At 39.0% G+C, this 144,179-nt stretch overlaps 8 protein-coding genes, 1 long non-coding RNA gene and 1 other non-coding gene across 10 annotated transcripts; 7 read left to right on the forward strand and 3 right to left on the reverse strand.

Moving 5' to 3' along the window:
• Positions 1–20,091: 20,091 nt before the first annotated feature.
• Positions 20,092–31,530, forward strand: LOC141601164 (two-component response regulator-like APRR1). The gene is made up of 6 exons (XM_074421436.1): positions 20,092–20,868; positions 23,071–23,232; positions 23,528–23,661; positions 23,896–24,066; positions 24,832–24,925; positions 30,088–31,530. The coding sequence occupies exons 1-6, from the start codon at positions 20,724–20,726 to the stop codon at positions 31,023–31,025; spliced, it is 1,644 nt and encodes a 547-aa protein (XP_074277537.1). The 5' UTR covers positions 20,092–20,723; the 3' UTR covers positions 31,026–31,530.
• Positions 31,531–32,123: 593 nt separating this feature from the next.
• LOC141601170 (pentatricopeptide repeat-containing protein At5g61370, mitochondrial) lies at positions 32,124–34,139 on the forward strand. Its single transcript, XM_074421443.1, has one exon. The coding sequence runs from the start codon at positions 32,539–32,541 to the stop codon at positions 34,000–34,002; it is 1,464 nt and encodes a 487-aa protein (XP_074277544.1). The 5' UTR covers positions 32,124–32,538; the 3' UTR covers positions 34,003–34,139.
• Positions 34,140–34,149: 10 nt separating this feature from the next.
• LOC141601178 (vesicle transport v-SNARE 11-like) lies at positions 34,150–36,729 on the reverse strand. Its single transcript, XM_074421447.1, has 6 exons — positions 36,595–36,729; positions 36,320–36,444; positions 35,379–35,437; positions 35,090–35,275; positions 34,694–34,864; positions 34,150–34,598 (listed from the first exon to the last, which is right to left on the reverse strand). Exons 2-6 carry the CDS (start codon positions 36,411–36,413, stop codon positions 34,446–34,448), a joined length of 663 nt encoding a protein of 220 aa, XP_074277548.1. The 5' UTR covers positions 36,414–36,444; positions 36,595–36,729; the 3' UTR covers positions 34,150–34,445.
• A 25,983-nt stretch (positions 36,730–62,712) lies between these two features.
• Positions 62,713–64,225, reverse strand: LOC141641761 (uncharacterized). Its single transcript, XM_074450412.1, has 5 exons — positions 64,073–64,225; positions 63,909–63,981; positions 63,598–63,682; positions 62,995–63,127; positions 62,713–62,883 (listed from the first exon to the last, which is right to left on the reverse strand). Exons 1-5 carry the CDS (start codon positions 64,223–64,225, stop codon positions 62,713–62,715), a joined length of 615 nt encoding a protein of 204 aa, XP_074306513.1.
• Positions 64,226–68,014: 3,789 nt separating this feature from the next.
• Positions 68,015–69,055, forward strand: LOC141641766 (uncharacterized). The gene has a single exon (XM_074450416.1). The coding sequence runs from the start codon at positions 68,015–68,017 to the stop codon at positions 69,053–69,055; it is 1,041 nt and encodes a 346-aa protein (XP_074306517.1).
• A 2,001-nt stretch (positions 69,056–71,056) lies between these two features.
• Positions 71,057–71,614, forward strand: LOC141641777 (uncharacterized). Its single transcript, XM_074450427.1, has one exon. The coding sequence runs from the start codon at positions 71,057–71,059 to the stop codon at positions 71,612–71,614; it is 558 nt and encodes a 185-aa protein (XP_074306528.1).
• A 4,491-nt stretch (positions 71,615–76,105) lies between these two features.
• Positions 76,106–76,621, forward strand: LOC141641783 (18.0 kDa class I heat shock protein-like). Its single transcript, XM_074450434.1, has one exon. It carries the CDS (start codon positions 76,106–76,108, stop codon positions 76,619–76,621), a length of 516 nt encoding a protein of 171 aa, XP_074306535.1.
• Positions 76,622–77,073: 452 nt separating this feature from the next.
• Positions 77,074–80,239, reverse strand: LOC141601185 (uncharacterized). Its single transcript, XR_012524344.1, has 3 exons — positions 79,679–80,239; positions 77,920–78,029; positions 77,074–77,441 (listed from the first exon to the last, which is right to left on the reverse strand). It is a non-coding gene; the product is annotated as an uncharacterized LOC141601185 (long non-coding RNA).
• Positions 80,240–83,957: 3,718 nt separating this feature from the next.
• On the forward strand, positions 83,958–87,541 carry LOC141655333 (putative receptor-like protein kinase At5g61350). Its single transcript, XM_074462436.1, has 2 exons — positions 83,958–85,377; positions 85,707–87,541. The coding sequence occupies exons 1-2, from the start codon at positions 84,149–84,151 to the stop codon at positions 87,178–87,180; spliced, it is 2,703 nt and encodes a 900-aa protein (XP_074318537.1). The 5' UTR covers positions 83,958–84,148; the 3' UTR covers positions 87,181–87,541.
• Positions 87,542–143,373: 55,832 nt separating this feature from the next.
• On the forward strand, positions 143,374–143,479 carry LOC141620477 (small nucleolar RNA R71). Its single transcript, XR_012531975.1, has one exon. It is a non-coding gene; the product is annotated as a small nucleolar RNA R71 (small nucleolar RNA).
• Positions 143,480–144,179: the final 700 nt, after the last annotated feature.

Below are 144,179 nucleotides of genomic sequence, written 5' to 3' on the forward strand. Positions count from 1 at the left end.
CTGGGGGCTCGATGCCCGCCGCCTCGACCTCCTGTAAAGTCAAATGATTCCCATTAACCGATGATCTTTCATCGTATTCTCAAATAATCAAAAATGAAAGAGGATAAAGCACTTACCACAACCGGCCAGTACGCCAACCTCCCGTAGAGGAACGCCGAGTAGTCTTCACCAGGAAGAAGGAGGGCATCGCCACCAACGCCAGCCAGGTCAGCCTCCCTCTCAGCCTTATAAGGCTCCCTAAACATCGTCCGAGGAGGATCGATGGGAACCGTCATGACGTCCCGAGAGCACTAACGAGCCAAGCGCTCACCCAAGTACCACACAGGACCCATCGACGTCCTCAACAGCAATCGACTCGAGCTCCTAGGTCGAAGGATCTCATCACGAAAGGAGGAGCGCCAGCGTACTCCTCCCAGGGCCTGAACACCCACTAGAAAAGCAAACGAAGGGTCATTCTTATGATCAATTCTCAAGTAAAGATGGAAGACAAACAAATGCAAAGTGCAGTACTCACGCCGTCCAGCTGAAGAGCGTTCACCTCCCGCCGACAGACATCGTGGAAGGAACGCCGACTCCTCGTGCGACACATCACCCAATCCCTCACAACGGGATATGCCTTCTCCACCGGCTCCGTCCTCTTGGGCTCGAGGGCCGGAAAGTAGGAGTACACTCACGCCTGTAAAACAAGATAATCAACGACGATCTTTCGTGATTCGATAAGAAAAGAAACGATCTTTCATGAAATGAAGTGAAGGTTCATACCTCCAACAGCAGCCCAGGGCCGACAGCAGCAGGAGAAGTCCCCTTCTCCATCAACTCCGGATGAAACATGGCCCTCATGAAGCGGATGAGGACCGTAAAACCAGCAGTGACCCAGTCCCAACAGCCTAGGGAGCTGTGACACCCCCATACTCTAAGTGCCTTACCAGGATCACTCAGGTATAAAGATGTCACCATCTCGGTTTCCCGAGGCAATGATAATCATAAGACAATAACAAAACAACATTTAAATATTATAAGTTTAGTGAATAAATACAATCCAAAACCAAATGCCCAAAATACGGGTTACAAGTTCCTAAAAGAACTGTCTAACCAACTAAATGAAATGTCTGACAACTACTCAAGCTACAGCAGAAGACTCTATCATCTGAAGGTTACACATCCCAGCTATCCCAAGTATCTCGACTCATACCTGCTCAACAACTGCTCATCATCCCTGAATGGATCACCACAGTTTTTAAAACAATAAACGGGGTCAGTACTAATCACACAATTTATATAACTCAACAATACAACAAACAACACAGCTCAATCGTCACAGATATACTCCGAACTCAAAAGGCATCACCACCACAAACTTGTCCAAAAACTGACTGAAGATTTTGTTCATCAAATCCATAAACACAGCCGGTGCATTAGATAACCCAAAAGGCATCACCACATACTCATAATGGTCATACCTCGACGTGAAAGCTGTCTTTGGTATGTCCACCTCTCTAATCTTCATTTGATGGTACCCCGACCTCAAATCAATCTTGGAAAAGACTGATGCACCACTCAACTGATCAAACAGGTCGTCTATCCTTGGCAAAGGATACTTGTTCTTCACTGTCACTCGGTTCAGCTCCCTGTAATCTATACACAACCTCAAGCTCCCATCTTTCTTCTTCACAAAAAGAACTGGTGCTCCCCACGGTGATACACTAGGTCTAATGTATCCCTTCTTTATCAGATCATCTAACTGCTTCCTGAGCTCCTCCAACTCTTTACGACCCATCCGGTATGGTGCCTTAGAGATTGGCCCCGTCCCCGGTTTCAACTCAACCGTGAAATCTATCTCCCTCTTCGGTGGAAACCCCGGACTCTCCTCTGGAAAAACATCTGCAAACTCATCCACCACTGGTATCTGACCAACTGTCGGACTCTCTATCCGGTCATCTCTCACATGGCACAAGATCAAAGGACATCCCTTCCTCATATAGGACTTCAAGGTCACAGTTGCAATCAACTTAACTTTGGGTTTGACCACAAACCCACGATAAGACACACTAACGCCCTTAGGACCTCTCAAAGACACTTTCTTTTGATGACAGTCTATCTTAGCTTTGTACTTTCCCAACCAATCCATCCCGACTATCATCTCAAAACCGTCTAAAGGAAACTCTAGCAAGTCCACAGGTAGATCAACTTGCCCAACTATCATAGATACATCCCTATACAACCTCCCATATGATACAGACTCACCCGAAGGTATAAAAACTTTCTCGCTTACAGACTCATATACCCTCAGACCCACCCGTTTAACATGACTCGAAGATACAAACGACTGAGACGCCCCCGAATCGAACAAAACAAAGGTATGAATACCGTTAACAACAAAGGTACCAGTGATAACATGTGCGTCGTCCTCAGCTGCTTTCTTGTCCATCATATACAGCTTTCCACTGGTCTTCTGTCCACCTCCCTGGACAGTACTGGCTGAAGTGGTCGGCTTAGCACCCGACCCCTGATTGTTGTTGTTCGTAGCTGGTTTCTGATAAGAATTACCGCCATTACGGTTACCTCCACCCTGGCTGCTCTGACCTCCCCGGTTGGACCATGACCCAGCTGGTCTGTTGCTCACATAACTCTGTGTCGGCCCCTGAGAATAGCTCCCTTGAGACGATCTCTGAAAAGCTTCTGGTACACTCGTGCACTCATGTCTCTTGTGGCCTACACCGCCACAGCCAAAGCAGGTCATCCCCCAACTACCACTACCGCTCCCACGGCCAAGGAAGCCCCAGCACTGAACCCCGAGCCAGAAGAAAACGCTCTAGCCTGATTGTGGTTGCCTTTCTTGTAATTAAATTGGCCACCACCTTCACTCTCAGCCTTTATTTTCTCACCTCCTCTCTCCCGGGCCATCTCCACCAACCTCTCAGCTCTCCCAGCCCTCTCATAAGCTTCCTTAACATCAGTCAGGACTCCCACGGGTAACTTGTCCATAATCCTAGGGATCAAACCCCTCTCAAATCTCAGCGCTAGGTTCTCCTCACTCAAACCCATGTCCTCAGCATATCTAGACTTCTCATTAAACTGTTTGTAGTACTCAGCTACCGACATATCAGATGTCATCCTAAACCCATCAAACTCCTCTCTCAACTTACTCCTCACATGCTCAGGTACAAACTCTCTCCTCATAGCCCTCCGGAACTCTTCCCAAGGTATAGCAGGCAGGCCCTGCTTCGCATACATATCTCTAGCACTCGCTTTCACCTTGTCCCACCACTCACTAGCCGCTTCCCTCAAGTAGAACGCAGCTTGTTCTACTTTCATCTCATCAGGACAATGTACCAGATCCAGAATGTTCTCCATCTCACGATGCCAATTGTCAAGAAGAATTGGCTCCCCGGTCCCCTTATACTCTTTTGAGTTAAACCTCGCTATATAAAGACTGATCTTAGAGTGATCAACCTCCTTATCCTTCCCCACTCTCTTTAGGGCCTCCGTAAGAGCATCTTGATGCTCCAACATCTTAACTATATCGTTAATGTTCATGCTCTCGGCTCTCGCATACAAAGCGGTTTTCTTTGGCGGCATCTTGAAACTATATAACAAAAGGTAGATATAAACATGCGTACTATAACTCAAAACACGAAAACAGCCTGCCCAAGACCCACTCGATCGAGTGCCCAAACCTACTCGATCGAGTGGAGGCTACTCGATCGAGTGCCCCATGTACTCGATCGAGTGCCCCGACTCCAGACTCCAAACAAACCTTCTGATCTCTAACATACTCGACCGAGTAGACTAGCCACTCGATCGAGTGACCCCCTACTCGATCGAGTGCCCCTATGTACTCGATCGAGTACCCAAAAACACGGTTCTGATCATGAAAACGTCAAAATACCCACTCGATCGAGTACCTCACCAACTCGATCGAGTACCCCCCACTCGATCGGGTCATGCAGACTCGCGAATACTACCCGCATGTTATCTCACATACCCCAACATACTATGCAACTTCATAATCTCAACATTATAATATAACTACGCGTGTAATTCTACACAGTTCCTCATACAATCAACAAAATAGTCTACTTCATGTTATTAAATGCCACATAATAAACAACCATCACGCTTCTTTATGCTAACCAACATATAACACACCCCACCAACTTTTCAATCACAATTTCAATCCTCCACTCCTAACATCCAAACTAACAATTCACATACTCCAACAATTCACAATATATATCGTTACGTTCACATACAAACTAACAGACACCACATACGACCTTGACATATACCCCCCCCCCCCTCATGTGACCGGTTCAAAATTGTAGGGCGAGTTCGCGACTTTAGGGCGTCTCCCAAGCCTTTGCATTAGCTCCTACAACTTTTACCCCGGGTTCATTTTAATTGACTCCCTATGTTCATTATATTCATTAGTTACAGGTTTTAGGATCGTCGCTCTGATACCACTTTGTGACACCCCCCATACTCCAAGTGCCTTACCAGGACCACTCGGGTATAAAGATGTCACCATCTCGGTTTCCCGAGGCAATGATAATCATAAGACAATAACGAAACAACATTTAAATAGTATAAGTTTAGTGAATAAATACAATCCAAAACCAAATGCCCAAAATAAGGGTTACAAGTTCCCAAAACAACTGTCTAACCAACTAAATGAAATGTCTGACAACTACTCAAGCTACAGCAGAAGACTCTATCAAATGTAGGTGACACATCCCAGTTATCCCATGTATCTCGACTCATACCTGCTCACCATCCCCGAATAGATCACCACAGTTTTTAAAACAATAAACGGGGTCAGTACTAATCACACAATTTATATAACTCAACAATACAACAAACAACACAGCTCAATCGTCATAGATATACTCCGAACTCCATCATCAACTCCACAATACTGACTACACACTAAAGTGTGTAGCCCTGCCAGAGTACCCATCGCAACAGGTTACTCCTCGCCGCCAGTGGGGGACCGCAGCCATTCCCACCTAAGCCCTGCTCATCTCCGTCGAGCGATAAACCCAAATCCATTAATGTGCACATCCCTTCTATGGCGGGTTCCACAGAAGGCGAATAATGGGCGTGAAGCCACTCCTGCAAGTGACTCCACTCAGCCAGGGACGCACCCTGAAGAACACAGACAGATACAATCAACCACAACTACTATCAACAATCAAAACCAGCAACTGTCACAATACTCGTATGATAATATTCAACAATCACAAAGCACAACCAACACATCATGTGACTAATACTGAGTAGAGAAACCCTACCTGGAATGCAATACAATCAGACGGTCTCAACAGTTGTTATCAAAAGGCCTCCTCTACGAATCCTCCTCCTAACATATAATCATACAATTACTAACAATCATAAAAGACAATGAAACCCCCAAACCCCCAAATTAGGGTTTAGACAACCTTAACAAAATACCATAAAAACAGTACGTAGAGCTTACCCCCGACGCAAGGATCACAAGAATGTAAGGAACGATGAATTCCGACCTCCCAAGCTCCGGGATTTGTCAATAATGCGAAGGATGCGAAGTACGTAGGTTGCAATCTCTTTTCAAAGTAATTAAGTTTGTAAAAAGTGTATTATGAAAGTGACGGAAAGGTTTAAATACTAATTCACATTATTAACAAAACCCGACAAAACATTACCCGTAAACAGGGCTACTCGATCGAGTAACTGACGTACTCGATCGAGTGCCGCCTACTCGATCGAGTACCCTACAGGTCAGAAACTATTTTAAAATGCAAAACACCCTTACTCGACAGAGTAAGGCCCACTCGATAGAGTACTCAGAGGCTCATAAAACCGTAGTATTACAATCTTCCCTCCTTAAAAAGAACTTCGTCCCCGAAGTTCAAACCACAACAAAACAAAACACACTACCACACTCCCGACACAACAACCAACATAAAATTCAACATAAAAACATGCTACCAACCAAACTCAACCCGACTCAACCACTAAAAGACATACTGACACAACACAAAAAGGGTGTAGAAACTCTTAAAAACTCTTTGCGATCATCTCCTACCCCCCTAAAAGAAACAAGGTTATGTCCCCGTAACCATACATACCTGATCAAAAAGAAAAAGGTAACGCTCTCTCATGGCCTTCTCTGCCTCCCACGTAGCTTCCTCGACCTCATGATTAGACCAAAGGATCTTAAGCAAAATTATCTCACCACTCCTAGTCTTCCTAACCTTCCGGTCAAGAATCTGCTTAGGCACCTCAAGATATGACAAGGACTCATCTAGCTCTATGCTCTCTGCCTCTAACACATGTGGCAGATCGCTCACATACTTGCGCAACTGAGATACATGGAACACATTATGCACTCTCTCCAACGCAGCTGGTAAAGCCAAACGATAAGCAACCTCTTCAACTCGATCTAAGATCTCATAAGGTCCGATGAACTTCTGACTCAACTTGCCTTTCTTCCCAAATATCATAACCCCACGCATAGGAGACACTTTCAGAAGAACCTTGTCCCCAACCTGAAACTCTATATCCCGACGATGTAGATCTGCATAACTCTTTTGCCTATCCTGAGCCGCTCTCATCCTTTCCCTGATCATCTTAATCTGCTCAACCATCTCATGTACCATCTCTGATCCTAGAACCATTTGCCTCAAGATCTTTGTCGTCCCAACAAATCGGACTCCTGCATCTCCTCCCATATAAGGCCTCAAACGGTGCCATGCCAATACTGGTGTGATAGCTGTTGTTGTAAGAAAACTCAATCAAATCTAATCTCTGTTCCCAGCTACCATCAAAGTCCATCACACAAGCTCGTAACATATCCTCAAGAGTCTTAATTGTTCTCTCAGTCTGACCGTCTGTTGTAGGATGAAATGTTGTACTCATCTTCAATGTCGTTCCCAAAGATTCTTGTAACTCTTTCCAAAACTTTGAGATTAACCTCGCATCTCTGTCAGATACTATGTCCTTAGGGACCCCATGTAACTTCAGCACATTCTTCCGATAAGCCATAGCTAATTGTGCCTTAGCCCATATATCTTTCATTGGCACAAAATGAGCTGACTTGGTCAGTCGATCCACTATTACCCATATCATGTTGTTACCCTGTTGACTCTTCGGCAAACCCACGATAAAATCCATAGAAATGGATTCCCACTTCCACTCAGGTACCTCTAAAGACTGAATCTTACCTTGTGGTCGTCGCTGTTCCCCTTTAACTCTCTGGCATGTCAAACAACGGGCCACAAACTCAGCTGTCTTTTTCTTCATCCCAGGCCACCAGAACGTGTTCTTTAAATCCTTGCATAGTTTGTCACCACCTGGATGTACTGAATATGGTGTACAATGTGCCTCTATCATGATTGTCTTTTTCAGATCCTCATCATTAGGGACACACCACCTCTCATCAAACCTCAAACTACCATCTGAATGAATAGAGAATCTGGACACTGTCCCTTTCTCTACTCCAGCTCTCCACTCTACCATCTTAGGATCCAACACCTGTTTACCTCGAATATCATCATAAAGATCAGGCATGTCTTCACAAATCTCCCATGGCATCCCCTCTCCGCATCATATGTATCCCAAACTTCCCCACCTCATCTCTCAACCTCATCAAAGATAAAGTCTGTACACAAAGAATGTACACTCTTCCCCGCTCAAAGCATCTCGCAACAACATTGGCTTTCCCTTCATGGTAGATAATATCCATGTCATAATCGCCAATCAGCTCCATCCACCTCCTCTGTCTCATGTTCAACTCCTTTTGAGTGAAGATGTACTTGAGACTTTTGTGATCAGAAAATACCTTAAAGGTCGCCCCATAAAGGTAATGTCTCCAAATCTTGAGAGCAAACACCACTGCACCCAACTCTATATCGTGGGTAGGGTAATTCTCCTCATAAGGCTTCAATTGCCTAGAAGCATAGGCAATCACTTTACCGTTCTGCATCAACACACATCCCAACCCATTCTTTGAGGCATCTGTATAAACCTCAAAGTTCTCACTCCCTTTAGGAAATGCTAAGATAGGAGCTGTGGTCAAACGCTCTTTTAATGTTTGGAACGCCATCTCACAACTCTCATCCCAATGAAACCTGTTCTCTTTCCTCATCAAAGCTGTCATAGGTCTAGCAATCTTGGAGAAATCTTTCACGAACCGTCTGTAATATCCAGCTAAACCCAAGAAACTCCTGATCTCAGTAACATTTTTTGGTGCTTCCCACTTGGTCACTGCCTCAATCTTTGCCGGATCCATAGCTACCCCATCCTTAGAGATCACATGCCCCAATAAAGTAACTCTCTCTAACCAGAACTCACACTTGGACAGCTTAGCATATAACTCATGCTCCCTCAAGGTCTACAACACAATCCTCAGATGCTCCTCGTGTTCCTCCTTAGTCTTGGAATAGACTAAGATGTCATCGATAAACACCACCACAAACTTGTCCAAAAACTGACTGAAGATTCTGTTCATCAAATCCATAAACACAGCCGGTGCATTAGATAACCCAAAAGGCATCACCACATACTCATAATGGTCATACCTCGACGTGAAAGCTGTCTTTGGTATGTCCACCTCTCTAATCTTCATTTGATGGTACCCCGACCTCAAATCAATCTTGGAAAAGACTGATGCACCACTCAACTGATCAAACAGGTCGTCTATCCTTGGCAAAGGATACTTGTTCTTCACTGTCACTCGGTTCAGCTCCCTGTAATCTATACACAACCTCAAGCTCCCATCTTTCTTCTTCACAAAAAGAACTGGTGCTCCCCACGGTGATACACTAGGTCTAATGTATCCCTTCTTTATCAGATCATCTAACTGCTTCCTGAGCTCCTCCAACTCTTTACGACCCATCCGGTATGGTGCCTTAGAGATTGGCCCCGTCCCCGGTTTCAACTCAACCGTGAAATCTATCTCCCTCTTCGGTGGAAACCCCGGACTCTCCTCTGGAAAAACATCTGCAAACTCATCCACCACTGGTATCTGACCAACTGTCGGACTCTCTATCCGGTCATCTCTCACATGGCACAAGATCAAAGGACATCCCTTCCTCATATAGGACTTCAAGGTCACAGTTGCAATCAACTTAACTTTGGGTTTGACCACAAACCCACGATAAGACACACTAACGCCCTTAGGACCTCTCAAAGACACTTTCTTTTGATGACAGTCTATCTTAGCTTTGTACTTTCCCAACCAATCCATCCCGACTATCATCTCAAAACCGTCTAAAAGGAAACTCTAGCAAGTCCACAGGTAGATCAACTTGCCCAACTATCATAGATACATCCCTATACAACCTCCCATATGATACAGACTCACCCGAAGGTATAAAAACTTTCTCGCTTACAGACTCATATACCCTCAGACCCACCCGTTTAACATGACTCGAAGATACAAACGACTGAGACGCCCCCGAATCGAACAAAACAAAGGTATGAATACCGTTAACAACAAAGGTACCAGTGATAACATGTGCGTCGTCCTCAGCTGCTTTCTTGTCCATCATATACAGCTTTCCACTGGTCTTCTGTCCACCTCCCTGGACAGTACTAGCTGAAGTGGTCGGCTTAGCACCCGACCCCTGATTGTTGTTGTTCGTAGCTGGTTTCTGATAAGAATTACCGCCATTACGGTTACCTCCACCCTGGCTGCTCTGACCTCCCCGGTTGGACCATGACCCAGCTGGTCTGTTGCTCACATAACTCTGTGTCGGCCCCTGAGAATAGCTCCCTTGAGACGATCTCTGAAAAGCTCCTGGTACACTCGTGCACTCATGTCTCTTGTGGCCTACACCGCCACAGCCAAAGCAGGTCATCCCCCAACTACCACTACCGCTCCCACGGCCAAGGAAGCCCCAGCACTGAACCCCGAGCCAGAAGAAAACGCTCTAGCCTGATTGTGGTTGCCTTTCTTGTAATTAAATTGGCCACCACCTTCACTCTCAGCCTTTCTTTTCTCACCTCCTCTCTCCCGGGCCATCTCCACCAACCTCTCAGCTCTCCCAGCCCTCTCATAAGCTTCCTTAACATCAGTCAGGACTCCCACGGGTAACTTGTCCATAATCCTAGGGATCAACCCCCTCTCAAATCTCAGCGCTAGGTTCTCCTCACTCAAACCCATGTCCTCAGCATATCTAGACTTCTCATTAAACTGTTTGTAGTACTCAGCTACCGACATATCAGATGTCATCCTAAACCCATCAAACTCCTCTCTCAACTTACTCCTCACATGCTCAGGTACAAACTCTCTCCTCATAGCCCTCCGGAACTCTTCCCAAGGTATAGCAGGCAGGCCCTGCTTCGCATACATATCTCTAGCACTTGCTTTTACCTTGTCCCACCACTCACTAGCCGCTTCCCTCAAGTAGAACGCAGCTTGTTCTACTTTCATCTCATCAGGACAATGTACCAGATCCAGAATGTTCTCCATCTCACGATGCCAATTGTCAAGAAGAATTGGCTCCCCGGTCCCCTTATACTCTTTTGAGTTAAACCTCGCTATATAAAGACTGATCTTAGAGTGATCAACCTCCTTATCCTTCCCCGCTCTCTTTAGGGCCTCCGTAAGAGCATCTTGATGCTCCAACATCTTAACTATATCGTTAATGTTCATGCTCTCGGCTCTCGCATACAAAGCGGTTTTCTTTGGCGGCATCTTGAAACTATATAACAAAAGGTAGATATAAACATGCGTACTATAACTCAAAACACGGAAACAGCCTGCCCAAGACCCACTCGATCGAGTGCCCAAACCTACTCGATCGAGTGGAGGCTACTCGATCGAGTGCCCCATGTACTCGATCGAGTGCCCCGACTCCAGACTCCAAACAGACCTTCTGATCTCTAACATACTCGACCGAGTAGACTAGCCACTCGATCGAGTGACCCCCTACTCGATCGAGTGCCCCTATGTACTCGATCGAGTACCCAAAAACACGGTTCTGATCATGAAAACGTCAAAATACCCACTCGATCGAGTACCTCACCAACTCGATCGAGTACCCCCCACTCGATCGGGTCATGCAGACTCGCGAATACTACCCGCATGTTATCTCACATACCCCAACATACTATGCAACTTCATAATCTCAACATTATAATATAACCACGCGTGTAATTCTACACAGTTCCTCATACAATCAACAAAATAGTCTACTTCATGTTATTAAATGCCACATAATAAACAACCATCATGCTTCTTTATGCTAACCAACATATAACACACCCCACCAACTTTTCAATCACAATTTCAATCCTCCACTCCCAACATCCAAACTAACAATTCACATACTCCAACAATTCACAATATATATCGTTACGTTCTCATACAAACTAACAGACACCACATACGACCTTGACATATACCCCCCCCCCCCTCATGTGACCGGTTCAAAATTGTAGGGCGAGTTCGCGACTTTAGGGCGTCTCCCAAGCCTTTGCATTAGCTCCTACAACTTTTACCCCGGGTTCATTTTAATTGACTCCCTATGTTCATTATATTCATTAGTTACAGGTTTTAGGATCGTCGCTCTGATACCACTTTGTGACACCCCCCCATACTCCAAGTGCCTTACCAGGACCACTCAGGTATAAAGATGTCACCATCTCGATTTCCCGAGGCAATGATAATCATAAGACAATAACGAAACAACATTTAAATAGTATAAGTTTAGTGAATAAATACAATCCAAAACCAAATGCCCAAAATACGGGTTACAAGTTCCCAAAACAACTGTCTAACCAACTAAATGAAATGTCTGACAACTACTCAAGCTACAGCAGAAGACTCTATCAAATGTAGGTGACACATCCCAGTTATCCCATGTATCTCGACTCATACCTGCTCACCATCCCCGAATGGATCACCACAGTTTTTAAAACAATAAACGGGGTCAGTACTAATCACACAATTTATATAACTCAACAATACAACAAACAACACAGCTCAATCGTCATAGATATACTCCGAACTCCATCATCAACTCCACAATACTGACTACACACTAAAGTGTGTAGCCCTGCCAGAGTACCCATCGCAACAGGTTACTCCTCGCCGCCAGTGGGGGACCGCAGCCGTTCCCACCTAAGCCCCGTCATCTCCGTCGAGCGATAAACCAAAATTCCTTAATGTGCACATCCCTTCTGTGGCGGGTTCCACAGAAGGCGAATAATTGGCGTGAAGCCACTCCCGCAAGTGACTCCACTCAGTCAGGGACGCACCCCGAAGAACACAGACAATCAACCACAACTACTATCAACAATCAAAACCAGCAACTGTCACAATACTCGTATGATAATATTCAACAATCACAAAGCACAACCAACACATCATGTGACTAATACTGAGTAGAGAAACCCTACCTGGAATGCAATACAATCAGACGGTCTCAACAGTTGTTATCAAAAGGCCTCCACTACGAATCCTCCTCCTAACATATAATCATACAATTACTAACAATCATAAAAGACAACGAAACCCCCAAACCCCCAAATTAGGGTTTAGACAACCTTAACAAAATACCATAAAAACAGTACGTAGAGCTTACCCTCGACGCAAGGATCACAAGAATGTAAGGAACGATGAATTCCGACCTCCCAAGCTCCGGGATTTGTCAATAATGCGAAGGATGCGAAGTACGTAGGTTGCAATCTCTTTTCAAAGTAATTAAGTTTGTAAAAAGTGTATTATGAAAGTGACGGAAAGGTTTAAATACTAATTCACATTATTAACAAAACCCGACAAAACATTACCCGTAAACAGGGCTACTCGATCGAGTAACTGACGTACTCGATCGAGTGCCGCCTACTCGATCGAGTACCCTACAGGTCAGAAACTATTTTAAAATGCAAAACACCCTTACTCGACAGAGTAAGGCCCACTTGACAGAGTACCCAGAGGCTCATAAAACCGTAGTATTACAGGAGCTCAGGTAAGAAAGAAAGGGAAGAAGCTTCGTCGAAAGCCTCTCTCCCTTGTCTCCGAGGTAGATCGAAGACAGGAACCACCAGAGCCACAAACGGACCCTCTGCTCTACAGTGCAGGGAGGAGGAGCGGTCTCCCTCCCATCGATCACCACCGACGCCGGGGTCTTCCCCGCGAAGTAGTCTCGAACGTAAGAACTAGGCACCAAGCCAGGTACCGCAGCCGCCTTCGGCGCCAAGTTCCAGCCAATCAACCTCCTAGCCTCCGCCGAATCAACCCTCATGGCTGTCTCCGGCCACTCCACCACCTCAGTCCCACACGGCAGACCAGAAATCATGTCGTAGTCCTCTAACGTGACCCCCACCTCACCAAAAGGCATGTGAAACGTGGAGGTCGTGTCCTAAAACCGGTCCAAGAAAGCTCGGACGAGACTCAGGTTAGCCCGAAGCTTCCTCCTTGCAATGTCCCTCCAAGCCTGCACAAAAGCACCGAACGCTCCCCGCTCGATCATGGCTCGCTCCTCAGCCGACAGCCTCTCGTAGCACCCCATCGTCATCGTGTAGCCCGAGAACGATCTGATGTTCCCGGCCTCCTATGTTGATTTGAAACAAAAGCTATTTTTAGCTCAGATAAAGAAGAAAAGAAAGGGCAAACAGAAATGAAAGAAGATGAATGAAGAGCAATGAATTCGATTTACCAAGCTCTTCACCGTCCTGTAGGACAGGTGACCCTCCGCAGCCCAAAGCAGGTGCCTACTGTCCCAGGTCTCAGCCCATACAGGTGCTCCCCTCAGCTGGCGACCACCCCATCCAACGTTGGCCCGTCTCGGGACCTCCTCCTCTTCAACGACCTCCTCCTCTAGGACCTCGTCCTCAGCAGCCATCACCGCAGCGGTGAAAGCCTCCTCCAACGCCTCCTCAAGCACCTGAGAAGGGTCAACGGCAGTGTACACATCCATGGGATCTCTCCCAGATGTAGAAGCCTCGTCACCTGCAGCATTAAAGTAAATTTAGGCCGCGTCAAGTGACGACAAGCCTTGATTAGGGGATTTTCGAGTTTTCGGAGCTCCGAAATCGCTCTCTTCTCGCCATCTTTGGCAATTTTTCCCACAAACCCGTCCGCTCATGTGGTAATTTGGGTCAAGTCAAGCCTAAGTTTAAGTCTAGTCATGGGTTCGAGTCGGAATTTCGACAGCATTTCATTATAACGGCGATTATGCCCTAGCAAATGTCCTGAAAAAGTCGTCACCAATCAAAATTCCGAGATGGTAGGAAGTTTACCCATCATACAAGGATTCCAAATATCAAGTTTCGTCACAAATGAGCAATCCTAAGGCTATTTTCGAAGCAATTTACGGTTTAGCTGTGAAACCGTCTCAATTTCACTCAAATGCTCAAAGCTCAACGAAAATTCGAAACGAACACATGGTTATGATCCTTATATTACCAATTAGCCATTTACAAAACCAATTTTGCAAAGCAAAGTCGTTTGGGGGAAAAGCCCCAAATTTTCGACTAATTAGGGTCGAAAACCCTAATTTTGTCGATCCCATTCGATCAAATACGGAAGATAAATGCAAGATTAGTACACATACCTCGATTAGTCATGGCAAATGCAAGCTTTTGGATCAAATTTTGACGGAAATGGTTGGAATTTGAGAGAGAAATTGAGAAATTGTGTTTCGAGTAAATGAAACAAACCCTCTGTTTCATCGAGTTTTTACGCAGGAAAAGCACGCCCAGGAATAGACGCAGCAGGTGCTGCGCCTCTTCCAAAGGACGCAGCTCTTGCTGCGCCTCTTCCTCAGCCTCCCTTCATACGAATTTTCAAAAATTCGTTACGAGTTCGTTATTTCGTGGGTCCATCTTTGGTGCACCTCTTCCTTGATGCCATATCACATATTTGATCCGTTTGACGTATGTTCTTCGCCCGGACCCGCATGTTCAAGCCAAGTGCAAACTGCCATATATTATTTTTTCCAAGACCTAGCTTGTCACAACGAGCGTCCCTTCTTTGACAGGTGTTTCGACATACCTCTATTCTGTTCCCCCAGCGAGAGTACACGGATAGACATTCTCTCTCGAGACATGGAGATCAGTTCCCAATTATGTTTCCCCAGCGAGAGTACACAGATAAACATTCCCTCTCGAGACATGGAGATCAGTTCCCGATTATGTTCCCCCGGCGAGAGTTCACGACCGACAGTCATTCTCTCTCGAGACATGTAGATCAACATCGACCCAAAGCTCTTCCGAAGTTTGTTTGAAGCCGACCACAAGCAGATTTCTCCCAGCAGTTTCAAACTATGTTCTGCTGTCTTCTCCCAATATAGTGTTTTGTTTCCCCTGGAGTTTCAAGGAATTTCAGGTATGGTATCTTCTTATGGTTGGCGAGCCTCCTTAAGTAGTCTAATGGACTTTAAACGACCCTCCCTGGAAGTCGACAGACTCTAAAATGTTCCCGACGACAGGTCCTTGGCTCAGACCCCTTGAGCCGCCTCGCGTCGCCATAGTCGTCAGGTTGTAATCCTTCGATCGACTGATGGCTATACTTTGACTTTCGCCTTGTCCAAGCCTCAGTCAAAGTGGGGGCTCTGTAGATACCTCATTTCCGCACCTCCCGCAAACCACCCGGTGATGATTGGGCCGCATGTTTGGTACTCGGAACGATTTGTGACAGTTCGTAAGTTTATCGTCAAGTGATCGCTCAAACACTTATGTCTACCTCTTAATTGTCATCTACGTGCCGATATAGTCGTTTTGGCAGTAATTAGAGTACATTTGGAGTCTGGGTCAAAAAACCGTCTTCATTTTCTAAAACCGAGTCAGAATGTTCTGGAATGTTCCGGATATTTCTATTCCATATTTTACAATCTTTTAATTTTTGGCAAATAATTTCCCGTAATATTCACACAAAATATTAAGGAAAACAAGATTAATCCGTTATTCCATAACCAAAACACGGAAATATTTCTTCCGCAAGAGGAAACCACTTGGGAAAGGACGCAGCAGGTGTTGCGCCTCTTCCAAGAGATGCAGTGCCTGCTGCGCCTCTTCCCAAGTCCTTTTCTGCGTATTTTTCGTATATTTTCATATCTTTTCGAGATTCACTTCCAAAGTTTCTCCGAAAACCCTAATTCCCTCCACGTGATTAGTATAAATAGAGACCTTCGGTCTCACATATTTCTCACGCGAGTGTCCGCCCTTCTCTTCTCTCTTTACATTCTAGACCACGTTCTTACTTTTTGGCGTCTACGTGCTTGAACTTTCGACCACGTAAGCTCGGATCCTTCTAAGTACCAGCCTCATTTTGCATGACCGACCAATTTGACCAACTCCACCATAATCAACTTTAATCAATCTGTTTAATTTCCTCTTACGAGGGGACTTTCGTCTACATTCGAGTCGGGCATCACGAAACGTATACTTAGTTCATCTCATTTCATCAAACATGTAAGTCTGATGGTGTATAATCCCTATTTTATTTATTGTTCTTTACTATTGTAATCATAATGTAAGGTTTATGTCGAAAGTATTTCTAAAACCGATTTATAAAACCATGCTTTAAATTCTTTTTTACGAATTACCAGAAGATGACCGCCGAGAAAGGACGCAGCACCTGTTGCGCCTCTTCAAAGGGACGCAGCACCTGCTGCGCCTCTTCGTGAGGATGCCGCAGTTCCTGCTTCCTTTCTTCTTCCTTCGTCTTTTGTCAATTCGTTTCTTTTAATTCGTTTGTTCTTCGGTTCTTTGATATAATAGCATAATAATTCTAACATGTAATATATTATTCATAATCCATTGTTAATTAATTCGACTTAAATCCCTTATAACCAATATTTGTGGGTTTACGTCATAAAAGTCAATCCGGGTTTTAGAGATTCGATTCATTAATATTGAGTCTCTGGAATTTGATCTTTGGCATAGTTGCATCTGTTATTCATCGTCACCATTGTTAATTCATCACTAATAATTTGTTTAACCTAAATAATTTAGTTTGTTTAATTTGTTAATAATCCATTAATCTTGTATATAATTCATTCTAATCGGTTTCATCCATGTTTGTTGTTTTTACGACCATTAATCGCATGTAAATAACCTGCTAATCACTTTCATTCGAGTCAAATAATATTAATCGATCATTAAGTCACCAACGAACATTAACGATTTGCAATTCCGACTTCACAGCCAGAACTGAGCCAAGGAACGGACGCAGCAAGTGCTGCGCCTCTTCCAAGAGACGCAGCTCTGTTGCGCCTGTTCCTGGTTGATTTCTGTCTCTGAACTTCCGTTTTTGCTCCCAGCATGAATACTGGTAAACTGAGCTATTGTAGAATTGGATCCAAACAAAGTCGATAGTCCGGTTGTTCGTTCAAGATTGAGCTCTTTGTCTTGAAATGGGCCATTGTGATGCGGCTGTCAAGTACACTTTGATCCTTTGTACACAAAATATAACAGTAGAGGCCATTTGGCAACGAGCCCAAGATTAAATTTGTGAGGCTTGGTCCAAAGCAAATAATATCGCATTATTATGGATCATGGACATCGGCGCAACAGGGGCCTAATCAAAATGTATTCACGCTTCCACACAACCGTACCAAAATAAAGTATTTACAAATATCATATTTATGCTTTTGTTGTTATCACTTATCAGTTGTGAATTGTGAAATTCTACTCCTAACCAACATGCAATGATGCAAGTAAAAATATTTTTTTGACGGAATTTTAAAAGGTACTCCCTCCGTCCCCTTCAATAGTTTACACTTACTTTATTTTCCTCTCACAAAATAAAGTAAGTGTAAACTATTCACTAAGATAGAAGAGTAGTTATTAATTGGTAAGATTAAAACAGGTTAAATATCACTTTAGTTGGATAGATATGATAAGTTTTTTGCTGGTTGGTAGACATTTTGCTTTTGTCTTACAGTCTTACTTACTCTATTTGACTCATTTGAAAATAGACAAAACTTTTATATTTTTTCATTATATTCTACTTTTGTCTCATTAATTCTACATGAACATATTTAATCCGTCTTGAATAAAAAATTTAGCATTATTAAAAGCGATTCAGTTTAGAGTTTGGCCTCTTAATCATGAGTCACAAATTCTTATTTTAGACCGTCATAAACGTCTGAAATGATCAGACGGATACCATTTTCTCTCACAAAAAACTCATTTAAGTGTGAGTGGGAAAGCACATGAGGGTGTCCCACCATCCATGTGCTTTTTACTTGTGAGAGGTTTTATTGCGGTCTGAAATAAGGCGGTCTGAAGCAAGACGAACTGATCATGAGTAGGTATGAGTATGACTCATGCCAACGCTAAGAGACATACTTCCTCCATTCAACTCCACTCTACCACTTTCTTTTTTCACGTTTGTCAACGCGTGTTTTACGCGCTAAATATCATTAGCTACGTATTTGCAAAAATTATGAAAGTTAGATATTTTTAATATACTCGTAAAGACGAATTAAACAAGATCCCACATGAATATATTTCCACTTATGTATCGAAAGAAAATCGAAATTGAATACACAATTGTAAATAATGTACAAAAGTGAAATAGGTAGAGTGGAGTTGAATGGAGGAAGTATAAATGTTACTTGAACAAATGAGGAAAGCCAAAGCAACCATTTACGAATTAAAAATTCACATTATCTAAAACCAACAAACTAAATGTTGACACGTGTAAGTTGACCAATCCAGGTTTTGATTTTACTCTAACAAATAACCTAAAAATATCTAAAAATATCTGAACCACAGCCGGGCAATCAATCAGATCATGAGGGATGACGTGGCCAATTAAGTATCTTAAACAAAATATCTTTTTCCCTTTTTTCCTTGCACTTTTCAGTATACTGTCCTTTTCTTTGTCCACGTCTCCTCTTTTTCTAAAATGCGCCTAATAATAATATACACTTTCATTCCTTTTGTAATAATCTTATATTTACTCCTTTTGGCTACTCAACCTAAAAAATGATGTTGATGTACTTTGCAACTTTGTTGTTTTACAGCTCAAAATTTGGAAAAACAAATGTTTAGATGTTTGGTTTGTTTTCATTAATTAGTTAACACTACTTAATAATGATGATTTGTTTCGAAAATAAAAAAGTAAAATTAATTCATAAGGAATTACTTAATAGTGACTTTACTTATTTGTGTCAAATCGACTCAATTATTAATATGTAAGATCTATCACATTTATATATGTAAACGGAATATTAGATTAATATTTGTGATTAAGTAAACAAACAAACTTTATGATAAACTGTGCATAAAATTATTATTTGACAACTAATCTTAATGGATCCAAGAACTCCCCCAAATAAATAAGTTTAGTGATAAAGGCCAATACACAAAAAAGCCGATCCACACAATCAGTTACCACTTCCACAAATTGTTGCAAATAATGAAGAAAGTAATTGAAAAGGGGAGTAGGATTGGTTTTCTTGTTCAAATTTTCAAATAAGTATGTGTTGCTAACACAAATAACCAGCGAAAAGAAAAATGAGATGACCTATATAGAATAGTATCAAATCTTCCTCTCACATAAAATAGATAAAGTCTAGTGAAATTCTAAATTTGGCAAATAGATTAGACTCTGTCAAGTTCGTGTCCATATAAACGTACATTAAAATGGGTCATTATCCTCTCAACTCGAACCCAATTTAATTACTCCCTCCATTCAAGTTTTATCAACTCACTTCAATATAATACTCCTCACATATATTGAAGAAATTGGGTGATAAAAGTTAAATGGAGGAAGAACATAAATAGGTTAATTGTCTCAAACTTAATCCAACCAATTTAATTTCTCTATAATCCGACTTGACTTTTTCTTAACCTAATCATCATAATTAACCTAGCAAAGTGATGAATTATGTAACTTATTGTCTTATTTTAATCAAGTCTATTGGTTACAGACTTACGCACAAACCAACCCAATTATGTCATTTATATAATAATAAACGAGTTATTCGTGGTTTGTGTCACAAGACTTTGACATAAACCTGACTCAATTCAATTTCATCTCGTGTCTATATCAACCCTATTACTGAAATATAAACGAGTTGGTAACAATGTCTTCACTCTAACCTTCTAAATTTGTATCAAGTATATAACGTGTTTTCAAGTCAGTCAATCATTATCCTTTCGTCCATAAGGGGTGTAATTTAATGATTAAACTTGAGTGAAATTTTCAAGGGACTTATGTTGAAACCTCCCAAAGAGCAATTTTGTGAAATATTTATGCCATGAGGCTGTGCCTTGTAAATTTTGAGTCTGTCATTCTCGATATCTTGGATTGCTTACCGATAATTTGATATACGTGATTTGCAGCCTCGCAGGCGCTATCACTATGTTTGAGATTTACCGAGTGCGAACCAAAAATAGCCATAAAAAAAACAAACAAAAAGAAGACATAAGTGGGTTGCTTTGCTCAAGTGCTAACATGCACCTGGAAAATTTCATCCGTCCATATCCCACTGATCTTCACAGTCCACCGTTCGATCCCTTCCTCACAGATAATACACAGAATCTAGTTTCAACTCGGCTTCAATTATTAGTTGATGAAGCTTCAACAATGGCGTCTTACTCTTGTTTTTCCCTTCAAACCCTTATTAAAAATTCCACCTTTTCACTAACTACTAAATCACAACTTCTAATTCCATTTCTCTAATACTTTATTTTCTCAAAAATGACAACATAATTAGTTAATTACTCATATTATATTACTTTTTATTTTTTTTTGGTATTTTTTTTTGTGGGTGGTGGAGAAGATGGACGTTGAAGTGGGACCCAGTAATGGAGAGAAGAGCAATGATCAGTTCATAGATCGAAGTAAAGTTAGGATTTTGTTGTGTGATAATGATTCCAATAGTTGTCTTGATGTTGTCTCCCTTCTTTCCAATTGTTCTTACCAGGGTAATTCTTTTCTTTTGAATTAGCAATCGATCAGTGGCGGTTTTAAAGGATGATTCATGTCGGCCGACCCCATATTTTTTTTTTATATTAAGGCTCTGCTATTGTCATTGTTGTTCTAGGGAGTATACCTAAGATTTAGTATGTTTGATATTTTGCTAGTATCTAGGATGTCTATTTTTAGATTTAATATTAGTACATCTTATCTGTATGAAATTCTGATGTTTGAATTCGTTTTTTTAGGTTTTTGGATGTAGTTTTAGTGATTTAGGAGTTGAGTAATTGGGTTTATGGGAGGATCCTGAATTATCTAAGATTCATCTAGGTAGGCAAGAAGCTCATAAGAATGGATTTTGTATTCTAAGTACGATTGCGTTTGCATAAAGAGAGTGTTTGGCAACAAGAATTTAATTTGAAATGTCTCATTTTAAATTTAGCAAAGTGAAATAAAGATTTGAAATGAAGGGGGTTAGAGAGTGGATTTCAAATGAGTTTATTTTAGCCTTACTTGAATTTGGTAGGGATTTGAAAATCTAAATCTAATGGGTTTGCCAAACATGTAAATTGGTCCAAATCTGAATTTGAGAATACAATCTTTGTTCCCAAACACACAAAAAGAGGATTGGATTGTTATGGTGATTGAAAAGTTAGCTTTGGATTAACTTTGATTGGAAAAGGATTTGGCTTTGTGATTGTAAAAGAGTATAATGTATTGTATGAATGTATGCACTTGGTGTGAGATGTCAATGATTAGAATGAATGTTGGCGCCTTGGTGGGCGTATAGTGGTTGCCTTGTGGTGGAAATGTGTAAGTTGCTGATGAACTAGTGAGTGCCGAGGGAATGATGCCCATGGAGCTTAGGTTAGAAGTTCTGCAATCTGTGTTATACGGAGTACGCTATTTTTGATATTAGTAGGAAGAATTTCTTTTTAGCTTGGCATAGAGGCGCAAAAGGAAGATTTATTTTTGGAAGTGTTAGGCACTTAAGTTCCACGGGTTATAATTGACAGGATTGTTGATTATACGGAGTGTAATGTTTAAGACAAAGTTTGGGGTGTTGGAACGGTTGTTTACCTTGGAATTTTGGGTTGAGTCGTATTTTGTCTTTTGAGGCTACTTATATATACATACCTGTTAACTTCTCTTTGATGAGATAGCTCATCTCTTAGATAGATAGTGGCGATGTTTAAAGGCGGTATTCAGTTATGGACAAAACGGGTGATGGATTTTAGAGTTTGTAGTTTCTCCTTTTTTACCAGATTCCAAAAGAATTATTTCTGTAGAAACTCAGAAACTTCCTTCTTTTGAATTTCCTAGCTAGGAAATATTTTTGGGTAATTTAGAGTATCACTGTTAAAAGTGTGAGGTGAAGTTTCGTCAAAAAGGTTGTAATGAGCTGCTTACCAGTTTCTGACTTTCTGGCGCATGCATTTATATAACACAAATTCTCATTGAAGACATGACATATCCGTCACAAGCTTGTGACGGATACCATTTTAGCTCACAATGTACCCACTTTTTCTCTCTCTGCAACACTATTCATGTGGTCCCCTTTCTCCACTAACCCATTTTGTTACCATTTTATCTCACAAAATATCCGACACAAATGGTAACCCGTTACAAGGGAGACCAATTGTTTATATAATCCCATCAACATATTGGAAGTTGTGGTAACGAGTTAGTATTTGGTTAATGTTTTGCTTAGAAGGTTTATCACATCGAAAAGACCATTTGGAGTGACCTCACTAGTGATGAATTGATGTAGTGTCGACTATGGTGTTTCGGGAGAGAAGATCCCTGTGACAATGATTTTTCGACAGTTTTTACTCCTTTTGTCCATTACTATAAAGGGATGAATTGAAGCCTTTTGTTTAAAGTAGCGAGTAAAGTTGTCTAGTGATTGTACTCATGATGTGTATAAGCTGTGTTTGATATCCGCCCTTATGGCTCTCCTTGCAACAACAGTCTATTCCGTTTTTCCAGAGATCCAACACCCATGTACGTAAGCCTGAAACCTAGTTTGGACGCTCTCACATTTTTGCAGGCTCTTGATTGCATCTGTTTTATTTCTAAAAAAGTGTATCAACACTTTTAACTAGTTTTTTTGGAGCATAATGCGACTATATTTTTTCTTTTGCATATGTATTTTTCTTGATCTCGTGGTGGCTCACAATTTTTTGTTCAATTTCTGTACACAACTCCAGTAACCTCGGTGAAGTCACCTAGGCAGGTTATTGATGCACTTAATGCAGAAGGCCCTGACATTGATATCATACTTTCTGAGGTTGATCTTCCTATGAAGAAAGGGCTCAAGTTATTAAAGTACATTATGCGGGACAAAGAGTTGCAACGAATACCTGTGATCAGTACGTTATGCTGCTATTCTTCTGTGTCTACATCTATATTTGACCTAACATTACCCCAGTGCATCAATGGTTCCCGCATGAAGCGGGTAAGGGGTGTCGGTTTATGAAGCCTTTCTCCTGTGTTGAAAATACAGAGAGGATTTCCAAGTGATTCATAATATGATTACATCTTAATGCACTGGTCACCCAACGATTTTACAATACAAGAGGCATAGAGAAATTAGTGAGCTATTTTTTGTGTCTGCATTCATATTATTGATTATTATTCACGTCTATTTCTCTTTCCTTTGCCTAGTGATGTCAACACAAGATGAAGTTTCTCTTGTTGTAAAGTGTTTGAGGCTGGGAGCGGCTGACTTCCTTGTGAAGCCGCTGCGGAGTAATGAACTGTTGAACTTGTGGACTCACATGTGGAGGAGGAGGCGAATGGTTAGTGCCAATATTACCCTCACCAAGTTGTTTAACTTGTTGAAGTTTCTACATTCAACAATAGCTTTTTCAGGATGAGAGTATTCTTTGTTTTTTTTTTTAATGTCAGAAACAAGAAATATTATATGAAATAGATTTGTTTGTGGTGTCTACGGCCTCGTGATTTTCCTTTGGGGAAGTATTGTTTCAGCGGTATAAAAAATAGTTATGCTGGTGCCCTTATTGTGTTGGCAGCTTGGACTTGCTGAGAAGAATATTATATCTTATGACCTTGATCCAGTGGCATCAGATCCTAGTGATGCTAATACAAATAGCACTACAACACTATTCTCTGATGATACAGATGATAAATCCCGGAAAACTGTTAATCCTGAGATGAGCATGTCTGTACAACAAGAAGATGTGGTTAGTTTTTCACTGTTTGTGTTCTGTGATTGTTCTGATTATTTCGGTGTGATGATGTTTCTTCATTTACATGCTTAAGTTTGCCTTAAAGGGTGATTTCCTTTTACCCTAAAACTGACTGACCCGATCCATTACCCATGTGAATATAATAACCCCTAAACCTGATTGAAGCGACCCGACCTTTAAAGTCCCCAAAACCGATTAACTCGTTGAAATGACTCGGTAATAACAAACACGAAATCTGATCCGTATGCTAGCATACTAAAAATGAACCAACCCGAATGACTTTGTCAGCTCTGCAGGACACCAGTACTTGCACATTAATATGTTGTGACTTGTGAGATGTCTACTGTTGCGTATAATTCAAAGCAATACTTCGTAGAGTCCGTACGTCTTTTCTTAGAAACTAGAGAAGCCTAAAATGATTGATATTCTTCAATATACCTACTACAGAGTTGTATTCAGATAAGTGTTATTGCAAGTGTGAATTGGAAATGCAGTCAGATGTATGCCATGGGTTCAATCATTCATGATTGTGTATTCAAGTTGAGCCTAATGCTGTTTTATTAAACTTAAAGACGCATAATTTTTATCGACATTGTGATTCATAACTAAGACCCAATTTAGTCCTGTTGCCCTCTGTCAAAGTATGAAAACCCAAAGTCTTTTTTGTAGTTGGTTGGGACTTGGAGGCTGTTCCTTTTATATTTTTGATAAAAGTAAATGGATCATATTTTTACTTGCTTCCTTTTTTTGTATACCCAGCACCCACTACTGCAGACTAACAAAGCCACTATGCAACCCATGTCTTTCTTTGACTGTCGGCCCAATGTGCCAGGAATAAGCGACCGCCGAACAGGTAAGCAGCTGAGCATCTCTCTCTCTCTCTCTCTCTCTCTCTCTCTCTCTCTCTCTCTCTCTCTCTCTCTCTCTCTCTCTTGACTACTGGAGTACAGCCTTTAAAACAGTGGAATTCTAGCGTGTGCGCTATCAGAGGCTACATCCTTTTATTGGTTACTGTATGAATGCATGCACTATTGTACTCCATGTGTTAATTGTAAAGAGCAGAAGGAATTTTTTTTTGTGTGCAAATAGTATCTTTCCTTGTTCCATATTTTTTCCATTTGAGATAAGCATCAACAACAATATCCCAGTGCTTAAAGACTCCCCGTCGATGGTGGGATAGGTGTCCGAAACTATGATGTACACAGCTTGTACACTCTTACTCTTGCATTAATCATCTTTCTTACAACAATTCTTAAGACCATGAACAATAGGAAAAAATGGAGAGCTCTTCTTTACTCTTCTTGAAGAGTTAAATACACAATTTTAGGCCTACTATAGGAAAGCTCTCTTTACATGTTCTCCATCTCATTGTTTGATCCCACATTTTGTTTATATTTTCAAGAAAAAAAAAAGCACAAAATTGCTTTAACTTCTTCAGTTGCTATGACCCACTCTTAATGGATAGCTTTTTCTCCAAGTTCTCGGAGGAGAGATCATAGAGAGCTGCCGTTCTTTTTCTATACGGAGAGGGTAGGAGAACAAGCCGTTCAGTTGAAAAGAGGTTTGAAAAGAGGTTAGGAGAGCACTTGAGCTCTTGGAGACTCCAATTGTATATGTAGTGGTGATAATGAGACGAGACAGATCGCGAACAACTCGAGCTTGACTAGAGAACTTGACGAGTTTGGCCGAGCTAACATGGGCTCGGCTCAAAAAACACACAAGCAACTCGAACTTGTGTGATTAGATAGTATCTTGCTCTTATTTTGCAAAAATAGTTTATCATGATTATATCTTTGTATCACCATGTCCAATGTTCTCATTGATTTGCCCAATATTTTTATATATAACCTACAAATCTTGCTATAAATATCAAAAGAGAAAAACGAGAATTTAACAATCATATATATAGACTTGAGTTGATCTCAAGTTCGGCTCGAGCTCCTGTTCAAGCTAACAGGCTTGATAATAGCTCACTTTTTCCTCGAGCTCGAGTTTTGATTCATAATCACAAGCCGAGTGTGATGATCCACACACTTCGAACCCTTAGATTTATTCTTACTTATGTAATTTCATTTCCCTTGTATATTTGTAGTAAATACTTTTCTAGTTTAGCATAGTTAGCATAGGTTTTCTTTCCATAAATAGGTATATCGCTATTCTACACTAGTTTTGTAAATTCAATGTTTCCTGCTACCAGGATGTAATAATCAAATTTTCCTCTTTAGGGAGTACTAGTGAATGAAAATCTGCTTCCTACCTTGTGCCTTCGTGTTGCTTGTTGTTGCTTTGTTGTGAACGACTCTTTGCCTTCACTTTTCTAACAAGCCGTGTTTGTGGGATCGACACTAGGATCCCGACTCACACCCCCGAGACCGATTACGAATGCCTAGTGCTTGACGAGCACTAGTGTTTGACGCTCTCGTTGCAATCCTGTCGAGTGTTGCCGAGACCCGAGTATCGTGCTAGTGAGCGATCCTTCACTAGTACGAAGAGCCTTGTCGCTTGCATCTTGCCTTGAGCCGGGCAAGGGTGCGCGCCACGATCCGGTAAAAGTGCCGGACCGTGACATTTGGTATCAGAGCACGGTCTTCGGACGGGTTTCTGCACGCCGCATTTGTTTATCGAGATCGAGAAAATAGGCGAAATAATTGAGGATCGAGTGGATGCCTTGGAGGAATCAATCGACGTCAAGCTTCCCAAACTCGAGGGCGTCGTTATGCGGATGACCGCGAGCCTCGAGGAGTTGCAGAAGACGGTTTGTGAACTTGAGACGAAGGTGGACGGGATAAACACCCGCATCCAAGCGATCAGTGATGCGATCCCCGATGATCGGGAGGAAGAGATCAATCATCTCCACCGAAAGGTCGAGATGTTAGAGAACACTTGCGCCACGCTCGTGAAAGCGGTGGCCAATGACGGGAAATCTTTGGGGGGCCATAAGGTGAAGGCACCACCACCTCGTACCTACGATGGGGCGAGGGATTCGAAAGCGGTCGATAACTTTATCTTCGATATGGAGCAATACTTCCGAGTAAGTGGGCTCGACGAAGACGCGAAAGTTGTCACGGCAAGCATGTATCTAGTCGACGATGCCAAGATGTGGTGGAGGGCTAGGTACAAGGAAATTGATGCGGGCACGATTACGGTGACATCGTGGGCGACTTCAAGAGGATCCTGAAGGATCACTTCTACCTCGAGAACACGGAGTTTGTTGCTCGGAAGAAGTTGAAGGAAATCAAGCACACCAAATCAATCCGGGATTATGTGAGGGAATTCTCAGCGTGCATGCTCGAGATTACGGAAATGACCGAGACGGACAGGACCTTCGAGTTCGTCAACGGATTGAAGTGGTGGGCGGAACAGGAGGTAATGAGACAGAACCCCAAGACTCTGTCTTCAACCATATCCTTCAGCCATATCAGCTGCGGAGCGTCTTCTCGATTTCCACGGGGAGCGAGAGGTAACTCGAGAGGTGGCACCAACGGAGAATACGGGTGCGCCTCAAATTGGGTTCAACAGAAGGAAGACACAAGCAAGTTCGATTTCGGTTGAGATCAATCGGTTTCGCTCACAAGGAAGTCAAGCCCAATCGGCGAGCACTACGAACTCGCCTTCAAGCTCATCTTCAAAGGTGGGGAACTCGACTGTGTCCACAACGAAGAAACCGTTCGCGTGTTTTGTGTGCAAGGGTCCGCACAAGATGGCCGATTGTCCGAACAAAGTAGAGTTCAACCAATGTTCAAGAAGATGGCAAAAGGGGCTCAAGAACATCTTGATGGGGCGTTGGCCAACTATCACCAAGAGTATAACGAAGACTCGAGTGATGGTGAAGACCAACCACGGATGGGCTCACTTCAAAGGATTAGCGCGATGTGAAAGTACGAAGATTCCTGCTCCAAGAAATCCAACGGACTCATGTACGTGGACTTGATGGTGAATGGGAAGCAAGCACGAGCCTTGATCGACTCGGGCGCCTCCCACAACTTTGTTACTAAAGAGGAAGCTGGTCGGTTGGGGCTAGTTCTGCGGGATGCTAACAGCTGCCTGAAGCCGGTCAATGAGAAGTTGAGACGCGTCCAAGGAGTAGCTAAGAAGGTCGCGGTCTAAGTGGGTAAGTGGGCAGGGGAGCTCGACTTCACCACCGTTCCGCTGGATGACTTCAAGTTAGTACTCGGGATGCAGTTCTTTTAAAAAGCATTAGTAGTATTGAAACAGAGTGACGGATCGATGCTACTAATGGGGTCTATCGTATCGAAGACGGTAGACAGCGACGAAGACAAGGGGCATCATCGAATTTCGGCTATGAGGGTGATACCGACGCCGAAACAAGGGATGCGACCTTGGAGAATGCCTAAAGGTTCGGTGGAGCCGAGGGCGAACAAGACCCAGGCTAACTACGCTGACGCTGCTAAGTGGCCTGGGGGACGAAAGGAGAGTCTACCACCTCACCGAGGAGTAGACAATGAGGGCCGAGATGCCCAAAGAAGTAGGCCTCGTACCATCAAGGGGCTGCGGCCGCGTCGATATGCTGAATCGACGTCCTGGTTTGTGGGTCAGTCGACCCAAGAGATAAGGCCTCGTACCATCAGGGGGCCGCGCCGAAATGCTGATTCGGCGTCCTGGAGATCAAACATGTACTTGAATGCAGGTACCGCAGTGAAGATAGACAATGGGAAGGTCCATGGGAGCAAGTGTTTGGAGAGACCCGGAGAGATGTTTACTCGGACAACGGTAAAGTGGAATTTCCTGGAAGACAAGGAGCGATGAGTGGACTTGGAGAACATAATGTTCGGCAACTTCTATGTCAAGGAGCTTCAGCCTATCCTTGAAGGGACGATGACGCCAATCATTGTGTGGTCAGAAGCTCGCCCACAAGCCGGAGTGCAGAGAAAGCCAACACAACATGGACAACCAGGGCTCAAGCACGATGTCTCACTAAAGCACCATTCAAGACTATGGCGTTGCCGAGGGCGGCAACAAGATTAGGTGGGGGAGAGTGTGATGATCCGCACATTTCGAACCCTTAGATTTATTCTTACTTATGTAATTTCATTTCCCTTGTATATTTGTAGTAAATACTTTCCTAGTTTAGCATAGTTAGCATAAGTTTTCTTTTCCATAAATAGGTATATCGTTATTCTACACTAGTTTTGTAAATTCAATGTTTCCTGCTACCAGGATGTAATAATCAAATTTCCCTCTTTAGGGAGTACTAGTGAATGAAAATCTGCTTCCGACCTTGTGCCTTCGTGTTGCTTGTTGTTGCTTTGTTGTGAACGACTCTTTGCCTTCACTTTTCTAACAAGCCGTGTTTGTGGGATCAACACTAGGATCCCGACTCACACCCCCGAGACCGATTACGAATGCCTAGTGCTTGACGAGCACTAGTGTTTGACGCTCTCGTTGCAATCTTTGTCGAGTGTTGCCGAGACCCGAGTATCGTGCTAATGAGCGATCCTTCACTAGTACGAAGAGCCTTGTCGCTTGCATCTTGCCTCGAGCCGGGTAAGGGTGCGCGCCACAATCCGGCAAAAATACCGGACCGTGACACCGAGCAAGGCCAAGCTTGTGGTCGGCTTGGCTTGTTATCACCCTATGCACATGCTCTAATATCAAAAATGAATATACTTTCTTCTCATACCATCACTACCCCAAATATAATTTCGTCTGCTACGAGTTAGCTATTATTTATCGTTGCTGGGAGCCCAAAGGATTATTGGATCAATAATTAGTACTTGTCATATGACAAGAGTGTATTGTGTCCAGTTCTGGTTCCTAGCACAATCGGTGCAACGACTTCGTGTGAAACAATTTCTTCTCTTGTAATTTCTTTTGCTATTTAGAAATTATGACATTTATTTGCTAATTTATCCATTTATGGAAATGCTCTATCTGTTTTGTTTCTTACACATTCTTGATTATTTTTTTAGCTGCCAATTAACAGATGATTAAGTGCAAAAATGTGATTTACCGTCCCTAGCTTAATCTTTTGAAGGATTGTTTTCTCTTTGTCAGGCCAAGTCGCGTGTTTTGCAAAGAGAAGTGAGCTGAAGATAGGTGAAAGTTCTGCATTCTTCACTTATGTCAAATCAAACACTGCTAAGAACATTGGTCAATCAACTGCTGATGTTGATGCAAAATCGACAAGCAAGAAGAATCGTCCAGCAATTGTAGTTGTTGATATCGAAGGCGATACTGCTCAGCCTCCCAGTGTTGAAAATAAATCAAAAACACGTTATGAGCATTCACAAAATGGAAATTTGAGGTATGCAAATGGAGATACATTGGACAGCAACTCACATGGAGAAGAGTTTCCGAGTTATGCAAGCGTACCTAATTCTACATCTATGGAATTTACGCCTGACAGATCTAATGATGATAGCTCGTCTCAGGTACCGATAAATGGTGCACCTATAGATGTCTCAAGGTTGGGAGGGCATGGTCCTTTTCCTTACTATATGTCAGGCATGATGAACCATATGATGATGCCACCAGCACATCTGTATCCGAATGAACATCATGGCCATGGTGCTCCGTCTATGATGCCTCATTACAACCATTTTCCTCATTGCACGCCTCAGGTACCCGGGATGATGCCATTTACGTATTATCCAATGGGTATGGGTATGGGTATGCAACAAGGCCATTTGCCCCCATATGGGAATTCACCTTCTGGTGAAGCTCGTTCAAGTAAAGTTGACAGGAGGGAAGCAGCATTAATGAAGTTTAGGCAAAAAAGGAAGGAGAGGTGCTTCGATAAAAAGATTAGATATATTAACCGCAAGAAGCTTGCTGAGAGAAGGCCTCGTGTCCGTGGGCAGTTTGTTAGGAAGGTGAATGGTGTAACTTTCGATCTTAATGGGGATCCGTCTTCTGTTGACCTTGATGATGAAGATGAAGATGAGGACGGCCCTACATCTAGGGACTTGTCTCCTGAAGATGATGTGCCCTAATCTACATTACATCGATTCTTCACATTACCTCATGCACCTTTGTCTAACATGGGTAATGAGTAATGACACTCGGGCACTTCATTTTGAGTCAAAAATATGAGAATATTTTATAATAGCCGAGTCTGACACTTGGACACATACCCCACATCGGATAATTCTAGCCGTGTTGAGGACACCTGACTTGAGTCGGGGAAACATCCGTCATTCCATCAACTTTGTAAGCATTCAGTGTTTGGGATAGCTGACGAGGACCGAGCTGCATTGTTAGCATCAGGTTTCCTCGGAGGCAACATCTCGACAATGAGACCTTCGTAAAGCATTTGTGGGTATGATGTCACTAGAAACTTCAGTTAGATCTTCAGTGTTCTTTACTACTGAGTAAATGATAACTTAAATGGTGTATCTTGTATTATAGCCGTGAAGGCACCGCACCCTGTAATGAGCAACTGTACTGTACGAATTGGCTCCTAACCCTTGATCGAATCACTTGACCTCTATGCGTTCACTTCCTGGTTCTAATTTTCCCAGTGATTTCGTACATTCACCCCGGGTAATCACAGGCAGGAAAAAGAGGATTTTGGAGCCGTGTATCCGACTGCTTATTCCATCGTAATCTAGACCAAAACCAAATATTCAATGTTCTTTGAATTTAGATTCCGACAGAGTAAAGTAAAATGGTCTAATCCTTTGTCACAAGCCATTTTCTAGAGCATTTGACCATATTTGACCCGTCTTTCACTTTAGACCCGTCTTTCACTTTACCTATATTTGACCCGTCTATAGCGAGACTAATTGTTGAGGCAATTGTATCCGATTATACTCTGTTGCCAATTAGTCATTACATATTTACATGGATGATTAAGCCATTTTCACTCTAAAACAGATTTGTTTTGAAGCCATCTAAATCTTCTGTTCTGCTTGTTTTATGTCACTTTTTGCGGCATACACGACTTTTTTTTTTTTTTGTTTTAATCAGGATTATGCCCTACCGACAACAGCGGAAATCTTGACAAACTAATTTAATGTCGAGTAGTTTGTCAATTTGAGCCCTACCTAATACAGAATAAACTCAAAAGGTGGCCATATTTTGGCATCGGATAAATCCCACATTTTCTTATATCTAATTTCAACGAACTAACAACTACTAACAAACACCGAAACTCATTCAATCAAAATAAAACGACCTGATGAGTCCCGTAGTCACGGCTCGAACCATGACTCGTAAACTCTGAACCACAATTGACGAGCCATTCACATCAACCAACTTTAATTAGTTTTGAGTCCGGTTTACATGAAACATATCTGCCATAACTTCTGATGTTTCTATTGCATCCTTGAACTAACCCAACTCGGGATCAGATATGGCCTTCAGCTTTTCGATCAAGGCGATTCAATTTCATCGAATTTTAAGCCTCATGATTTGGTTATGCTGATGTTACAGAAAGGTGGTTTAGAGATCGAGTCGTGATTTTATTGCACACGAAGTGTTTGAAGAAATGCCGAAAAGACTTTGATGATGATGAAAATATTTAACGCCCACAGGTTGAAGACCCTTTCTTTTCGTCGTTACAACACATTAACAACTGCTCAGGGTCCTCCTCAGCTATCACTACCTAGTCTTGAGAAGTTGTGCAGCCTTGTTTCGACGCCTATAGGTGGTTTAGATGAACTGGAATCGAAACTCGGTCAATCTGGAGTTCACTTAACACCCTCCACTGTTGTGCAAGTGGTAAACCATTGTAAGGATGAAGCATCAACAAGGCGGCTGCTTCGGTTCTTTACATGGTCATGCAAAAACTTGGGTTCAACTTTGGGTGATAAGGAATTTAATGACACTATTCGGGTGTTTGCGGAGAAGAAGGATCATAGAGCAGTTGATATATTGCTCTCTGATCTTCGAAAGGATGGTCGAGCTTTGGATGTTCGAACATTCATCAGTGTTGCCGAAACCCTAGTTAAATTAGGAAGAGAAGATGATGCATTAGGTATCTTTAAGAACTTAGCTTTATTCAAATGCCCACAGGACGGAACTACTGTCTCGGCCATTGTTAGCGCGCTTTGTTCTAAAGGGCACGCGAGAAGGGCAGAAGGGGTATTGTATCATCACAGGGATAAGCTATCTGGTATCGAGTCTTGTGTCTATAGGAGTATATTATATGGCTGGTCTTTGCAGACGAATGTGAAGGAAGCTCGGAAAGTAATCCAACAAATGAAGCAGAAGGATATTACACTTGATCTTTTCTGTTTCAACACATATCTCAGGTGTCTCTGTGAGAAAAACCTCAAAAAGAACCCGTCTGGGCTTGTTCCGGAGAGTTTGAATGTGTTAATGGAAATGAGAACATACAAAATCCTACCAAATTCAGTAAGTTACAATATCCTGCTTTCTTGTTTGGGTAGAACAAGAAGAGTGAAAGAATCGTTGAGGATCTTTGATTCGATGAAAAGAGCGGGTTGTCGTCCTGATTGGGTTAGCTACTATCTTCTTATTCGGGTTTTATACTTGAGCGGTAGGTTTGGGAAAGGTAACCAAATGCTGGATATGATGATAGAAGAAGGGTTGGTCCCACCGGAAAAGTTTTACTATGATTTAGTCGGTGTTCTTTGCGGGGTTGAGAGGGTGAATTTTGCACTTCAGCTCCTAGATCACATGAAGAAAACCTTGGCTTGTGGGTATGGGCCGGTGTATGATGTTCTAATACCGAAGCTTTGTTCAAATGGGGATTTCAAGAAGGGCAGAAGGCTCTGGGAAGAAGCGGAGGAAATGGGCATTGCTCTTCAGTGCTCAAGTGATGTTTTGGATCCGTCAATAACCAAGGTTTTTGAGCTTAGAGAGAGGGAGAAGGACGTCAAAGTCGAGGATTCTACAAAAAAAGATACTCGTAAGAGCAATCAAGTAGGAATCACAAGGAAGCCGAGGAATTTCAATAAGAAAAAGCAAAAACGCAAGGCCAAGAAGAAAGTGTCATCTACTTGATTTGCTTTATGATTTCTGTCTAAAGTTTCCTTATTGTAGACCGCATCTGAACATTTTGACACTTTCTGTTATGTATTATCTTCGACACAGAATTCTGCAAATATACAGTGTCTACAATGCTAGATTGAAGTTGATTACATGCATGGCTATCCTTGGAATTTGCATACTTGCATTCATTAATTCACAATGTTATCCAATCCAATCAAACAGACACAAGCAACCAGGCTTTCCAAGCTGAGGCGTTTAAAAACATAAGATTATGTAATATATTTGACAAAAGACGTGATTCAAGTAGCAAACGGTGCGTTCAAACCGACAAAAAAATGGCTTGCCAAGAAAAATAAAACTTGGCCAAAGAATGATGAGTGGATAGTACAAAGAAACATCAGGAGCATCAAATTGGCAGCACGTATGATCGACATGTAAAAATGGCAGCTCACGAGCTAATCATGCAGCTTGAAGTAGAGGATTGCAATCACAATAAGGACCAACACTGCAATAACAGTACCAATAATCCATTTGTTCCTGTTCATTCTCCTGGACATTGCTGTCAATATCTTCTTGCTTTTCCCGACATTTTCATCAACCCCGTGAAGCTGGAGAATAAAAAAATGTGAACGACTAGCATGAATCTGTTCATATATCTCAACACAACTTTTGAAGCTCAGTGAAGTCCACTGAGACAACTTACTGTATTATTAGCGTGTAAAAGAGCCTGGCGTTGTTGATGTAAGTCTTCGAGGATGGAGACACCAATGTCTTCAGTCTCTTGCATTGTTCTCCTGCTCTGTTTAATCCTGTCTGTTGATTGGTTTACCCTCTCAGTTGACATCAATAATCGCCCTCTTTGATCAGCAGATGCCTGTCCACAATATAGACAATAATAACAAATCAGAGCTCCGTTTAACATCGATAATCTATAGACACTAGCGTTCACCACTATTCTACAGATAGGGCCCACAAGAAATGCAAGCACGAGATAACAAAGACAGACACCAATTGGTATTTTCATTCATTAGTTAATAATACTAATAATTATGAGTTGTTGCTCAAGCAAATTAGAAAAATGAAAAAATAATGCACTCACCATCAGCGCATCAGCCATCCCAGATTCTAGCAATTCATCTCGAGCAGCTTGGCTGTCAGTTGAGGAAAGTCTTTTAACCTCACTTTTCAAGTTGTTTAGGTCATTTTTGTATTCCCTCAACTTGGCAAGAACCATAACTTTCACATTAGGTTGTAGTGTTCTTGCTTCCAAGTCCATTTTCCGTATCTGATTTGCCAAACATTAAGCAGAATTATACTGGATGAAAGACAACTGACTGCATTTATCAGAAGGAATTGCAATTGAAATGAAAGAACTTTATATTTGGTACCAGAGCTTCTGCATTTTCCAGTCCAGACTTAATTTCGGAAACTTTCTGCTTCTTCTGTTCTGGAAAAGAAAAGCGGATTTGATCATCTAGTCGGCCATAAAACAGTACGTAATTCAACTGGTATGACAGACACACAAAGTGTCAACATTTCCCATCACTAATTGGTAACACAAATCCCAATTAGATACCAGCACAAAGTCTCATACTATTCAGCAAGCAATTAACCACCTCCAGCTAAATTCTAGATTCAAAGCCTGCGACTTACTATCAATAATTGGGTAAGTACATTGGTAACACTACACTGTTTTATCTATTCTTGATTCTTCTTGCATGTCAAATACTGGCACAATGTATCGCCCTATTTAATCAAAATTAAGTTATCCGCCTACTCAATTGAAACTAACCACCTAGTTCATTCATTCCGCATTTCCGTCAGGATCCAAAAAAATATATCAGTGAAACAATGACAGTCCTAACACACCAGAATAACAGTAACACCATACAACTAGCATAACTTATGCTTACATAAGCCTCCCGTCTGTGGTAAGGTAAGACTGGATTTCCGCAATCTTTACCACTTCCACATAACGATTCTTGTTCAGATCATCAGATGATCCATTAGGACAATTGCATCGAAAATTTATATTGATTTTTAAAATACAAATACTAATTGGCTGATTGTTCCATTACTCCTATCGCCTCAGAAATACCTTCCATTCACTATTTTTACTTAATTTTCACCATTACTACATAAAAGGCTCCTTAAAACAAGCACAGTTACGTCTCAAATTGTACAATTATCGTATTTTAGATAATGTCCTAAAATCTATCATCAAAAACACCTTTCTTCACCGCAGTCGCATCACAACACATCATAATTTCATCAAAAACAAGAAAATGAAATCAAGAAACAACAATATAAAAAAGAAATTAAAATAAACCTCCATTAAGAAGAGCAGCAGAAGAACATTTGCGCGTTAAATTAGCAGAAACCTCGCAATATTGACGTTCATATCCATCAAATACTTGACTCATTTCTCCGATTTCGGTCAATTTTCCTCAGAATCTTCGATTGACGAACAAATATAATCACAATCAAGAACCGATAGAGATCAGTAATTAATTACTAATGATTGTAATGATTAACAAATATGTGATCAAATATTCAAATTAATTATGATTTTAGTGTAAAGGATCGATTAAGGAGAAAAATTACCAGAAGTCAATTGCAGAAAAGGTGATAACGATCAATTTTTTCCGAGAAAGAAACCAAGAGGTTTTCTGGAAATTTCCGACCAATGAACCACTCGAGTATTTTCTTTTTCTTTTTTTCTTTTTTTTTGACAGAGTAGTATTATTTGGGAAAGGACAATAATGTAATTTGACTTAATTTCAATAATTTGTCAACCGTCTTTCAAGGAACTTCCCCATTAATCATCCAAATAAAATTTACCCCCTAATTATTCCATGGATTCCAAGCAAGCTCGGGACAGTAATTTCAGCGTGTCTGGAATCCATGAAATAATTCGGGGTAAATTTTAATTGGGTGATAATTACCGGGGAAGTTAATTACTTGGTAGGTAGTTTAGGACCCGTGCAAGTTGCACGGGTATGCACGGGTATGTGTTAGAGGAGAATTTGATAGAGAAATTTGCACTGTAGGTTGACAACGTTTACTTGTACGGGTATATAGAAAAGAGAAAGTTGCAGAGTACTCTGACAATGTTAATGTAGTATAGCATTTTTATCGGACTATGAAAATTTGTATTACATCGTTATTTGATTAATTTATTCAATGATAATTAGAATTTTAAGGCGTAAAGTTAAGTGGACGTCATCTTACATTGAACATATTTGCAAACCAAAATATTATCTACTCCGACTAACAAATGCAATCTATAGTTTATTGTCAAAAGGTAGTTCCTGAAAAATATTATCTACTCCGACTAACCCCAGAGGAAGTAAGAGATGAAGTGGCTCAGATAGTGCGGTTGCGGCACAGTTGGAAGCCATACTGGCTCAAATAGCTGAATTGAAGACTACTCAGTCTTTGGGTAAGCAAGAGATGGTTCATATGGTTCAACAAGAAGTGTCCTGCGAGAGATGTGGGATAGATGGCCACACTGCGGCCAAATGTATGAGTACTATTGAGCAAGTTCATGCTTTCCAATCTTTCAAGCAAGGTACACCATATTCTAACTTCTTTCAAGTTCCTCAACAAGGTACCTATGTTATCCCTCCAAACCGTGGTAATTAACCACAAGGAGGTTATCAAAGGCCAAATCAAGGAGGTTTTCAACAATTTCAACCTCCTCCTCAAGCTCCAAGTAATGAAGTGTCGGAGTTAAAAGCTCTATTGCAACAAACTTTGATGATGCAACAAAAGCAAACGGCTCAAATCTCCGAACTTATGGCTCATAATAAGATGTTGGATATTCAAGTTGCTCAAATGGCGGCTCAAAATCCTTCAAAACAGTTTGTCCTTCCTCCTCAAGGTAAACAAGCTCATGAGCATGTAAATGCTATTTCTTTGAGGAGCGGTACTACTTATAAGAGTCCGGATATACCCACTAATGAAGATGAGGTTCCTTATATGCATACTAAGGGATTGGGCAATTTAGAGATTAGTGATGACGAAAAAGAAGCTGACGAAGTTGAAACACGAGCTGAAGATAAAAAAGAAAAAGACGAAATAGACGAACCTGCTAAGGTTCCTCGATCGAGTCCCCCCAGGCTCGATCGAGGAACTTCCGTGCTCGATCAAGTCCTACCAAGGCTCGATCGAGGATCCTTCCTGGCAGCTGACGGTGTTTCGAAAGTTGATAATAAAGCCAAGCAAGCCGAGCCCATTACCATAGCACTACCTTTTCCGCATCGTCGGCAAAAGTCTAAGGCGACAGCGATTTGGAAGGTTTATGGAGGTAGTGAAAAATCTTCAAGTGACTGTGCCATTTACTGAATTGGTAACTCAAGTGCTGGCTTATGCTAAGTTCTTAAAGGAAATTTTGTCAAAGAAGCGGTCTTTTGATGAAGTGGAGACTGTCGCGTTCACTCATGAATGCTACGCTGCGTTGCAAGCCAATTCTCCACCTAAGCTTAAGGATCCAGGGAGTTTTTCTATTCCTTGTACTATAGGCCCTTTATCTATTGACAATGCTTTATGTGATTTAGGAGCGAGCGTTAGTGTCATGCCGCATAAAATTTGCAATCAATTAAACATGACTAAGCTTAAATGTACTAACATGACTATTCAACTGGCTGACAGGTCTATTAAGCATCCTATGGGTATTTTAGAGGATGTGCCAGTTAAGATAGGAAAATTTTTCATTCCAGTCGACTTTGTAGTGATAGATATAGCTGAAGATTCTCGTGTTCCTATTATTCTAGGACGACCATTCTTGCATACTGCAGGGGCGGTTATAGATGATAGACATGGGAGTCTTACGTTCAACATTGGAGAGGATACTATCACTTTTGGTCTTGACAAAACATCACGTCCTCCTAATTTAAAAGCTTCTTGTCATATGATTAATGTCCTTGATCCTACTTTTGATGATTGCCTTGCTTTCTGTTTTGATAGGAATCTACCTGACGCCCCTGCTGATGCATCATATTTATGGAGCAATGAAGTGGATGAAATAGAGAGATTGATATATGGAGATGAACCTCCTCCTGAGGTGGTTTACAGTTGTGATGAGAATGTTGACATTGAAGCTGAGTTGGATGCTTTAGAGGGAGAAATATTCAAAGAGAAGCCAATCAAAGTCTTTGATGAAGCTTCTATGACGGAAGAAGTGCCTTATCTCTCACCAAGTGAAGATGACATGAAGAATGATGAACATTGTTCATATTTTATATTAGACTTTGAGTTTGATGAGCCAGGACATTTTTCATTGTTATTATTCTTTGCTTGGACTTTTTATTGGTGCTACTTATGCTTGTGTGTAGCACATGCACTACTTTTTGATTTACTGTTACGAGCTTTAACTTGTATTGATTATGATTCGTGTGCAGATTTATTTTAAATGCAGGAAGTTGCTCGTGCAAATGGTTCCTTGATCGAGTAAGACGAGGCTCGATCGAGTAACCACGCTTTTGGGTTTATTTCATAGCCAGACGATGATAGGAATTGCGCGGTTGATTATTTTCCCTTATTTTTGCAGCTGGTTTGGGGGAAATTCTAAGCTCTTACCCGGTATTCTCTTCCCTTGTACCTTCTTTAATTGTATTATCTATATCTTTTCCACTCCTTTTGTTAGTTGTGTCCTTTAGGTTGCTGGATTTGTGTGTGATTGCTATGCTGTAGGCGTCACAATGGGGACACTGTGACATTTAGGTTTGGGGGAGGAGTTTATTTATGTTGTGTGATTTATTTCCGTTGTGTGCTTTTATATCAAAAATACATAAAAATTAAAAAAATTTAAAATACAAAAACATGTTTTATTTATTTATTTTAGGTCGAGTCTTGGTGAATTTAATAACTATGATGTTAAATTGCATTGTTTTTGCATTTGAATCCCAAATAGTTGTCCATGTACATTGTTTTGACTCGTTAGCCATGAAAACAAAGCTCATAATTCAAGTCTTAACCATATTGACATGCCTTATATTGATTAGATTTGACACAATTACGTTGGTAAACTACTTAAATTCTGAGGTCTATAGAGCTTCCTAGGCCAGGAACATCAATAAACTGGTCTCATTGTCAATTAGGTTTGAGTGTGGTTTCTCCTTGTGGAATATGTAATATCAAATTGCATAAGTGTGATATTGATTTCTTGATACTTTTATTGCTTTCATTTGACTAAGTACATGTGAATAGGCGATTCTTATCGTTCAAATAAGCCTTACATTACCTTTTGTTAGCCCGTTTGAACCCTTGTAGCCAATCTTAAATTACATCTTATGAGCTACAATCCAGAATTTGTCTACCTTTTTCGGGACAGTCGCAGTTGCTTATTTATCATGTCTATTTTTCTATATGGTTGGGTTGAGACTTATTGTTGTCATGTGGGTATAGCAAAATACTTTTAGCGATTGTGTTGTATCCTTGTGTTGGAAAAACAAAAATATGAAGCAAAAGAAAAAAAGAACAAAAAAAAAGAGAGAGAAAAATCGAAAAAGAGAAAAAGAGAAAAGAAAAGAAAAGAGATTGCTTCATTTGGTTTTGTCAAGGACCAAAAGGATGGTTGTTAGAGTCTAATGCATAGTTGAAGAGTAATTTATTAGCTCTCATATGTTGTAAAGTTGAGATCATTTCTCTAAGTTGGGTTCATTTGTTATTTTAAGATTTAGATGTGGTTTGGGTTAGCGCTGCGACTACCGTCTTAGCTTCACATATCCATAACGTGCTTTGGCACAAACCACTTCTATTCCTTTAACCCATTTGCCACCCTTATTGTCCTTGATACATGTACTTTTGTCTACATATGATGATTGCATATTAGTTGGGGAAATCCCTATCACATTAGATTGCATGCATGTTTCATAAGTCGAGTGAGTGTTTCTACTTCTTTCTATCTTCACATATAACTCACCCTTACAATACTTATGAGTGCATGAGTGAATCCGCGAGAATCCGACTAATTTGTCTTGCAAGATCGAAAGGTATTTGGCATTTGTATCTAGTATGGTGACTTGAGACTTGAGCTACGTTTTCTATTTCCCGTACCTTTGAATTTGTTTTATTGGTACACTTTAGTCATTACTTTGTTACAAGATATGGATAGCTTGGGATTTGTATGTGCATCAACATTAGCTCTGAGTTGTTTATTTGCCATTTGTATGATTGCCTTTTGTATTGAGTGTTGCTTTGCTTGAGGACAAGCAAAAATATGGTTTGGGGGAGTTTGATGAGTCATAATTATATACATATTTATGCCTCCCCTTAATTGCTTTTGATACGATTTTCGTGCTAGTTTATAGCATTTACATGCCTTTTAAGTTAGAATGTCGATACTTCCGCCTTTTGATGTTTGATGCAGGAATGATGCATTTGAGGAGCAAAGGAATTAAATGAGCATCGCGGAGTGGGCATGAAGGGATACACGAAGCATGGCACGAGAATCCATAAGAATGAAGGAAGAGAAGTTAAGAAGAAAACACGAAGAAAAGAGTTTCTTATTACAAGTGCCTACTTTGAAGAGCCATATCTCGAGTTCTACAACATATTTTCAAGTAATTCCAATTGGAGGTGAAAGCTTATCTTCTTAGCTTTCCAACGCCGCAAACATCGCTTGTTTTTGACAAGTAACGAAGAAATGGCGGTCGTTTGAAGTTCAGTGCGCGAAGCAGGAAATTGGTGCCTCGATCGAGTCAACCTTGGCTCGATCGAGGAACTTCATGCTCGATCGAGTCACTCTCGACTCGATCGAGGAACCAACCTAATCAACTAAACTTTGCAATGTCGAGAGTTGGGTGTTCTTGAACTTTGGTGCCTCGATCGAGCCAGGCCTGGCTCGATCGAGGAAGTGGTTCCTCGATCGAGTCCACCTTGGCTCGATCGAGGAACCTTCCAGTTTTATAATTCCCGCAACTTTCCTTAAGTCGGTTATGTATTGATATAAATACCAAAACTCGTACCCTAGGTTATTTATGCTTTATTTTACATAGGTTTAATATAGATACCTTAGAAAACTCTCTCAAATACTTAGTTTAGTTTATTTATTGTTCTTACTTCCGGATCTAGCTATTTACGGTATTGTTCTTAATCTTTCCTTTATTATTAATCATTTATTTCATTGTTCATCTTTTATGCTTGCAATCATGTTTCTTATTATTGTTATTGTTGTTCTTCTTTCTATTATGCGTAGTTAAATCTCTTATCTAGGGTGAAAGGGGATCTAGGTTGTTAGAAAAGGGGTTACTTATGAATTTATTGTTAAATTGCTTTCTATTGTTGTTCAATTATCGTATTACTTCTAATTAGTTGATTACTGATCAGAATTGATTAATTAGTCTTGCATAAACTAGGATTATCACCGACCGGGTTAAGACTAGTATAGGCCACGATAATTGAATTAGACCAACTTAATGATAGCGATCGCATGTTAAGTTAGATCTAAAAAGACATATTAGAATCGACCGATCATATGACTTTCGACAATATAAATTGCTCAATCAATGAATTAAATCCTACCCTTTGATGACTACCTAGTGAACCCAAATCCCTAGACTCTTTAATATTATTGTTTATCATCTTTATTTAAATTGCTATTAGTTGTTAGAAAACAATCTCAATCAAACCCCATAAAATTGTTACCTTTAAGACGGAATTAAATATAAACAAACTAGATAATCACCGCCTCCCTGTGGATTCGACCCTAACTTACCACTAGCTATTTTGTTAGTAGTAGTATAGGATTTATTTTGATTAAGGTGATACGACTTTAGCCACATCAAAATTTGGCGCCGTTGCCGGGGAGGCAACAATTGTTCTGTTTGTTTCTGTTTATTTTTGTCTTTTGTTTCAGGGAACTTCAGTTCCTTGAGACAGTTTTATCTTTTCTTGTTGTTTTCGTGTATGCCCAGTCTAACGACTTAGAGATCCTACCGTTTGATCCCGAGCCAGAAAAGACTTTTCGCTACAGACGAAAATTTCAAAGAGAAGTAAGTCAAGTGGAAGACTTGAGTACACTTGACTACGAGCGGTATACTTTCGCAGAAGACTCGTCCTTAGAAGAGGACACACTTATTTCTGTATCTGTGACTTCTACAACACCAAAGATGCCTACATTAGCAAGTCACTCCGAACCCACGGTTGATTCTATTCCTAAAGGCTTCAAGCTCCCTACCGCTGATAAGGGAACTTTTGAGATCAAGCCTTCTTACATAAACTTGATAGAGAGGAATTTATTTGGAGGAAAATCAGGAGAGGACCCCGCAAAGCATATGGAGAAATTCGTTACTTATTGTTGTTCTATTCCTTTGACAGCTGGGGTGTCTCAAGATCAGGTCAAGCAAACTCTCTTCCCTTTCTCTTTGAGAGATGATGCAAATTGAGTGGTTAAGGGACTTAGACATGGAGACCGACACAATTACCAACTGGACTTCTCTAGCTCTTGCATTCTACAAGAGGTATTTTCCACCACAGAAAACTAATGCATTGAGAAGTCGGATTACAAGTTTTAAGCAAGGTCCTGCGAGGATTTTAATGAAGCATGGATACGGTTCAAAAGACTAGTGCGATCCGTCCCTCACCATGGTTTTGAGATTTGGTTCCTTTGCAACCAGTTTTACAACGGGTTGTATGATGATCATAGAGCTTTACTTGATTCTCGCGCGCAATGGGAGATTCCAAGATAACACCAATGATGGTAATGCTTGGAAGTTGATTGATCAGATAGCTACTCACACAGTTGAGTATGGTAACCCCAGAGGAAGTAAGAGAGGAAGTGGCTCAGATAGTGTGGTTGCGGCACAGTTGGAAGCCATACTGGCTCAAATAGCTGAATTGAAGACTACTCAGTCTTTGGGTAAGCAAGAGATGGTTCATATGGTTCAACAAGAAGTGTCCTGTGAGAGATGTGGGATAGATGGCCACACTGCGGCCAAATGTATGAGTACTATTGAGCAAGTTCATGCTTTCCAATCTTTCAAGCAAGGTACACCATATTCTAACTTCTTTCAAGTTCCTCAACAAGGTACCTATGTTATCCCTCCAAACCGTGGTAATCAACCACAAGGAGGTTATCAAAGGCCAAATCAAGGAGGTTTTCAACAATTTCAACCTCCTCCTCAAGCTCCAAGTAATGAAGTGTCGGAGTTAAAAGCTCTATTGCAACAAACTTTGATGATGCAACAAAAGCAAACGGCTCAAATCTCCGAACTTATGGCTCATAACAAGATGTTGGATACTCAAGTTGCTCAAATGGCGGCTCAAAATCCTTCAAAACAGTTTGTCCTTCCTCCTCAAGGTAAACAAGCTCATGAGCATGTAAATGCTATTTCTTTGAGGAGCGGTACTACTTATAAGAGTCCGGATATACCAACTAATGAAGATGAGGTTCCTTATATGCATACTAAGGGATTGGGCAATTTAGAGATTAGTGATGACGAAAAAGAAGCCGACGAAGTTGAAACACGAGCTGAAGATAAAAAAGAAAAAGACGAAATAGACGAACCTGCTAAGGTTCCTCGATCGAGTCCCCCCAGGCTCGATCGAGGAACTTCCGTGCTCGATCAAGTCCTACCAAGGCTCGATCGAGGATCCTTCCTGGCAGCTGACAGTGTTTCGAAAGTTGATAATAAAGCCAAGCAAGCCGAGCCCATTACCAAAGAACTACCTTTTCCGCATCGTCAGCAAAAGTCTAAGCTGGACAAGCAGTTTGGAAGGTTTATGGAGGTAGTGAAAAATCTTCAAGTGACTGTGCCATTTACTGAATTGGTAACTCAAGTGCTGGCTTATGCTAAGTTCTTAAAGGAAATTTTGTCAAAGAAGCGGTCTTTTGATGAAGTGGAGATTGTCGCGTTCACTCATGAATGCTACGCTGCGTTGCAAGCCGATTCTCCACCTAAGCTTAAGGATCCAGGGAGTTTTTCTATTCCTTGTACTATAGGCTCTTTATCTATTGACAATGCTTTATGTGATTTAGGAGCGAGCGTTAGTGTCATGCCGCATAAAATTTGCAATCAATTAAACATGACTAAGCTTAAATGTACTAACATGACTATTCAACTGGCTGACAGGTCTATTAAGCACCCTATGGGTATTTTAGAGGATGTGCCAGTTAAGATAGGAAAATTTTTCATTCCAGTCGACTTTGTAGTGATAGATATAGCTGAAGATTTTCGTGTTCCTATTATTCTAGGACGACCATTCTTGCATACTGCAGGGGCGGTTATAGATGTTAGACGTGGGAGTCTTACGTTCAACATTGGAGAGGATACTATCACTTTTGGTCTTGACAAAGCATCACGTCCTCCTAATTTAAAAGCTTCTTGTCATATGATTAATGTCCTTGATCCTACTTTTGATGATTGCCTTGCTTTCTGTTTTGATAGGAATCTATCTGACGCCCCTGCTGATGCGTCATATTTATGGAGCAAGGAAGTGGATGAAATAGAGAGATTGATATATGGAGATGAACCTCCTCCTGAGGTGGTTTACAGCTGTGATGAGAATGTTGACATTGAAGCTGAGTTGGATGCTTTAGAGGGAGAAATATTCAAAGAGAAGCCAATCAAAGTCTTTGATGAAGCTTCTATGACGGAAGAAGTGCCTTATCTCTCACCAAGTGAAGATGACATGAAGAATGATGAACATTGTGTTAGGTTCATATACCTATTATTAGACTCCTCTAATAATGAACTAATTAACTTTTTAATTATTTGTTCTTTAGATCTAGTGCATGCATAACAAAATGAAAGATTTATAAGAAAAACAATGTTCCTTACATTGTTAGTTGGTTCGAAAATTTGGGCACAAGTAAGGTCACCTTCCTTCACTTGTTCTTGAGCTTATAATGATGGATGATCCTCCTAAGACTCCAAGTTTAGAAGCCACTCCAATAAATTGCACCCAAGATTAATCCCAAAAATTCCTACTAATATTAACTAGATATGTAGTAGAAATATTACCTTAATAATACTAATAATCTTGTATTACTATCTTAAGTAATGTATGATCTCTATTAGTATTTATGGGGAGCTTTTATTTGCATTTGCATGTGAGGATTTTAGAGAGAAAACAAGTATGGAAGCAACAACAAAATTGAGCAACTAATGCTCTCCTTTTGTTAGCCAAAACCGTGGCTTTTAGGAGCTCCAAGGGAATCTTTTTCCTCTTGTTTTTATTCACTTGTTTAGTTTAGGTAGAGTGTAGGATGTAGGTTGTAAGATGTGTCATAGAAATGTCACTATCACACTATATTCTAACAAATGAACAAGACAAAACATGAGCATCTTTTGCTCTCTAATATGGCCGAAATAATAGTCCTTATATGGACCATTTTTGCCTTTTGTCATTTGTCCCACAAATGCTTATAAGTCTTATGTTCAACTATCTTACATATTTAATTATTAATGTAATCATTTAACACTTAAATATTACAATTAATAATATAATATACACTCCACTTTTTGAGTAGTATACTACCATTATATCATCATATAGTGGGTCCCATAATTACTAGTTAGTTAAAATTACAACTTCTTGTAACTTTAAATAACTAATTACCTCTACCTCAAAACTTATATTAATACCTCAACTAATTTAGTAATTTAACGCTTAATTACTAAATTTAATCTTTATTTAATCACATTAAAATAAGACGCAAAATTGCACTCCCATAATTAAGGAATTAATTAATCTGTATCGCATACAATTAATTAAATATCTATTTGGGCCTCATCCTATAGGTGTGACCTAAAGGGATCAACCGACCACCACCGTCACACGACAAGTAATGTCAAACTCTAGTTAGCCAATCATTACCGATTGACGGTCGAGTCCACCGTATAAAAGAATCATCCCTCACGTATTCTTAATTTGAGATTTAATTATGATATTTAAATCATGTGATCGCACTATTGTTGAGGACACATTTCCCAACAATCTCCCACTTGTCCTCGACAAGTGTGCGTCACCAATTCTCTTGTCCTATTACAATCTCCCACTCAATGCAAGGTGTCTTGCAGGTCGTACTTACATTTGATCATATCTTGAGTGGTTTTCTCGATCCGGAGATTAACGTAAATGGACCGAATTATCTATCAAAGATACCTTCCGAGCGTGGCCACGCATTTCCAATTAACTACTCCTCGAGTGGCCTTGAGATTTCAAACAACCACGACAAGGGGTGGACAATTCTATCGCCCTATTCCCTTCGTTCAGCCACAGTCCATCATAACCCAAAATATACCCAGTTTGACCTCGTTTAAGAAATCGTAGAGTATAAATCAAAGCTAATCGGAAAGTCATGCCAACTTGGGCGAATAGTCTCTAGTCAAAAGAATTGACTCATAAGAATACTATAGTAGCTCTTGCCTCGACCAGGCTTTATGAATTACCGAACTCTATAAGCGGTCACGGCCCGAAGATTGTCCCATACATTCTGTCTATGTGATCGACTAGTCATCCCATATGACTCTATGACACTTGAACTTGCCATCAATCGCATCACACTCTAGTCACTTCGAGACGTCACCTCATATAAGTAACTAGGGGCGAATACCATGTCAATCCAGTTCACTTTAATGGGGTTCAATTTGTCTCTACAACCCATTTGGATACGACAAGGTAGCGGGTGAGTTTGATTAAACTCAAACGATAAATGTGATTATCACATATGAACAGTCAATACACTATTACTACTTCATATTCTATAATCTTTAGTGTATTATAACACTAGGTAAAATGCAATACAAGCTTGGAAAGTGGATATACCTGATATCCATATATTCCAACCTTTTTAATTGCTATTTCCTTCCTTTCAATGTCATCTCTTAATGACATGAATTTCTCTAAGTATATGTCTAGACTTCATACTAGACCTGAGCTCTTTAACTTGAAAGAAGCTCCCACTGTTATCGCATAACTTGTGATAAAGTCATTTGTAGAGGGATTCACCCTTAATCCCTACGTTGACCATTTTATCACAACTTACTTAGATTCCTTTTGTAGAATTTGCAATGTGCGAAACTAAAACACATTTCTTAGTTTCTTACTCCTTTGTCAATAACATTTGATTAGGATTTCATCAAATCCTTTTAAGCTTGGAAACTAAAGTTTGTGCAACCCTTCAACACCTAACTTAGTTTATCATCCAAACATGTGTACAAATCATCAATTGTACTTTAAGGCTTTCACAAGCCCATCTTATGAATTAACTTATTATTGACTCATAATGTACCTAGCATATGGTACATCACAGCATGTGCGTCTGTTGGCATACATAATCGTTCTAATGGCGGAAACATTAGTAATCGATTTCATGTAATCAACAATTTAATGGGTTCAGTGAACGACTATGATTCCATCATAGTAATTCCACTTTCATCATCATGAATAAGCCATTCAACCTTGTTGATGTTACAACAGATACGAAAGATCTTATCCTCATAAGACTCTCAACTCTATGCCAATATACTCTCACATAGATTCGGTAATCTAAAGTATATTGCACCCTTTCCTAGTCTCCCAATCACTCTTGCCAGAAGAGAGCATTGGTACATTATTCTCAATAATTAATATGTTATCAACATATAAGACATGGATAAACAATTCTAGCTCCCACTTAACTTCATGTATATCATGATTCTTCAATCATGTGAATGAAATAATTCACTATAATCACATGAACGAAAAAGTATAATCCTTTAATGCTTGCTTAAGATCATTCTAATGATCATTGAAGAAAGCTACACATAATATGTTAGGATTCTTAGATCTTCATCTAAGGTTTTGTGTTTTAAAACACTTCCTTCTCTAAATTCCCATTTTAGAAAAGCGAATTCTATTTGCCATTCTTCATTAAAATGAAATGCGGCAATTCCTAACACAATTCATCTTGATTAACATCTTCATGTAAATCTTATGCATTTGTGTACTCTAAAGCTCTATTTACTTTTAAAGAGACCCTCACTTTAAAGTAAATCTACTCATGAGCAACAATTTTTGGATTGTAATGCTTCGACTCGTATGTAACAAGGTCATGATACTATCACTTTCACAAAGTAATATTTTTTTTAAACAATAAGACATGTGCGATAAACTCCCACTGAACTATACTTCCAATCTATCTTCATAGACTATAGTTCATCTACACTCCAACTCTATAATTTTATTACTTTCACAAAGTAACATTTCAACTATAAGAGATGTTTGTGACGATACAATCTTCTCCCACTCTATCTCTCAGAAATACATCTATCTTCTTGAGAGATAGTTTTGTGAGTCACAAACATATATATTTAACGGAGTATTAGGATTTTATCCAGACTATGTATTAGCATTCAAAAGGCCATCCTAACATGGCGCTTGATACATATAATATGACAAATCGATCCATGTTATTTGGTTTAATAGACTCTCTATTCTAGGTATCTCATGGTTGACCATCCAATTTGAATTACTTGTCCGTTTTGGATTGCAAATTCCCAAAATTGAGTTCATCAACTCAAACCGACTCATGTTAGTTTGATCTTATGGGTAGTGACGCTAGGTCATAATCCATCTTTAATAAATCAAATTTATTACTTAGATCTTTGCCACTACGATTGGGTCGTAATGCTTAGAACTTTATTCAATTGGTTCTCTACGTCATTTTAGAAATTTCTCAAATCTCTCAAATGCTTCACCTTTTATTAAATTAAGTAAATATACCCTTATCTACTTGAATCATTGGTAAAAGTGACGAAGTAGTCATAAATTCCCCTTGCGGTGATGCTCATTAGAACACATATATCGGCATGTATTAGTCTCAACAAATCACTTGCTTGTGTCCCTTTACCACTAAAGGAAGTACAAATTATATTGCAAAGGAGATAAGATTCGCATATTCCATATGATTGAAAATCAAATGGTCCAATAATACTAGTCGACACTAGTGTTTAATGCGTTTCTCATTTATGTAACCTAATTGAAAAATCAAATGTACAAATCATTTGGATTACCAGTTATGAGTCTTTTGGTGCGTATTATATAGATATCTTTACATGAGTTGGAACTGTCTAAAACTTGTGTATCATAAAAATAAGTGACATGGCTCACATCCATGTCTATTTTCAATAAAATACAACATTTGTCTTTGAGGACAAAATATAGATCCTTTCATGTCTCACATGGAAATAATGATTTAGACTAAGTGGATACATATTAACAATTATGTAAATTATAACTCAAAGCTATTAGCAAAAAACAAGTATATAAATTTCTCTTGAAGTGGTGGCTACCCGAGCTCCCTTTCATTATCGCAAATTCATATCACTCTTGTTTAGCTTTTCCACATATCCAAGTCCCACTTGGAGTAATAAGTCCAACTTGATATCTTATAAATACTCGGGGCAAATATGCTTCCATTGGCCCATGCCATTAAACATAATTCATGGTAGGATTGGATACCCATCTTGGTTTTGTGGTAGTCACACTATCAACTTCCAATTCACAATCAGATTTGGGTTTCTTTCTTTGCTTTTCCTTTATTAATACCAATACTCCTTTCATTTGCAAGGACACTCTTGCTAGAACTCCCACTTAATTTGATATTTCTCCTTGTTTCATCAAACAAAAATATCTTGGAATCTGTGAGATTCCCCTCATTTGATCCTCTTACCTGAGAGGTAGGCATGAGTATGTGAGTGGGAGGTGAAGAGGTAGTAAAAAGACAAAGATTTCCATCCTCACTAAAGCCAACGCGTAATTCTCTAATCGTATCATTGTCATAATCGGAGCATTTTTCATCGTATGATAGGAGCTATGAATTAAGGTGGTGGCGGTAGGAGTATAAGATAAATTCATTGCGAATAATTAACTACAAAATAGGAAATGAAGGAATTAATTATCATCTATCATTTTAATAATACTCGTAAATTTAACTACAAGTATTGCATTTATATAGTGACCTCCACCCAACTACATAAATGATTCCGAGATCCAAATTCATATCAACTTGGGCACGGTGAGCCGATTCATCCCTTATTAATATAACTCGGTGGATTAACTCTTTAATCGATTCTACTTTTAGAACTCTCGGTTGATAAAAATACTCTAATTCTCATCTTTAGCCCGGAACACATGCGACTACGGTCAACAATACTTCCGTTGAGCTCAATCCAAATTTCGATGTAATAACTTTTTACTACCCCACTTCGCCAACGTAACAAGGTTTGTATTACGGTGAAGCCGGATTAACTCCCTTGTGAAATTGGTACTTCATGAGTTTCTACTATTTGGTAAGGCTTTTTCTCAATTTTTATAATATGTGAGAGGTCTTGTCAATTTATTATCTATCACATTTTAAGTGAACTAAAACAGTGAACTACGATAATTATAATTGACACGGTCGATGATTCGATATGATATGCATGTGTTATTATGGCGATTTGGCAATGCATGTAACATATTAAAAAAAAAAAAAAAATGCAAAGCAATAAATAAAATTCCTAGTATGGCCTTCCTAAAAAATAGAAAATCGAATAATCTATTACATATTCGGAAACCAACTCCTTTGGTCCCTTGTTTCTTCAAATGGCACGCCACCCAAGACACCGTCTTTGTCGGATCACCCTTCCGAATGGCACCGTCTTGAAGATGCTCCATAATTACAAATAATAATAAAAATACAAAGCTATTCCTATTATACATTTGTAAAATGGAAAAACTACTGAAAATAAAATAAAAGTGATTCGAGATCACATTAAATTACAACCGAATCAATATTCCCTTTCATTACGGGGTAATATCGATTAAAACTAAGGCCATACTAAGATAAAATTACATAATTCAAAATTATATAATTAAAAGACATTCAACAATTGAAATATGCAGCATTATAATATGTACCTATCATGCAAAATCGTGTGCCAAATCGCCCTATTTAACTTATGTCGTACATATAACCCGGTTTCATGGAAATGCGTGATAATAACCTTTTAAAATCACTAATTAACACTTAAATCACATCTAAACTCAAGTTAATTATCCTAACACATTTTAGGACTCAAAAATCAGTCAACACTAAATTTTTGACAATAATTCAACTTGATTTAATTTTATGCTCATTTTTGACCTTAAAATCATTATTTATATGAAATAAATCCAAATTAAATCATAAAAGTTTCAAAATTTGAATTTTAAATTTTTGAACATTCTGGAATAAATCCATGACACTCATAATGTCAAAAATCATGGTTAAAATTTTCGAATTAATTTTGAGAAAATATGGTTGCATTTTATCGGTTTTATCTCATAAAATACATAAAGTATACGAAAATTAAACCAATAATTTTTCCAACTTTAGATCTGATTAGAAGGATATTAATGCAACTTAAAATAATTTTCTCAAGCCATGCAATACGTTTTAGCTAATTTTTGCTAAAATAGTCACTATTTATGCCATTTTTACTCAAAAATCCATAAATCATGCTAAAAAAGATATTTAAATCTAGAAATTTACATAATCTCTTTAAATATTTCATGTGACATCATATTAAAAGATCATGGCTTAATTCAAAATTTAACTAATTTTAACCATTTTACCTCTTTTAATCCATTTTTATCTCATAAAAATCATAAATCATGCAAAATTAATCAAATTAACTCGTCCTTTTACACACAACTTGTAAAATATGCATGTGAGGTCATATAAATTTTCCAAGGTCAGAAACGAAATTTAACTATTTTTAGCATTTTAATTCCCATTTTAGTCATAAAAATGTAATAAAATGACCAAAAATCCTTAAAATGAGCAATAAATTTCCATGAATCATAAAATGACCTAAAAACGTTTTAGAACCAGAATATATAACATGCATGGTGATTTCATGACTTATACTAATAAATCACAAATTTTTAAGTTTTATATGCTAACCTTTTAACTCGGAAAAACAATAACCGATTATGCATGCAACATCCTTATGCTCTGATACCACTTGTTAGGTTCATATACCTATTATTAGACTCCTCTAATAATGAACTAATTAACTTGTTAATTATTTGTTCTTTAGATCTAGTGCATGCATAACAAAATGAAAGATTTATAAGAAAAACAATGTTCCTTACATTGTTAGTTGGTTCGAAAATTTGGGCACAAGTAAGGTCACCTTCCTTCACTTGTTCTTGAGCTTATAATGATGGATGATCCTCCTAAGACTCCAAGTTTAGAAGCCACTCCAATAAATTGCACCCAAGATTAATCCCAAAAATTCCTACTAATATTAACTAGATATGTAGTAGAAATATTACCTTAATAATACTAATAATCTTGTATTACTTTCTTAAGTAATGTATGATCTCTATTAGTATTTATGGGGAGCTTTTATTTGCATTTGCATGTGAGGATTTTAGAGAGAAAACAAGTATGGAAGCAACAACAAAATTGAGCAACTAATGCTCTCCTTTTGTTAGCCAAAACCGTGGCTTTTAGGAGCTCCAAGGGAATCTTTTTCCTCTTGTTTTTATTCACTTGTTTAGTTTAGGTAGAGTGTAGGATGTAGGTTGTAAGATGTGTCATAGAAATGTCACTATCACACTATATTCTAACAAATGAACAAGACAAAACATGAGCATCTTTTGCTCTCTAATATGGCCGAAATAATAGTCCTTATATGGACCATTTTTGCCTTTTGTCATTTGTCCCACAAATGCTTATAAGTCTTATGTTCAACTATCTTACATATTTAATTATTAATGTAATCATTTAACACTTAAATATTACAATTAATAATATAATATACACTCCACTTTTTGAGTAGTATACTACCATTATATCATCATATAGTGGGTCCATAATTACTAGTTAGTTAAAATTACAACTTCTTGTAACTTTAAATAACTAATTACCTCTACCTCAAAACTTATATTAATACCTCAACTAATTTAGTAATTTAACGCTTAATTACTAAATTTAATCTTTATTTAATCACATTAAAATAAGACGCAAAATTGCACTCCCATAATTAACGAATTAATTAATCTGTATCGCATACAATTAATTAAATATCTATTTGGGCCTCATCCTATAGATGTGACCTAAAGGGATCAACTGACCACCACCGTCACACGACAGTAATGTCAAACTCTAGTTAGCCAATCATTACCGATTAATGACGGTCAGTCGAGCGTATAAAGAATCATCCCTCACGTATTCTTAATTTGAGATTTAATTATGATATTTAAATCATGTGATCGCACTATTGTTGAGGACACATTTCCCAACACATTGTTCATATTTTATATTAGACTTTGAGTTTGATGAGCCAGGACATTTTTCATTGTAATTATTCTTTGCTTGGACTTTTTATTGGTGCTACTTATGCTTGTGTGTAGCACATGCACTACTTTTTGATTTACTGTTACGAGCTTTAACTTGTATTGATTATGATTCGTGTGCAGATTTATTTTAAATGCAGGAAGTTGCTCGTGCAAATGGTTCCTTGATCGAGTAAGATGAGGCTCGATCGAGTAACCACGCTTTTGGGTTTATTTCATAGCCAGACGATGATAGGAATTGCGCGGTTGATTATTTTCCCTTATTTTTGCAGCTGGTTTGGGGGAAATTCTAAGCTCTTACCCGGTATTCTCTTCCCTTGTACCTTCTTTAATTGTATTATCTATATCTTTTCCACTCCTTTTGTTAGTTGTGTCCTTTAGGTTGCTGGATTTGTGTGTGATTGCTATGCTGTAGGCGTCACAATGGGGACACTGTGACATTTAGGTTTGGGGGAGGAGTTTATTTATGTTGTGTGATTTATTTCCGTTGTGTGCTTTTATATCAAAAATACATAAAAATTAAAAAAATTTAAAATACAAAAACATGTTTTATTTATTTATTTTAGGTCGAGTCTTGGTGAATTTAATAACTATGATGTTAAATTGCATTGTTTTTGCATTTGAATCCCAAATAGTTGTCCATGTACATTGTTTTGACTCGTTAGCCATGAAAACAAAGCTCATAATTCAAGTCTTAACCATATTGACATGCCTTATATTGATTAGATTTGACACAATTACGTTGGTAAACTACTTAAATTCTGAGGTCTATAGAGCTTCCTAGGCCAGGAACATCAATAAACTGGTCTCATTGTCAATTAGGCTTGAGTGTGGTTTCTCCTTGTGGAATATGTAATATCAAATTGCATAAGTGTGATATTGATTTCTTGATACTTTTATTGCTTTCATTTGACTAAGTACATGTGAATAGGCGATTCTTATCGTTCAAATAAGCCTTACATTACCTTTTGTTAGCCCGTTTGAACCCTTGTAGCCAATCTTAAATTACATCTTATGAGCTACAATCCAGAATTTATCTACCTTTTTCGGGACAGTCGCAATTGCTTATTTATCATGTCTATTTTTCTATATGGTTGGGTTGAGACTTATTGTTGTCATGTGGGTATAGCAAAATACTTTTAGCGATTGTGTTGTATCCTTGTGTTGGAAAAACAAAAATATGAAGCAAAAGAAAAAAAGAAAAAAAAAAGAGAGAGAAAAATCGAAAAAGAGAAAAAGAGAAAAGAAAAGAAAAGAGATTGCTTCATTTGGTTTTGTCAAGGACCAAAAGGATAGTTGTTAGAGTCTAATGCATAGTTGGAGAGTAATTTATTAGCTCTCATATATATATATATATAAAACTGGGTTGAAGCGTTGTGGATGCGCCACGTGTCAACCCAGTCTTAAATACAAGTATTAATTACAGCAGAATATTAAATATAAGCACAATAAATGATACATAAATCTCAGCAGAGTATTAATTAGAGTTTAATAAACGTATTATAAAGTTACATATATCAATTACGGTGATTTCATTTTAAATTTATATAAAAAAAATTCGATACAAATTCTAAAACGTAAATCATTATCTTTGTTGCGAAAAATGCTTTAAATTAAGTATACTTTCCATTATATTTATTGAAAAAATATTTTGATATGTATAGGTGATTAAAGTGACGGTCTCACAATGCGTTACATTTACTTAAAGAAAAATATTTTGAGAATATCTTATAATTTATATATAAATTTATATATAAAATTGGGCTGAGAAGTTGTGGATATAACTTTTTATTTTTTAATTAACATTCATATTTTACATTAGTAAGTGAAAAGTATTAATGTATATTCCCAAGATAATGGTGCTTGAATACGCATCTTTCTTTCGTGTACATACTATGCATTATGCATTGGCATACTATGCATAATGAAAAGTTGACTGTGTTTGTTTTTCCGAGATGCATGGATTCAAACTAAATTTACACCCGCTATATTCTTGAATACGTTTACTGCTAAATGATATGAATATATTTTGTGTTCACACTTTAAAGCACACTTCTCTTTAGGATACACTCCTATAAATATGTATAGGATTCTCCCTTCGCACAACAGACTGACTGGATGGACGAAATGTCAAAAATAAAAAAGGAATTTGCTCAGTCTGACATGTTTTAAAGTCAACAAATGACAATCCCAAACAGGCGTAATATCATCAATAGCTTGCAAAATACTTCCTCCATTCAACTCCACTCTACCACTTTGCTTTTTCACGTTCGTCAACGCGTGTTTTACACGGTAAATATCGTTAGCTACGTATTTGCAAAAATTATAAAAGTTAGATATTTTTAATGTACTCGTAAAGACGAATCAAACAAGATCCCACATGAATATATTTTCACTTATGTATTGAGAGAAAATCGAGATTGAATGTGCATTTGTGAATAGTGTAAAAAATAAAAATAGGTAGAGTGGAGTTGAATGGAGGAAGTAAGCAGTAGAGCAAGAAATCATTATATCCATCGATTTTTTTAACTCCATCAGGGCTCATCTCCACTCTTCTTAAGTCAAGAGCGATAGATATAAGGAGGCTATTAGTATTTTGACTGTAGTGAAACAGGAGACCAACACATGCATAAGAGCATCCGCAATAATGGGGTTCCCCATATTTTCTCTCTCTTTTTCTTATTCGTCCACCTTATTTTCCACTAATTTTTCCATCTACCCTCCCCAAACTATAACTACATTTATGCAACAATGAGGTTCCCCATTTACATATAAAAATTTGGGAACCTCCCCAAAAGGAACACAATTTACCCTTACATTTTTTTGGGAACCTCCTCTAATAATGGTGGAACCTCAAATTATGGGGAGGTTGGTGCATTAGTGAGTTTCATCATATGAAGAGAAAAAGTGCATATGGAGAGGTAATTCTACACCTTTGCGGATGCTCTAAGGCCCGCAATTAAAATAATAGAAGTTGGAATGTAATACTCTTACAAATTCCTCAATCACAAATTCTCATTGAAGACATGACATATCCGTCACAAGCTGAAAACGGATACCATTTTACCTCACAATGTACCCATTTTTTCTCTCTCTGCAACACTATTCATGTGGTCCCCTTTCTCCACTAACCCATTTTGTTACCATTTTATCTCACAAAATATCCGTCACAAATGGTAACCCGTCACAAGGGAGACCAATTGTTCCTCAATTGGACGTGCAACATGGCTACGACAATTGATCAAGGATCACAAAAACGAGATTACTGCATGGTCAATCGTGATCACTTGGAAGTAGTAATATTTAAGGAGCCTTGAAGTCTTTAAAAAGGTCAAACATGAACGAATAATGTTTTTACTATTTCAGGTTTTATTTTCAATTAGACAAAATAGGATTTGTGTACTATTGATTTGAAATTTACTTACAAGGGTTTTTCTTTGTTTTTACCATTTCAGCTACAACTTCCAATAATATTATGACATCAAAAAATGCCAATCAAAGGTGGCTCTTCACATGCGGAAAGCTTTGACAACCCTTACTTTCCTGGGTAACACCAGTTTTAAAATAATTTGTTAATCAACATCAGATAGATGAATATTTGTAAATTATAGAGAGGTCGTGTAATATGCATGTAAAGAATTTTGTATAACATATCAAAGAAATTATTTTAACCTACCTCCCAGATTAGCAATAACAAGTTCACAATAGAATTTATTATTGCTTGAGAATAATAGTCTTTCCTAATTGTCGAGCATTGATCAACGTCATGATAGTACAATTCAGAGTACAAAGTAGTCATTTAGTTGGATCTTGAAGGAAAGATAATCGAAGTGGTAGACGGTAAAGCAATGCATAATTGCATATGGTGGAAGATTTACTAGAGCAACATTGAGTAAGAGAAGGAGATCTATGACGTCGTCATAAAGGTTAATGTTATGGATGAGACAACCAAATAAAAATAGGTAAACAAATGACCAGGATGGAGAGAATATTATTTTGACACGAAGCCTTCTCATTAGATATTCAAATTGTGCTTTTATAAAAATTAAGTTATGAATGAACAATTAGAGAATGATAGACTAAATGATTAAAAATATGATATGTAATTATAAGTACCAAATAATATTACATCTTAGTGTTTAAAAAAAAAAATTCAAACAGGCCGCGCGAAGCGCGGGATGCTACCTAGTATGTTGTAAAGTTGAGATCATTTCTCTAAGTTGGGTTCATTTGTTATTTTAAGATTTAGATGTGGTTTGGGTTAGCGCTGCGACTACCGTCTTAGCTTCACATATCCATAACGTGCTTTGGCACAAACCACTTCTATTCCTTTAACCCATTTGCCACCCTTATTGTCCTTGATACATGTACTTTTGTCTACATATGATGATTGCATATTAGTTGGGGAAATCCCTATCACATTAGATTGCATGCATGTTTCATAAGTCGAGTGAGTGTTTCTACTTCTTTCTATCTTCACATATAACTCACCCTTACAATACTTATGAGTGCATGAGTGAATCCGCGAGAATCCGACTAATTTGTCTTGCAAGATCGAAAGGTATTTGGCATTTGTATCTAGTATGGTGACTTGAGACTTGAGCTACGTTTTCTATTTCCCGTACCTTTGAATTTGTTTTATTGGTACACTTTAGTCATTACTTTGTTACAAGATATGGATAGCTTGGGATTTGTATGTGCATCAACATTAACTCTGAGTTGTTTATTTGCCATTTGTATGATTGCCTTTTGTATTGTGTGTTGCTTTGCTTGAGGACAAGCAAAAATATGGTTTGGGGGAGTTTGATGAGTCATAATTATATACATATTTATGCCTCCCCTTAATTGCTTTTGATACGATTTTCGTGCTAGTTTATAGCATTTACATGCCTTTTAAGTTAGAATGTCGATACTTCCGCCTTTTGATGTTTGATGCAGGAATGATGCATTTGAGGAGCAAAGGAATTAAATGAGCATCGCGGAGTGGGCATGAAGGGATACACGAAGCATGGCACGAGAATCCATAAGAATGAAGGAAGAGAAGTTAAGAAGAAAACACGAAAAAAAGAGTTTCTTATTACAAGTGCCTACTTTGAAGAGCCATATCTCGAGTTCTACAACAGATTTTCAAGTAATTCCAATTGGAGGTAAAAGCTTATCTTCTTAGCTTTCCAACGCCGCAAAAATCGCTTGTTTTTGACAAGTAACGAAGAAATGGCGGTCGTTTGAAGTTCAGTGCGCGAAGCAGGAAATTGGTGCCTCGATCGAGTCAACCTTGAATCGATCGAGGAACTTCATGCTCGATCGAGTCACTCTCGACTCGATCGAGGAACCAACCTAATCAACTAAACTTTGCAATGTCGAGAGGTTGGTGTTCTTGAACTTTGGTGCCTCGATCGAGCCAGGCCTGGCTCGATCGAGGAAGTGGTTCCTCGATCGAGTCCACCTTGGCTCGATCGAGGAACCTTCCAGTTTTATAATTCCCGCAACTTTCCTTAAGTCGGTTATGTATTGATATAAATACCAAAACTCGTACCCTAGGTTATTTATGCTTTATTTTACATAGGTTTAATATAGATACCTTAGAAAACTCTCTCAAATACTTAGTTTAGTTTATTTATTGTTCTTACTTCCGGATCTAGCTATTTACGGTATTGTTCTTAATCTTTCCTTTATTATTAATCATTTATTTCATTGTTCATCTTTTATGCTTGCAATCATGTTTCTTATTATTGTTATTGTTGTTCTTCTTTCTATTATGCGTAGCTAAATCTCTTATCTAGGGTGAAAGGGGATCTAGGTTGTTAGAAAAGGGGTTACTTATGAATTGATTGTTAAATTGCTTTCTATTGTTGTTCAATTATCGTATTACTTCTAATTAGTTGATTACTGATCAGAATTGATTAATTAGTCTTGCATAAACTAGGATTATCACCGACCGGGTTAAGACTAGTATAGGCCACGATAATTGAATTAGACCAACTTAATGATTGCGATCGCATGTTAAGTTAGATCTAAAAAGACATATTAGAATCGACCGATCATATGACTTTCGACAATATAAATTGCTCAATCAATGAATTAAATCCTACCCTTTGATGACTACCTAGTGAACCCAAATCCCTAGACTCTTTAATATTATTGTTTATCATCTTTATTTAAATTGCTATTAGTTGTTAGAAAACAATCTCAATCAAACCCCATAAAATTGTTACCTTTAAGACGGAATTAAATATAAACAAACTAGATAATCACCGCCTCCCTGTGGATTCGATCCTAACTTACCACTAGCTATTTTGTTAGTAGTAGTATAGGATTTATTTTGATTAAGGTGATACGACTTTAGCCACATCAATGGTTATGATTTATGAAGATAGGGAAAAGAGAGGAGACATAAAGGGCTGGAAGAAATGGAATAAAATTCCAGATCTGGTTTTCTAAGAATTTTGAGAGTTTTTCTCTCTCAAGATTCTCTCTCTCCTCAATTTTTATATTTAAACAAATGCTGAAACACACACCGTCTGTCTAACTCTATCACTTACTCTAACAATGTCAAGTTCTTTATCTCCCTCGTTTACATTCCCAGATCCCCTTTTCTTTAATCATCAATTCATCATCAACAAATCTCAATCTCCTACAAATTTTGCTATCAATCTTTCAAATTGATCTCAAATCAACATTCTCAGGTCTAAAACACCCCAAAATCTCACATACAATCCCATATTTTATTTTAATTAAGAGTCTAAATTCCATTATAATTAGTAACAAACGATCCTATCCCCGGGTAATAAGTAGCTGTTGTTCAAGTTTTGCAGAAGGGAAAAACATAGAAGATACTCAGGTATTCTTGTCTGACTATCAATGGTATAATCAAAGTTTGATTACTTTTGGTATATATATGATTGTGATGAACTGAGTAATTGATTAAAATTGCTTATTAAATCGAGATCGTTGATTTGGTTGCTTTAAATCTGTCCAGATTTCAATAATATTAATCCGTGTATCTGTCTTATGTTGAATTATTGGTAACTTTTAAGTTGATGGACATGCATGTGTGTTTTTCTGATCGTATCCGTTGTTTCTTGTCTGTTTTATCTCGTTAGTATATTCATAAGTGAAAATCGTTAAACTAAATAAAAAGCACACTAAGTTTATTAAGTAAGAAAAGAATGTAAATTACATTAGCCTCTATAGATTCTCAAATACTTCTTTGTAAACTACTGTGGGTGATGTAAAGTATGGAGTTTTATGTGGTATATAAATGTGTGGACATCTACTGTAGGGCTATAGAATTTTTTTTGTAGAATTATATTATTCAAGAGATTTTAGGATCATTATATTGCCAATATATAGTAAGATTTCATATTGAAATAATATCCTCATAATATTCATGAGATTTCATATGGTAGTATTAGCCGTACTATCTTCAGTTCTCATTGACCTATTTTTAGAATGAAATAATATGGTATTGACTTGTTTTTAGAATGAAATAACATGGTCACAATGTGAATCTTCGGTTCGGATGAATATCTTAGAATAAATTAATATGGTTTAGAATGAAATAACATGGTCATTGTACTTTACTTTAGTCAAGTATGTTGTGGTTTATAATATATGTAGTTCTTCTTTTCTTTGTATTAGTTCTTTTTGTAGGAATTCAAATCTTTTATTTTAACCAATATGATTAATTTGCATTACTGCAGACCGCGAATAACCAAAAGATTGTGCACTGGCGTTGATTGACAGTTGGTAGGGGATGTTCAGGTATGCTTTTTTAAAGATCGTAATATCGTAATATTGCCATTATCAAAAATCTGATAATATTTCATATGGTAAGATTAGTTGTACGGAGTACTATCTTTAGTTAGCATTGACTTATTTTTAGAATGAAATAATATGGTGAGAATATGGATATTCGGTTGGGATGAAGAAAAAATAATATGGTTTAGAAGTGTACAGAATTAAATATTTTTACCTATTATATTGGAGATATCATAAGAATACCCTCATCATAAAGAATAAAAATAGTTATAGGATCTTTCAGCTTATGAAACTATTGTGGAGGGTAACATTATACTTGAGGACATAATCATGTAATATAAGTTAGTTAGGTGGTCTAATCTAGCACTTTAATATTGCGATTATTAGGTTCATTTGTCGAGTACATTTTTTTTTTAAATGTACCGGTATTACAAAAATCGTATAGTCTACCATTTTTTGAAGTAGCATGTGATATGTGCTGACATTTTTTGTCAAAGGAGTACGTAAATCTTATACTCCTTAGTTAACTATAAAAGAATAACCACTCATGTAAATAATATTAGAAATTATGTAGGGTATAAAGTTGATATACGTAAATAAGATATATTTTGATTGATTAATAATATTTTTTTTAAAAAAAAAAGTTTAGAAGCACCTCGGAACCACAAATTTAGCATATCCCTCGCACTTGCCGGAAAGCCACCTTCCTGTGTCATCTAACTCCACTGAAGATCTACAGGTTTTACAGCTATCTAGATACCACTTAAAGTCGGTATCAATTGCGGTAATGGTTGCCAATGTAACAAAGTGCTCTTCCTATGGTAGACATAAAATTAGCAATAAGTTTTTTTTGGGAAACTTTAGCTATTAAACATTTTACAAATACTTGTCAGAAAAGGGCATATGTCTATAAATATATTAGCATACCTCTTGGATTTCTCTAATCTCTGCAAGTGTGCGTCGAGCAGATAAATCAAGAAGCTCATTTTCAACTTTCTTGGAGTGGGTTGAAAGATGAGTTAACATGGATGACGTCGGCTTAAGCTCTAATTGTGTGCTTCTGAAACAAAAGGTACCAAAAATATTTTGATGTAAGGTTATCAATATATATATATATATATATAGATAGATTAGTTATTAGATAATTATTTTATTTGTGGCGTAGTTGGTTAAAGAAAAACCTTCTTATAAGTTCACGAACTTCTGGTATTTGAGGATCTATTAATGTCCTTGAACAAAGTGAGTTAGATAGGCTGGAATCTGCAACAATATTGTTCAGTTAGTGAAGTATATATAATATTATGATTAATCTATATATAAGACACTACCTTTGGAAGTTTTAATCTTGCCGTATCGGATGATAATTATCGGTTGATATTTGTCTAGATCGCCAGTACTATCATTCAACTGTTCAGCCATATGTTGCCAAAGAGTGCATGTCAAAGTTGGCCCTATACAAGTAGTAAAATTGTTAGTATCCGTTCAGTATATTAAATTACATATATTGATGTAAAAGTTGAGAGTACATACTCGCAATCAAGCAACCTAATCTGCATAGATTTTAAATCCTTATTGACGTCAATTTTACTTTTTGTTAGCAGTTTACCAATGACATCTGTGTGAAAAAAAATTATCATTAAATTAAGAATGGCTAGAAATTAGATATATTTATGTGCACTGTCTATAATTTTCATACCAACTAAATAATTTTTATCAAGTTTGTTTTGTATGATATCATTGAAAGAAGCAAATTCGATGGAATTTGCAGGAATGATGACATCATTGGTTGTTGAGATTATGGTCTTTGGAGTGAACAAAATTTTGTAAGGATGCTTGGTAACCCGATACTCTCCTGTTGTCCGGTTTAAATTTGAACATCCATTTTTTGGGTATAGTAGCATGTATGTAGGTACCCTGCACAAAGTAAGACACATATTTCACATAACTAATTTAATTTAATTAAATGGGAACAAAATTATTTATTAAGTTATTATAAATTATTTACCTCAGAATCAGTGATTACAAAATCAAGGATAGTGACTTCAGTAGTTTTTGGAACGATTTGTTCCCAGGAGTAGATAATCCTACCTTTGATTTTCCATGACCCTTTCTCAGGATTGATTTCCCCAATCATATCATGATCTACCAAGGAAGACATCAATGCTAAAGGTGGTCTGATGTTTTGCGTGGTATGTAAATGTAGGTTATCAACATTGATTTATTGAGTATTATATATAGGGAGAGATATATTGTATGCGCTTAATAGTTTGCAAGCTATTTTAGGGAAGATTTTGAGTCTAAAATTTTATTAGTTGTGATAATGCAGGTCTAAGATTTCTGGAGTAATATACGGTGAACATATATTATGATTGAAGATATATGGGTTATTCGGAAAGAATTTTCGAAAAGAAATTTGGCTGTCAGCTAAATATAATAACGTATAGAATTTTGAAAATAATTGTATATTTGGCAAAGGATAATAAAAATTGTATATTGGCTAATTCATTGATAATTGTATAATTGTTTGATTTGATTGAAGATATTTTCCTATTTTAAAGATCTAGTTGATGCAAAATCACGTGTAAAATTTTTATTTTCTTGTTGAAGTATCTAGAAAAGTAATTGGGCTTAAATAATGCTTTCTAGATACAGCCCAATTAAGATGACATAGAGTTGGGCGGGAAAACTAATTCTAAGGTTTCACCACAAAAGGACACGTGTCCCAGTGGTTATTGTTTTATAGTTTTAATATAGAAATATAGATGAGTTCATTAATACGATAAGTTTGGCATAAGGGTAATAATTACTAAGTAGATGTTTTACTCCCTTGATCATTACCCATGAGAGAGGGTGGGTAATGTATTGCCCTTTCATGGGTAATACATTGAGGTGAATAATTACTCTCATGCAATACATGGAAAATGCACTTAACTATTACTCCCATATTCATTCTCTTCCTTTTATCCTCAATCCAAGCAAGCCCTAAATTTCAAGTTTATAAATCAAATTTTGGTTGAAAATACTTCCTCCTTTCGGTCAATTGTTGTCCTTTGGTTTTGGCACAAGACCAAGGAAAGAGGAGATGTGGCCAATTATTAAATGACAAGTGGAACAAATTGAGTGTGAATGATCAAATTGTTCATTAAGTTCATTCTTAAAATAGAAAGAACAATAATTGACTAAGACACCCAAAAATGGAAAAGAATAACAAATGATCGGGACAGAGGAAGTATAAATTTCCAAAACATTGTTTTATTATTTAATATTTATGCAAATATTGCAATATCATAATTCCGATATTACTGCAACCTTTTGCAGGTTATTTGTAATAAAATTAAAATAAAAACTATGGGTCTCCTCTAGGGTTTCCTATGAGGGCGTTGGTCTAGGTTACGTCTTTGCTTTCTCCTTGTTTTTGAAGGCTCTAAATCCATTGATTTCGATCGTGGATTTTGTTTTACTCTTCTGATTCACTTCACACACAAAATCCTTACTCAAATTTCTCAAATTTCTCTTTTTTTTTTTCTTGTTTGGGTTGACTCTATATGGATTCTCATGAGAGGGGCCCTGGTAATATGGATTGCTTGCGGAAAAATACTTCTACCCAACGGGGAAAAGGGGTACTGGAGGAGCAGGGCTAGGAGACGTTTGTTTGGGATACAGGAGCGAGTTCGAAGGAGGAGGAGAAGGCGGAATTATTGCTGCTAGGGAAAATCTGGTCTGCTAAAGCCATTAACGTGAAAGCTGCGATCGAATCTATGATCAAATTGTGGCATCCCAAAGGGTATATGACCTTCCAATAAAAGGAAGGTCGAATAAGGAAAATGTTCGAAGGCTGGGGCAGCAATTAGGGAGTTTTGTAACGGTGGATGAAGCACCCTTTCCTGAGATGGAAAGAGCAATACGGATTAGGGTTATTCGTGATGTGAGACAGCCTCTGGAGCGAATGGTAAGTGTAGGGATGCCCCCGGGGGGATTGGTGGAGTTCAAGGTAAAATACGAGCGACTACCAACGTATTGTTACGGGTGTGGTATTCTAGGGCATGGGGAGAAGGATTGCGATGAGGGACCCTATGAGGAGGATGAACTGAGGTATGATGATAGCTTGAGGGCGTCTCCATGGAAGGTCATTAAAACTGTCGCTGAACCAAAGGCTAGGAGTGCTAGTTCTTTGAGTGGGGAGTTCGAAGAGGAGAGGAGGAAGAAAGAAGAGGACATGGTGATGGACATGATCACGAAGTTGCAGGAAATAGCTCTTAAACACCGAGGTAGTAGAGGGGGCAGTTCTAAGCATTTGAAATCGGGGAGGAAAGAGACCATGGGGGAGGAAGAAACTGAGCACGGAGGGGGAAGGGGGGAGGTGGAAACGGGTCTAAGTAAGGAGCCTGGTTGTTATGATGAGGTTGAGAAGGAGGGGGATGTTGTGAGGGTAATGACGGGAGAGGGGAGCTTTGAAGACGTGGGCAGTGCAAGGGAGAATGAGGGAGAGGAAGGAGAAGGGATGAGAGGAGCGGCTAAGTGGAGAAGGTTGGGGCGAGTTCAGCAGGAGGGACAACATCAGGGGGATACGAATGGTGGACTAGAGCGGAGTCTTACCCCTTTGAAGAGAGGAGGTGAGGTGGGTCAGACTGTCGAGGAACCAGCTACAAAGAAGTTACATAGCATGCCGGGGGGTTTATACCTGAGGCGGAGGTTGAGACGACTCAACCCCGCCAGGCCCAATGAAACTCTTGAGCCTTAACTGCAGGGGGCTGGGCAACCCCGATGCAGTAAGCGGGCTAAAAAATCTTGTCCGAAGAGAAGCACCTGTTGGAGCTTGTGTCCTCCACAAATTAGTGTGATAACATTTGTAAATCTCTTACAGGTTCACAAGGGTATACTTCGTATATTTAATCAGTTGATTAACGTTTTACCTAATAACGGTTGGCTTGCTAGAAAGTTTGACGTTATTATCATACAGATGGCGGTGATCAACTGGTCCCTAAAGGTCACACCTATAGGATGTGTTTGAGAGATGTGATTATAGAAATATGATCACATTGATGCCTAATATGACTAAACAGTTAGTCAATGTGTTGATGAGACAATTATTTAATGAAGATTAAATAATATTAGTTGAGACAATTAATCATCAATTCGTAAATTAAATATAATAAGTTATATTTAATTAAATGTATGTAATGTTAGCTTGGATGAATTAATCTGTTAATTCGTAATTAAATGTAATCGGTTATATTTAATATCAACAAGATGAATGTGTCATAGTGGTAATAGTGAGGGTACACAAACCAAGAGGTCATGGGTTCGATCCTCACTAGATGGCAATTTTAACACATTTTATATATTTTTGGAATAACCACAAATAAGGAGAATATACTCCTTATTTCGGTTATAGTGGGCCGAATTAGGGAAGATTATATCTCCCTAATTCACTCCCATATTTCGGTTACAATAAGTAGAATAGGGTGATCATTATTTAACCCTAATTCTCTTTTAACCTAGCCTCCTCCCTCATCAGAAAAACACAAAAAATAACGAAATTTTTTACAGAAAATTTGGATCGATTCTAGCATTATCAAAGGGCATATCTCATATCGTCTTGGGTGCAACTGATAGGCGAATATCTACTTTGATATTGTTCTTAGGCCATATTTGCTAGGACCGAAGGTTATTTCTGAATCCTTTATTTTGTTTATGTATTTTATTTATGACTAGTGATCGTCTTAATTAAATTCGTTATAATCCTTCAATTTTAAGGGAAGTATACAGATAATTTCCCACAGCACCGTGTATCATTTTCTTGTGCGAGACAAAATTAAGTGGAGAGGAGTTGCGGAAAGTTAGGAGTAGAATAGATGGGTATAATGGCATAGAAGTTGACAGTGTTGGAAGGTCCGGGGGCTTGGCTTTATTATGGAAGGGAACAGTGAACTGTACACTAAGGTCGATGACGAACCATTATATAGACGTGACCATAGACAGTGAGGGCTTGAGTTGGCGGATGCCGGGTTTCTATGGATGGCCCACTATACAAGACAGATGGCTATCATGGCAGCAGCTACGGCTTTTGGCCGAGGAGGGTCCTGACCCATGGATTTGTATTGGCGATTTTAACGAAGTGTTGTATGCGAGTGAGATGCTAGGGGGTGAAAGGCAGCAATGGCAGATGAACAATTTCAGGGATGCGGTTGATGAATGCGGCTTAAGGGACATTCCATATGAGGGGTACGCTTATACTTTCGACAATGGACAGGTTGGAGCTGACAATAGACAATGCCGACTTGATAGAGTGATGGTAACAGGAACGTGGTTGGATTTATTCCCGTATTCAAAATTGTTTCACCTCGATAGAGAATGGTCCGACCACTCTCCTATTTGTGTTCACATAACCAGAGTGCGAAGCGAAGAGGATAAGCGGATGAAGACATTTAGGTTTGAGCAGGTATGGGTGGGGGAGGACGGATGTGAAGAAGCTATCCAAAGAGCGTGGCTTGGAGGAGATGATGATATTATGACAACATTAAAGCGCTGTGCAGCGGAGCTAAAGGAATGGACGGGGGTTAGCATAGGTAAAGTGGTTCGAGACCTCAAGCGAAAACGGGAAAGACTTAAGAGACTCAATGAAGGGGAGAGAAGGGAGAGAGATGTTCAGGAGAGGAAAAAAGTGGTCAAGGACATTGCAAATTTAATTAAACAGGAAGAAACTTTTTGGCGGCAAAGGTCGAGGGCGCTTTGGCTTCGGGATGGTGATAAAAATACAACATTCTTTCACCGTAAGGCAACGCAAAGAAAAGAGAAGAATCACATATCCAGAATTGTTGATGACAATGACCGAGTGTATGAGCGGACACTGGAGATAGCAAATTGTGCAGCTAGCTACTTTGAGACTCTGTTTACCTCGTCGAGACCAAATAACTTCAGCGGAATGATGGAGGGTGTAGAAGGTCGAGTAACAAGCGAGATGAACGAGTTGCTTACGGAAAATTAGAGAGGGGAAGAAGTGTTGGAAGCCCTACAACAAATGCACCCTTTGAAAGCCCCCAGATTGGATGGTATGAACGCGTTATTTTACCAAACGTATTGGCACATAGTGGGACGTTCGGTGGTGCGTATGGCGCTTAATATCCTTAATGGGGGCTGATTTTCCAGAGGGTCTAAATCACACAAAAATTGTTCTCATACCTAAAAAGAAAGCTCCGGACAAACTAGCGGATTTTCGACCTATTAGCCTATGTAACGTTCTTTATAAGATCATTTCGAAGGTACTAGCTAATATGCTTAAATTGTTCCTGGACAAGGTGGTGTCATAAAATCAAAGTGCGTTCACGCCGGGGAGGCTTATCACCGATAATGTCTTGGTAGCTTTTGAAGTGTTCCATCATATGAAGAATAACAGGAGCGGCGGGGGACATATGGCTCTTAAGCTCGATATGTCTTAGGCTTATGATAGGATCGAATGGGGTTTTCTAGAGGAGGTGCTTACGCGAATGGGATTCGATCAACGGTGGGTGTGAAGAGTGATGATGTGTGTGAAGACTGTGACTTATACGATTGGGGTTAATGGCGAGAATTCGCGTGTGGTGCGTCCTGAACGGGGTTTAAGGCAAGGTGACCCATTGTCACCGTATTTATTCATCTTATGTGCCGAAGTCCTATCTAGCCTTATTCGAAAAGCGGTTGAACAAGGAGTGATACAAGGAGTTCGTGTTGCACCAGCTGCCCCGACCATTTCACACCTCTTCTTTGCGGATGATAGCCTAATATTTGCGCGGGCGAATGAACGCGAAGCTGCCCAGGTACGTAACATTCTAAACTTATATGAGAAAGCATCGGGTCAGCTAATTAACCTCGACAAAACAACTATTTCCTTCAGCAAGGGGACACGGCCATCAGAAAACAGAGGGTAAATGAGATTTTTCGAGTGAGAATGGTGGAAGAGCAGGACCGTTACTTGGGGTTAGCCACAACGGTTGGGAGGTCGAAGAGAAATCTAACTAGTGTAGTACGGGACAGAATTAGTAAGAAGCTTCAAGGATGGCGGGGTTTGACACTTAGCAAGGCGGGGAATGAGACATTGATAAAGGCTATAGGCCAAACAATTCTTTCTTACACTATGAGTGTTTTCAAATTGCCATCGTCGTTTTGCAATGAGCTACGGTCACTAGTGTCGGGTTTCTGGTGGGGATCGGAGAGGGGTAAAAGAAAGATACCTTGGGTTGCGTGGAAAAAGATGTGCCGACCTAAGGGAGAAGGAGGGCTTGGGTTTCGGAATTTCGAGAAATTTAATGAGGCTCTTCTAGGAAAGCAAGCATGGCGGATAATAGCTAACCCGGACTGTCTTATGGCCAGAGTTTTGAAAGGGAAGTATTTTCCGAACAAGGAGTTCATGGAGTCAGACTTGGGCACCACACCAAGCTATACTTGGAGAGGGATTTAGAGTGCGAGAAGGGCAGTGCTGTTGGGGGCGAGAAAACGAGTTGGAGATGGTAAATCGATATGGCTTTGGGCGGACCCGTGGATACCAAATACCCAATCAAGACGGATTATATCGGCGCGAGGTGAACAGGTGGACGATTTAAGGGTATGTGAGCTGTTTAATGAGGATGGGGTGACTTGGAACGAGGAGAAACTAGCTACTCTATTCTTACCTTTTGAGCGCGAAAGGATAAAACAAATAAGAATAAGCGAGTCGAAACCTCCGGATGAATGGTGCTGGGAGCTCGAGAAAGACGGTCAATACTCGGTCAGGTCTGCTTACCGTGCTCTGCTAGGGGAAAATAATAACACGGCTGAACAGTCCGAGCACAACCAAGCCCGATGGGTGTGGAAGAAGATATGGAGCATACCTGTTCTGCCGCGTATAAAAGTCTACTTTTGGCAGCTATGTATGGATGCCATTCCCACGAGAGGTAATATTGTGGCCCGAATGGAATTGACGGATGAGACTTGTCCACGATGTCGTTATTGTGTGGAGACGTGTCTTCACGCGATGCGAGATTGTGGTAGGGTGGGGGATATCTGGGATGAATTGAGAGTGGAGAGAATTGAGGGAGTCGGGTTTGGGAAAGCAAAAGATTGGATTGAAGAGATGATGAAGAGTATGGGAGTGAGAGAATGTGCGGAATTCATGACGAGCTGTTGGGCAATTTGGGAAGATCAAAAGAAACTCGTTTTTGAGGGAGAAAATGGGGGTGCTGCCAGGGTAGTGCGACGGGTCAGAGAGCTTATGTGGGAGATGAAGGTGGGGGTGAGTTCAGAGAGGGGTTCAGAGGGGGGAATGCAGGGGCGTGGTGAAGAAGTAACGGGATGGACTAAACCGAGCCAGGGAAGGGTCAAGGTGAACGTTGATGCGGCGGTTATGGAAGGTATAGGGGTCGGTTGGGGAAGCGTAGGGCGGGATGAACATGGAAAGGTTGTGTGGTGTACTGTGACGCAACAAGGAGGCGAAATGAGTGTCGCAATGGCGGAAGCGGTGGGAATCTTAAAGGGTCTCCAAGAAGCAAGGATGAACGGGCAAACTGATGTGGATGTCGAGAGCGATTGTTAAGCGGTGGTAGAAGACTTACGTAGAAGTGCCAAGGGACGAAGCGATTTGCATCTAGTTTACGATGATATTTATTCAGTTTGTAATTTTTTCAATAGCGTGTTTTTTAAGTTTACGCGTAGGAAAAACAATAAGGTAGCTCATAAGATGGCTCACTTTGTGCCATGGCAAGAAGGACGTAGGGTTTGGACCGATACGATTCCTTTGGATATCGTTTGTATCGCGGAGCGTGATTCTATGTTAATGCATTGATCCCCTTTCGGGGTTCACTTCAAAAAAAAAAAAAAAAGAAGTCGAGTTAACTCCATTTTATGCGTAATATTTCATAGTTGAATTATCATTGAGTGATGGATTAGGCTGACTTCAATTAGGGTTACAACGAATAAAGTTACAACATAAGTAGTTATATGAATAGGAGAATAATGTCTTCAGTTAGTCTTGCTGAAGACGGGTCGGAGCAAGTGACGCGTAATGCCACTCACAAAACGGATAGGGGGGACAAGGTGGGGGCACCCCCATGTGCTTCCCTCTCTCCTCTATTTGGGTCATTTGTGAGAGAAAATGGTATCCGTCACTTCAAAGTAACGGATACGTGCCGTCTTCAATGAGATTTTGTGTAATGTCTTATTTTATTTTGTGCTGATCAATATTAAGCTAATTTTTTATGAAATTGTTAATTAGATTAAATTATTCTTGGGAACGAGTCATCTCCGTTGGTCTTAGTCTGGGTTAGCTTGACACAAATAAACTTCTCGATTTTCGATCTAATCCATTGGACCCTTCAAGGGTTGATAATGTGCAAGTCCTTCCATAGTGTGACGATCCGCACACTTGATCCCTTATTTATTTTCTGCTTATGTAATTTCATTTCCCTTGTACATTTGTAGTAAGTATTTTCTTAGTAGTTTTAGAATAGGTTTCCATAAATAGGTATATCGCTATTCTTAACTAAACTTGTAAAATCAATGTTTCCTGCTACCAGGATGTAAATATCAAATTTCCCTCTTTAGGGAGTACTAGTGAATGCAAATCTGCTTCCTACCTTGTGCCTTCGTATTGCTTGTTGTTGCTTTGTTGTGAACGACTCTTTGCCTTCACTTTACTAACAAGCCGTGTTTGCGGGATCGACACTAGGATCCCGACTCACACCCCGAGACCCGAGTATCGTGCTAGTGGGCGATCCCTCACTAGTACGAAGATCCTTGTCGCTTGCATCTTGCCTTGAGACGGGCAAGGGTGCGCGCCACGGTCCGGCAAAAGTAGCGGACCGTGACATTTGGTATCAGAGCCCGGTCTTCGGACGGGTTTCTGCACGCCGCATTTGTTCATCGAGATCGAGAAAATGGGCGAAACAATCGAAGACCGAGTAGATGCCTTAGAGGACGCAATCGACGTCAAGCTTCCCAAACTCGAGGACATCGTTATGCGGATGGCTGCGAGCCTCGAGGAGTTGCAAAAGACGGTTTGTGACCTTGAGACGAAGGTGGACGGGATGGACACCCGCATCCAAGCGATCAGTGGTGCGATCCCCGACGATCGGGAGGAAGAGATCAATCATCTGCATCGAAAGGTCGAGATGTTAGAGAACACTTGCGCCACGCTCGTGAAAGCGGTGGCCAATGACGGGAAATCTGTGGGGAGCCATAAGGTAAAGGCACCTCCACCTCGTGCCTACGATGGGGCGAGGGATTCGAAAGCGGTCGATAACTTTATCTTCGATATGGAGCAATACTTCCGAGTAAGTGGACTCGACGAAGACGCGGAAGTTGTCACGGCAAGCATGTATCTAGTCGACGATGCCAAGATGTGGTGGAGGGCTAGGTACAAGGAAATTGATGCGGGCACGATTACGGTGACATCGTGGGCCGACTTCAAGAGGATCTTGAAGGATCACTTCTACCCCGAGAACACGGAGTTTGTTGCTCGGAAGAAGTTGAAGGAAATCAAGCACACCAAATCAATCCGGGAATATGTGAGGGAATTCTCAGCGTGCATGCTCGAGATTACCGAAATATCCGAGACGGACATGACATTCGAATTCATTGATGGGTTGAAGAGGTGGGCACAACAGAGGTCATGAGGCGTAATCCCAAAACTCGTCTCTTGGCCATATCGATCGCGGAACGCCCGCTCGACTTTCACGGGGAGCGAGAGGCACCAAGAGTTGTGGCACCAACGGGAATACGGTGTGTCACAAAGTGGGTACAATGGACAAAGGCCACAAAACAGCGCCATTTCGATTGGGAACATCGGTTCCGCTCGCAAGGAAGTCAAGCCCAATCGGCGAGCACTACAAACTCGCCCTCAAGCTCGTCTTCGAAGGCGGGAAACTCTACTGCTTCCACAACGAAGAGACCGTTCGCGTGTTTTGTGTGCAAGGGTCCTCACAAGATGGCCGATTGTCCGAACAAAGCGGAGTTCAATGCCATGTTCAAGGAGATGCCGAAAGGGGCTCAAGAACGTCTTGATGGGGCGTTGGCCGACTATCACCAAGAGTGTAACGAAGACTCGAGTGATGGTGAAGACCAACCACGGATGGGCTCACTCCAACGGATCAACGCGATGGGGAAATACGAAGATTCCTCCGCCAAGAAATCCAACGGGCTCATGTACGTGGACTTGATGGTGAATGGGAAGCAAGCACGAGCCTTGATCGACTCGGGCGCCTCCCATAACTTTGTTACGAAAGAGGAAGCGGATCGGTTGGGGCTAGTTCTCGGGATGCTAACACCGCCTGGCCGGTCAATGGGAAAATGAGACGCGTCCAAGGAGTGGCTAAGAAGGTCGCGGTCCAAGTGGGTGAGTGGGCGGGCGCTCGACTTCACCACCGTTCACTGGATGACTTCAAGTTAGTACTCGGGATGCGCTTCTTTCGAAAAGCATTGATGGTATTGAAACCGAGTGACGGATCGATGCTACTAATGGGGTCTATCGTAGTGAAGACGGTAGACGACGAAAGACAAGAAGGGGCGAAGATCGAATTTCGGCTATGAGGGTGATACCGACGCCGAAACAAGGGATGCGACCTTGGAGAATGCCTAAAGGTTCGGTGGAGCCGAGGGCGAACAAGACCCGGGCTAACTACGATGCTAAGTGGCCTGGGGGACGAAAGAAGAGTCTACCCCCTCACCGAGGGGTAGACAATGAGGGCCGAGATGCCCAAAGAAGTAGGCCTCGTACCATCGGGGGCCGCGTCGATGTCTTTGAATCGACGTCCCGGTTTGCGGGTCGGTCGACCCGGAGATAAGGCCTCGTACCATCGGGGGCCGCGTCGATGTCTTTGAATCGACGTCCTGGTTTGCGGGTCGATCGACCCAAGAAAGAAGGCCTCGTACCATCGGGGGCCGCGCCGAAATGCCGATTCGGCGTCTGAAGATCTCACATTCCCTTGAATGCAGTCTTTGAAGTGACGAGAGACAAGATGAAGGTCCGTTGGGGCCGATGCTTGAAGGAATCCCGAGAGAGGACTTTTCACGCAGCGGCAAAGTGGACGTTCCCGAGAGACAAGGAGCACGTGGTGAACTTGGAGAACATGATGTTCGGCAGCTTCTATGTCAAGGAACTCCAGCCTATCCTTGAGGGGACGAAGAGGCCAGTCATTGTTTGGGACGAAGCGCACATTCAAGCCGAGTTGTACAAGCCAATCCCCAACACCGCATGAACAAATCGAGCTCACCGAGGATGTCTCACCAAAGCACCATTCAAGATTTTTGTGTTGCCGAGGGCGGCAACAGATTAGGTGGGGGAGAGTGTGACGATCCGCACACTTGAACCCTTAGATTTATTTTATACTTATGTAATTTCATTTCCCTTGTACATTTGTAGTAAGTATTTTCTTAGTAGTTTTAGAATAGGTTTCCATAAATAGGTATATCGCTATTCTGAACTAAACTTGTAAAATCAATGTTTCCTGCTACCAGGATGTAAATATCAAATTTCCCTCTTTAGGGAGTACTAGTGAATGAAAATCTACTTCCTACCTTGTGCCTTCGTATTGCTTGTTGTTGCTTTGTTGTGAACGACTTTTTGCCTTCACTTTACTAACAAGCCGTGTTTGCGGGATCGACACTAGGATCCCGACTCACACCCCGAGACCCGAGTATCGTGCTAGTGGGCGATCCCTCACTAGTACGAAGATCCTTGTCGCTTGCATCTTGCCTTGAGACGGGCAAGGGTGCGCGCCACGGTCCGGCAAAAGTAGCGGACCGTGACACACAGCATGTGCTAAAATTTAACTTGTGCGATATTTGGAAAATTCTTGACCTTTTGGTCACGACTCACGATGACTCAGATACAAGAATAAAGAGGACGACAGTAAAAGCAAACCCACGTAAGAGTAGTAACTTGAGACTTGAGGTCTCGAGAATGTTCTAGTGAGACTGAGAGAGTCTTAGTACTTTATATACTCTGGTACAGTCGTAGAAAACAATGTAACTTTTCTAAGAAACAATTCATCAAATTTTCAGTGTGTAGTATTCACCACCAAATATCACTATGTCCTTGATCCCCTGGAACAACAATAACACCACTGCCACCACCAACAACAACAACAATACATTGGATTACTGGAACCCATTCCCACAACACATATGGGACCAATTCTTCAATTTCCCTACCTTCCCCTTCAAAGGGCCTACACCTACAGTCCCGTACACGGAACTCGGGGTGGAGACCACTGGTAGTGTGAGAGCCAAGGTGGAGTGCAGGGAGGTGGAAGAGGCGCATCTCGTTGTGGCGGAGCTGTCTGGGGTTGAGAAGCACGAGGTGGATGTTACAACGGAGGATGGTGGGATTCTCTCAATTACTGGTGGTGAAGGCGATAGGAGGTTCAGTTGGAGGATGAAGATGCCTGAGGATGCTAATGTCGGAATGTTGAGCTGGTCTATGGAGAACAGTGTGATCACTGTTGTGGTCCCTAAAGTGGGTGCGCAGTATGTCATGCAAGGTTGGGACTGGGGGAATTCGGGAAGGACCAACCGTAGGCAGATCGAGATCCAAGGGTTTGATTGATCCATTGGTCTTATGTAAGACGGTTGTATGCATACGGAGTATATTATAATTAACAAATGATCTTTGTTAACATGTATGGTGCAATAATATGTGGGCGAAGTGTTTAGTGTCTACTGTCTAGTGTGTGTCTGTGCGGTGTGCATTGTGTATTGGCTTTGTCACATGTACCAGTGTGCGATGTATGATCTATAGTTTATGGAAATGCATCTATTTATCTATTACAGTATATGGCTAGCGTCTTACTATCTTTGTGCTGTCACGAAATGCTGTGCCCTTACAATTAGTTTCGTGTGAGACGATGCTGTGCAGGTGGATTGTATTCAACCGCAAATATGCAGGCTTATCCATCGATCTCTACTAGATGCTAAGATTTTGATACTACCCTAAATATATCACAAATACTTGAATTCAGTGTAGTTGTATACTTGTATATCATAGTGTTGCACAGTGAATACCAGGACTCGTAACACAGCATGCTCCAGGAAAGTACTTACACTGTTATAATTTATAAATACAGCTACTAGTTGTGCTACTTGTGTATACATCTGTCAGCAACTCTGAAATTACATAAAAATGAATTGCAAGTGAAGCTTATGTACAAATCAGGCTCATAAAATCAGCACATAACATTGTTATAAATACAAAGAATAATGAACATGGTCACAAATAGGATATATTGCCGATTTTGTTGCTGCTCTAAAGTGCTGTACTAGCTTCGAGACAGATATCAGCCACGGGAGCATTTAAACTGGAACTCTGTATTGAGCCAGTATTACTTGAGTTAAATGGGAGTAGTTCATTTCGGCTATATTTAACACAACTAATGAATCATATGGTTGATCTGAATAGAAAAACCAGCAAACATCATCATCAATATCCCAGTGCCTTCAAACAAGCCTCTGCTTCTAGTGGGATGCATTCTTAATATCCAACAACATCACTCAAGAAGAACTTAATCAATTCCAAGTCATTTTTCTTCCAATAATTAGCATATTTCAAAACTAGAAGCAGCTACAATGCCTGTTCTGGCAATCTCAAACTCACTCTCTCAAAGGGTGACAGGAAGAGAGCATTCCTAAATAGTCACAAGACCGGGACCTTGTTTGGATAGAATATTAGGAGGGGTACAGAGAAGAAAAAAGGAGTAGGGAGGGGCAATGGAGCAATGAAGTGTTTTCATTCCAGATTTTTCCTATAATGGAAAAACCATTAGGCTATACTGCAAATTTTGACTGTGCTCAAAAATGGACTCTTGCACAAGCTTCAATTTGGCTATTGATGTTGCATGAAAGTCGTACCTTCGCTAGTCAGAATTCAGAAATCAACTACCCTTTGAAACTGGAATTCTGCATCGAGCCAGCAATACTTTATTCATTTCAGCAATCTGCTCTAAAAGTTGAATAATCTTCTGCATATGAAGCAAACATCATGCCGTATTTGAGTGATAACGAAATGCTAAAACTAAAATAGCTGCAGCAGCAAACAAGCACATGAGGTTTAAAATACGTGATGTACAGCACTGGTACTCTGATAATTTGACCCATGTTTAAGCCATATCTAAACCGATGCAATCATGCCATCTAAGGAAGATACATATATATGGAAATTAAAGGGAAAACATATGCTGGAAGGTCGGCATTCCATGTCCAAACCTGATGATCAATCCATTTCACTCCTAGAAGGCTAATTAAAATCCTTTCATCAAGAAAAGCTTTGGAATTTGGAGAGAAAACTCATTCTCTCTATTCCCCTCCTTTCCCTCTCCCGCCTCTTTTTGTATCCAGACAAGGCCTAAGGGCATGTTTAGATAGGTGGATTTGGAGAGAGAGGGGACGGAAATAAAGGGAGGTGATGGAGAGACACCCGCCACTATTTCACTCCTACAAGGCTAATAAAAATCCTTCCAACAAGGGAAAAATTTGGAGCAAAAACTCTTTGCCTCCCTCGTTCCTCCTCTTCTCCCCTCCTTTTCCCTCCTCTTTTCCTATCCAAACAAAGCCTAAAAGAGACACCTGCCACTATTTCAGCCAGCTTATGGAGAGACAGACAAATACTTTCGTCATCTACTTTTTCATTTTATATGCTACTCTGTATTGTGCTAGGGTCTAGGGAACATAAAGTTTAGATTATCGCTTGAGCAACAATGACCACTAATTTCTCAAAAAACCATCGCAAAATAGTACTGTTAATCACTATACAATCACACAGAATGCTCACTACTTTATATAGAATCTGGAGCCATGTTAAGTTGTTAACACAACCATTATGAAAGTCAAATCCTCTCTCCTTTTCCTTTTTAAACCTATTACTCGTATAAGATAGCCTAGTACTCAAAGCCTGGTTCAGTTTCCTGTCCCTACCAAAATGGTATTCCACTTGAGGCATTTGTTCCCAGCCTCTTACTCTTTAGTTACTAACACGTAACAACACTCTCACACATCAATTACGTACCCTTTTTTCTCTCATCTTTGGACACTGATAACAACGTTCTAAGTTCCTAAGCACAAATGTTTTGTGTACCATAAATGAACTAAAGTTACGCCACTAAATGTTGAGTTGCCAGAAAAGAAACGATGTAGCCATCTATCTTCCTTCATTAAGTCAGGGTTTTGATGGTCTGCTAATACTTCAGCAGTGCATTAGCTAATGATGTGCAACTATACCCACACACAAGCATACTGAATGCTAGTTTACCAAAAGCATACTAATCAATCATTAATCACGACCTTCAAAACCAGATGGGCATGCTGCAGGATCGTCAGAGGATTTAACGGTTTATATCATATAGTCCCGCAACAAAGTTATACAGAATATCATAATAACACCATTGATTGCAAATACCACAAACTCAAAAATGCGCTTAATAAAAGCAACCCGAAATCTCATAATATACGTACTATTCAATGCTAAATCATTAACAATATAATCAATCATTAATAATAAAGCTTTCTTTCCCCCAATTTCCACAAAAATCCACATAATTGACACCAACATTTCAACAAACAACAAATGGGAGCATTAAGAGGAAACCTGAATACATTAACAAACACAACCAACCTCATCTTTTGCTTTAACGAGGGCTTTCAAATGCTCAACACTCTCCTCCCCACCACCACCGCCGCTAACAACCATTCTCCGCTGCGGTCGCCGGGAAACCCAATACCAAATAAAACCCAGAAACGACGCCGTGGCAACGACAGAGCGAAAAGACGAAAGTAAACCATGAACAGAAAAACGAGCGAGGAAAGACACAAGCTTTGAATTCCAAAAATGGAGGGCAAAATCGAACCATTTGATAAGGTGGGTCAAATTCTTACTACATTTGGGTGGAGGTGGTGGGGAATGAGACGAAGTTAGGTCGTCGGAGTCGACAGACAGAGGCGCGTGAGGCGCAGTGTGTGGAGGCGCGTGGGGGATGGGGAGGTCTTCGTGGTTGATGGGTGGGAAGATAGAGAAGTCGTTGAAGTGATGATGATCCTCCATTTTCAATCTCAAACACTCAAACCCTAATCCCCAAATTGACTTGCTACACTACTTTCAATTTCAATTGATTCATGATTCGATTAAGAATATTATCGTGACTCGTGGTAATGGGTTTTTGGTTAAGGTGGCATGGATAAGGAATTCGTTAATTGTGGAAGTTAAGTAGAAATTGTGTTTATGCATGTTTCACATCAATGTTTGAGTTTGACAATTGAGTTTTTGGCAGGGGGTCAATGAACACACAACATTTGTAATTGGAACTTCAAATGGTCAATTCTTATACCATACAACCCAGGTGTAGAGTGTATGGTACTTTCTACTCTCACTATTAAAATTAAAATAAATAAAATTAAAAGATAAAATTCACACACAATATTAAGCAGTTAACAACGCTTATTATAAACCTTTTTTCCTTCTCTTTCATATCTAGATCTTTCATACTTACAAAAAAATAATTTATGCATAAAATTCATTTTTCTACCAAACCTATTAATTTTGTAATCTTAGATTTGAATTTTGATTGATTATCTTCTAACTTCTCAAGTATGTGTATTAATTGAATAAAATTTTTATATTTTGTCTCTCATTATTCATGGTTAGCTTTGTGCTTTGGGAAGGGAGTGATTCATCATACGGCAGTATCATATTCACTTTTAATTTAATGAATATGATAATTTAGTTTGATGGATACATGTCATCTAGTGTAATATTCATTATATGACACTACTATATTCAATTTGAGTTTAGTGAATATGATAGTATAATTTAATGAATATGTATTATGGAATGTCATATTCACAATATGACACTATTATATTCACTTTGAATTCAGTGAATATGATAGTGTAATTTGATGAATTTGTATTATGTGGTGTCATATTCACAATATGACACTATCATATTCACTTTGAGCTCAGTGAATATGATAGTATAATTTGATGAATATGAGAGAATTAATGTCATATTCACTCAATGACCCTATTATATTCATTTTGATTTCAGTGAATAAGGTGGTTTAGGCCCTGTTCTTTTGGACTTAAAGTCACTTAATTTAAGTTAACTTCAGATCCTATAAGTTCAGTTCAGTTCAGATCTTATTAGTTCAGTTCAGATCATATAAGTTCAGTTCAGTTCAGATCCTATAATTTCAGTTCAGTTCAGATCCTATAAGTCCAGTTCAGATCCTATAAGTTCAGTTCAGTTCAGTTCAGATCCTATACTCACTTAATTTAAGTTTAGTTCAGATCCTATAAGTTCAGTTCAGTTCAGTTCAGATCTTATAAGTTTAGTTCAGATCCTATAAGTTCAGTTAAGTTAAGATCCTATAAGTTTAGTTAAGTTCAGATCCTATAAGTTCAGTTCAGATCCTATAATTAAGTTCAGTTCAGTTCAGTTCAGATCTTATAAGTTCAGTTCAGTTCAGATCCTATAAGTTTCAGTCCAAAAGAACAGGGCCTTAATTTAAGGACTATGAATTATTAACTTTGTAAATTTGAGTACGACCAAATGAAACTATATATTTGATGAATTTTATATGATTTTAAAATTGATAAGTTGAACCACACCAAAAAAAAAAAAAAAAACTGATAAGTTGAGTAATTTGGAAAAGAAAAAGAAATGTACAATGAACAACTAGTGGGTAGTTATTCATGTACTGGGTAGTTAACTATTTTTCTTTTTATTTTATTTTTTAATTTTTTTTATAACTTTTATGGGAGTATCCTACTCCCTACTTCTGGGAGTAGGATATAATTTGCCGTTAACCTCCCCTCAAAAAAAAAAAAAAGTAGTTAATAGCTTAAATACTCCTAAAGTAACTACTTATAACATCTTTTATTTATTGGTTTTACATGAGACCCTCTCATCATTTTCATGTAATGGACGAATTACTTCAAACTATCAATAATTTTAATAAACTACCCAAATTATCACTTCAATTAGACTGATGAATAAACAATTTAATTGACAAATCAAAACTAGAAACTAAGTTCGAATTATTAACAACTTAATCGAAACAACGAATTACTAATCAAATTAAACTAGTTAAAATTAAGAACTAAGATTGAATTACGAATTCAATACGTTAATTGAAACAAAGAATTATTAATCAAAATAAGAAATAATTAATTGAATTACTATCTACTTAATCGAACAACGAATTATCATGGAAACAATAAAATCCTAACTAAATTAACGGAAATTTCCTATTGTATCCCTTAATTTTGTTAGATGTCCCATGATACCTTACTTTTAAGAATCTGTCTATGATATCCTTGAAGTTCTATTTTTGTGCTCATGGTACCCTTTAATGTAACGGCTGTTAACGAAACGTTAAATTTTGATGACAAGACAATAATTAATAAATTAAATATTAATAATAAATATGAAATAAAAATAGAATTTTGAACATTTCCCATAGTACCCCTGTACATACTTTATACATTCTTCTCCAGATATCGATTTAAGAAGAGTTTACGTAGCAAATAAATCCTGGATTACTGCATGGCTATGTTAGGTTCAAGAGAGATTTGAGGAATAAAGTTAACGATTACATGAAGGCAAAGATGAAAATTTTGTTCACGCTCTTATATTTTAACACAAAAGTAGCATTAATTATGTATATGTTGATGTCGAGTAAGATCGAGTAAACGAGATGACACATAAAATGATAGCAAAGGGATCTCCTTATCAAGCTATTACATTGCTTAAATCAAGAGTTTAGCTGGCAAACCGTATAAGCTCATGGATACCATGGGAAAATTGTTACATTCTCAATGGTACCATGGGCAGATTCTTAAAAGTAGGGGTACGTACTATGGAATATCTGACAAATTTAAGGGGTATCATGAGAAATTTCCGTTAAATTAAACTAACTGAATTACTTACAAAAAAAAAGGTTGGACATGGATCTCCCAAACTCCCACGTTCCGGCCTAGGTTGAGACGTGGAAGACTATGTGGAACTCTCATGTCTCCACCTAGCTAGATTGGTACATCGGAGTAGAGGTGGTCAGTGGGCCGGGTTGGTGGGGGAGCGAGCTTGAACCCACATCACGGGCTAGGGATGTGATGGCCCTAGTTTAGCCCGGTTGAGCAAAAAGGGGGTGGGCCATGTGGGGTGGGCAGTGTGGATTGGGAAGGAGTGAGCCCGGGACCGTCCTGGTTGGGGGAGCGGGTTGGGCAGGTTGTGGTAATGGGCAGCGAGATTGTTTTACCAGTCGGGTCAGTGTCGGCCTAGCTAGCTAGCCCGCACTTATGTCCAAGTCTCCATGAAAATTCCAAAAAATATGGGAGTTGGCAGTCTAAATCTATAGGTAAAGACATGAATGATGAATGTTCGAATTCTTTAGAGAGGTCTAAAAGGTTGTTTTTGTCAATCAACATTATTGAAGTGTAGCCCCTATAGTGCATTAATTCCATGTAATTTCATGTGGCACAAATTATGGTCCATTCGCCGCCTGCATAATAATTGTTTAAGAACATGAAGACCTTATCAAATAATGTAGTACTTATATAGCTTATTAACAATAGATAATCATAGTTTTTAGTGTTGATATACTTGACTACATTACGCGGTTTATGGAATTTCATATATGTACATACAGTGGTTAAAGTTATGTTGCCACCAAAAACCAATATTTTTAACGACAAATCAACAAATTGAGTAATTGACATTTGATTTGATAATTGATACTACTACAATGGAGCACGTCTTTGTTGTCAAAATTCCTCCCTTAGTCGCTCCCACAACACCTTTTCCATTTTCATCCTACTCCACATTTTACAAACACTATCCAATTCTATGTAGACACTAGACACCCCTTAAAACTCCAAAAACACAAAAAAACAAAAAAAGTCTCCCTCTTATTTTGTTCTAATTGTCTTAGGCACTTGACAATTTGACATTGGATGTCCGGCCATTCTACAAGCTACTAGCCTTCTCATGACCGCCACCGCTACCACCACGACCATCACCACCGTCATTTTAACCGTCACGTCCCATAGAAGAAGCCGCTAATCAATCAATTTCCACAACATCAACACCATGATTAAAGGAAAAGAGTTTTGTAGAACTCGGCCGCGATTTACCTCGGTTAGCATAGTTATTTCATTTCTTCTATTAATCAGTTTCACACCAAGAATTGTTGCTAAAACCAAAAAACATCCTAATGCTCCACCTCCTATGTCTAATGCTCCTTCCCCTTTATCTCCTACCACGACCACCACCACGACAACATCAGCACCGGTTCCTACAAAATACGTCCCTAAGGACAAAACGCTCATCTCGTGTGGAGCACTAACGGATGTCACCCTTCTCGACGGTCGAACCTTCAAGTCCGACCCCTCAACGGTTAGTTTTCTCAACACGGACGAAGACGTAAAAGTCAACGTTGACTCGATTCCACAAAACACCGCCACCAAAACCAACAACAGCAAGGTTATAATTCCGTTACCAACCCAATTATTTTTCGCAGCTCGAATTTTTCCTTTTGAAGCAACATATAAATTTCCAATCACCCAACAAGGCTTCCATTTCCTACGACTATACTTGTACCCTCTCCCTCACCCAACCTACAACCTCTCGACCGCCGTCTTTGGTGTCGCAACCGACTCAATCGTCCTCCTACACGACTTCACCTTCCCTTCGCCTGCAACCCCTACCTTCAAAGAATACCTCATCAACATAACTTCAAACACACTCACCCTCAAATTCATCCCAAAGACCAACTCCATCGCCTTTATCAATGCCATCGAACTCGTCTCCGTCCCCAACAATCTCGTCTCTGACACCGCCTCTCCCGTCCCGTCAGCTGGCACTGTTGCCGGAATATCAAACTATGCTTTTGAGGTAGCCCACCGGGTCAATGTAGGTGGGTCCCTCATAACCCCGGCCAATGACACCCTTTGGAGGACTTGGGTCCCCGATGTAGGATTCGACATCTTCCCAAAAGGCGGTCACAGCGTGGCAATCTCTCCAAGCGGGGTACACTACCCCGATGGAGGTGCCACACCATTTATCGCTCCACCGTGGGTATACGCCACAGCGGACGAAATGGCGGTGAACAATGCTAGTACGGTAGGGGTCAATTTTAACCTTACATGGAATTTACCCGTTGAAGCCAACTATAATTACCTTGTTAGGTTACATTTTTGTGATATAGTGAGTATTACCATGGATTCACTGTACTTTAACGTGTACGTTAATGGAGTTATGGGTGTTAATGGTCTTGATTTGTCCACCCTCACCTCCAAACTCGCCACCGCCTATTATAGGTACGTCTTCATTCTGTGTATTAAAATCATTCACAAATTCTCATTTTAGACGGGGTTGTATCCGCTTGAAATTAAGGATAAAATGTGATCAATTTACAATAAAATGTAAACATTTGCTGATAAAAAGTTAAATGAGTTTATTGTTAGAAAATGACAATTTTAGTTATAACATTTTAACGTGAAATGATCATTTTTTATCATAAAATGGTGACATTTTTGATTTTTCTCGTCTAAGTTAAGACCGTCTTAATGGAGAAATCATTGCAGTACTAGTTTTCTACAAATTGAACATGTTGTCATAATCATTTGTAAACAATGAATGCAAACAGAGATTTTGTGATCAACTCGACATCAATCACAAATGGGTCAATCATAGTCCAAGTCGGACCGACTTCAGACGGTGGGTCAAGCCAACCAAACACAATCCTAAACGGGTTAGAGGTGATAAAAATGAGCAATTCAGCAGGTAGCCTAAGTGGCCTGTTTGATGTGAATGGTAATTACATGGGCACTACCAGTGGGCCCAAAACCATGAAGATATTGGCTGTGGTGGGTCTAGTGATGGGCATGACGGCTTTAGTCCTTGTCTCTTCCATGTTTGTTCGGTGGCACAAGCGGCCTAAAGACTGGGAAAAACGTAACAGTTTCTCGTCGTGGCTTCTTCCTCTCACCGGAACCAGCACTACTTTCCTCTCTAGCAGAAGCTCTAGGAAGTCCAGTGCTAGTACTGTTTTCGGTTCTAGAAAGAGTAGTATGTTTCACTCTACTAACAATGGGGTTGGTAGGTTTTTCGGCTTTGCTGAGCTTCAAGATGCTTGTAATAATTTCGATGAGAATGCTGTGATAGGAGTTGGGGGGTTTGGAAAGGTGTACATGGGTCAATTAGATGATGGGACTAAAGTTGCGATTAAGAGAGGTAACCCTCAGTCAGAGCAAGGGATCAACGAGTTTCAAACCGAGATTCAGATGCTTTCTCAGCTCAGGCATCGACATTTGGTGTCACTCATCGGGTATTGTGATGAGAATTCCGAGATGTGTTTAGTGTATGAGTACATGTCCAATGGTGTGCTTCGCGAGCACCTCTATGGGCCTAAGCTTGTAAATCCCCTGCCTTGGAAGCAGAGGCTCGATATCATTATAGGATCAGCTCGAGGCCTACACTACCTTCACACTGGTGCTGCACATTGCATCATTCATCGGGATGTAAAAACCACAAATATCCTATTAGACGAGAATTTTGTTGCTAAGGTGAGCGACTTTGGGCTCTCCAAAGCAGCCTGCCTAATAGAACAAACTCATGTGAGTACCGCGGTTAAGGGCAGCTTTGGTTACCTTGATCCAGAGTATTTCCGACGACAACAACTTACTGAAAAATCAGATGTATATTCCTTTGGTGTTGTCCTTCTCGAAGTTCTGACTGCCCGTCCTGCTATAAACCCTGCCTTGCCAAGAGACCAAGTGAACTTAGCCGAATGGGGTATGTCTAACTATCGAAAGGGGAATCTCGAGAAGATTATCGACCCTAATTTACAAGGGACTATCAACCCGGATTCCTTGAAGAAATATATCGAGGCAGCAGAGAAGTGCTTGGCCGAGTATGGAGTAGATAGGCCGTCAATGGGAGACGTATTGTGGCATTTGGAGTACGCATTGCAGCTCCAAGACACGAGCTCTAAGCCCGAGGTTAAGAGCTCGTTGATGATTCCCATGGAAGAAGCTCCCATGATTGGTTCTAATAGTGATGATCATACTGAAGTTGGTGTTGCAGCCTTCTCACAAATAGCCAATTTTCAGGGCAGATGAAGCCAATTAAAAGCAATATCGTCTCTGCTCTCGACCCTCGTCCCTGGAGGTTGTCAGATCATATGTTCTACTCCCTACGTTTCAATCATTTGTTTACCTTTGATTAAAATACCCTCATAGTGAAAATAAAAGGTGAACAAATGATTGAGACGGAGGGAGTATTTTTTTTAATCTTAATTTCTTGATTTTTCAATCTAGTTTGCTAAACTCATGTCTTAGTGTCTGAATTACATGATTAAACAAGAGTTGCTAACTACTGTCACTGATTAAACAAGAGTTCTATTCATTTCCAATGGACTTAAAAGTCGGACTATTTTCGATCCTGCATTATGACGTAATAAAAGAAAAATGGTTCAATAAACTTGTTACACTCCATCACAATTTTATGAAACATGTACGCTAACCTGATGAATATAAAACAAAACGAATTCTAATTTAGCATTCATGACGATCTCTGATAGATTACAACACCGTGTGGCGAGTCTTGTTTCAATACTACAACCAAATGAAAAAAAAAAAAAATGGACAACTAGACAAAAAAATAAGCACAAAACTTGCAATGTTATGCAATAAAGAAATTCAATAATGCTGAATCAGGTAAGTTACATACTGCAGCAAAACTAAGCCTTAATTACCAGTGAAACTCAATTCACAATACTAATTACACAAATTAAAAGAATTCCTGCATAATCAGAACATAGCTAAGTTAAATCAGCCAAAATCTATACAATTGCAGCGATCCATCAAAACCCGACTTAAGGCCTAATTATCTAACAAATTATCTTCATTACTGTCAAAATTCCTGAGAATCAGAACAAAGGTGCCCTGCAGGGTATTCCTTTTCTGCTCTTCTTCCTAAAACTCAAGCTAACACTTATGTTCCCATCTTCAATCTTCTGCCTTTTATGCTCTTGTTGATTTTCGCCCTTCGCTACATCGCCGAAACTCCTCTTCTTCCCCTTTTCAACACCACATGCCCCACTGATTCCAACCCCAAGCTTGATTTTCAACTTAGTCTTTTGAGGCTTCTCTGAATCCCTTTTCTCAGAAAGACAAATCGCATTCTCCTGCAACATCCGACAGTGATATGACCCAAAACCCGAATTAAGTTTACACAGAATAGAACAGAACCGATCACGTTCAGGCAAAGCAGTTTTCGACAAATCGGCTCCACAAACAACACAAACCACAGCCTTACTTTTCTTGTCATTCTTCTTCCTAGACTTCGGAAAGTAAACAAAGCCGGTATTCACCTTATAAGGACAAACACCATTAACAACATCCAGTAAATCAGGAATCTTTAAAACATCATAAAGATTATAACCATATTCTCTAGAACAAGTCAAGGCTTGTAACACATTATGATTTTTATGTTGGGTTTCAACATCAATCTTTCTCAAGCTTTTACCACCACAATCCACACAAAAATAACCTCTGTAATTCGGATCTTTACCTTTTCCTGTGACAAATTCCGCATTGATCATGTCATTCACCCACTGTGGAAAGTTGAGATTTTGAACACTACCCATTGTTTTTCTTGATGATTTCTAAATTGGGTTTTGAATTTTTTTTGAAAATAAACGTAAACAAGAAAGAGATTAGAGAATTGTTGTTGAAATTGAAGTAAGAGTAGAAGAAGACTAGGGTTTGATGTGAATAGTAAATGGGGGTGAAAACAGGAGTGACAGTTATATAGTTGGAGGTAAAAAGGGTGAATTTAGGAAAGAAAAGTAGCTTGCTGCCCAAGTACTTTGTGTTGGTATAATTTGATGAGATGAGATGAGCTGTAATTGTGTCGTTTTGGCGCGTTTTGTTTCCTACCCAACGGTAATATTTGTCCTAGTTGGACTTGCAAGTAATAAAATCTCAAATCTCCATGCCGGCATTTTTTTTTCGGAATTACTTTTTCACATACTGATTTTACTCTTTCACATACACTTTTTCATTAACTTTCCATGTCATACCCTTTCTCCTAACCTAAACAAAATAAAGTTTTATATGTACGTTTTTCCCTAAAATCGGATCTAATTACTCTAAAATTTTGATCATGAATTATAATTCTCCAATTAGTAAAATAATTTAATCGTTAAGCAATTATTAATATGTATTGTTAAAAAAATTAGGGTTTATCAATTAGTACAATTAATATATAAATGTAGTTGTTTATTAATTGGGATTTATGGTTAGGGGGGCTCACTTATCGAATTCATATTAGTGTGACGATATCAATTGCCAATTTCTTTGAACAAAATATCATGGCCACATGATTCAATGAGGATGATTGGTGGGGCGAAAGGCAGGAAGTGAATTTCCTGGACAAATATTATCAAATAATGGATTGGTGCGTGGGGCAGTAAATGGGTAATCGAATCTTTTTCACTCTCACATATGTCCAAGCATGGCCGGATGGAGTACGGGTCTGCCGGAATATAGTTAGACGGAGTGGATTGTTGAAGGGAAGTGAAGAGTAGGGAGAGAAAAAAATTAATTGGGTGAGGGAGAGAAAATTGACAAGGGTATAATTGTAAAAGTTGTATGTGAAAAAGTAAAATTCGTATGTGAAAAAGTACGACCCTTTTTTTTTTATAATTTAATTTATAAAAATTCCTTCAATGTTTTAATTTTGATTCCTTCAACTAGTTTTTGTGCCCGTGCAATGCACGGGACAGTGAACAATTTTGATTTTTTAGAATGAGATTTATTATTTTTATTGTCATTTTGGTGTGTTCTAAAAATTTTGACTCTATTTTTATCCGGTAAAGAACGAAAAGGTGGACATCGAATTTTATTCCTTATTACTTAACATATTTCAGTGATAAGAGTAATAAATTAATGAAAATATAAAATCTCTAAATGAATGGTTAGTAATTACTTTTTCTATGAATTTTACTTATTGTCTTTATTTAATTAGAGACGATATGAATAATACGAAGAAAGCGCTATGTTAAAATACAACTTATTTTATCTTACTAATTAGACTAAAATTACAGGTTTATTTTCTTAAATGCAATGAAGTTCAATTCATGGATTATACAAACAGTTGTATATGTTGTACGGTGTAGAATCTGAGCTTCGTGATAAAGTATTCGAGCTTTATATTGAATAATATGGTTTTTATTAAAAAGTATTGAACTCATCCATTGACACATTAAAAACACGAACTTTGAATTAGCTAGAAAAAATACATATAAGCTCGGATTCTTATACCTTGGTTGTACAATGCTTATGGTACAACTGTAATACTACGGTTTTATGAGTCACTGGGTACTCTATCGAGTGGGCCTTACTCTGTCGAGTAAGGGTGGTTTGCAATTTAAAATAATTTATGACCTGTAGGGTACTCGATCGAGTAGCCTTGGTACTCGATCGAGTAGGCGGCACTCGATCAAGTACGTCAGTTACTCGATCGAGTAAGTGCGTTTTACGGGGTTGTTTTGTCGGGTTTTGCTAATAACACGAGTTTAATATAAAAGGTTTCCGTCAGTTTCTTTAATCACTTTTATCCTTTCTAAACCTTTCAAAAGAAAAAGGAGTTACGTAGTTCTCTCTCGTTGCGTTGTTGGCAAATCCCCAAGGCTAGGAGTGTCGGATCATCTCGTTCTTTGCATCATAGTGTTCCTTGCGTCAAGGGTAAGATCTACATACCAATTTTATTGTATTTAATTAAGTTTCGTTAAACCCTAATTTTGGGAATTGGGGATTTGTGGTAGTTTTGTGTGATTAGTGATATATGTGATATTGTGTTAGGCGGAGAATTCGTAGAGGAGGCTTTTTGATATCAGCTGTTGAGATCGTCTGACTGTATTGCATTCCAGGTAGGGTTTCCCTACTCAGTATTAGTCCCATAATGTGTTGTTGGTGTGTTGTGGTTGTTGAATATTATCATATTCGTATTGTGAGGGTTGTTGGTTTTGATTGCTGTCTGATGGTTGTGATTGTTTGTCTCTGGTTCTCGAGATGCGTTCTCGGCTGAGTGGAGTCACTTGCGGGAGTGGCTTCACGCCCTAGTTTCGCCCTCCGTGGAACCCGCCACGGGAGGGGATGTGCACATTAATGGGACAGGGTTATCGCTCGGTATGATGAGCGGGGATTTGGTGGGTACGGCTGCGGTCCCCCATGGCGGTGGTCCAGGTGGACGATCGGTGACGGAGATTGATTGGAGTGGGTGTGATTGTGTGTGTGACCGTGTGAGCTGCTTGTTTACTGTGTTGTTGGTTTATATAAATTGTGTGATTGGTACTGACCCCGTTTAATTGTTTTAAAAACTGTGGTGATTTATTCGGGGGTGGTGAGCAGTTATTGAGCAGGTATGAGATGACGCATATGGGATAGCTGGGATGAGTCATCACGTGGCAGTTAAAAGTCTTCCGCTGTGTCAGACGATTTTTTATAGCTTTGATAATTTTATCAGTAGATCGTCTGAGAACCTTGTATTTCAGTTTGACAGTTTTGGTTTGAGACATGTAATCACTTAAACCATAATTACTTTTAAAGTATGTTTCGTTATTGTCTTATGATTATCATTGCCTCGGGAAACCGAGATGGTAGTACTCCCATGCCTTAAGTGGTCCTGGTAAGGCACTTGGAGTATGGGGATGTTACATAATGGTATCAGAGTGACGATCCTGAAACCTGTAACCAATGAATCCAATGAACATAGGGAGTCAAATAAAATGAACCCGGGGTAGAAATTGTAGGAGTTAATGCAAAGACTTGGGAGACGTCCTAAAGTCGCGAACTCGCCCTACAATTTTGAACCGGTCACCATGGGATATGTGTCGGGATCGTTATGTGCTTATTGTGTGCTTTGTGTATCTATGTAGTAGTATGTTGTATGAATTGATGGATGCATGCATGTGGAGGATGGGAGATCTGAATTGAAAGATGATGATGACGTGAATTGTATGTTGGTTGATTGTAAAGCATGAAAGTATAATGATTGATACATATAATTTGGCATGTTATAATTATGTAAGGAAAAGTGTTTTGTTTATATATATATAAAGCGATGCGTAAGTATATATGTTGTTGTTGTCGTTTTGCGTAAGAGTATAGAAAGTTGGGAGTGTGAATTGAACATGTGTTGGGTGAATATGTTGAACGAATATGGTGGATAAATATGTGGCATGATGGATGAATTAGTGGAAAAAGATGAATAATCGTTGTATGATAATATGATTTATGATTAAGCATGTTATATAATGGAAGTTATTTTATTATGTTGTTATGCTAGTAACATGTGAATAGGGGACTTGATGTCATGTATTTGTGATATTTTTACGAAAAGTGATAGAATTAAAGCATGTGGGTAAGTCATGATTGGCAAGTTAAATAAATTATGTGCATGATGAATGTTGTTGCTTTGCTTTCGAAAATAGTAACATGTGATTGGGACTACTGGTTTTATGAATATTGGGTTGTTTTTGTTTATCTTGTTGTCGTTTAAGTTGTTTGGAAGTAAAATAAAGTAGTTGTGTTTTTCGATTATAAAGAGGTTGTCTTTAAACTGTTATAACTTGAGATGCATAAATGATTTAGATGTGATTCCAATTGGAGGTGATAGCTTGTTCTTGTACGATTCTAACGATAGGTCACACGCCCAAAACGACCAAGAAATGAGTGAGTTATGACTGTTTTACGAAAACTAGACAATGCTGAGAATTGCGTAGGGTACTCGATCGAGTAGGAGGCACTCGATCGAGTACGTTAGTCACTCGATCGAGTAGCCCTGGTGATTTGTTTTACGTGCTTATGACCTTCACTTACTCGATCGAGTGGCCAGTACTCGATCTAGTGACCCATGATTCGGGTCACATGCTTATCTTTTGAATTCGTTGCATATTATGTTTAATTCAAAGTTGTTATTTTGCTTCTTTACGCATAGTTTTACATGTATGTTGGTCTTGATACGTAAGTTACCCAGTCTTATGGGGCGGTGAGTGGCACCTTATGGTGAGTATGAGTTTGGTGGAAGGAGATGAGCTATATGTGGTTGTGATGAGAAGTGAAAAAAAAAAAAATTGATGAGCTGATTGAGGCATGGTGCAAGTTTTGGTGAGACGTGGTGAGTGATATATTCGCGAATTTGAGTGATGTAAAGGCAAGTGGATGTGAGTAAGGAGTGATGTAAGTGTAAGGAATGTGAGACTAAAGGGTTGACATGAAGGATGTGGATAGTAGCAACTTGAGATGTGTAAGAATTATGGAGGGAGATGGTTACACTACTACAAAAAATGTATAAGAAACCGGTTAAAAATAGCATAAGAAACCGGTTTATAACCGGTCTATATCTCACAGGTGTCTTAGCCTAAGAAACCGGTGGAATTGGTGGTTTCTTTGTTAGTAATATAGAGACCTGTTATCACTAATAACCGGTTTCTTTGTTTCTTTGTAAGAGACCTGTTATGGGTTCAAACTGGTCTCTTTACTTTGTACGTAGTAGACCACTTGCAGGTTAAAACCGGTCTCTTTAATTGACACTAAAAGACTAGTTCTCAACAGAACCGGTCTCTTTTATATGCATAAATATGTGCCTAATTAATGCGAATGTCATATATACATATATAATGAGTCAATTTTTTTTTCCCGCGAAACGTACTTATAACTCTTTCGACACAATAATAATAATAATAACGCAAAGCTATAAATTATATCTATATATATCATAAAAAAGTCGAATTTGTTACATTCCCATGATATCCAAATTATTTCTACTTCAAAATTAAGTCTAACAATTACAATTTAATCAAGTTAAAAAATAAAATACCTGTGTTCTAAAAATTATTAACTAAAAAATGAAAAAAAAAAAATTAATAGGTTTCACATTAAAAAAACTCTAACAATGACTACAATTTAATCAAGCTTCACCACCATCCATAGGATCATCATCTTCAATTTCCTCATCTTCCATTTGACTGAATAAATATGTCGCCCACATATTTCTTATCTCGTCAATTTCCTCTTGCGTATAAGTGCCACAAGATCCGGGAAAGTACTGCAAGAAAAAAATTTCAAACAATTATAGGACTGGTGAGCTAGTTTTGACTGTTACACAAGGGAATTAAGCATAATGGACAAGGGAGAACCCTTTACAGGGGTTTGCCTCATAAGGTTTTGTCTTAGCTTAAGGTACAGCTGAAGAAATCAAATGGATAATGCACCCACAACTGACCCCTCTTTGCCAGCCAGCCGCGCTTTAATTGTCTTAAGATGACAGTGTCCAAAACTCTTAAGAATGCAGATAGAGAGACTGAGCAGAGTCGAATTGGTTGATTCTCGAATATGAAAGTATAAAATTGCTTAAAACACGTAAAGCTCTTCTTGAGGTTATCAGAGAAGAAGGGGTATTGAAACAGAAGAAAACATATCCAGTTGGGGACTCTAGTTTCCCCTGGGAAGAAGATCTCCCAAGGTCCTCAAACTATAATAAAACCAATCCAGTGAACAAATAAGAAACAAGACAATAACCATACAATCTCAGTGAACAAATAAGAAACAGGACAATAACCATACAATCTCATTTTTAGGACAACGGTAAAACGAAATGCATAGAAAGCTTAATGTGAGTTTGATAGCTACCTGATCTGGAATCATCGGTCGTCTACTTGCGATACTCTCGATTATGTAACGACACACAAAATATCCACAATCCTTCGAGACTTGAGATTGACGAGGACACTGTTATAATGAAGTACAAACAAATCCAATATTCACATGACATTAATATTATAATTGAAATATAGGCGAGTGCATATTTTTAGTGATTTTGTTATACGTACCTGTATGTTCATCCATCTCACCGGATTCTTCTTAATTTTCTTGATGTCCTTTCGGTGAAGAGTGCTAAATTTTATAATACCCCTAGTAACAAAAATGATCTCATAATTTGAACAACAAAATGCTATAGCAGATACGAGTATTAATAAATTTTGTTAAGCATAGTAACAGGGTGGCATACTCATTTATAACTTGTTGAGCGAATTCACTGATATTATTTGATCCCGCTGGATCAAGCCAGAAAACAGTTCCGTTCCATGGACTTATAGCAGCTAACATCCAATGCCGACTGTACTTAACTTATTAGTGTGAATAAAATATACTTATAGATAATAAGCTAGAAATTAGAATTAGAATTAAATTATTACATATAGACTTACTTTTCATGGAAAGGAGCGAAAAAAGTTGATTAATATTTACGCCTCCATTGCGCCAAAAACACGACATAAGTAGTCTGAGCGATCTTCTTTTACAGTTGGATTCAAAGGAGATAGATAATTGGAGTCAACAAATTCATACATCCCCGATACTCTATCTTTGTGACATGACTCGCTCATGTGCCTTGCATATTAAAATAATTTCATAAAACTATTAATTAAATAATCACATTGAAAAAGTAAACTACAAAACCGAAACATAGAACTGAGTACATACTTCATGAAAATTGACATATGAGATGATCCAATCTCTTTTTGGAAGCACCAATCAAATAGGTCTTCATAATCAAGTCTAACATCTTCTTGATGGTAAAAACGTTTTCCGTAATAGATATAATGATGTTTCGATGGCTCTTTTTCATCCCCATAGCTTCTTTCTTTAAAGCCTTCAGCATACCAGAGTTCACCTTGGCACGATCTTCCTCGGTGATGTATTTTTTAGTGGTTGATGATTGTGAGGATCGTGACTGTGAGACAACCACATCTGCTCGTTGCTTATAACACTTACGACGGTATTAAAAAAAATCAATCGTAGAGTAGAAGTAACTTATCTTACTTCTATAACATAATTATCCAAGATCAAATTAGAAGTTATGGGAATGGTATCGTACGATCATACCTCTTTCTTTGGAAATATTAGGTGAGCTGGCCACGAAACAAAGGTGTACATTGCTTGACATACTACACTACACTCCTCATTAGGACATGGCAATTGTGCGGTTGGCACAATTTCTTCAGTAATAGAGACTCGGCGATAATCTTGTGACAAAGTTCTGAAATGATTCAAAGTCACTTCTGTTTCCCCCGATATGTGCACTTCCCCAATTGCAACCATTTGAATCCCTTGTTCAGCATCCTCAATCGCTAGGCAACAATCATAAGTACCCTAGTCCACATGAATACAAAGATCGTTAAACTGTATATAAAATATAAGACATAAAACAAATATACTTTGTCATAAAACTATGACTCATGATCTTAAATAGAATCAAAGTCAATTAATAAAAGTAGAATGTGCACCCATCTTAATAACCAATAATCAGCATCTGTTATCACCCAAGATACTTACGATTAGACAATACGTGCTCATTAATAGGCGTGTTAAGTCAGAGTCCAAGTTCATACCTTAGGCAATACGTACTCACTAATAGGTAGTATGTCATAGTCTATATCATGCTGAGAGTGCCTGTCAGGTTGCTTTGAATAATTTCAACATCTTTATCCGGCCAAGCAACTTTGTAAGGATCAAGTTGTATATGTTGTTCTTTTTCCTGGTCTTCTTGTTGAGATTTCGACGTCTTGGAAGGATATTCCAAACCTTTAGACAGAAATTGTAATTAGCCATAAATCATAATAGTATAAATAATACATAAAAAACTTACTTTTGTTACCTTTTGTTAAAAGTTGGGTAAAGAAACCATTATTCTGCCCATTCATATCACAAAATTAATCGTCACTATGACCACCTAAATTACCAGGTTGCATTCTTTGTGTATCAAACATGTCTTTGCCATGACTAGCTGAATTACCAAGCTGACCACCATCTTTGCCACTTATATGACCATCAAAACTAGTAAATTGGGAAGCGTCTTGGCTACCAAAATTCCCTAAATGACTGAAACTAACCATAAATTGCTTCATCTGCTCTGGGTCCTGACACTTCATCAGAAAGGTCATCAAAAGTTGTACGTTGTTTTTCAGGAAAGCCATTTCTGACCTCAAACTAGTTAACTCAACACGCATTTGACTAGGTGGCGTTGGTTTAGAAAACCCAAAATATTCTGTGATGGTGATGCCTGATCCAACGCCTCTAACGCGTCCTCCATGCTCCGGCTTCTTCAATGCTCTTGCCAAAATATCATCTCGACCACCCTCTAATACAAGTTCCCCTCTTGCAAGTTTTGTCTTCAATACATTCTTAAGATTAACATTGAAGAAACCAGTTAGGTTACATAAAATAATATTATTAATATTCTAATAAAGTCGGAAAAAATAGAATTTTACGATTTCTTCAGCGATTTCTTTGTCGACGGGGTTATCAGAAGCGAATTCTCCAGCTTTGGCACTCGAATGAGCTCTAATCCACAACTCATGTCGAGGTACTTGATCATCCTGGTTCCCGTTTTTCAATTGTTCATTTGCCTAACAATAGTTGAAAATATATTATCGAAAGCAAAAGTGAGTTGAATCAAGGTCATAAAGTAATAGATATTCACCAAACATACAATCTTTTCTTCAAAATGTTGGTAACCAAGGCAGCCTCCTCGATAGCTTGAGACTTTGAGATTTGATCGCTTTCGACTATCTTCGCTTAACTCCTTCAAATATTCAAACAAAATTTGGCTTTAAACACACACATTTTATTTTCATAGAGAGATTAAATATAGAATTATAAAATATAAAGTATGCGAAACTAAAACCTGGAATTTCTCAGTAGTACACATTTCCTTAAATTTATCCCAAGCCGATTGATTTATCCAATCATATTTCCACGGCGGTCTTTTTCGTAATTTTCCAGACTTCTTGTATAGCCACAACTTTCTCAATCTAGTCTTAAAAGCTCTCCATCGATCATCAGCTCGGGATAAGACCCATTTTTTACGGTGTGCTGGTACTGTGAAACCTTTCTATGGGATAATACAAAATCACTAGCATTGGTACAAATTCCAGAAATAAACATTTAAACTACTTACCCTGTCTAAACGAACACAAAACGAAGTAAGAAATAATAAACCACAAACTTAAAGATGAAAATCCATGGTACACTTCATAAACCACAAACTTAAAAGATAAAAATCCGTTGGAAAAAATAGATTCCAGCACGATCAAAGCACAATGTAAAAGAAAACATATCCATTAGAAAGACTTTTGCATGTTAAATATAACATGTGGAAAAACTCATTCCTACCGTGATTTGGTCATACAAGTCGTTAAGATCGGATTTGGAAATATCTTTCCAACTGCCGTAGGTGATGGGCATACGTTCTCGAACAACTACTCCAAGATAACGCCTGAAAGTTGGTCCATTTTTACCGAATGGAGTTTGACGAATTGGATGCCAATCCAAAGGAAGTTTGACGTTATTTTGAATTGCTTCCCCCACTTTAGCAAGAATAGTACGGCCTCTCTCGTCTATACGATTAGACTTTTCAACATCTGACTCATCAGAAGAAGTTGAACCACCGCGAGACAAGCATACTTGCTTTTTCTTTTTTGCCATAATCCTACAAAACTGCAAATACAAAAATAAAGCCCGATTAACATCAGTTTACCATGTAAATCTATTTTTCCAACTACAATAAATGTACTATCAGACTTAAATAAATATTGTAAACATGCTACTCATTTTCATTATTAACGTCACTTTGTGTAAGAGAAACATAGAGATCCAAAAGCACAACCTGGCCTATACTGATGTTAAGATTTCCCATAAAAGACTGTCTAAATTGGATTGCAATGTTATAGTTGAGAAGATGATAGCAAGGATCAGGGGTTGGAATGCCAGGAAAATATCTTATACAGGCAGGCTGGTTTTGGTGAGGTCTGTACTGTCTACTATCCATAACTATTGGTCTCAGTTGTTCATTTTGCCTGCTGGAGTGATGGATAGAATCAGAGCATTGTGTAGGAACTTTTTATGGGAAGGGACTGATGCTTACTCTAAGGCTCCTTTGGTGTCTTGGAATTTCTTATGTAAAAAGAGGAAGGATGGTGGCCTTGGTCTGGTTGATAGTCATATCTGGAATATTGCTGCTATTGGGAAATTGGTGTGGTGGCTAGTCTCTAAAAAAGATCTTTTGTGGCTTAAATGGGTAGATAATATTTACCTGAAGGGGACTTCTATTTTGCATTATTCTCCTACTAGTTACAGCTCTTGGTCGTGGAGGAAAATTTGTGCAGTAAAAGACAAGATGCTCTGTGGTTATTTCAATGACAAATGGTTGGGGGGAGATGCTGATTATACTATTGAGAGTGGTTATAATTGGCTGACTCCTTCTGTTTCTGGCAAGATCTCTTGGTACACTGAAATTTGGAACAAGTTCAACATTCCCAAACATATCTTTATTCTTTGGCTAATTAAGCAAGGAAGACTATTAACTCTTGATAGGCTGTGTAAAATGGGCATTGCTACTAATCAGGCTTGTTATATTTGTGGTGCTGCGAATGAGACTCATTCCCATCTGTTCCTTGATTGTACTTATACTAACAGATGCTATAGCTTGCTGGCTGAATATGCAGGGCACTGCTCTGGTTTGCAGTGCTGTTCTGAGGATGAGGAAGTTATCAGGGTTCCAGAGATTGTTGATTTGTGCCCTGAGTAATGCAGTTCAATATAGGGTGTGGCACAGTAGGAATGTTTGTAGGGTTGATGGCTATATAATCCACCCAAGGCAGGTACTGAAGGATATTCAGGCTGATTGTAAACTAAGGTTGCAAGGGTTATTGCTAGGTTGTCTTAAAATATCTGATAAAGTATGGTGTATTAAGCTAGGGCTTCTGTAGTGATGTTTTTGTATGTGTTCAGTAAGCCTAGGGTGCGTCATAGTTCAGTCTGTTAATGCTCTTGTCTGAGTATTAACGCAAATGGTTGTTTGTATGAGGGTTGTCTCTATTCAGGAGATACTGATATTAATGAAACTCACATTTCCACCAAAAAAAAAAAAAAAAAGCACAACCTGAGCGGCCGAGCCAATAACCTACCAGAACCCGAATTATGCAATTTGCAATCAATAAAATAAACAGACACACACACACATAAAAAAAAAAACAATCTGACTCATGCCACATGCTCAATAACACTACACTTAAACAGATCTAAAATCTACCTCAATTATTTTGACGACGATGCTTTCTGCTTATTTTAATATTGTCAACCCATTCACCTTCCTCATGGTCGTCTCGTACATATGTCAATGAATCTTCACCCTCATCATTAGGGGAATTGTCATTTTGAAAAACTTTAGTTGCTGGACTTTCTTCCAACTCCACTTCCTCATCATAATCATCAATATCATGGCGAGATCTCGGTGATATAACAACTGACCTCCTCTTATCCCCTGGATCAGTCACATAAAACACCTGTTTCACTTGACGCGCCAGTACATACGGATCTTCCTTGTGACTAAGCTTCTGAAGGTTAACCAAGGTGAACCCAAACTCGTCATATTCAACTCCAGCATGAGAATCAACCCAATTGCACCTAAAAACCGGCATCGAGAAGCCTAAATAATGTAACTCAATGATCTCTTGAATCACCCCATAATATAACATTTTACCACGCACGGGATGTTTATCTTTGGCACTAGCAAAATGCATAGCCTCAGCCTCTACTGTTACACCACTATTCTGCATAGTACTAGTTTCATCTCGTTCACTAGTGTAGAATGTGCAACCATTTATGACATATCCAGAATAAAAAGAGGCATTGAAATTAGGCCCAGAAGCTAAAGCCTTGAGTCGATCAGATATGCAATGGGATGAATCTTCAAATTCAAGCTCTCTCCTAACCTGGTCTTTCAGCCAGCTACTGAATGACTTACTATGTTCGCTTAGTAATGATTTCTCACTTGCTCTTCGATTGTTTTCCCGTAAATAAGCAATGTGTTTGTCTATATAAGGTTCAACTTCATTCTCATTAAAAATAATATAAGTGTGAGCCTTGTGCCACTGCTCATGAGACAAGTCAATATGCTTACAACCTATAGTCCCTTTTCCTCCGATTCTTCCACTATGTCGTGACATTGGAATCCCAAACATCTTTGTATTTCCTAGGTATTCACTACTATAAGTTACAGCATCTTCACAAAGAATCCGCTCAGCAATACACCCTTCAGGCCTAAAGTGGTTCTTCACATATCCTTTGTAAGTCTTCATCTCTCTTTCAAAAGGATATTGGTTTCTAAGTAAACAGGACCGCAAAATCTTACCTCCCTCACCAAATGAATAGTTAAATGAATCATGACATCAAAAAATGATGGAGGAAAGTACATCTCTAATTGGCAAAGAATGACTACAATTGAACTTTCCAAGGAATTCAAGTCTTTAGGATCTATGACTTTGCTATATATAGCATTAAAGAAAGAACACAATTTAATAATAGTTGAACGAACATTCTTCGGCAAAACTGAACGAATAGCCACGGGTAGTAAATGTTGCATCAAAACATGACAATCATGAGACTTGAGACCTACAAGCTTCAAATTTCCCATCGACACAAGACTCTTGATATTAGAAGAATAACCCTCAGGGACTTTCACACCCGCTAAACACTCACAAAATTCTTTTTTCTCTTTTCTGGACATTGTATAAGCGGCCGGGGGCAAAAACTTTTTATTGTTCTTGTCGACAATGTGTAGTTCTTTTCTAATCCCTAATGCTTTTAAGTCATCTCGAGCATTAACACCGTCTTTTGTTTTTCCCGGGACATTTAGTAGTGTACCAACTAAGCTATCACACACATTTTTCTCAATATGCATTACATCCAAACAATGTCTAACAAACAAAAATTGCCAGTAAGGTAGGCGCCAAAACACAGAACATTTCTTATATCCTTGTTTAGGAAGGGTAGACCCACTAGTTTTTCCAAAAATAGTCTGGATGTCTTTCACTTTTTCGAACACCTCTGTACCAGTTAACACTTTTGGGCGTCTATTCAATTCTTGTTCCCCATTGAAAGCCTTTTTCAACATTCTGTAAGAATGATCATCTGGCAAAAAACAACGATGCCCATCATAAATATTCTTTTTAGATGATTTAAGCCACTTTCCCGTAGTACCATCCTCGCATATAGGACAAGGTGCTTTTCCTTTAACGGTATATCCAGACAAATTACCGTAAACAGGATAATCTTGGATAGTGCAAAACAACATTGCTCTAAGATTAAATGACTCCTTTCGATATGCATCATAAACTTCTACACCCGTTTCCCATAAAATCTTTAAATCATTTATAAGGGGGGCTAAGTACACGTCGATGTCGTTTCCTGGTTGTTTAGGGCCAGAAATTAACAAAGAAAGCATCATGAACTTTCTTTTCATGCATAGCCAAGGAGGAAGGTTGTAGGTAACCAAAATTACCGGCCAAGTACTATAGGTCGTACTAAGTGAACGAAATGGATTCATACCATCTGTAGACAATGCAAGGCGTAAATTTCGAATTTCTTTAGCAAACTCGGGATATTTTCCATCAATAAACCTCCATTGTGGGGAGTCACCGGGGTGTCTAAGCTTACCATCCTTAATTCTGCCGTTATGATGCCATGTCAAATTTTTTGCATCAATTGCATTTGAATAAAGACGTTCAAATCTTGGTATAATAGGAAAGTACCACAAGACCTTAGCCGCGTTCCTTCCTTCTTTTTTTTGTACCGTGAGACATTACAAGTAGGGCAATTCTTTAATGATTCATACTCATCATAATATAGTATACAATCGTTACGGCAGGCATGAATTTTTTCATAAGGTAAGCTCATTGAGCACAATATTTTTTTTGCCTCATATGTTTTACTCGGGAGAACATTATCACTTGGAAGCATATCTTTCACTATTTCAAGTAATGCTGTAAAACCCGTATCACTCAGACCATGACTTGCCTTCAGATTATATAACCTAAGTACACTTGACAGTCTAGTATATTTTTTGCGGCTGTGTATAAGGGCTTTTCGAATCGATTAACAACGACTCGAATGCAAAAAGGATTTTCATCAAACTTTTCTTGAACATCTCGTAACATATCCTCTATCCTATCACCCTCATTACTTGTGTGAATTTCGGGCATATTAGTCCGAACATTTTCCTCCTTATCTTCCCCATGCCAAATCCAAATAGTATATGTTCTATCAAAAGCTGATTTGGTCAGATGATTAAGTATTTGATCAACTGTTTTATGCAGAAAATTATGACATTTAAAGCAAGGACAAGGCAACCTTGTACGGCCTCTAGAGTTCTTAACAGCAAAAGCGATAAAGTCTTTTATACCAGCTATATACTCAGGGTCACCCGGTTTTGATGTTGATATCCAACTCCGATCCATATCTACACCAACACATACGATTAAATTTATTGAGCTTATTCAAACTTCTAAGTAGTTCTGACAAGTTTAGATTAAATTTTCACGATATATAGCGCATTAATTAATTTACTAATTTTTAGATAGTTGAAGCTAACCAGAAAACTTCAAGATAGAGTCAAGGCAAACACAAGGACCCGAACTATCCCTTTTTTTCCAGTTAAAGACCTATACTATTAAATTTTCCAGTTAAGGAACTCACTAACCCATTCTGTTAACTTCTCCGTTAATTGTTTGCACACTTACTGCCTTACCCATCTGCATCTTTGGTTCTTTTTGATAATCAATCCCAAAAAATTTTTGTAACCAAAGAAGGCCAAGGCCAATTAATACTCTGATGGATTTTAGATTTTTAGGTTTAATTTGTTCTTCTAATTTTTTTTCTTGAAAATATAATTAATGAGAAAATTATGTTTATGAACTGGAAGTTACAGTAGCATTACATCATACGCAATTGAAAAATCTAGCGGAAAGGAAAAAAATAAAACAAATGAGATAACGAAATCGAAAAGTTAATCTATCTCTTAGAATATGAAGGAACAAGCAATTCAATAATCCATCAAGCAGCTAATATATCTCGAACACTTAAATGAATCCGCCGACATTGATATTTTGCTCAAAGAAAACTCTATATCCATGGTTCAGAACTAATAATTTATAAAACTCAAAACAAAAACAAAATCACCTAAATTACACTCATGATGTAATGTTTGTTTGATTTTGTTTAAGATGAGGGATTGATTTTCAAGATGAACCAAACATGCAGATGAAGGCAGAAGTGTGCAACGAAACAATTAGCGGAAAATTAACAAAATAAGTAAGTGAGTTCCTTAACTGGAAAATTTAAAAGTATAGATCCTTAATTGGAAAAAAGGATAGTTCGGGTCCTTATCTTAGCCTTAACTCCTTCAAGATAGCATGAGGTCATACAACTGTACTATAAAGAGTAAAGTATATGCTGACGACTTGAACTATGTCAAACTTTAGCTTAAGGACCTAAAGTTCAGGTCAGAGTTGTATGGTTATCTGTATAGTTCAGGATCATCCACATAAGTAAGACGGTTTTATTTTATAATTCGAAAAAAAACACGAGATGATTTAGAACTCAAGTAAAGCAGCCACCGGCTAACTCATTTCCCAAAGGAGGAGCTAGTAATTGTCGGATAATTTGAACAAAAAGGCAGAGCTTCTTGTGTTTAAGGCTTCAATGAAGGAAATGTCTGAGAGCTTCTTGGATATCAATACAGTACCTTCCATAACTTGAACTCGTGTTCTTGTTTACGCCTCACATTCCTCCTCAACAGCCAATTTGTACAATTGAATCAATTTTAACAAGTTCTCTTTATCTGATAGAGCAGGATGAAGATCACGAAATTCTATTTTCGTTTCACGCAGCAAAATTGGTCCAATGGCCGCCGGTGTAATTTTACCCCAAAATATATTACTGTCTATCTAATATCTCAATCTTAATACTTAACTTATCTCACACATCACAAACATAGACCAAGTTATAACTCACCCCAAAACCTTAAACACCTGCAGTAATTTTACCCCAAAATATACAATTTGACTTCAAACGACTTGCAGTTAACTAGAAGATAATCAATTAACCTACTTAATCATATCATGACCAATTAAGAACAAAACATTAAATTTAAAGCAACATAAGAACTTGATACAGTAATCAATTAACCCAAATCTGTAATTTCACACACAAAATCAATGTCGCAAGCATAATTGCAATTCATGTAAAAAAAAATATATACCTGAAAGAGGTTGCTGCTGCGTGGCGTCAACTAGTGCTCCAATGGCCGCCGGTGATAAATTAAAGAGAAGATCGATACTACGATATTGAAAACTGAATTATTTGTGGGGGGAAAAGTTTGGCACGATCGAAATATATGGCGGCAAAGGTTTGGCAGGAAGCTTAATAGGTAGGAAACGTGAGATGTGAATGTGGGAATTTGTTTAATTAGGAAACTATTAGGATTTCTAGGGCCCATTATTAGTGAGGGATTGTTTATTTATTTTGATAAAAAGATAAGAGACCGGTTGTATTTAGAACACATTTGTTATCAAATTCTATGAAACCGGTTTTGTAACATAAACGGTTTCTTATAATAAGAAATCGGTTTGAAAATCAAACCGGTGTGTTATTAGTGATTCCTTTGCCCATAATTGTAGTAGTGTTAGATTGTGTTGGTTAAGAATATCTGTAATGAAAGGTCGTTGTAGAGGGATGGAGAATGGTGGTCTATAGTGAACTGAGATGGAGACATGCCGCGAGGTGGATTTGTAGACAGTGAGTGAGTTTGGGAGATTTGGTTTATTAAGAGGTGAAACTAATGTGTGATTTCCTTGGGCAATTGACGGCATGAAATGAAGTTGTTTGAACAGTGAACGTTGATTTATGGATAGGTTAGTGGCAAGTGTGAGTGATAGCATAATAAAAGAAGATCCATGGTAAGAAAGATTGAGATGATATCGACATGAAATAATGGGATTTGAGCTTTGGCGCAATGAGAAGGTAACCGGAGCACTAAAGAATTAGATAGAAGTGATAAGGAGTTGAACTATTAAATGGTATTGTTGAATGTGAAGAGAAAAGAAGAGTAAAAAGTAAGCTAAGAAAAGTGTTAACCGGAGTTATGTGATAAAGAAATAAGGAATCGTCGAGATGTGTGATATTATCATGAGGATGTTAGTTAATGGTTATATGGGAGCTTCGGGATAACATGATTAATCATGAGTTACGAGGAATTAAGGGAGTAAGAAGTTGGTGGAATATTTGCACGATAAGAGATAATTGGTGGAGAGTTAGATGACAATACAAGTAAGATAGTATTGGGAATGATGTTGATGTAATTTTGTTGGTGAATTTGTTGTTAGTTATTTGGAATGTTAACCAAAGATAGGAAAGAAACCGTGATGTTTAGAGATGAGTGTAAGAAGCTTGATGTCCGAACGATGGTAGGGTTGAGACGTTGTCACTAGTGGTCAAGAGTGATGATAAATAGGAAAGATGGCCATTCTAAAGAGGTTGATTTTGTAGAGACCCGATTGAAATGTGTATGGTGGTAAGGAAGTACAAGATGCGATTAGATGAGGCGGGTGCTAATAGTTGAATAGTAATGGTATGGTTATACTCGGCATGAGGTGATGGTTATGCGAATGGGGGAATGTGTTATGAGGAGCATACGAGTTAAGCTCAAGCAAGAGGTAACCTTTATCGAGTGGTAACTTATGTGATCAGGATTGACTAGGTGGATGTGATTACGGGTCTATGATATGTGTAAATGTTTGTGTGAGGTTCTGACCTCACAAGAAGTGGTATGGTGTGATAATTATAAAGTTGTTATATGTTTGTTTTGTAATTTATGTTGGGTACGGTATACTAATGGAATGAGGTTCAAAAGGTTATAATTTGATCGATCTGGCATGGATAGTTAAAATTGTATGTGTATTGATGATACATGTTTATTCCGTGAAATGGTAAGGATGATGTTCATGAGATTCTTGTCAGGTAATTCCGTATAATATGTTGTGTTATAATCTAGTAAAACGGTTTTGAGTGAGTTTTTCTTGTTCGAGATGTTATATTGAGTCAGTGTTTATGGGAATTACAGGTGATTGTGATGTTTATCGATGTGGTTGTTGTGCCTCGAGTGGTGATCCGGGCATGGTACTTCATGTTGTGATGCAGGTACTTTCGCACTGCGGTGCGGCTGTTGGTGGCGGTGTTGCGATGCCGTCACCAGTTGTGGTGGAGTAGGCGGGATGATTATGATTCGAGTTTCGAAAGTACATACCAGTTATACATAGATTGTTGTTTTGTTTGATGTTGCTCCCTGCGAGTTTCAGTTTGTGCAGATAGACAGTTGTCTTGTTTATTGATGTTTTCTTTACCAGGGTAAGTTTGGGAATGAGGGTAGAGTATGATATGAAATAAAGTTGTATATGTTTTCGTTGTTGTCATGGTATAGTGATATTTTGTTGATGGGACACGGTTGTGAGAGGTTGTTACAGTAATTTTGATCTTGTTCTAGATAAGGCCTTAGTAGACATGGTAATGGCAAGTGATTCGTAAAACATGTGTGGTAATGACCTGAAAGATGCAGGTGGTTCATAATCCTTTGTTGAGACAGTCAGTGTAGGGTGTTGGGGGAATTAGTGTCATGTTAAGTTATGTATGAGTTTTGTTGTAATGAAGGAAAGAACTTGAGGATCTAGTGTGAGTGTACGTAACGAGTGTGGATCGTGAGTTATGCTTTTGGGAGATAGGTGCTTTACATAGAGAGGTATGTTGTTTTGCAGTAATAATGGAGAGTTAGTATGGTGATTTTGCTACGAGTTTTATGGTATAGGTTAGGTGGAGTGCCGAATGAGTTGAGGTATGAGAAATGTTTAAGTAAGAGAGCCTCCGATATATGCATGGCGAGTGTTTAGATTATAGGTGGTTATATTTGACATGCGGTGGTGGTGAGGATAATGAGACGATATAGCTAGGATTTAGTATTAGTGAGTTACGAGGACGTAACATTTATCTTAAGAGGAGTAGGATGCGATAAAAGAGATTTTGATGGTTGTGCATATGGTAGTATATTCGCAGTAAAGTGTTGGTGTAGCATAAAGAACGAAGTTGTATATTTTGTGGTTGATGTTGTTAAAAGGACATGGCCGTGCTTGTAGTAGTTTGATGTGTAGGAATGGGAGAATATTTCAATAGTGTTGACAGTGGATGATGATGTTATGAGTGTGAGTAAACTTCGAGGACGAAGTTCCTTTTAAGGGTGGTAGAATGTAACATTCCGTTTGATGTCTATGAGTGTCTTGATATTGGATTTGGTAGTGGATGATATATTATGGAGCTAGCAGTGTTAGAGGATGGTAGTTGGTAGTGTATGGAGTTAGTGCCGGGAGAGTTTATGATGTAGTTGATACGACATCGGGAGTGATGTGTGGAGGTAGGAATAGTTGGTGGGGTTGGTGTTAAGAGTTCATGGTTTCATGTTTATAAGTTGGGGTTTTGTTTTGAGTTCTTAGTAGCTTTGTTGCGTCTTGACCGAGTTAGTATGTTTGTTTTTTTTATGTATGGGTTGAACTTCGGGGACGAAATTCTTTTTAAGGAGGGAAGACTGTAATACTACGGTTTTATGAGTCACTGGGTACTCTATCGAGTGGGTCTTACTCTGTCGAGTAAGGGTATTTTGCAATTTAAAATAATTTCTGACCTGTAGGGTACTCGATCGAGTAGCCTTGGTACTCGATCGAGTAGGCAGCACTCGATCGAGTACGTCAGTTACTCGATCGAGTAAGTGCGTTTTACGGGGTTGTTTTGTCGGGTTTTGCTAATAACACGAGTTTAATATAAAAGGTTTCCGTCAGTTTCTTTAATCACTTTTATCCTTTCTAAACCTTTCAAAAGAAAAAAGAGTTACGTAGTTCTCTCTCGTTGCGTTGTTGGCAAATCCCCAAGGCTAGGAGTGTCGGATCATCTCGTTCTTTGCATCATAGTGTTCCTTGCGTCAAGGGTAAGATCTACATACCAATTTTATAGTATTTAATTAAGTTTCGGTAAACCCTAATTTTGGGAATTGGGGATTTGTGGTAGTTTTGTGTGATTAGTGATATATGTGATATTGTGTTAGGCGGAGAATTCGTAGAGGAGGCTTTTTGATATTAGTTGTTGAGATCGTCTGACTGTATTGCATTCCAAGTAGGGTTTCCCTACTCAGTATTAGTCCCATAATGTATTGTTGGTGTGTTGTGGTTATTGAATATTATCGTATTCGTATTGTGACGGTTGTTGGTTTTGATTGCTGTCTGATGATTGTGATTGTTTATCTCTGGTTCTCGAGATGCGTTCTCGGCTGAGTGGAGTCACTTGTGGGAGTGGCTTCATGCCCTAGTTTAGCCCTCCGTGGAACCCGCCACGGGAGGGGATGTGCACATTAATGGGACAGGGTTATCGCTCGGTATGATGAGCGGAGATTTGGTGGGTACGGCTGCGGTCCCCCACTGGCAGGGCTGGTCCAGTGGACAGTCGGTGACGGAGATTGATTGGAGTGGGTGTGATTGTGTGTGTGACCGTGTGAGCTGCTTGTTTACTGTGTTATTGGTTTATATAAATTGTGTGATTAGTACTGACCCCGTTTAATTGTTTTAAAAACTGTGGTGATCCATTCGAGGGTGGTGAGCAGTTATTGAGCAGGTATGAGATAACGCGTATGGGATAGCTGGGATGAGTCATCACATGGCAGTTAGAAGTCTTCCGCTGTGTCAGATGATTTTTTATAGATTTGATAATTTTATCAGTAGATCGTCTGAGAACCTTGTATTTCAGTTTGACAGTTTTGGTTTGAGACATGTAATCACTTAAACTATAATTACCTTTAAAGTATGTTTCGTTATTGTCTTATGATTATCATTGCCTCGGGAAACCGAGATGGTAGTACTCCCATGCCTTAAGTGGTCCTGGTAAGGCACTTGGAGTATGGGGGTGTTACAACAACTGGATGTATAGTCCTATTTGTGAATGAAGTTTGTTAAACTTCTTTGACAAATACATTTATAATTTTTCGCAATTCATCAACTTTGAGACATTTTGAACACAAATGAAAATTAGGATTATTGTGATAGTTATATAAGAACATTTTATCAAGGAGAATTCATTAGAAACAATTCACACCCACATTGTACCTTCAATAATACACCACTATTGTTATTGTACAATCATAATTCATAAAATTGATAGTACTCAACTATTGTACCATCACATAAATAATAAAAGAAACAAGAGATTACCTCTTAATCATGTCATATAATACTAGACATAAGAAGACAACCACTTAATATTACACCATATTAAGATTTAAATCACTCATTAAACATGTTCAATGTCGAAAATAATATCTAATGACCCAAGATATAAATATTCATACAAGACCATACTAGCATGTTAAAAGAGTATATAGTCATGTTATAAAATAACAATAACGATTATCATGATCATACTATAACCAGTATCATAATCATCCATTTATCACCATTGGACAATTAACAAGACTGCAAAACATGGAATATGGATCTTAAAACCAAAAATCCACAAACAAATAGTATAACCACTACTATTAACAATGTCATTATTATAAAAATAAAATATCTAAAATTATAAATATCATTTTACATGCAAGACACCATACCAACATGGTAAATTATTCATGCATATTATTCACTAAAATAACCTTTTGTGTACCAAATACCATGGTTAATCAAAAGAAAACCACACTGACATAACTACGCATAGACATGGACAACATCTTTAATATATACGAAACACAATCAGATCAATTATTTTAATTGATCATCAAAACAATTGTCAATGGACAACAAACACGATCAACATGATATATATATATATATATATATATATATATATATATATATATATATATATATATATATATATATATATATATATATATATATATATATATATATATATATTACATTATATCAATCAAAACTTGACACTTATGTTCATCTGACAAAACTTGTCCAACAAACATCATGTAAAAAAGAGATTTAAGAGCATGATTATATATCATCGTTAATAACAATTCACATAGTAATTTGAGAAGATAAATTCCATGGTGGACATGGCGCTGACCAAAATAGATAGCAAAAATAACTGAATACCGCACCATATACAAGATTAATATGACATAAAGAAACCGCCATCATGATGCATAATTAATTCTAATGGAACGATTGAACATTTTTCAAGAAATATCATTTTCAGAAGATATTAATTACAACCATATCATTGTCACATACTTGACCGTAAGAAATATCAAATACGGAGTAAAATATAGATAAAGACAAGTTCTTTTACTTCCCTATCATGGTATCCGCATTATTGATCTCGCAAATACATATATGTAAATTACGCGAAACTGTCAACCGTTTCGCTCCACAAACCCATGTGTATAATCAACGAATATGCCGTCTTCAAAGTGTATCAAAATCCAGATTTGGACACTGTCTCAAGTACCATTACAATCATTATCATAAAACGAAAATACTCTAAGAATGTTGTATTTTGAATACAAATTGTACAACCAACAAGGCACAAATCATAACAGAAATGAAACGATACAAAAGACGGCTTATAACGACCAATCGAATCGTGCTAAACGCACTTTCCTTAGAGTATTTCGACCCTATAGCCTTTGGGTTGCACGAAATCTCTCTAGGATAAGACGATTCTTTTGTCTTAAGGCAAGAACAAAGAACAAATAAACAATAAGAGTTTTTGTTTTGCTTTATTTTTTGTCAAAACCAGAAAATGCAATTGATTGTCTATTTGTCCGTTTTTACACCTTCTGTATTTATATCAATGCATGAAGTATGTTCACACATGTTTGACAAAGTGGATAAACATGTTCCTTTTGGTATTATAAACCAATGAGAACAAAGTACAACTGCCAATGTCTGACAATTATTTCCCACGTGAAACCATACAACCCCGACAGGGGTTAGCATCCCCGATCGGGGACGCAGCCAATTTGCTTAATTCTTATTTTTGGTTTCTCGAATTTCGCTAAGTATTTGATATTAATATCCCCGAGTATATAGCCCCATTAGGGGATGCCATATACCTCGTATATACTTACCGAACATGATAAACTTATTTATCATTACCTTATCCATTACATACATGAACTCGATATACGATTATATGAGCATACACTCCGTATTCCCGACTCACATTATATCCATTACGAGCTCAGAACCGATTTGACATAAGAAACCCGAATGCACTTAAATGCCTTGTGATCAAAATCACCAACATATTTTTTATAATATTTATAGATTTTTTAATTTTGAGTCTTTATGTTGTCACAAAACTTCTTTAATGTACTTCTTTAATGTGTTACTTTGGAGTTTTGAAGTCGTCACTTCATAACTTCATTAAACCACGATATCAACTTTGTTCTTAAATAGTTCGACGGTTGCATATAGTAATGATACAATGACTTCATGTTTGGCAAATAATATCGAGTAATGATAACAACAAAGTCCGGTATGCGTCATATATTTACATGGTGTCCCGTGTCGCTTGGACATTAGGTGAGTCTTTTAGTTGCCTTGTCGTGTTGGGTTGGGAAGTGTGGGGCGAACTCCGGGGATTAAGTTCCTTTTTAAGGGAGGAAGACTATAATACCCGTCCTGTTTAGGGACCCGTTGACTGATCTATTGACCAAAGGAGAGCCTTAGCAAGAGATACGGGAGAGGTTAGTAGACCAACATTGCTCGTTACTCGACCTAGTTAGGGTCACTCCACCGAGTAGCTTGGGTACTCGACCGAGTAGGACGTACTCGACCGACTATGTCTATACTCGACCGAGTACCTCGCCGGTTAACGCGTTATTATAAAATGCGGAATCATAAACCTAATTCACTTTTCGACGGCTCCTTTCTCTTTCTAATTATAATCTCTTCCTCTCTCCCAATTATCTCTTATCACTCTATACTCTCACATGGCCTTGAAGCTAACCCAAGAAGGGAGATGGTTTATGCTTGAAGTCATCGAGTCGGGTTGTCGCCGTTACCGGCATCGGTCTGCGTCTTAAGGTGAGTTTGTGGTTCATTGTTACCTTTCAGTAGATCTTGAATAGTCTACTAATAGGATATGATTTCTACTTGTAGGATTCATCACGAAGTCTTGCTTGACTTGTTTTTTAGATGCACTTTCATGGAATAACGAAAAGGTAAGGTTTACCTACTCAGTTGTCTGTTTAATTGATTTAAGAGGAATTATTGTGTTGATGGCATGGTTGACATCGTAATTGGAATTGTCTTTCTTGGATGTTGGAATTGTTGTTGTTTGTCTATCTTGGTGAGGTGCGCCCTCGGCTGAGTGGAGTCATTTTCGGGAATGGCTTCACGCCCTTGATTCGCCCCTTGTGGTTCCCGTCACAAAGGAGGATGTGCACATTAATGGACATGGGTTATTGCTCATTGCGATGAGCGGGGCTTAGGTGGGCATGACTGCGGTCCCCCACTAGCGGTGATGAGTACCTGTCGCGGTGGGTACTCTGACAGGACTACACACTTAGGTGTGTAGCCGGATATGAGATATGATTGTAGTTGGAGATTTGTTGTTCAATTGTTTGCCTTGATTGTTTCTTGATACTTTACTTATCTTAATTACTCAGTGAACTGACCCCGTGTTGTGTTTTCAAAACTGTGGTAATCCATTCGGGGATGGTGAGCAGTTGGTTAGTGTTGCTAGTCACAATGCTTGCGGGACAAGGCAGGGAGTCAAGTCATCACGCTGTCGAACTAGATGTCGCTGTCACTCATGTCTAGTAGTCCTTTCAGTTGTATATGTTGTAATCTTTCTCACGTTGGGTTACGTTGTATATGATAAAGATAATTAATAAATGTTCTGTGAGTGTTTATTTGATCTACTTTCCTCGGGCAACCGAGATGGTATCACCTTTATATGCTGGGGTGGTCCTTGGTAAGGCACCTTGGTATATGGGAGTGTCACAATATCCATCTATAGTTATAGACGAGACAAATATCCGCCCACTTTAAGCATAAGCCAAGCAACAAGTTGCATGGTGGGGCAAAAAATATCACCACTTTAAGCATATTTAATCCGTCTTTCACTTTAGACGGATATATCCGTCTATAGTGAGACTAATTAGTGTGTATAAGGGTGATAATGAGTCAAGACAGCTCGCAACTTGAGATCGGCTCGGTCAGAGCTCGACTCGTTTAAGTTCGACTCGAGCTCGCGAGGAGGACGATATTTCTCTGATACTACATTTTGCCTCTTTTTTTACATTATTAATTAAATGAAGAGTTTTTTTTGTCAGAATCTACCTTTTATTTAGGGTTATTTGTGAACAATTACCGTTTATTTTTTTTGGCTTTCAACTACCTTTCATTTTTTCATTTTGCAAAAGACTACCAAAAATGCACTTCCGGCGAAAAAAAGTCAAATTTCCGGCGTTGACTTACCATTTTCATATTGAATCTAACTCTTACTTCATAACCGACGATAAAGATTGATTAAACTCAACATTAATCACCTCAATTCGTCTATCTTTCCCGAATCAAAGTCATAATCATCGTAACAAAATCACCATTGACATTCATCTGAACATGGTAAATAATTCTTCAACAATGATGATCTATTATGGCTTTATAGGCAAAATTAACTTCTTTAGTTAACCACTATTCGAAAATAATCATGGATTCACTCTTAGAATAACTTGTCTACTATCTCATTAATTTTTTTATACCCACCATCTTTGCCATGTAAAGAGAAAGAGGGTACTTTAATATGACTTAGATGGACATTAGATTGATGAATCTTCAATAGTCTATAAGGTTGTTTAAATGTAAGGGTGGAGCTGAAGGTGGTAGTAAAGATGACGGCGGAGATGGAGATGGAGATTGAGATTGAGATGGTTGATGCGTTGGTATTTTTTTTTTTTTTTTGGTAAAATGTGAGTCTTTCCATTAATAATAAAAGTGGCATTTTACAAGTACAATCATTATCCAATCCAACATTCAACATAATCAGAGTAATCAACTTAACATTTGATATCTATGCTACTTAACCATTGAGCATCAGTGGAATTGATCCTAGGCGGCAGTAGACTTTGTATCCTTCCACGAACAATCTGTATCAAATGCTTCAAAACTAAAGAAGGCCTCTTCACTTGTAACTCAACTCTGTTGTTGTTCCTCTCAGTCCAGATTACATAACAGTAAGCTAGCCAAGCCATATAACACACCTTACGTTGCATCTTGGAGTAATTCCCACGAGAACCGTGCACTTGCAGATGCAGCCAATTCTCCATTCACTCGAAATCGCTTACTAAACCGACATGAAGTAAATAAGTGAGCATGTGATTCAGTCTCTTCTTCACAAAGAATACACAGGTCAGAATCACTGATTCTATGCTTGTATAATTTCTCACGAGTATTCAAAGCTTCCAGCTTAATCAACCAGCCTACCATAGAATGTTTGGGTACAATCCATCCACCCCAAACATCCTTATACCACTGAACAGGGGGGTGCATCCCCTGCAACCAGTCATAGCCAGACCTAATAGAATAGCCTTTGGCATCATGAATCTAAAGACCATTCTGGTACCCACCAGACAACCTCTCCTTAACTTTGAAAATGTTCCTCCAGTTCCAATTGGAATCTGGAGGAGGCTTGTATACATTCCAATCAGTGCCTTTGATATATACATGATCAACCCATTGCACCCACAGTCTATCAGCTTTTGTATAAATCCAATGCACCAATTTCCCTACAATAGCAATATTCCATAAACTTGCCTCCTTGACACCTAATCCACCACATTTCTTGCTCCTACACACAACCTGCCATGCCACCAGAGGAGCCCTTGTATAAGCTGTATCACCATCCCACAAATAATTGCGACAAACAGCCTCAATCTTTTTGATCACCAACTTGGGAATTAAGAAAATAGAAGCCCAATAGTTATGAAGTGTATTAAGAACAGAGTTGATCAAAGTTAACCTGCCAGCATAGCTCAGTTTCTTGGCTCCAATGCTCTTGACCTTAGCCACAATCTTATCAACAAGAATGTTACAGTCCTGCCTGGTTAACCTGCTAGCCTGAATAGGAATACCCAGGTACTTCATAGGCAGGTCACCATCTTTAAACCCAGTAATTTGAAGAATATCACACCGAGTCTCCAGAGCCACCCCTCTGAAAACTACCTCAGATTTACCAGCATTAACTTTTAAGCCTGTAGTGGAGGAAAAAGTAGAGAAAGACTTGAGAATAAGCATAATAGAACGCACATCCCCTTTGCAAAACAACAAAGAAATCATCTCGCAAATAAGAGGTGTGTCGCTTTCAAGCCCCCACACATAGGATGATATCTAAAGTACCATTTCTGAGTAGCATAATCAAGGACCCTTGTCAAGTACTCCATGCAGATTGTAAAGAGCAAAGGGGAGACAGGGTCCCCTTGCCTTAATCCTCTTCTACCCTTGAAGTATCCAAAATTAGCACCATTCAAACTCAAACAGAAAGTAGTAGTTGTTACACAAAGCATAAGCATCTTCCTGAACTTAACAGGGAATGCAAGAGCAACCAACATTTGATCCAAAAACTTCCATTCAATTGAATCATAGGCTTTCTGAAGATCCAACTTGAACATGCACCGAGGAGAAACATTACTTCTATTATACAGTCTGACCAAATCTTGACAAATTAAAATATTTTCCAAAATACTCCTCCCTTGTATAAAAGCACCTTGATTCCTGCTCACAATGTCAGGTAGGATGAGAGAAAGTCTATTACAAAGCAATTTTGAGATAACTTTGTACACAACATTGCAGCAAGAGATGGGTCTAAAATGCTGAACACTGGTTGGTCTTTCAATTTTGGGAATAAGAGTTACTGAGGTAGAGTTGATTTGTTGCAGCAATTTGCCATGTTCAAAGAAATCCTTCACAGCAAGGCAAATATCAGAACCCACTACTTCCCAGGCATCCTTATAAAACTGACTTGTATACCCATCAGGACCAGAAGATTTATCCTTAGGTATACTCAATAGACATTTCCTGATTTCAATATCAGTTACAGGTCTTGAAAGAATATCACAATGCTCCTGGGTGCAGCATTTGCCTCTTTGCACCAGTCTAACATTCACATCAGTAGTCTCATGGCTAGTCCCCAAGAGATCCTTGTAATAAGACAGAAAAGCTTCTTGAATCTGGGACCCCTCAGTGCAAAGAACCCCATTCATATCCTCAATCATCAAAACTTTATTCAACATTGCTCTTTTCTTAATTGCCCTATGGAAATAAGAAGTATTAATGTCTCCTTCCAAAGACCATTGAAGCTTAGCTTTCTGAGTAAGGAAGCTATCTCTAGCTTTGATAAGCTCTTTCAAATCCTGATGAAGCTCCATTTCCTGCTGCATCAGGTCCAGATTGCCTGGATGATCCACTAACTGCTTTTGAATGTGTACCAGCAGATCACTAGTGATATTTGTATTATTTTCAATATCAGAAAAACAGTGTTTATTCAGTTGTTTCAACACTGGTTTCAACAGCTTTAACTTCTTAACAATTGTAAACATAGGTGTCCCTGGGTAATACTTACTCCAAACAGACTGAACACTGCCCAGGAACTGATCAGACTGCCCCCACATATTAAAATACTTGAAGCTTCGTCTACCACCAAAATCAGCTTTCCTATTCACAAGAGTGATGCGTTGGTATTACTTGGGAGAAACTTTTAATAAGGTGTTGGGGCATGGAGATGAGCTTTTTCGGATTTTGTAGGGTGATTAAAGGGAGAAATGGGTTATATAAGTGAAAAAGGAGAAAAAAACAAGTCAACGCCGGAAATTTGACTGTTTTTCGCCGGAAGTGGATTTTTGGTAGTCTTTTGCAAAATGAAGAAATGAAAGGTAGTTGAAAGCAAAAAAAAAGGTAGTTGTTCACAAATAACCCTAAATAAAGTGTAGGTTTTGACAGAAAAACCATTACCTAAATTTACTTAACATTTAATTTTATGAACAAAACTTATTTAACAAAAACAAATTGAGTATCTAGTTTAGTGGCATAACCATATTTAGTACTCCCTCCTATCCACTCTTTTCTTCCCTATTTTCTAAAACGGATTATTCAGGTTTTCTTTCCCTTTCCTTTTTTGGAAAGTTTTTATTAATATTATACTCTTACCTCTTTCCACTCACCAAACCCCACTATATACTTTATTAATATTTAATTCTAATTATTCCTACCTCTCTCCAATAACCAAACCCCACTCATCACCTTTATTAATATTTAATCATAATTATTCATACCTCTCTCCAATTACCAAACCCCACTCATATATTTATCAATATTATACTCCCCACCCTTAATCCCCGTGCCCACTTCAAAGGGGAAAAAAACGATGAATAGGAGGGAGTATAATGAGTTTTTAAAACCGTTTTAATAAGATAAATAAAAGTTGGCAACCACATTATCAACATGAGAAAGTGTGAGATCATTTGGTTTTAATTTCTTATTCCAATCAAATGACCCGAGTTTAAACACTACTACAAGCATTTTGGCTTGCTTGAGTCGAGCTCAAATCGAGCCACGAGCCAAGCTAGGGCCACACTTGCAATATCGAGCTCGAACCCATGATTTCCGAGCTCGAGCCGAGTAGGCGTACGAGCTTTTCGAGCTCGAGCTGAGCAACCCTAAGCTTGCGGTTAGCTCGGCTCGTTTTCCATTAATAAGGTTGTATTTGGATATGTTTCACAACTATATTAATGTAAAACTGACCTACATAAAATTAACTCTATATTTTAAGTAATTAAAATGTGTTAATACAACTAAGTATAGTGTTTATATATTTAAGGTAAACATCAAGATACATGTGAAATGGGAATGTTATTGAGGACATCAATGAATGTATTGAAATAGGTTTTGTTTGATGGGAGGAAGATGAAGAGAATAAAGTTGATTTTTTTTATCCAACGATCAAAATAAGTGTTTCGATAAATTAAATAGTTTTATTTTACTCTGTAATTCATGAACAGCTCCTTAACTAACTCATTTTATTAAGAGTTCTTTTTGTAATGCGGTACATAACATTGTTTTTTCTTTGGCCATGGCACAACAGATCCAAATGACCCGACTCGAATAACTCGTCCATATCTGACCCGACACCTGAACTGAGGATTCGAGCTTGACGGATAACATGGAATTGACCCGACCTGAATGTTTGCTGTTACACGGAGTCCATTATTCCTAAATAACTTGAAACAGCTTATCTGAAATGATCCGACCTAACTCGATCTGAACCAAATTCTTACATACCCAAAGTGACCCGACCCAAACTAACGTGATCCTGTTAACCCATTTGCCAGGTTTACTCGGCAAAAGTACCTAATGTTTATATATCGTTTGGGAACAATTGTCAACTGCCGTTTTTAATTTGTATGACTAGCCAACAAATAGGCTTTTTGGGTACCCCATTTAGACCCGATAAAGCTGACCCGAGATCCGATAAGACTGACCCAAGACCCAAAAGTGACCCGAACTTGCTTGACCCGAATATGATCCAAAATCCGAATTGGCCCGACCCAGACCCGAGATTGACCAAATGTTGACATGCTTCGAGATAACCCGACCCGAAAAGACCCGCCCATAATTAACCCGATTCAAAATGACTTAAAGACTTAAAGTGACCCAAAATTACCTAAAATGACAAGTTCTAAGCTATATTAATGTTATATGCATCAAAACAAGTTCTAAGTCATATTAATGTTATATGCATCAAAATAGAGTTTCATTGGTTACAACCATTCTTAATAAATAATTAAATTTGTGACAGATCCGACCCGACCCAACTCGTCCAAAAATTTATGACAGACCCGAAATGAACCATGCCAAACTAACTCAACCCATACCCGATCCGATTGACCCATTTGCCACCTCTACCCCATTCTATCCCACCAAATTAACTCAACCCAAACCCCCCAAAAACACAAAGTAGAGCCAAATTGTACTACTCTGAAATAACCCAGATGATCCAGAAACACCCGAAATGACTAGCTTGAAATACAAACCTTAAGAGTCACTCGACTGATCGGAACCCAGAGTTACCGTACTCAAAATGGGCCAGCCCACGGGCCAATCACGGTCCGAGCCCGAGGTTGGAGGATTGGGCCTGGCACAACACAGCCTGTTAGCCCGATTTATTGTGCCTTAGGCCGGGCTGCGTACCGGCTCGGCCCATTGCCTACTCTAGGTAATGAGTATGTAAAAGACGACACACAATCATGTTTCACGTAGTTCAAAGTTCAAACATTCCATTTGACTTTTGTAGATGGTAGAAACGTTTTATACAAGTTTCCTTTCAATTGTATGTTGGAAAGAGGAAAAAATCAAAAAAATGTTGAGATGAAAAATCCTTTCAGTACTAGTTGTCCACGTGGACTCAAGTAGATCTTGCTTAAGACGGTTTTAAGTTAAGACTTCTCACATTTCTCTTTTCATTCTAATGTTATTAAAATCGATTATGAGTATGTCTTAACTTAAGAAGGTATAAAACAAGAATTTGTGTTTCCGCAAATTGAACATGTTATATTTACAGATTACTTGTACACCATGATTGATCATTCTCTTAATCATTTGCAAACAATCAATGTAAAACATGGATTTTGTGATCAACTTGACAGCAGTCACAAAGGGGTCAATCATAGTCCAAGTCGGGCCGACTTCTGATGGCGGGTCAAGCCAACCAAACGCAATCCTAAACGGGTTAGAGGTGATAAAAATGAGCAACTCTGCAGGTAGCCTAAGTGGCCTGTTTGATGTGAACGACAATTACATGGGCACTACCACTGGGCCGAAAACCATGAAGATATTGGCTGTGGTGACTGGTGAGTCTAGTGATGGGAATGACGGCTTTAGTCCTCGTCTCTTCGATGTTTGGTAGGTGGCACAAGTGGCCGCAAGACTGGAAAAGGTTAACAGTTTCTCGTCGTGGCTTCCTCCTCTCACCGCAACCAGCACTACTTTCCTCTCTAGCAGAAGCTCTAGGAAGTCCAGTGCTAGTACTGTTTTCGGTTCCATAAAGAGCAGTATGTTTTACTCTACGAACAATGGGGTTGGTAGGTTTTTCGGTTTTGCTGAGCTTCAAGAGCAGTATGGTCCCTGGAGCTTGTGGTAACATACTCGCTCCCTCCGTCCCTGTCATTTGCTTAATCTTGATTTATTCATTTTTTTATTTAGATTGCTAAACTCCTTGAAAGAAATATGAACTTAGCTGATCAGAAATACCCTTAATCGAGACGCCGTGTAAGACACTGCCCTAAATCAGTTAGACCCCCACACAGGTGCTCCTTGGGTTCCGCGGTCACCGATTCCAGGGTTAACGCCTCCTTCCGCACATTGTTGCACACCAAAGATGAAAGTGGGAACTGTTCTCAATATGATAGAACACAGTAGAGATGAAATCGAGAAGAAGATGTTGTAAATTTTTCTGTGTATGAAGACTGTGGATTAGTGAGGTTTATATAGCAGAAGAATGGCTCCTCCAACAGTCGGAAAATTAATGGCATTGATTCAGAGATTTATGGTCATAAAATAGGACGATGAATGCGGAATTGATTGTGTAATAAAATCACAACAGCTAGAAAAGAATCCGATATAAAAGTTTAGACCAGTAGCAAAAAGGGGCCCCACCCCACCGCGCACGTGTCACGAACACGAGCCAAGCCGAGCCGAGCCGGACGGCGGCGGCGCGCGCGTGGGGAGACTATAGTCTATCCACTATAGTCTAGTTAATACTTGTTAACCCACTTCATATATAAAGACAACATTCCTCCACTATTCTTGCAATGTGGGACAAATGTTATCATATTTAAGTTTTGGAGCAACTACCAACTCCAACAATTCCCCACTTGGTGAAACTTAAGAAATAAGAAAAGGAATATAAGAAAATGGCTATAATCAGGTGAACGTAGTCTTAAAGCTGAAAAATAGAAAGGAATGAGAACAGCTCCCTCGAGTCACATATGGCCCCATGAAAAAACTCTATCTTATGATTGCATTAGAGAATATCCCACATCTATTCTCATAGGAGGCGGCCAACACTACTACAAATCCAGGCAACTACAACGCCCCTTTAACAACGATTATTCACGAAAATCACAATAGACGTTGTAGAATGTATGGCGCGAATTTTACTAAACTTAATTACAACGGGTATGGTTATATAAACCGTTGTTATTAGTTTTAACAACGGGTCACACATGCACAACCGTTGTTAATAATTTGGCGCAAAATTGGCGCAAAGTTAGTGAAAAGTAATCACAACGGTTACTTTTGTAACCTGTTGTTAAAACATATTTGACAACGGGTGTTTTTTACAACCGTTGTTTAAACATATTTGACAATGGTTGTTGTTTAATAACCGTTGTCAATACCTTCCATACTATAAACCACACAAACGCAAGTCTGCTGCAGCCACAAAACACAACCCTTAATACACAAACACAAACACAGCAGACAAACACAAACACAAAACACACACTTTCTCATCGTCTCTTTCTCTCTTTATCTCTTTCTCTCTTTCTCATCGTCGCTTTATCTTCTCGCCGTCACTGTTGATTTCATCGTCTCTTACGTTCTGTATTTATCAGGTAAATCTCGCCGTCACTGTTAGTTTCATCGTCATTATTTTCTTTTTCTAATTATTTCTTTTGCATGTATGTGTTTTTATCGACCATTATGTTATTTGTTTAAGTATTGTTCGCATAATTAGTTAGTAAAACAATGAAGAAGCAAGATGAAGAAGCAAGATAAACATAATATATATATATATATATATATATATATATATATATATATATATATATATATATAGAAATAGGATCCTGTATGAACCTAAAGTTCGGTGCGAACTATGCGAACTGACTATGAGCTGTCAGATTAAGAAATTAAACACGCACATTACCCCTACCTACCACACTCAAATCTCAAACAAATCCCCAACCAACCAAACTTCCCCATTTCCATCATCTCTCATCTTTAATTCATTCAGCTTGTACCACCGTCGGATTATGTCCGGCGAGTTTCCGGCGACCATCCTCGATAAACGTCTCCTGCCACCACAATCAAATCTCAAACAAATCCCCAATCAACCCCTCATCACGCACCAATGCACTCATTCTCCACCACCATCACGTTTTAACCAGCGATCTAACATCGTATCGCCATAATCATAGTGCCCTTGTTCTCGCCGACGAAATTGGGTCATCAGAAGTCGTACCTAACTCTATAACTCCGGCCTTCCTTGCCATTCTCTCTTCTAGATCTACAACTTCCCAGCCCATTAAATTTCGACATTCTCAGTTCTCATCGACCGTTCTCACTTCTCACCGGCGTCTATGTGGTTGGAAAATCGGCCGGAGTTGTTTTATGGCTGGAATCTAGATGAGTCGTGGGGTGAGTGATAGAGGGGAACACAAATCTGTGGGTTCGAGTCCGAATCTGTTTGTTTCAAAGAGTAATGCTCCAATTGTGTCAAAATTGGCTAGTGAGGATGATGGTGTGATACGCGAATGTGAGAATAAAATTGTGTTGTATTTCATTAGTTTGAGGGGTATTAGGAAGACCTTCGAAGACCGTTCTTCTGTTAGGATGATACTTAGAGGGTTTCGGGTGGTGGTAGATGAGAAGGACATTTCGATGGATTCGAGCTATAGGAAGGAATTGCAGAGTGCACTTGGTGGAAAGGCTATTAGTTTGCCGCAGCTCTTTGTAAGAGGGAAGCATATAGGGGGTGCTGATGATGTCAAACTGTTGCATGAAACCGGGAAATTGGAGAAGATTCTAGAAGGATGTCCGACAAAGGATTGTGGGTCAGTTTGTCGGAGTTGTGGTAATGCAAGGTTTGTTCCGTGTTCACATTGTAATGGCAGCAGGAAGGTATTTCAGGAAGAGGAAGGACGAACGAAGAGGTGCCCTGATTGCAATGAGAATGGATTGGTTCGCTGCCTTGGTTGTTGCTCCTGAATGGCGATACATTCTTTAGTCATTCTCATTTATTTCATAGAGATTCAGTAATTATTTCTTAGGGTGAATGGTGGTGGTTTTCACAGTGAGGTGAGTGGTCAGTGGTGGTTGTCTTAGGAGGTGAGGGGTGGTACTGGTTGTGGGGTTAGGTACATCAAATTCTGGGTTAGATTCATTTATCTCTACTAGTTTTGTAAGTTGTGGTCGGTAGTACAGATTGAGGTGGATTCATTTGTGGGTTAGATTGGGCAGTCGATTGTGCGTGGTGGTGGCAATGTTGACGATGGTATTAAGTTCAATTATTTTAATTGTCTGGGTATTAAGTTTTTGGGGGAAAAGATTCAATCTTTGAGCTTTGTGAAGAAGTTCAATTAATTTGATTTTCTGGGTATTAAGTTTTTGGGGAGAAGATTCAATCTTTGAGCTGTATGAAGGTGGTCAATTAGTTTGATTTTCTGGGTATTAAGTTTTTTTGGGGAAAATTCAATCTTTGAGCATAGTGAAGAAGTTCAATTCGCTAGACATCTTCGGCGTCGTCTGAGTTATTCACCGATGTCTCCTGTGCCATATGATGTGGCTGATGTGGCTGATGTGTGAAAGTGGCGGTGGCGGCGGCGGCGTTGGTGGTGGTGGTTGTGGAGGTGGCGATGGTGGGGATGATGTAGCTGGTGTTGTCGATCTATGGGATGGTGGTGGTAGTGGAGTGGTGTTAGTTCAGGTCACGTTGGTAATGGTGGCGGGTGTGGTGATGGTGGTGGGAGTGGTAGTGGTGGGGGCAGTGGTGGCGATGGTGGTAATGGACTAGTGGATACGCAAAATACCACCTAGATACACATAATATCGGCCCGGATACACATGGTATTACTGCGGGATACATGTGTATCTAGTAGTTATATCATGTGTATGAGTGTATCCGGAAGTATCTGACTTTTAGTGACATGTGTATCTGGGTTTGAAAAGATGTGTATCTAGCTTTAATGTCACGTGTATCCGCCAAAAATATAAAATGTATCCACAAAAAATATAAAACGTATCCGAGAGTTAGTGTTAAAACTTGTAGCAATTTCCACAAAGTGTATCCGCTAATAATATAAAATGTATCCGCAAATAGTATAAAATGTATCTCGGTTTTGGTCTTAAAACTCCCAAAAAAATTAGTGTTAAAAAAGTGTAAAAGTGCATTTAGAATTTTAGGGTGGAAAAAGTGTATCTACATATGTTATAAAACGTATCTGGGTAAAAGGTGTATCTAGTAAGGAAATAAAGTGTATCGAAAAAAAAAAAAAAAAAAAAAAAAAAAAAAAAGGTTGAAGCTAGTTAAATGCGGTTCGCACCGAACTTTAGTTCGCACCGACCCGACCCTATATATATATATATATATATATATATATATATATATATATATATATATATATATATATATATATATATATATATATATATATATATATATATATATATATACATACATATATATATATATACATACATATATATATACATACATATATATATATATACATACATATATATATATATACATACATATATATATATATACATATATATATATATATACATATATATATATATATGGGCGGGTTCAGGTACGAACTACCTTAACGTACGAACCGTACGAACTCACTTAAAAACACCCCTGAATCGTACAAAACCAAAATCAACCCTGACTTCCTTCTTTCTCATTTTTATACGCCATTACCACCACAACTGACTTGCCTCTCCCTCATCCAGTGCAACCCCGACCACCGCCACCACACGTCGGAGGTGGTGCTATCCGCCGACGACGAGTGACGAGCCTTCATCAGCACTACCAGCTTATTACGTAAGCCCTCTCAATTTTTTTCCCCAAACCCTAATTTCCTAATTTTTTTCCCCCAATTGTTGATATGCTTATGTTATTTTTTGATAAGTCCATAATGCTATTCGTAAATTCGATAGGTGAAATCAGAAACACTATTGATTTGAGTTGATAGCTTTCCCCAATTGATTTCGTATCGATTTTTGATTTCTCCTTAATTGATTACAAATGTAATCAATTATGACTCAGATTGTAAGTGTCAGCTAGGTTGCTTAATATTTGAATTCAGTTGTTGCCTATGTTGCTCGGATCGGTTAGGAGTATCCGACACGGGTTTGTGTTCAAGTGTCGGATTCGTGTCTTTTATGGTAAAAAATTCATGTTTGTCATTTTGTTGATTATGCAAACCGATATCATCAGTTACTCTTCTCTTTTTCTTTACCAAGTTTTTAGAGACATACTTTTTCTTTTTCATCGTCTTTATTGTTTCTTGGCAGCCTGTGCTTCTTCCCGCACCCGTTTGACTTTCTCATCTGTCTGCTGAACAATATTTGCAGCTTGAGAAACAGATGAAGCACCAGCAGCTCCGTAGAATGGGATCCATTGAAAATCACTTTTGGGGTTGCTCTTACTCTTCGAGTCCCGATGAGAATTTCGAGAATGAGACGCACTCTTTGAATCCGGTGACGGTCGTTCTATGGTGAAAAATGGCAAACCATAGGCAGGGCAAGACAAATTCTGATTTGGATAAGTTCTAAGATACTCAAACTGCATCCAACATCTATGACAGACAATCCAAAAGGTGCGGTTGTTTGACTTATTATTCATACCAGAAGTTGAAGACCCATTTGTCCGAGGAACATTCTTATTTAATTTGGCATTAGATGCAGTTTTCGCAAAGTTGTATACACCATTAGTACCAAAGAGCATGGATGAACCCTCTGAAGTGTTTCTGGCCCAAACATTCCTTTTTTCAGCATGGATGGAGTCTTCTTGTTTTTAACGAAGTAATGTACTAGTTAGTAGAAATTGCAGATGATCCTACTTGTTCATAATGAGTAATGGCATTATGGTCTTTGCGTAATGAAAGATATTTGGATAGTTTATAGTAGGAGTATAACATACAAATGAGAGTCAAAAGACTGTATAAGAATTATTGTACTATTATTATATTTTTTGTATAACATAATGTATCTAGTACTCCCTCCGACTTGCAAGTACTTTTCAAACTACGAAAATTGTACGATTTAATGAGTATAAATATAAATAATAAGGATCACGTATAATGATATGTATCTAGCAAGGTAAATAAGTGTATCTAACTTGCTAGAGATGTGTATATAATAAGGTAAAAGAGTGTACTTAGCAAGGCAAAGGAGTGCGCATCTAGCAAGACAAATGAGTGTATCTAGCTTGCTAGAGATGTGTATCTAGCAAGTTAAATGAATGTATCTAGCCAGATAAAAAAGTGTATCTTGCTAAATGAATGTATGAGTGTATCTACCTTGTGAGAGATGTGTATCTAGTAAAGTAGAGGTATGTATCTAGCAAACTAAAAGGGTATATCTAGCTTCCAAGGTAAAGGTCGGTCAACGATTGTGTTTGGAATCCTTCAAGACGGTATCTTTACGTTGTTTTTCTCCAATTCTAGAAGTAGGAGCATAATGTACTCTTGTTAAGAGGGTAAATTCTGGAAAATAAAATAAAAGTTATTAATTTAAGTATGACATACATTACCATGCTAGATACTACTCCCTCCATTCAACTCCACTTTACAACTTTCATTTATCACGTTTGCCAACGCAGTTTTTAGACGATAAATATCATTAGCTGCGTGTTTGCAAAAATTATAAAAGTTAGATATTTTTAATGTACTCTTAAAGACGAATCAAATAAGATCCCACATGAATATATTTTCACTTATGTATCGAGAGAAAATTAAAGTTGAATGTCCGCTTGTGAATAGTGCGCAAAAGAGAAACTTGTAAAGTGGAGTTGAATGGAGGGAGTAAGAGAGTAATAGATGGTTTCGATACATTTTTTTCACATGAACTTAAATACACTTTTTTTCTACACATTTGTGTATGAATTGAGTTCAATACAAACCGTAACCAGATTATTACTACGGTAATCAGAAACCTGCCAACCATCTCACGATCATCTATACATTTGTGTATGAATTGAGTTCAATACATAGACTTACAAGAGATGAAGTCAATAAACAGACATGTATCGCAGTATAGCGGAATGAGCCTGGTTTTCTAATCCATGCGCTACTAAGACTACAGGTAAGAGATAAACCAACAAAACAATGACTTGATATACATGTCAGTTATTTGACTACTTCAGTTGAGTATTTAAGTTTTTATCATCAACTGCAAGGTAAACTTATGAGGAAATAACACCGGACTGCAAATCGGCAACTGGCTACGCACTGAGCTTAATGAATTGAGTTCAATACAAACTCTATGAACTATGAAGTACCTCACATACACATGATATAACTATTGGATACACATGGTATTACTAGCGGATACACGTGTATCCAATAGCGATTTGGGTATCCTATAGTAATACCATGTGTATCCGGGTTGATATTTAGTGTATCCACCGCTCCCCCATGATCCACCATGCCCACCACAACCGCCACCATCAGCCACATGTGGCGACCCCAGACCCACCGCTCCACGACTGACCCAGATTCAAAGCTCGACCCAGACCCGTACGAACTACTCGGATACATCTTATCCTTCTTGCGGATGAACTTCTCTGTACTCTAGATACACATATTGATATGTGTATCTACAATAGTTATAAAATGTATTTCGAACCTATAACATATGTATCCACCACCCAACCTGGAGTACCACCGCTGCCATCACCGCCACTGCCGCCAGTACCACCACCAACCCCAACCAAGGCCATAGCACTGCCACCATTTAACATCAAGCCGCTCCATCAGCACTACCAATACCAACGGCTCACTACCACACCCTATGACAACCATATACCACGCAGCCAGTCAGTCACCCTATCTATACTCCCTACCGTCTCCGGCCACTGATACTCACCCACACCGTTGAGTTCAAAATCAAGATCTTAAAAATCGACCAAATCTGAGCACTCAGATTTCCCGTTACTCGACGACGACGACATCCCCGGACCTCTGAGACATGGCCCGAGGGAATGGCGAAGCTTCTCACATAATCACCTCACCACCTATCGGCTATCACTCACCTGTGTCGAACACCTATCGCCACTTTTGCCTTCGTATTCGCACCTGCGCGAGCAGTACCTGATTGGAGCACGACCGGATGACAGAAACAAATCGCCGACAACTACCATTAATTCAGCATTCGATCTCTACAATAGAGCATCATCGTGGACATAAGCAAATCGAGATCAAGAAAACCTGATCTACAGAAACGTTATGGGTGATGTGGATCTGGATGGTGCATCGACGGTAGTGGGTGGAGGTGTGAGGCTATATCGACGTTGTTGTCTCATCGCCGGCGACAGCTGAACAGTGGACCGGAGTAGCTAGGAAGGAGCGACGGTAGACGGAGAGAAATAAAAGGGTAACTATAGTCGGTTGGGTGATCGGAATTAGACGGGGTAATTGCCGGAATCTCAGATGCTCGCCGACAATGTCAGTGGTGATAGAAAATATGAGAAAAGGTGGATGAAGGGATCTTATGGGCTTTGTGAGGCCGTGAGTGGTTTGAGTTTGTTTTTTTTTTTTTTTTGGTTGAGATAGATCTGACGCTTATAGAGGAGTTCGTACGGTTCGCACCGTAATTTAGTTCGTACGGGATCCTGATTCTATATATATATATATATATATATATATATATATATATATTTATAAATACATAAATTAAAAAAAAAAATTACATTAATGAAAATGTAATTCTTATATTTTCATAGAGGATCTTATTCTCCTCTATCATATCGTTCCTCTCCTCCATGGCTATTTGGAGGTTCCGTTCAGCAGTTGCTATATCGTCATATAGCTGCAACTGCTGCTGCTCCGTCAAGCCATCTTCTTTGGCGTCCTTCAGTATGGATCGAGCATCCGCAAGGTAGCTCTTGAAACTTTCCTCAATATGGAGCAACTGGCGGATGAAACTGTTGTTGTTCTCGATCATAGTAAGAGTCTTAAGGATGAAATCATTCATTTTGTTGGAGTTTGGAGTTTGTTTTGAAAGATTAAGTAGGGTTATTTATTTGGAGTTTGTTTTAGCAGTTAGGGTTTGGAGATGTATATATTGAGATAATGGAAATGTTAGTTGAGATAATGCAATGTATTTGTAGATACCCGTATCCGTCGATATTGGAATTTATAGAGAACCCGACAAACACCCGATGATGATAGGACACATGTATTTATTAGTTGTCATTGTCATTATTTGGGTTCGTTTTACGATGTAGAATGAGCGTTGTCGACGGAGTATTTTATTAATTTAAATGATATTTAAATTAAAGATTTTTTAAGGTGAATTCATTTTACTTTATTTTGAATTTATTTTCTCAAGTTTATTTTATTGAAAATAAAATAAATAATTGATTTGAAAAATCATTTTTATGAGTGTATTTGATTTGAAAAATCATTTATTTTAATGCGTTAATCGATTTGAAAAATCAAATTTGAAAATCGAAAACTCGTTTCAACCACGCGTTTTGGAACTCGATTATAGCTCGGTTTTTGAGCCCGTTTTCTTTACGAGTTGGCACGAATCTCGAGTACACTAACCAACCTAGGCCTCTACCCATCCAACCCCAGTTCGAACCCCCATATCCACATCCCAAATCTCGTCCCAAACCTACACAAAACAGCCCAACTCCTTCCCCTTACCCGTGTTAGCTCGACCCTTCCTCCAACCCGTTTTGTGTGCTTCAAAGCCTAACCCAAACCCGCCACAACCAACCCAATTCCTGCCCCTCATTACCCACAAACAACCCATCACTAAACCCACCACGAAACCCATCCAATTCCCGTCCCAAATACTCCATAAACAGCCCGCAAATAACAAGCAGCCCCCCTGTTTTGCGTGCTCAAACCCGAGCTCAAAACCCGCTCCAAACATCACCTAAACCCATGCCCATTAACCCTAAACCATACCCTAGTATCCTACCCATATTACCTTAGCTTAAACACCAAGTAAACCCCCCATACAAACCCTAAAAACCCCACGAATTAGCTGATGGACAGCAGCTATGCAAAGGGAGCCCGACTGCTTGTTGCCCTATCAAACCCTACTTTAACTCCCTATAAATACCCCCCCCTTCACCATACATTCATTCCTCTAAGTTCTCCATACATACTACCATCACTTACAAGCTTTAAACTCCAGAAACAAACCCTAATTGCCTCTCAAAAACCCTCGACAAAACCGACATACAAAACTGAGAATCAGTTTGTGTGTCCTCTTTGGAACCCTTCGTTCAACCCTCAAACCTCCATCAAAATTCGAGTTTCTTGTTCCTAATTAACCACACAACACCCATATACATCTTAGACAAAGATTCACGAGCCAAATTGCCCTTGAGAGTACACGAATCCCCTCGAAAAACAGAGTGACATACACTCTGTTTTCGCGGCTTTTCCTGTCTGTCCAGTTCTGTTTGTGCTCGTTTTTCGTGCCCAATAATTCAAAACGAGCAGGGATTGTTTTAAGATATTTGTTCTCCTCTATTTCTAGTTTTCAAAACATATTTTAAATCTAATTTTCACCGTGAAACGAGTGAGAAATTGCAGTTTGAAAGTTGCTGTCCAGATTTGCAAAAAAAAACGTGTTATTGCTTTGTTCCTTCGTCGACGACGGCCTCTCGAGATAAAATCTACGATCGATTACGACCCAAGACGGTGTAAACGATACATGTAGGTTGAGGGTGCATCAAATCCTCCTCTTCTCCCTTTTATTTCGTTCTTTTTATGTTTGTTTTTTATTGTTTTGTTTTACATTGTTTATCGTTTTGTTTATCGTTTGATATCGTTAACTATGAAACTAGTTTAGTCCGAGTATGAGTTAAAGTACCACCATGAACACCCGCGTTGACTTAAGATGGGAAAGAAATCCGCCACATCGGTCGGTCGTATCCCCCGTCTCATTTACATATCCTCGTGTTCAAGGTAGGGCATTAATAAAACGAATTCTAACTTCGTTCCTCGTTTTTGACCCCTCGTTTGTTTCGACCAATTCGACCTACCCTAGGACCCTTCGCATGTTAGTTAGACCTCTGATTGTTAACATATGACTCATTTAGACGACATTAGATCAATTTAATAACCTAATTAGACATGTTAGGTGGCTTCGACACAAGCATTAAAATCGGTTAACAATTCTCTAATCTAATTGAATGTATCTCTCTTTTCACCCGATTTCTCGCTAGTATAAGAGTGCGTGATTAGCACCTTCTTATTAACACTCGACGAGTTAATTTAATTAGTGAACTTGACCTAATTAGACCCTTTAGGCCGTGTAGAGCACTCGGTTTTAGGCGAAGCTTTCTGACCTCTTTTATCATCGTTTTCTAATGTACATTCCGCATCGCTTTGCAAATCTATCTAACCTAATGAATCTAACCTAAGGATTAGGGTAGGCTAGGATATGTAGGTCGTGTTTGGCCGTGTTTTTGTAGTCCTTTTCTCGCTCTTTCTTATCTTTATCTCGTCATTTCGTATCTTGTAATTATTTTTGTTTACCGAGTCGTGTTTTGTAATTTGTTTTCCATCATCGAGTCAAATGATTTCTAAAAAACTTTAGTCTTGTTTGGTTAGATGGTTGTGCTCCAATTCATGTAAGAGCGTAGTAAATCGCATGTTGTTTAAAGCGACATGGCCCGATTTATGCTAATGCATGCTTTGATGTGTGGCCCTATGTCTAATTCGATAAGATTAAGTGAAAGCACGCATTACGGGGAGTGACCTAAGGCCGTGAGGCATGTAAGCCGTGGGCCACCCCCCTTGTGCACGTTTTCCTAGGCCGAATTGGCCGTGTAGTGTGTCGTGTATGGTTTTGTGTATAGCGTTTTATTTTAGATCGAGTTGTATCTTTAGTTTCTTGTTGTGTCGGCATGAAATGCCTGGGTTGTAATAGGATAGATCCCAACGGCTCCCCCATTCCCCTTAAGCCTTGTTTGTTTCGTTTTATGTGTTGTTAGATCAATCAACCCACATGCTAAATTACAACTTTGACAAAGTTAGTTTAGTTGCATCTAAAACGACATAGAAATTGTTGTCACATGTTAGGGTTTTAAAACGATGTTTGCATATCATATATCGCAGTAGCTACGACCTTGTTTGAAATCCGACACTTGACTTAGTAGAGGCCGTTATTGACGGGCGGGGTTAGGTGTCCTTATGGGCTTCCTAACACGTACCCTCACCCCTTACTCAAAATCTATGGTTTGTGGATCCGTCTAAATACCATTGGATTATGAGAGTCATTCAAATCGAGTGATATAAGGTACAAGTCTTTATCTTTAATCACTCGTAGTCGTTTGGCTTTATGCTTTTCGATGAAAGGTGTAAAGTTGACTTGAACGGTTCCAAGTTCCCATAAAACTTGGTGGCGACTCTAATTTGTCTTAATTCGATTCGAAAGAACCTCGAGTCGATTGTGCCTAGTGTGGATCCCGCGGACGCAGTTCCCACGGGCCTTGTCCACAGTATTTATACTAAGCAATGTGTGGGTTGAGTTGTTTTTTAATTAATATATATGTTAGGAAGTTGTGCCATGCATAATCATCATCATATCTCTCAATGCTGCTTCAAATCTTATTACCAACCCTTCTCATTCCATATTGTCCGTTCATATGCACAGTGATGTCAGTAATAATGCATGCATCGGAATTATAACGGGCCGTAATTATGCATGCATCTAGTAATATTTAATTTAATTTAATTTTTATTTTTTAAGAACAAACAACAACGGTTATTTACAAACAACCCGTTGTCTTTAGTTATAACAACGGTTTTGTATATTAAAACCCGTTGTTATAACTTTCCCCCCAAAATTGAGTCACACTTTCCACAACGGGTTTTTATACTTAAAACCGTTGTTAATATTTTTAACAACGGTTTCCTTAAGAAAACCAACCGTTGTTAAAACCTTTTACAACGGACGCTTTAACAACGTCCGCTTTTTTATATAACAACGGTTTTTGACCGTTGTTATAGCCTGTATTTGTAGTAGTGCAACACTCCACAATCACGAAGGTGAGTCCATCAAGTGTGTACTGCGCACACCACTCAAACATTTGAGGTATGGAACTCATTAAGGACTACCACCTGTCCAACCTATCTCTGCAGTAAATAAACATGCTAAAAGGGATAAACTGAATAACCTCCTTTATTCATCAAGATAAATAAAAATACAAGCAATGCTTGGCGATTTCGTTTGACCTCATTGAATCTGGTAATCCAAATTGGGTATCCATCGTAAAAGCACTACGTAGGTGGGCTCAATCCCATCTTTTTAGCAGTTTCTGAAACTAGTTTCCTGTTTAAGGCTTTTGTCAATGGATCGACAATATTACTTTCCGACCTCACATAATCTAAAGAAATAACACCAACCTTGATCAAGTTACAAACTATATAATGCCTTAGGCGTATATGCCTACTCTTGCCATTATAAGCCTTATTCTTGGCTACATGAATGGCAGATTGAGAGTCACAATGTAGCGGCACGGATGGTGATACGGTCGTTATGTACCAAAAATAAATACCTAAATGTAACTAACAGAAGCTAGTGATAAGTAGGATCGATCTCCACAGGGAGGCAAGGTATCTATCTGAAAGTCCGTCTATCTAAGTCACAAATGGGGGTTTTAAGTTGGTTTTCTAAACTACTAAGGATCAAAGGGAAAGAGAAATAAAGTAAGAGCAATAAAACAAGAAAATGATAGATATGTAATCAGATAAAAGAGAGTATGTCAGAATTTTGGTTCACCAAGGCAGTTCATCGACTCAGTCATAAATAGCCTAGACAATCTACTGTGAGAAGGGCAAGGAAAAGTCCTTCCGGTCCGCTATCCACCCTAGATTTCCACTAACTTAACTTTCGTCCTCATTAAGGTAGTCTACTGTTCATAGCAGGTCTGTTTATTCCATTCTTCCGATCCAGGAACAAAGTTAACCAAATTAATGTTATTTAGAAGCGTGCACTCAACTAAATATGTTACAGTTATATTGCTATGGTCACATATTCTTAAATGTAAATTACTAGTCTATCCACTACATCGTCTCATTAGTACCACAGATCCCCTAATCCTAACATAGGGAGATTAGCTACTCATGTTCTTAATGCAATTAACAATAATAACAATAAGCATACTAATTAGAGACATAATGAAGGAGTAATAATAAAGCATAAACTAAATAAGAGAGCAATTAATGAAAGCAAACAAGGATTAAGATTAAGATTAAGAGAGAAGAAAGATTACAATCCAAAGAATCCGGCGTAAAGAACAATCTACAGTAATTAAGAGAAAAACTAAGAGATTAAGCAGTGATTAAGAAAAGTTCAAAAGTGATTAAGAGTATCAAAAGATGTAGCTAAGACATTCTGAGATATTTTATAACCTAATGACGATTCCCTTATATAGGGGAGCGAAAATTAACATAATTAAACCTATCACGGATTAATAAAACCCGTGTAATCTAGCTAATCACTCGATCGAGTACTTTCAGACCACTCGATCGAGGATTTCTCCAACAAAACTTCTCAATCGAACACTTTAGGCTCTCGATCGAGTATTCCCATAAAAGCACATTTCGATCGAGCATAATAATCACTCGATCGACCTTCAGTTTCTGCCAAACCACTCGATTGAACTCCAGAACATCTCGATCGTGTACGTTTTACTGAGATCAGCACCAAACTCGTCATGTCAGCTTGCATTGACCTTCCTTCACACATCCCGAGGTACGACTCTCTCTCTAATATCTCCGTCTCCTTACAATGCATGCTAAATGGGACGAATAAGGGACGATTCCTCTACTTTCGGGGTCCATTTCTGCAATTAAAACAAAACAAACCAAAGTAGCCAATTCGTGGCATTTTGCAATATAAAGCGATACAAAAAGGCATAGAAATGCGTGCAATAAGAGGCTAAAAAGTCTATATAAATTGCATGTATCAAATCTCCCCAAACCAAACTTTTACTCGTCCTCGAGTAAACTAAATGCAAACTAATGGAACGGATATGAAAACTCAGAGCTAGCTATAACTTGTCCACTTAAACCATTTAATGCAATCAAAATTAACAGTTACAGCTACAGCAGTCAATACGCAAACGAGTTGTATGATGTCTATAAATAAGTTGACCTGTCGACCTTGCAAGACCATAAAAATCGGACTCTCACGGGTCACTCTTCTCTCATGAAGCAAAGGGTGAAAGTGTATGTGAAAGAGAGAAAAAGAAGACAGTCACTCACCTAAACTGCAACCTACATAACATGCATGCAACAAAAATGATAGACGATTCAAGCACCATACATACATTTCAACCAACAATGTCCGTCACAGCCGAGGGCTTACAAAAGATATGGGAGAGTGAAGTTACAGGTAAGAAAAGGCAAAACAGATTATGGAAATGTGGAGGTAAAGCGTCAAGCTAGCACCTAACAGGACCATTTAAGACTATCCAATTCTCAACTGTCTAGAAATCAAGCACAAACACGCCCTTCCATCGGCGCTAAACTCACTACTCAATACACAATATCCTCAAAAAGATATAAATAAGAACGGGGGAGTAAGACCGTCACAAACTTCCCTTTTTTAACACGGTCTAATTTCTATTTCAAATTCTCTTTTTTTCTTTTCTTTTTTTCCACTGTTCACGTTTTTTTCATTTTCTTTTTCTTTTCTTTTTGTATTTTTCATCCTTTTCCATGCTTTTCTCATTTTCCTGCCCACGTTCTTTCTTTTTCTACCAACTCCATATAAATGAGAACAAACCAACTAGCAGCAAGAAAAATATACCACAAAAATTTCACTAAACTAGCTTGACAGGCAGACTTAATTTGGGTGTAGCTAATGGGTCAAAAGGCTATTTTTGGCTAATGTGGAGATAAATGGGTGAAAATGAAAGAAGGGGGAAAATTGTAAGCACCTCCCTGCATGTGACACCGACCACAAACTCGAATGTATGCAAGCGACAAGCAATCGAATTTCATAAAAGTGCAAAAGTGATGAACATGTTATGCAAGAAGTACTACTCTCAATTCCTACATGAACTGGTCATGAATAACACCAGTTATAAGGCTCTAATAATTAGAAATTGTAAAGTAGGTTGCCAATTTATCAGGTCAAGTCTACACAGTCAGCTATATTTTCAACATTAACTCGTAGATATGCGCATGACTAAACTAATAACTGCCAATTAGATGCAAGGCTCAAGTGATATGACAAGTTAAAGTGCAAGTTCATCATGGAAATCTACCGTTCCGACTCAACCTATATGCAAAATGAAACGTGAATATTTTTTGAATTTTTCTAATTTTTTTATTATTTTTGATGATTTTATTCGAAATAAATACAAATGCAAGCGTAAAAGTAAACATGAATGCAAAGACAAATGCAAAATGCAGACTCAAAGGATGTAATACCCTCTCCAAACCAAAACGAACAACACCCTCGTTGTCCTCCAGCATACACCAGCAGATATATAATGGGAAAGGGATTAATACAACCAATAAATGAATGAAAAATAATAAATAAATAAGGAGACGAAAATAAAAAAAAGAGCAAAAAGTACATACAAAATGACGAACATCCCCAAACCAGCCAGAAAACTGGGAAGTGAGTAGACCAGCAGCTACTCGTCGCCCTCCTCCTCCCCCTATACCACCACGAAGTCAGGATCTCGCTCCTGCTCCCTCCTCCTCCCCTCCTCAGCTTGGGCTCTCTCCTCCTCCTCCTCAGCTGTGTCTGTCTCGCTGGCTGGCTGTGGGCACCCCTCCGCCGGGTACCGGTAGAAAGAAGGATGTGGCCAGCCCTCAGGAACGGGGCGTCCTCGTCTCATGTGATACTCGTACAGAGGGAACAACATAAGTGCAATGTCCCGCTCCATACGAGCCTGCCTGGCAAGCAACTCGAGAAGTAAACTGTCACGGCGCCCTTGGTCAAGGACCTCAGACGCCTCAAAGGGTGGAGGAGGAATAAAATTAGCCGGGTAGACCGGCTTTGTAGAGGAAGGAGTGGGAATAGGGATCGGTTGAGGTGTGGGCGTGGAAGACTGCCCAGCCTCGGTCTGTGTGGATCCCTGTCCAGTCTCAGGTCTCTTCCGCTTCTTAGAAGCGGGAATAGTAGTAGGTGGAGCGAGTGGTAGGTGGTAGAAGGTCAAAGGTGGAGGCAACCTACCCCTAACAGTGGTCAAAGGGACAAGACGGGGTAGGTTGGTGGAAGGTAGGACCGCGGACAAGGAACCACAAATCTTCCAAGTCCGCTGGTCAGAAGCTAGCCAAAACATTGCCAACATGGCAGAGAGGTCTAGGTACCTATCGGTATCTACATGTGCCAGCTCACGAGGGAAGACAGGGAAGATAGAACGGGCGAGGTAGGTGGCTATAGACCTGGCAAAAGTATACCGAACCCGAAAAACCGATCGAAAATACCTGAATCGACACTTGACTGTACATCCGAAAGGTATAACTGAACTTCACTCCGAAACCTGAATCGACCTGAATTGATTCGAAATCGAACCGAATTTGTAATATCTGAAATAGACCCAAGATCGAATGAACCTGAACCGTTTCAACCTGAATTTTTTTAATCCGAACCGATACATATCTGAACCGATTTCAACCCGTACATTGATGACTGAAACCCAACATTGAAACCCGAAATGACTCGAATGTACCTAGGCGTCACATCTAAGATGTCTTTTTGTACATGAATATCACCCATTTGACCTCAATGAATTATTATTATATCGTAGTTATACAAAAAAAACATTATATATTACTTTTTAAAAATAAAAATTATTTGTATTATATACAAAAAAACATTATACAGTATATTACTTCTTGACATCTGATCCGATCCGATTATGACCTGACTCGAATCTTATCTGCTTTGATATTGACCCGACTCGAATCTTATTTGCTCCGATATTGACCTGACTCGAACCAGAACCGACCTGAAATATCTACAACCGACTAAAAGTGAAAACTGAATCCAACCTGGGTTAAACCGTACTGAAATCGAAAAAAAAAGATAAATCGAAATAACCCGATCTGAAAGAACCCGAACCGAAACTGATCCGATTGACCCGTTTGCCACCTCTTGGTGGCTATGCCACCACAGACATTGGTGCCCGACTTCTTCTTCCCAACAACATTAAAATATTGAGCTGTCAGATAAGCAATGTTAAGAACAAAGGGGCCCTCGCTATCAATGTTTAGATAGCCCCCAAGAATCGACAACTCAACATTGTTAATGTTGTTGGGCTCTTTACGGCCGAAAATCGTCCCACCAATGAGACGCAAAAAGTAACGGGCCGGGGGAAGGTGGACATGAGCGAGTCTACGCTCCTCAAAAGGCGTATGTGCCAAAGTCCTCCAAAGTATACGCAGGTCCTTCCTAGGAGGGTCCGACTCACAGTGGGAAGACAGACCTAACCTACTACCAAACTCAGCTAAGGTCCAGGTCGTAGTCTGGTTAAACAACCGGATGGAGACACACGCACAGTCTGGGTCAGTGGCGTAGGCAGCAGCAGAAAAAGTAAAGGAGCTGAAAAACTCAAGGGTCAGCTCCTTATAGGTCAAGGCACTCATAGTGGTCAGTCCAGTCATCCCCGCCCCGTTTAACAGCTCAACCACGAGCTCGTAAATACCTAACTTATCAAGTGATTTCCGACACAAAAATTTAGTCGAAGCAAAGTCACAGCTCTCTAGGTCAAAGAAATGGGTACGATGAAATGCATTAACGAAACGTACCACTGGGTAGTCAGGATGCGGGTCAAGAGACTCATCGACACGTAACGTAGCACGTCCAGCAGCAGGAGTGCCTCTCCCTCAACCCCGTCCACGCCCTCCAGTATCCGAAGAAGAAGCTCGTCCGGAGACTGAGCTGGGTACCAGGGCAGCCCTGTAAGCAGCCGTGACAGCTGGTGACGACGCAGCAGGGATCGTCACCGTAGAAGAAACGGTACCAGAAGCAGTAGACACAGTAGTGGCGGCAGTAGTAGAAACAGTAGGAATGACGGTGGCAGTAGCAGGGATCACCGTCTCAGTCAAGGATGGGGTAACAGTAGAGCTAGACGACGGCATTGTGTTACTATCCATCCTAATCAATCAAGTAAGGGCAAAAACTAATCAATTAAGCATTAAAACACGAATTCCCCTAACTATTTCGAAAAATTCAATAAAAAAATCGAACCCTAATCACTCAAATAAAAGTCGAAAACAACAAGTAATCAACAACAAAAAAAGAGGAATCACTTACTTGATTAATAACCTACAAGAATAAGCAAGAAATCGACAAAAATCGCAAGAAATAGTCGGATTTCAACAAAAACCCGTGCAAACCCTAATTTCCCAATTAAGCAGCAACAAAGACGAAATTGAAGGGGGAAATAGAGGGCTAATGTCGATACTATTACAAGGAATTCAAAGTAGGTGATTGATTTTGGTAAAGGGAAAGATTAAATGAGGAATTGGGAATTTTTTAGAGAGATTATCGCATAAAAAGAGAAGAAACAAGTGTTAGAATGAAAATAGAAGTTTAAAAGAATAACTCCCTGCGTATAATAGGCATAGTCACTCGATCGAGTTATTTGAAACCACTCGATCGAGGACTCTAGGATCCATTCTACTCGATCGAACACAATTCTTCTCGATCGAGAACTCATCTATTTGGGCATTTCGATCGAGTGACTAAAACCAGTTGATCGAGTTCTTTTGCAGGGCAATCCTCTCGATCGAGTACAAAAAGTACTCGATCGAGGCGTTTTCTTATGGCACTCATCCCAATGCGATATATTTTCCCCAAACCTGCATAGAAGCACGCAAAAATACATCCCACAAATACCAAATCACAAAAATAAGCAGTCTCTATTCGGTTTTTGCTAAAACTAACTAAGCTACTGTCTGATAGTCTAAAAATGCAATAAAAAAGTCTTAATGGAAATTCAAATTACAAATTAATACAACGGGGCATTCCCCGCTTATCGACCAAAATACTGTAGTAGCCCACAAAAGGGCTTCTGACCGGAGGAGGTCCCTTCAGCATCTCGAACCGTCCTCTTTGATTGCCACGAGGTTGAACTTGAACTGATGGAAGGAGAATAGTTGGCATCCACATACGCTTAACTTTCTTCTTCCTCTTGACATTCCCATCGACATTGGTATCTCCATCACTTTGATTGATCAGAATCGTACTTTGACCGTCGATCATCTATCATCCACTCTTTCTCGTACTGCAAAGAAGGAAAACAAAGAATGGTCCTCCTTTTCGCTCTCAGTCTGAGGCGGAGGGGTTACAATAGCAGCACAATATTCAATATTCTCAGCTGGAGTGTCTGTATCTGAGTCAATAGAGGGTAGGGCATGGCAAGGTTGAACTTGCATGGGTGCCCTACGAGATTTAGATTGATGAAATATCAGCTCGTCGTATCCTACCTGAAATGTAAGGGTCTTTCCCCCCGACGTCAATTACTGCACGAGCAGTAAATAAAAATGGTCGCCCTAAAATAATAGGGGTATGAGTGTCCTCGGGTATGTCTAAGACCACAAAGTCTACGGGAATAAAGAATCTCCCGATATTTACAGGTATGTCCTCTATAACTCCTAGTGGTCGTGATATACTACGGTCGGCCATCTGAACGGTCATATTAGGGCAATTAAACTTGGTCAAACCTAGTCTCTTAGCGAGAGACAAAGGTAAGACACTCACGCTAGCTCCTAGATCGCATAGCGCGTTATCAATCAAGTGGGTTCCTATATGTCAAGGAATTGAAAAGCTACCCGGGTCTGATTGTTTGGGTGGTGTCTTATTCTGAACTAAGGCAGTCCCTACTTCAGTCAAAGCCACCGTTTCGTGGTCATTTATATGTCTCTTATGCAATAAAATTTCCTTCATGAATTTCATGTAAGAGGGTACCTGGGTAAGCAATTCGGCGAAAGGAACATTGACGTGAAGGCTTTCCAGGATCTCAGCAAATTTCCCGAACTGTTGGTGAGCCTTGTTGTTCTGAAATTGACTTGGAAAAGGCATTGTGATAGGAATTTAGAGCCCTTTATTCCTTTCTTCCAATGTCTCGATGGGTTCAAACTCATTTATGTTCGATCGATCTCTTTTACCGCTCGATCGAGGTCTTTCAGCAACTTTTTTACTCGATCGAGCATTGTCAGCTACTCGATCGAAACCTTCATTATCACCATTGCTCGATCGAGGCATAAACTCACTCGATTGAACACTTTTCTCAGAAATTTCACTCGATCGAGGAATTTCACCCTCTCGATCAAAACCTTCATTTGCAGCTTTACTCGATCGACCCTCAATTCCACTCGATCGAGTAATATCTTCAGCAATTCTACTCGATCGACCTCTAGAAATAAGTCGATCGAGTATTTTCTTGGGATTAAGCATAGTCTCGTCAATGGAAGACTGTTCATCATCAGCAACGACATCCTCCGGGTCTGATATGTCCTCAACAGTTGACATTTTGGGTCCTTTGTAAGAAAGACCACTTCGCAAATTAATCAAATTTATCGTCTCATGTGGATTTTTCTCAGATTAAGACGGTAAATGACCCGGCTTCCTTGAGGTTTGACTAGCGGCCAGTTGAGCTACTTGGGTCTCGAGTGACTTAATCGATGCTTCTTTCTGTTGGTCACTCATCTGCAGCTGCTTGGTCAATGATTGAATCATCGACTTCAACTCAGCCAGCTCACTAACTCCACTAGAAGAGGCTCCTTGATGCAGCGGTGGAAAGGATGAAGGCTTTTGAAAGTCTTGTTGAGCTTTGTGAGGAGGAACATAATCTTGTTGTTGCTACGGAGGAGGGGTAGGGTTAAGCACATTCTGACTAGTCTATCTTAAGTTGGGATGGACTCCACTCTGATTATTATAATAGGAACCTCCTCCTTGCCTATATTGCTGAAAGGCAAGGACTTGCTCCTTCTCTGTTAGACAGTCAACAGCAGTGTGACCGTCATTACTCCCACATCTCTTACAAGTAACGGCTTCCTGTCTGGTCAAAAAGTGAACCGTTTGTTGATCACCAACACCTTACAACTCTAATTTATCAAAACGGGCATTCATGGCTTCCAACTGAGCCACTACAACATTATCAACTGAATGAACTGTGCGAATACCATCTCTCGGGTTCCCATACTTAGCACAATGGGTAGCCATCTCCTCAATAATTCCCCATCCTTTGTCATCATCATTGTTCTTCTGAAATCGCCTATTAGATGAGGCGTCCAATATAGCACGGTGGTCATCATACAACCCATTATAGAACTGGTTGCACAAGAACCACTGATTAAAACCATGATGAGGAAGAGACCGCACCAACTTCTTGAAACGACACCAAGCTTCATAAAAATTCTCACCAGGTGCCTGCTTAAAACTTGTAATTTTTCCTCTCAGCTGATTTGTACGTTGTGGAGGAAAGTACCTTTTATAAAAGGCAAGGGCAAGAGTCTCCCAGTTGGTGATACTGTTGGAATAAGTGTCCTCCGACAATAATGCGATCACAACTGTCGATCATGATGATCACATGTTTAAATCTCATATTTAAGAATACATGTGAGAAGTAATATTTTACAGTCAACTGGTCCACACATATCGGTAATGATTGGCTGACTAGAGTTTGACATTACTGTCGTGCGACGGTGGTGATCAGTTGATCCCCTTAGGTCATACCTAAAGGGTGACGCTCTTAATTGATTATTTAATTAATCGTATGTAGATACGGGTTGATTAAGTTGCTTGAAATTGACGGACGATTTTGTGAGTATAATTGACGTGTCTTATTGTAATTCGATTAAATAAGATACGGACTAAGTAATCAAATTGTTTTATTACTTAGATAAAATTATTGTTTACGAAACAATTGAAATTGAATGAATAATTTATTATAAATACAAGACGTTGTAATCTATAATACGATAAACCGTTTTGGTACAAGTAATTACGAATTACTAGTCGATTTTGTATATGACATATTTTATGAGTATGCTGATTTTTAATATGTTAAAAATACATTACAATTTCACATGACAAGTAACATGTGACATTTGACAAATTGACAAAATAATGTGTAAAATGGACTTTCCATTTTACATGATA

This window comes from Silene latifolia, chromosome 1 (genome assembly GCF_048544455.1).
Source record: "Silene latifolia isolate original U9 population chromosome 1, ASM4854445v1, whole genome shotgun sequence".
Lineage (NCBI taxonomy): Eukaryota > Viridiplantae > Streptophyta > Magnoliopsida > Caryophyllales > Caryophyllaceae > Silene > Silene latifolia.

What these genes read in the sequence shown, in the direction of transcription:
- LOC141601164 (XM_074421436.1), top strand. Translation starts at nt 20,724, where the DNA reads ATGGACGTTGAAGTGGGACCCAGTAATGGAGAGAAGAGCAATGATCAG. An exon ending in TTCCAATTGTTCTTACCAGG is followed by an intron (nt 20,869 to 23,070) that starts GTAATTCTTTTC and finishes ACACAACTCCAG; the next exon opens with TAACCTCGGTGAAGTCACCT. An exon ending in TGTGGAGGAGGAGGCGAATG is followed by an intron (nt 23,662 to 23,895) that starts GTTAGTGCCAAT and finishes TTGTGTTGGCAG; the next exon opens with CTTGGACTTGCTGAGAAGAA.
- LOC141601170 (XM_074421443.1), top strand. Translation starts at nt 32,539, where the DNA reads ATGATGATGAAAATATTTAACGCCCACAGGTTGAAGACCCTTTCTTTT.
- LOC141601178 (XM_074421447.1), bottom strand. Translation starts at nt 36,413, where the DNA reads ATGAGTCAAGTATTTGATGGATATGAACGTCAATATTGCGAGGTTTCT. An exon ending in TGCTGCTCTTCTTAATGGAG is followed by an intron (nt 35,438 to 36,319) that starts GTTTATTTTAAT and finishes TTTCTTTTCCAG; the next exon opens with AACAGAAGAAGCAGAAAGTT. An exon ending in TTTTACACGCTAATAATACA is followed by an intron (nt 34,599 to 34,693) that starts GTAAGTTGTCTC and finishes TTTATTCTCCAG; the next exon opens with CTTCACGGGGTTGATGAAAA.
- LOC141641761 (XM_074450412.1), bottom strand. Translation starts at nt 64,225, where the DNA reads ATGTCTTCCTTGGTAGATCATGATATGATTGGGGAAATCAATCCTGAG. An exon ending in TTGTAATCACTGATTCTGAG is followed by an intron (nt 63,982 to 64,072) that starts GTAAATAATTTA and finishes TACTTTGTGCAG; the next exon opens with GGTACCTACATACATGCTAC. An exon ending in GGACAACAGGAGAGTATCGG is followed by an intron (nt 63,683 to 63,908) that starts GTTACCAAGCAT and finishes TTTTTCACACAG; the next exon opens with ATGTCATTGGTAAACTGCTA.
- LOC141641766 (XM_074450416.1), top strand. Translation starts at nt 68,015, where the DNA reads ATGACGAACCATTATATAGACGTGACCATAGACAGTGAGGGCTTGAGT.
- LOC141641777 (XM_074450427.1), top strand. Translation starts at nt 71,057, where the DNA reads ATGCGAGATTGTGGTAGGGTGGGGGATATCTGGGATGAATTGAGAGTG.
- LOC141641783 (XM_074450434.1), top strand. Translation starts at nt 76,106, where the DNA reads ATGTCCTTGATCCCCTGGAACAACAATAACACCACTGCCACCACCAAC.
- LOC141655333 (XM_074462436.1), top strand. Translation starts at nt 84,149, where the DNA reads ATGATTAAAGGAAAAGAGTTTTGTAGAACTCGGCCGCGATTTACCTCG. An exon ending in CTCGCCACCGCCTATTATAG is followed by an intron (nt 85,378 to 85,706) that starts GTACGTCTTCAT and finishes GAATGCAAACAG; the next exon opens with AGATTTTGTGATCAACTCGA.